At 39.7% G+C, this 123,051-nt stretch overlaps 5 protein-coding genes across 32 annotated transcripts; 1 reads left to right on the top strand and 4 right to left on the bottom strand.

Annotated features, from left to right (window-relative positions):
- Positions 1 to 3,080: 3,080 nt before the first annotated feature.
- On the bottom strand, positions 3,081 to 33,732 carry GKAP1 (G kinase anchoring protein 1). Of its 6 annotated transcripts, XM_054186575.1 has the most exons (13): positions 33,272 to 33,389; positions 31,438 to 31,524; positions 26,149 to 26,412; positions 23,925 to 24,068; positions 16,701 to 16,778; positions 14,957 to 15,080; positions 13,885 to 13,907; positions 13,067 to 13,219; positions 12,567 to 12,668; positions 10,496 to 10,559; positions 8,949 to 9,019; positions 7,948 to 8,025; positions 3,085 to 6,098 (listed from the first exon to the last, which is right to left on the bottom strand). In XM_054186575.1, the coding sequence occupies exons 3-13, from the start codon at positions 26,359 to 26,361 to the stop codon at positions 6,051 to 6,053; spliced, it is 1,098 nt and encodes a 365-aa protein (XP_054042550.1). In that variant the 5' UTR covers positions 26,362 to 26,412; positions 31,438 to 31,524; positions 33,272 to 33,389; the 3' UTR covers positions 3,085 to 6,050. The 6 variants fall into 6 exon arrangements, with proteins under 6 accessions (XP_054042553.1, XP_054042550.1, XP_054042549.1 ...); XM_054186574.1 differs by lacking the exons at positions 31,438 to 31,524; positions 33,272 to 33,389 and adding an exon at positions 33,591 to 33,732; XM_054186573.1 differs by lacking the exon at positions 31,438 to 31,524 and having other exon boundaries at positions 33,272 to 33,405.
- Positions 33,733 to 35,554: 1,822 nt separating this feature from the next.
- On the bottom strand, positions 35,555 to 67,889 carry KIF27 (kinesin family member 27). Of its 8 annotated transcripts, none has more exons than XR_008463770.1 (19): positions 67,561 to 67,804; positions 65,637 to 66,031; positions 63,427 to 63,627; positions 61,142 to 62,100; positions 52,027 to 52,167; positions 49,454 to 49,660; positions 48,734 to 48,909; positions 48,223 to 48,356; positions 47,529 to 47,684; positions 46,266 to 46,471; positions 45,183 to 45,380; positions 44,704 to 44,817; positions 43,471 to 43,647; positions 42,628 to 42,843; positions 41,406 to 41,612; positions 40,416 to 40,614; positions 39,777 to 39,941; positions 37,555 to 38,113; positions 35,555 to 37,069 (listed from the first exon to the last, which is right to left on the bottom strand). XR_008463770.1 is itself a non-coding variant. In XM_054185316.1 (18 exons), exons 2-18 carry the CDS (start codon positions 65,944 to 65,946, stop codon positions 37,650 to 37,652), a joined length of 4,233 nt encoding a protein of 1,410 aa, XP_054041291.1. In that variant the 5' UTR covers positions 65,947 to 66,031; positions 67,561 to 67,804; the 3' UTR covers positions 37,076 to 37,649. The 8 variants fall into 8 exon arrangements, 1 of the variants encoding a protein (XP_054041291.1); XR_008463767.1 differs by having other exon boundaries at positions 35,556 to 37,069; positions 52,027 to 52,170; XR_008463771.1 differs by having other exon boundaries at positions 35,556 to 37,069; positions 52,027 to 52,170; positions 61,142 to 61,845.
- A 25-nt stretch (positions 67,890 to 67,914) lies between these two features.
- On the bottom strand, positions 67,915 to 78,079 carry QNG1 (Q-nucleotide N-glycosylase 1). The gene is made up of 4 exons (XM_054185317.1): positions 77,589 to 78,079; positions 76,272 to 76,531; positions 70,570 to 70,765; positions 67,915 to 68,509 (listed from the first exon to the last, which is right to left on the bottom strand). The coding sequence occupies exons 1-4, from the start codon at positions 77,923 to 77,925 to the stop codon at positions 68,277 to 68,279; spliced, it is 1,026 nt and encodes a 341-aa protein (XP_054041292.1). The 5' UTR covers positions 77,926 to 78,079; the 3' UTR covers positions 67,915 to 68,276.
- Positions 78,080 to 78,985: 906 nt separating this feature from the next.
- Positions 78,986 to 98,664, bottom strand: HNRNPK (heterogeneous nuclear ribonucleoprotein K). Of its 12 annotated transcripts, none has more exons than XM_054185030.1 (16): positions 98,535 to 98,664; positions 95,698 to 95,776; positions 95,517 to 95,595; positions 94,539 to 94,649; positions 93,072 to 93,128; positions 91,535 to 91,578; positions 90,565 to 90,637; positions 89,867 to 89,980; positions 88,713 to 88,841; positions 87,914 to 88,221; positions 87,500 to 87,554; positions 83,863 to 83,922; positions 81,116 to 81,137; positions 80,956 to 81,038; positions 80,326 to 80,495; positions 78,986 to 79,533 (listed from the first exon to the last, which is right to left on the bottom strand). In XM_054185030.1, exons 3-16 carry the CDS (start codon positions 95,562 to 95,564, stop codon positions 79,500 to 79,502), a joined length of 1,308 nt encoding a protein of 435 aa, XP_054041005.1. In that variant the 5' UTR covers positions 95,565 to 95,595; positions 95,698 to 95,776; positions 98,535 to 98,664; the 3' UTR covers positions 78,986 to 79,499. The 12 variants fall into 12 exon arrangements, with proteins under 12 accessions (XP_054041005.1, XP_054041012.1, XP_054041015.1 ...); XM_054185037.1 differs by lacking the exon at positions 98,535 to 98,664 and adding an exon at positions 98,240 to 98,353 and having other exon boundaries at positions 94,539 to 94,636; positions 95,516 to 95,595; XM_054185040.1 differs by lacking the exon at positions 98,535 to 98,664 and adding an exon at positions 98,240 to 98,353 and having other exon boundaries at positions 83,863 to 83,913; positions 94,539 to 94,636; positions 95,516 to 95,595.
- RMI1 (RecQ mediated genome instability 1) lies at positions 98,319 to 103,770 on the top strand. 5 transcript variants are annotated; one of them, XM_054185026.1, is made up of 3 exons: positions 98,682 to 98,889; positions 99,504 to 99,691; positions 100,957 to 103,770. In XM_054185026.1, the coding sequence occupies exon 3, from the start codon at positions 100,985 to 100,987 to the stop codon at positions 102,866 to 102,868; it is 1,884 nt and encodes a 627-aa protein (XP_054041001.1). In that variant the 5' UTR covers positions 98,682 to 98,889; positions 99,504 to 99,691; positions 100,957 to 100,984; the 3' UTR covers positions 102,869 to 103,770. The 5 variants fall into 5 exon arrangements, with proteins under 5 accessions (XP_054041002.1, XP_054041001.1, XP_054041000.1 ...); XM_054185025.1 differs by having other exon boundaries at positions 99,232 to 99,691; XM_054185027.1 differs by lacking the exons at positions 98,682 to 98,889; positions 99,504 to 99,691 and adding an exon at positions 98,319 to 98,377.
- The last annotated feature ends 19,281 nt before the right edge of the window (positions 103,771 to 123,051 follow it).

The following is a 123,051-nucleotide window of genomic DNA, read 5'->3' as shown; positions in this document are numbered from 1 at the left end:
CAATCTAAACCTCCCCTGGTGCAACTTCAGGGTTCCTCTCCTGTTACTCATTACTTAAGAGACCAACCCCCACCTGACTACAGCCTCCTTTCAGGTAGCTGTAGAGAGCAATAAGGTCTCCCCCCAGCCTCCTTGTCTCCAGGATAAACCACCCCAGCTCCCTCAGCAGCTCCTCAACAGGGCTTGTTCTCCAGATCCCTCACCAGCTTCGTTGCCCTTCTCTGGACCTCAATGTCTTTTTTGTAGTGAGGGGCCCAAAACTGGACACAGTACTTGAGATGCAGCCTCACCAGTGCCAAGTACAGGGGGACAGTCACTTCCCTAGTCCTGCTGGCCACACTATTTCTGATCTAAGCCAGGATGCTGTTGGCCTTCTTGGCCACCTGAGCACACTGCTGGCTCATATTCAGCTGGCTGTTGACCAACACCCCTAGGTCCTTTCCCTCCAGGCAGCTCTCCAGCCACACTTCCCCAAGCCTGTGGTGCTGCATGGGGTTGTTGTGACCCAAGTGCAGGACCCGGCACTTGGCCTTGTTGAACCTCATACCGTTGGCCTCAGCCCATCGTTCCAGCCTGTCCAGATCCCTCTGTAGAGCCATCCTACCCTCAAGCAGACCCACACTCCCACCCAACTTGGCATTGCCTGGAAACTTACTGGGGGTGCACTTGATCCCCTTGTCCAGGTCACTGGTGAAGATATTAAATAGAACCGTCCCCAATACTGAGCCCTGGGGAACACCACTTGTGACCAGCAGCCAACTTAATCACTAATTAAACTTAGTATCACCAAATTAGGCATTTTCCCAGAATATGAGTGGTTTTCCTGTCTCTCAGGAAATTCAAGATGCCTACTTCTGCCTTGGTGTAAAATGTACGTGTGGCTTTGAATTCTAGACTCAAATGCTCTTTCTTCATTATCCTAAAGGAAGAATTGACATTTCCCACAAGAACCTTACTCACCTGGTGGTTTGTTGGCCTGGTCTGCTGTCGGGATATTCTCTTGGGAGCTCTATGTAAATAGTTTCAGCTGATACTAAAAACAGTGTAATACAACACAGTAGGCTCCAAGTCTCTAAAATTTTTATTAAAGGAATTCAAGACCTGCTAAGAGGTTTTGAAATAGCAATACCAAAGACTGGCTGAAGGCGATTCCAAGCTTTGCCTGTCCCAGAGCTTTGGTGTGCAGATAAAAATTACTTCAGGCACATTTAACCACTGAGCCTTTCCTTGGTCACGCTTGTTCCCTTTCCACATTAGTTGCGACCCTACAAGGCGTTGAATTGTGCTGCAGCAGAGCGCTTGGCCAGATGCCAGGCCTACATTGTCCTGTCGACTGGCAGAGTGAGGGACATTAGGAAGTAATGTTTTGCACTGCAATCAAGCAGTGATTTGAAGCAGAAATCAATGGGATCAAAGTGCAAGGGGATGTTCCTCATCCCAGGCTCTTCTTAGTTTATAGACGTAGCTCATGCTGACTGTATCATTACTTGAGTAGAGTTTGTACTTGAGTAGCACAACTGCTACCTGGTTATGGTTAGCAGAGATTTACAAGTTCGAGGAATAATCATTAATGTTACTTACTGATGCATACGTGTTACAAGGGACAAGAATACTAAAAATTCACAGAAAATAACTGGGAAGCTATCAAAGTTCTTAATAAGCACAGAACGGTTGTTTCTTCATCTCAATTTTGGTACAGAAAACAGGGATATGGGAGCTCATTTGCCAGTACTGGAAACGTCCAGGTGGAAAATACCCTAAACCAGGACCACATGCATGCATGTTCACAGTCAGATAGTTGAGAACACAGCTTATACACAATGCATGGAAAACAAAAATGATACAGCAAAGAATTTTGAGTTCTTAATCTTTTTTAGGCTGATGGGGGTTTTAACGCTTCTTTCTTTCCTCTTGCTTTTTCTTTTCTTTCCCACTTCCTTACACCTGTGCTTTTATTTCCCCTTTCTATAACCATCTGTGCAATTTTTCTTCATCAGTTTCTGATCTTAAAGAATATAATTCAGAATGTTTTTTATAGAGCAGCTTAATTTTTATGCCATTCCATTTTCCTCGCCCATGGTGATGGTGTTTACTGCAGAAGTTCAGCTTAATTCCCAAACCTGACTAGACATCTTCAATTTGGTATTTTTTCCATAGGTAGTTGATTTAAACCAATGCAAAGTCACCTGAATTGGCTTGAAACAAACAAACAAACTGAAAATGAACTTGCAGTGACTAGCATGTATTTTTTCAAAACGAAAATACTGGCTTAAGTCGAGCTGAACCAAATTAAGAATATTGGTAAAAGGTTTTGAACTAGTTTGGCTAAACTAGGTTTAATGTTTTAGCTGAAGTTAGTGATGCAATTGTGAATTTAGACAAGGTCTCAGGTGGTCTAATGACAGTAAAGTTACATGCAACATCTCCAAAGTTTTGCTATATACTACACATAACGTTCCTCACTTCAGATTTTTTTCCCAAAATTCATTAGTAGGCCTGATGTCAGCATGGGAAACTTCTATCTGTAGTATTGCATTAGTAGCCTACTTTAAAGGTAGTACAGAACCTATGCTGTCTAAACTTGTTCTAACGCTCAGTAAATAGGAGCTTTTTTCTTTTTATTCTGGCTTTCTCACCTCACCTTTGTTTAGGAGATCCTGATGATTTTTTATTTTATTATTTTTATTTTATTTTTATTTTTTTAAATTAAAAAAAAAAGATTTATTGTGTTGCTACCTACACAATTTACAGCTTATTTCAAAGCAACAGATACAGAATACTGTTGAAGATTTGTACAGCAAATCAGAAGAATGATGAAACTGGCTATCACCAAGTTAAATACACTCACAGTCTATAATGACTCCGTGTGGGAAAGTAATAGCAAGACAATTGCTGAACTTCCAGCAGAAAACATACTGGGAGTATTCCTCCTGAAACAGGCTGCAACAGCTATAAAAACAGCTTTGTCTTTGTGGACATTCAGTTATTACAAATGTAAAAGGAACTAGATATAAGAAAATACAACTTATTTATTTTTCCAAGATTCATACAAAAATTTATGAGTAAGAGCAACATAGTAGAAAATAAATCAGCTGACAGAAGAATTTCTGTGTAATTTATACTGGACGGGCTAATACACCAAGTAATGAACAGGGAATGGAGTTTTGAATAATGAGAACTGTATTTGGCATTGCTCAAATTAGCAATGTTTGTCTATTTCTTTGGCACATAAAAACAGAATGAGCTTTTTATAAGGACAGGAACACACATTTAGAATACAACTTCTCATTCATTTTAATAGAATTCCTTCTGTTGTTAATCATCAAGCATTATACAAATTAATTTTCATTTATGTCAAACTCAATAGCACAAGAAACAATACAGGTGAGTTCTACAGTATTTGGGGAAGGGGGGGAGCTTTTACTGACAGTCCTGAAAGAAAAAAAACAAAACAAAACAAAACACCCCTATGTCAAATAAGGACAGATGGGCAAATTAAAACAGAGAGGAAGAAAAATTTATAGGATAGCAGGTAGTCAATGTGGATTTTAGCTTCTAGACAGCTGAAGCAATAGAAGTTTGAATTATTCTCTCTTACTATAATTTTGCAATTTAGTGACACTTTGAAACAGAGTGATTAGATTTTGGGAAAAGGTGCATATTCTGGATTTTCTAATTCAAAATTGCTTACAAATACAAACACATTGAAAAAGAACTCACATCTTAAAGTTATAGGCACCACTGATTTGATTAGAAAAAAGTCTTGGTCTTGTTCTGGTAAATATTTCCTGTGGGGCAGCAGACAATGAAGAAACATACCATCTCCCCAAATAAAGGGGTTTTAGTTTGAATCAGACTAATAACAAGATAGATTACTTTGTTCCACCCAGTAGTGGAATCCTTATCTGTTAGGATAAGATGCTGAAGTTGTGTGGTCACATGGTTCACGGTTCTGAAAAAGTCATATTGGTCCCGTCCTGAGGGTGCGGTATTTGGAAATTATTTTCAAAGAGTTGGCCAGAACAACAGCAGCAACAACAACAACAAAAAAAAAAAAAGAAAAGGTAGAGCAAAAAAATCAGTGAAGTTACAATAAGACTTCCAGTATTATTATGAAATTTGAATAATTACGGACCATTAACTATAATATCTAATTTCTTAGAAGTCTTATTCCACTGCTAGCATCTTCCTGGTATTAGTTTTCAGAAGTCGCTGCTAAATGTAAGAGCTTAACAGATTCATAGTACCTTTATTATAAAGACTTTTGTCCCGCTTTCCTCTCCTGCCTGCCAGTGAAGTGCTGTCTTCACACGTACTTTGCTTTGGAAATTGCTTAGTGCTACAGTTGGGCTTAAAAAAAAGAGTCAGTTAAGAGTCTTCTGTTTTTAGATCTACAGGTATTTTCCTTTGTGTCCTCCTTAGTCTTTTCTCTGGTTCTTTCCCTTCAACTTTTGTGTTCTCTGCCGATTTCCCACATAACTGACAGAAGTTTTCTCGTACTTCTGTAATGTTCCACTCCAACAACTATCCCAAAATAAGTAAGATCCCAGCATTTAGTACTACATTCAGTGCTCCACAGACAGTTCTGCATTTTTATAGCCAAATTGCATTGCACACTTAATATGGGACGAAAAAATGTTTGAGGTTTGTTTTTTAGCATGAGAGGAATTGCTTATTACTAGGCAAGCTCTGAAGAATGACACAGGGCACTTTTCAAAGCTAACAGATGGCTCTTTTTACATGGTAGTTGCACACGTCAGCTTCCATGTTTTGCAGCTGAAACCCACGTAGGTATGAAAAGGATACAGATCACAGAGTCTTAGAATCACAGAATCATTTGGGTCAGAAGGTACTTTTCATCATCTAAGTCCACCCCCTGCCAGTGGCAGGGACACCTTCTGCTACACCAGGCTGCTCAAAGCCCTGTGCAGCTTGACCTTGAACCCTTCCAGGAATCGGATGTCCACAACTTCCTCCAGGCAACCTGTTCTAGTGCCTAACCACCCTCACTGTAAAGAATGTGCAATCTGAATCTTCCCTCTTTCAGGTTTAAAACCGTTGCCGCTTGTCTTGTCACTACAGGCCCAGGTCAAAAGTCTCTTTCTGATAAGCCCCCTTCAGGTACTGGAAGGCCGCTATAAGGTCTCCCTGGAGCCTTCTCCTCTCCAGGCTGAACAACCGCAACTCTCTCAGCCTGTCTTCATAGGAGAGGTGCTCCAGTCCTCTGATCATCTTCGTGGCCCTCCTTTGGGCCTGCTCCAACAGGTCCATGTCTTTCCTGTACTGAGGTCTCCAGAGCTGGACACAGTACTCCAGGTGGGGTCTCACAAGAGCAGAGTAGAGGGGGAGAATCACCTCCCTTGACTTGCTGGCCACGCTTCTTTTGATGCAGCCCAAGATACAGTTGGCTTTCTGGGCTGCAAGTGCACATTGACGCCTCGTGTTTAGCTTCTCATCCACGAACACCCCCCAGTCCTTCTCCTCAGGGCTGCTCTCAATCCCTTCACCCCCCAGCCTGCACTAATAGTGGGGACCCTGCACTTGGCCTTGTTGAGCCTCATGATGTCCTATACAGGGAGAGGAAGTAGTGACTGTTGCCTTTTTTTTTTTTTAAAAACAGATCTGGATTCAGCAACAGCGAGATGCTTTTGCATAAGCTGTCTCATTTACAGTTTTGACTTGGTGAAACTTTGACCATTTGCATACTAGTGCATTTGGATATTGATAGTCATTAAATGAAGTCTTTTTAATTGAAAAAGTCTGTGAAAGTGAGAAATCAAACACAGAAATGGAAGAGTAAATTTTATTGAATGATGAAAAACTAATGGCATTACAGTTAGTTTCATCTCTGCTGAAATACTAGTTTTCTAATTTTTCTTTAAAAGAAAGTGCAACAAATCAATTATTCAGACTGTTAAACAAACTAGAAATTTTTCATTTCTCTTCAAAAACTGCATAGTTGAGCAGTTGTGCAACAAATATATAAATTTCTGCAAAACCCTGAAGAAAGACTTGGTGTTTTTTTGCTTTGAATCTGGTGGCAGAGGAGATCACCTGCACTGGTCAGATTCTAAATGCCTTTTCCCTTTTTTCCCACTCTGTAAGAAAGAATTAAAACAAACATTTAGTTAATATGCTAGATGTGACACTTTGTATCTGCAGTTATTTTGTATATTGAAGTAGTATAAATTAACAAGAAAAAACACTCAGGAGTTAAGTTGTATACTTTTACACTTTTGTTAATTATACAATTATTACGGGAGGCAAACTTGTCTGAACACAAAATACTATTATATAAATTAAAACAGCCAAGGCAGTCATACGATACATAACTGAGATGTTAACAACTATGGATAAAACTACATTGGTTTATTGCTTTTTTTGGTTGTTTGGTTCTTTGTTTTTAATCCACAGATTTTGGTTACTTTTCTTTTAGGAAGGCATCCTTGTGTATCAAAGCACTATTCCATGAAAAAGTGGGCTTCATGTTATCAAAGACAATGCCACAAAAATTAGTAATATAAGAAAGGTTGTCCTGGTCAGCCTGCAAGATTACAGGGGAGAATAACTGAAGCAAAAGCAACGATTCCTGCAAGGCAGATGAGACAGTTTTCCTAAAACAGCAAGACGTGAAAAGTTAAAAGCATATTAGACTGAGGGGGGGAGCAGGGGAAAAAGAGCAACAGAATCGGTGATTTTGCCGTAATTCCAAAGCATATAACAAAGACCATTTTCTGTCAATTTTTTATTGTTATTCTTTTAACCCTGCTTATTGTAATTAACCAGCAGATAAATTTATCTTATTCAAAAATTTCATTTTACAAAGAAAAATACTTAACATTAGCAAAGGCATGGGTGGGAGGGGAAAAGAAACAGAAAGACCAAAGTAAGTCAGAACAGTGACGTTCACAACATGTGAATGACTGAATATGATAAGGTTTACTTTAGTTTCAATGAGTGGTATGAGCACTCAGCTTGTCTGTAAGGGACTGAACAAGCACATCTATTTGTCAACTACTGCAAAATGATTTTAAGAAGGAACTTGCTCACTTGCAATGAAGCGACACGGGGAAAAAAAGACAACAGAAAGAGATGAGATTATGTACAGAACCTCATGTAATACTAGCCAAAGAATTTGATGTAATCAGAAAAGATCTGTTGCTTCAGAAAGAGTAATTATGGCTTAATGAGCCAGTTTTCGCGAAATTATAGTATTCCAACACAAACAATGTGTTGCAACTTGAAATAAGATAGCTTGCCAAAGACTACACAGCTGCTTTAGAAGTTTCCATTATATACTCCTTGTAGCCCATGCAAAAGATCACAGTCAAAACAATCAAAAACCCCACAAAGACAAACAAACAAAAAAAAACCCCAAATCCGTCAAGTCACACACAAGGACAAATCCTTCTTTGCAAACACTGTTACTCCTCAAAAAAAACCAAAACAACAGAATGTTAAGCAGCATAGTATTTATGCAAAAGTTAACTGAAATTCACTAACGTGAGTTGCATTAGCAGCCAAATTGAACAAGACAGCATGTGCACAGTCAGCAAGACACTGATCTTATCACTCATGTTTCGACACAATTTGTTGTGAATCTCCTACAAAGATTTGGCTAGAGACAGAACTAATACACAGAACCAAAGAAAGAACGTGATAAAAAAGCACCATGAAGTGTATAGTTAGTCCAATTATGCAGTTACACTTAGAGAGTGAAACTAACTTGTTGCTTAAAGCATGTTTATTCACTAGCATACTTCAAGAAGTTTTAAAGTACAAAACTGTGCTTTAGTTTTGCTCCTGTTTTTATTTTCTAAAATATGAACTGCTAGGTTTTTTTAACTGGAAAAAGTAGAGCTAATAGGTCAGTGCAGAGCACATTACCTCATGATAGTCTCAGCTACATCAAGAACAGGTAAACTTACAAACACAGGAAATAACTACCTGGTATTTTGTTAATTCTGCCTGCAGTAGTTTCACTTTGGATCTTTCTTGCTCTAATGCAGCATGAAGTATAGTTACCTGAAAACATACAGAATATGAATTTATAAGACATCCTTAATGTCTGTGAGTTTATAAAGTCATTGTTGTTCTCCATTAGTATTGTGTTGGACAAACAGGTAATACATGGTGATTTTAAGAGTGACTACCACTATCACTGTGTCTGAACTGAAAGTAAAAAAGTTCTTTAACGACTTCTGTTTCCCAAGCAAGATTTACTGGTTTACCTGTATAATGATATAGAAAAGCTATAAAGTTAGAAACTCTCCCGACTTTTGGACTCTGCATTAGTTTATTCCATAAAACACTTAACTGATATAGTATTATGCGACACAGATAAGCTTATTACGTCACCCTCAAAAAATAGTACTGTGTTATATGTAAGACATTTGGACAAGTCAAGAGCTTAGAACTGATAGCCACTGTAGAGCAAAAACTAAGCATAAAAGTCTGGCATGCTCTCTACTACCAGTGACTTGCCAACTGACATGTCTTAAGTAGTTTGTAGCTCACTTGTGTTTATAAACTTGAGACTAGAAAGAAATAAATAATTAACACACACACACACCCCAAACACAAAAAAATAAACCCACCCAGGAAAGAAGCATCTTCTGAAACATCTTTCTGAGCTTCCTAGTTTGGTTTACCAGAGAATAATATTCCTAAGGTGCTCTTCAGGGTAAGATCATTTCAGGAATGCTGAGGTCTGCTGCCTTTCCAGAAAGGGTTCTAAGTGACTCATACCGGAGATTTACACAATACACATCCTCTGACACACATAGTGCAGGGCTGAGGATGAAACGTAACTTTTTTTTTTTTTTTTTTTTTTTGCTTCAAACAAGTTTTTGTTTCAGCTTCCTCCCTCCCCTGCCTCTATCACTGCCTTAAATAAATAGCATCTTTGAAATGCCTATGAAATTTTACATTTAGAAATCCTTGCCTACCTGTAAGCTCAATTCATTTTTGATAATTTGGCATTCATCCACCTGTAGGAGTATTTCTGCTTTGTCTTTCACTAGAGAGAGAGAAAGATACAGCATGTGGATCTTTCTAGATTTACAGGTCTTCATCCGCAACAGCACTGTGACATCACTTTATTTCACTATTTTGTTACCTTTAAATAATGCCGTCTTCACTAAAAGAACAGTAGATGTTGTAAATCAAACCCAACCATTACCTACTGGTGTAATTAGCAGCAGCTTGAAAAATTCTGGACATTAAACCCCAACATTGCACTACTTAGCCCACATTTAACCCTGTAAACCGCATGGATTTTAGAGATACCCATTGTGAACAAGTCTGTCAGAAAACTGATTATTGGCAATGGATCAAGATTTTGGGATCATGAGTTTCACATACGAGCTCAGTCATAGTTATGGAAGCTTCTGTTTACTCAAATACAGAGATGTTTAAAATATTTAGCTCATGTTTGTGAGCTATTTGTGGATAACTTAAAGTTCTCAATATGAAGAAATGAAGTATTTTTCAAGGCTCAATTCTGCCATGAACTTTCTTCTTCCCAAAATACAGAATACTCAGTCTGTTCCACACACAAAGAAAAAACCTTCAAAACTTCACCTCTTTCCTCTCAAGATGAAAATACTTCATCTTGGCTCAGACACTGACCTGAAGTAATAAAGTTCCAAGTTAAAATTTGGAATGATCAATCACATTATGAACATTTGAACTAGCTTAGACATAGTTTTTGTTAACATACTTCAAAGAAAAAAATTTAGTGCTTTTTTAGTTGAAAATTTAGCCTGAAGAAGAAACTATATGCAAGAGTTTAATTAAGAAATTGAAAAGCAAAGGCAATTTTGTAACAAATTACTGTTGCTAGCATCATAGCCTCAAACAACTTCATCAAGCAAGATAAGGAATATTAAAGGGTAACTAGGCATAACAAATACAAGGATACTAGGATATTTACATATATATGAGTGTATATATATAATTTTTCCCACAAAACTTTGACAATAAACTGTGAATCATAAAAACTCTGCATAGTAATATAACATAAGAAAATTATCACATATATGGTCCACATATTTATCTATCCTTATTCACCGTGTGGCAAAAGACTTGCTTAAGTGTAGAATGATGTTTCCAACACTTCCAAGTACAGCTTGCAAAGACGCAAGAACTGAACAGTTTCCTCAAGTGTGTCTAAACAGATATTATTAGGAGATCAGTCCAGAACTGATAGCTGTTGCTAACAAAAAAAAGTCTAACTTAAAGAATCAATGTACCTAAATCATAACTGGACAGTTTATATTTCAAAGAATGATCTCAACGTCCAACTCATTATTTCATTATATAATAACAGAAATGCAGTACTGTGTGGTCCACCAAATTCTGTAGATCACTGGAGTCGCTGCAAATTAATACCTTCTTTGTTCTTTATAGTGTCATTCGGTCATTAAAAAGCTGCTTTGAAAATTCCTTCCATGTTTTGAATTGAAGAACATTTAAGTTTCCTAATAAAACTTACTTTCACCTTCATGCATCATCTTCAGAAGCTGTGCATTTCTTGCTTTTACTTCTTTATACTTTGCCTGTATTAAAGAGATTGAATTATTACATGTTATACCCTACTAAGAAAAAAAGTATTCTGTAAGCTAAGCATGACTTAGAGTCAGACTTAGAGTTTTAAATGACGACTTCTGCAGAGAATCTGATCATAAAATCATAAAATCATTTAGGTTGGAAAAGACCTTTAAGATCATCTATGTCTTTCTTAAACCACAGCCAAAGTGAGAAACACACAACAGAAGTGGATTAATAACCAAAAGTCAAGAAAAAAAAAAAAAAAAAAGGCAAGCAGAAGGCTAATAGCAACATAAAATAAGAAAGTTAGGTCAGTGCAGGAACCAGCATTCAGATCTGCCTGAAGTATACAGGCCTGTTGCATCAAGGGCTTCGTGGTTTTTCCCCTGAAAAATTACAATTATAATGCACTTTCTAGATACCGAGATAAAATATATCATTTACCATATTACTTGGCAAGCAGGACAAGACCCCACTGCTCAACAGATTATTTTATTCAGTAGTTATTGCTATTACGTTACAGTTTCTTTTCTTTTCAACTCTTTACAGTTAACTACTCAAGAACCTATTTTTGCTGGGTTTTCCAATCTATCTGGTATCACCACTCTTTCTTCATAGTCTTTTCCCTTAATTGGCCACCAGTGTCAGCTCCAGCCATCTATCTTAGCTGTAAACTTACTTTTTCCTGGCACAAGTCTCTTCATAAACTTTTTTCATGAGTCTGCAAGAGCAAACTGTAATTTCATACACAGTATTTTTGTAACAAAGAAGGTACTGTCTTCCCCCTTGAGTATCACACCAGTCCTTGAGGATAATTAACTTACATTTAAGACAGACCTTTCATGGCCACCCAAAGCTTTAAGGTCTTTGGACAATTTTATAAAGTTAACAGCCGTATCATTGTCCATCACCTCACTAGTCTCCTGATGCATTGTGTTTCTTCTATCAAAGTGCTGATAGTCATAAATATGGATGGTTTTAATATGAATGGTTTTATACTTTAAAATTTCACCTGGGGATTCCAACTTTAGTACACAGTGAAAACAGCTGTTAACAAAGTTCATGTCTTTATATAACTACAAGTAAAAGTACTTCTTTGAAGCATCAGAAAACTTTCAATCTGTCAACCTGCTCAGTCTACCTAAAGCAATGAATGAAAATAGTAACAAAATAATTCTAAAAAATTTGATGCTGCTTTATTGAATTTTGTTACAATGCCAGTTCCTCATGGCAATTTTGCCCTTTTTGCTCTAGATACTATCCAGACAATGCTAACATGGACTGAAACAGGGAGAGAGAGGCATTTTTCCTAGCTACTCCAGTACATAGCAATACCATTTCATTATTAACAAGCAAATCTTTTTTCTCCTGGTGTGTTTTAGCATATGGTGAATCTGAGTTCCAATTTCACTTATACATAAGAGGAAAAGATACAACAAAACACAGTACTCCATTCTTGTTACACTGCAGCTTTAGAGGAACTTCTCTTAAGCCTGACAAAATATTCATTGACTGCTTTAGCCACTTCAAATATTGGACTGAATCTACAAAAAATCCTAATGATATGTAGTTCTTAAATGCAAGAGAAGCTAAGTAGAATTTAAAAAACAAATAGGTTGGAAGAGACGCAAGAACATAATCTGAATTCCTGCTCAAAGCAGATCTAACTTACAAGGCAGGTCAGATTGCTCAAGATCTTGCTTAGTTTTAAGATTACATCTTTATTTTTTTGACCACAAAAATACCAATATTAGAAAACAAGTAGTGACTGATATGCCAGATATGAAGTTTACTTCTGTGTGTTTTGTCTTGATTCTCTTGATTGTTTTTAGATGCTTAACTTACCACGGAATACCACTTCATGTGGTACTGAAGGAATAGTTTGTTCTGGAAATATGTTATCTGTAGCCAGACTAAAGCATCTGTACAGATTGGTGACATTTTAATACATACTTTGTTTCAAATGTATGATAATGTTAAATTTTGTCTATTTGATGGTATTATCAGCTACATACCTCCCATTGAGTTATTATATTTTTCTGTTGCTCAATTTCTGCATCTTTCTTTTCAAGCTCAAGCTTTAATTGTTCTATTTTTCCATCTTTCAAAACAGTCTCCTATAAGCAAGAAAACATCATTTCTTAAAAATTTAGTCATGTGAATTCAATTCTTGGGAAAGGCAACTTATTTGTTTGTTAGAGAAGAGAAATTCTGATAAAAAGTGAAGAGGTATATGTGAATAAATACCAAAAGGATAAAAACTACAGTAATAAATATTGGCATTCTCTGTGAAGCAAAAATTATTTCAGTCACAAGTGTTAAGTGTTAAAAAAACTAAGTCATTTAAATACTTCTTCAGGTAGATAAAAATATTACAGTGTTGTGGGGGCTTTAATTTTTAAGATTATCATGCTTTTGATTTGTGCTTCCTTCTACTCAGGTGCTCCCTTCTGATCATTGAATAAGCTTCATTAGGCAAGCTTCTCCACTTCAGAGTGACTGCTGTTTTACATGCCTGGTTGTGTTCATGAGATGTGCCGTTATCTGTTCCACTGTAATCAGCGAGCTGGACTCTCCTTTTCTCTGTTTCAAGTACTTTGTGAATATCACCTTCCAGCCTGTTGAAAAATCCTCCATCACACAATGAAGACTGGGGAGAATTCAGTTCCTGTTAAAAACAAGTACTATAACATATCTTCCTTTAAACATAAGTTAGTATTGAGCTAGAAACCAACATGTTTAAAAAATAGTTTGTCCTGCAAAAGCATTACATCTAGATACTGTTTTATGTTGTACATCCTGAGAGTACTGTGACTTCCACCTAAAGAGTATGATATCAAGTGAAGAGCATAGAAATTAATTAACCGTTAACATTTAGCTGATGAGATTACACAAAAGCATGGAGTTGGAATGTAATAATTTTGCACTATGACTACACTAATTTATGATTTATTTCACTGTTAACTATTCTTCCCTCTAAGAGTTTTAATATTTGTGGAATGCACCACAACGTAGTGGCATCACAGTATTTTATCTAATTTGCTTCTTTTTTGTACTACAATTTATATTTTTTAATATGCTTTTAAATCCACAAGTTGCATCAAAAACTATCTGAAAACTGAAGAAGCAAGAGGTAGTTCTAAGAAAGCCAATACTAAGTTCTCAAGATACAGGAACTGCAGACAAATATCTCTATTAAATCTGTGAAATATTTGCAAATGGAAATCAGTCAGTTTCAGAATGTATAACTGACTGTCGCTACAGAAAGTGCCTTCTAAACATCAGCATTTTGGTTTGTTTCTTTTTTATTAAACTAGCTTGAATGAGACTTACCTCATGTTTTTTAGGAAGGTTATCTGAAAGGAACAGAAAAAAAAATTACATCAATAAGTTACTCAAATCTTGTACAGCTGGCTATTGAAACATTTTGAGAAGTGAGGGGAAAGCCCTATCTATTGGAGTTCTTCAACATTAACTCTCCTCTCAAAGTCACAACAAAAAAAACCCCATTACTAAAGTATTAGAAACAAAAATTATATACTACGTGTTACATCACTTTCTGTATTTGCATATTCTCCCAGATCTTTCAGACTATTTAATCAAAAGCAGCATCCCATATTCATTTCCTTCATTTAAAGTGGAAGGCAATGCTTTTGGTACAGACATTTAAGGAATTTGTTGGTTTGTTTCTTCTTAAGTCTATTTAGGCTTTTATAGCACGTATACCTCCCTTCCAGATTGCTGTGCTTTCAATCTTTTTTCTCTATTTGGATTATTTCAAACTAATGTGTTTAATAAATATTGCAGATTTAGATAAAAACATGCTTAGAAGAAAAACCTTAAAAAACAAGTTACTTTCTTCCTTTTCTAGCATCTAACTTGATTTCTTCACTAAAATTCAGAATCTCTTCTCTATAGACACAGATTAAGGTATTTTAAACATATAAGAATGCATATAATGAGCATATATAAATTATTTCAATATTTACTCATCTTAATAAAAGCCAGTTATCATGAAGAAAGGCAAACAATGACTTGCTATTACCCAGGAAACAGAGAAACTCAGTTGCCTGGGGAGTGCAAACTTAGTAAAACAAAAAACCACCCACCTAGATTTTAAAGAAATGTCACACTAAGAGTGTTTGAGTCCACCATGCACCCCAGGGACACTACATGAAATTATGTTTTCCTTAACCTCTTCTTTTGTTTTCCTGATAATCTAACTAGACCATTATTATATAATGAACACTTAGCTTTTAGACTCAGTAGGACACACTAACTGCAACTCATTTACTGTTTGTTTAAACACAGTATTGATAAACAGAGACAGAGGGGCATTTTGCTGTTAGCACACACACCATGAAAGTTCCAAGTCGAACAGCTCATATGGTATGATAAGGCATACCTATATTACTGTCTGACTGAAAGTCTTTCAGAGACACAGTGAGAGGCTTGTCTTTTCCTTGCTGGTTCTTTTTCTTATTCACAGACTTTGACCGAGGTGAAGTTTTTTCAACGTTTTCATGTTCCTAGAAGAATAAAGTCCCACTGGTATAATTTTCTTGAATACCCAAATATTTTTCCTGAAGCTTTATAAAGGAAAAAAAAAAAAATAGTGCTCACGTACTAAAAGGGATTTTAGGCTGAACAGTAATCTGCAGGGTTGAGATTGGTTTAAAGAGTGCAAGGCATATCAGCAATTAAACATCAGTTCTGTTCTCTGAAGTAGAGCATTGCTCTTCACTAAGCAGCAAATAAACTATCAGCTTAATACCTCCCCAGTCACCTACATCAAATTTTATCCAGCAACTCGTAAACTGTGAATGTATGGTTGTCAAATGCAGGAGGGCAGAGTGCTACATAATGCTAATAACTAATGTTAGTACTTTCTTCAAAAAACAGAGGTCCACTGTACCTTCTTTTTATTCTGAAAATATGCTTGCTGTTTTGGTAGAAGTCAGAGAGCTATTAGTATGCAGCAATGCTCTACCAACTGACCTTACTCCTATTGAAATCAGACAGCCTGGTACATGATAGCCATTTGAACCAGAGTCCCACCTCCCCACACATCTACATTAATATTCTTAGCAAATTATCAATGTCCCCGTTGTTAAAAATAGCCTTAGATACTAATTAATTAAATATTTTAATTAAGAGTAAAAATAATCTTAGATCTTAAATAATGCTAAGGAAAAAAAATGTTATATAGAAAGCAAAGATGGAAATGGAGTGCTTTTCTTTCCACAGAAACAAGATTTGTTCAGCGTACTCATGTACTGTATATTTTGAATATATAGTATATATTTTAAATTATTCAAAGGTAACTCTCAAAAAGTCTACAAATAATGCTATGCTACTGTGCCTGAAGATTGTCTTCACTTTAAAAAAAGAATTTTTAGTATGCAAGTTAAAAATTTATCTTTGGTTTTCAAGAAATACGGTACTCTCCATCTCAAAAAACTGAAGTATTTGCACAAAAGTGCACATGCCATTTTTATTTGCTTAGGATACATAATTTTATTTAAATTTACATATTTTCATAACATTTAATTGGCTCCTCATTATTGCAAATAAGACGCAGTCTCCCGTTAGAAATAAAAATTTCATCTTTTTCAGAACTATTCTTTAGTGTTCCATAAGAACTACTCACAAAACAGCATCCTGACCAGCTAAGAAAGTGTATACAGCTTATTAGAACTAAAATATTTACACTCAAACCAGAGAAAAGTTGTTAGCAAAAATGCAAGTGATTCAACCATAACTAACACTTTAAGGCTTAAGGAGAAGTCAGTGCTTTAATTCTCTTACTCTTCAAGTGTGCTGAATTTTTTCTGAGGAAGGTCAGGATCTCTTCTTGTACTCTTAAAAAATTCCCATGCATTTATAGGCCAGAAAATTGAAAAAGTAAAAAGTTTTCCACCTTTACAGGCTAATTAAAAAAAAAAAGCAAACCAAAACAAACCACCCAATATTATTATATATGGTTTCTTTCAAATGCAGTATTTCTTTGAACTCGTAAGAATCTGAACAGTGCAAGCAAACAATCTACATGAAGAAAACGGTACTTTTAGGATGATTTTTGCTTTATTTTTTAAAATTCAAGCCTCAAAGTTGTACAGCTTGTACAGTAGAATGAATCCTGCAAATACCTTTTTGTGCTCTTCATATTCCAGTTTGCTTAGCAGCAATGCTTTTTCAAGATCAGCTTCAAACATTTCAGATGTCAGCTGAAGAAATAAAATTAATGTTTCAAGTGACTAGGTTGTTAAAGAAAAAAAAAAAAAGCAGACAAATCCACTAGGACCATGCTAAAATTTCAGTTTCCATACACATATCATTACAATTGCCAAAAAGTGAAATTTCACTGATGTGACATATGGCATTGACAGCTAATTTACCTTTTTGTACTGTAAGTAATAAAATATCTTGCTTCAGGAAACTTTGTGGTGCATGTAAGCATACAATAAGTTGTGCACATCTTTACCATCTTGATTGCTTTTACATGCGATTTCTTTAAAAAAAAAATTTATTTTTAGATTGAAACATGAAAACCAGAGGATACTAAAGGATGAAAATGGTCATTGTAGACCACCAGAAAGTCTAAGCACTCATCCATTGCATAAAAAAAGATTAACTGCACTTTATTATTTTTTTTCCTTAAAAGGAGAGCAGAACTAAGAAAACTTGAATTATTTCAAGATATTTTCTCTTTCATGTCTGAGAAGTATGTAAGTTTTCTTGGGAGATGCAAATAAAATTTGAAGCTTTCTATGTATAAGCTATTAAGAAAAAGAATTAGGAACAGCACAACATGAATGAAGAACGGGATATCTCTTTTTTTCTTGTGTTACAGGAAAATAGGAAAGTACAGGAAAGTCCAGCTGCTGCTGCACAGAAGGTTGAAGGATTGAATTGAGAAGACCAGTACCAGCAACAGTTCAATGGAACCAAAATAAAAGATTTATCTGGAGAATATGGATGCTATAGTTGAGGTAGGTAATGGATAATCTAAATATATAAATAGCTAATAACCTATCTTACTGTTTACAGCAAAGTTATCCAAGATTAAGTTGTTCTGAATTCAAAACTCTGTTCCTTTGAGGTCTACTGTCTTAAGAAATCACTACAACACCCTGTGCGATGCGTTGCCAAATGGAAGCTTTATGCTTCATAACAACTCTCTTTTTCATGCCCTTAAGTGAAATATTAATTAGTAAAAATAATTACTTTAGCCATCATTTTGTTGGCCTTTGAATTTCAAACTGAGGTCCTTTTCATTAATTCCAGAATAAACTACACTAGACGTTAAAGTGAATAAATTACTGGAGTGGTCTTAATACACTTCACTCAAATTGGGCTGCGTGACTCACACTCACTTTTTTGTCTATAGGAACCATGTTCTGAAAAAACACTTGCAAGTTTTGCATATGTTTTGCGTATGCCTACAAGTTATTTGTTATATGGTGTAAAAGCAGCACACACATTCTTCATAATTGTTTCTTCATACTATCAGTCTCGCATAAGAGAAAACCAAACAATGGCTTCTAGTTTTTACCACAGTAAAGCAGCCCATTTCGAGCAATTATTTGAAACACAGCAAAATAGTGCTCTCAACATAAACCGCTACAAGATTTCATGCAAACTTTGGGGTGCTGTCATTCCTAGTTTTGCCTTTGGTTTGTGGTGCAGGCTTAACATCGACTGATTGCAGTGGGGCTCACTGGCAAGGTTTTTGTAGCGGGGGAGGTGGGGAAGAGCCAGGGACCCACTGTGGCAGCCAGGCTGGAGGCACCTCGGAACGCCAAAGGGCTGCAGGCACGGGCGGTGAGCAGGGACCAGCTTCACCAGAGCACTACTGGTGGAGAGGCCCCTGCGAATGGACCCTCATCTCCTGCACCACCTGCAGCGAGGGGACTGTGTAACAAAGAGGGGGAAGGAGGCATTTTGCAGTGACCAGAGAGGTTTTTTTTTTCCTTAAGTGTTTGTTTTCTTTCAGTATCAGAATCAGTGATTAGAGGTTTGATAGCTGACAATAAATTAAATTGACCGAAATTCCCCAAAAATCAATTAACTGTTTTTACCCACAACTGCTGAATCGAATCTGACCATGATAGCTATCTACCAAAAATTAGGCTTTGTAGTCTACTACACTAAAAACTCAACAGTAACATAATGAAAAGGAGAGGTTTTAATTAAAATATTCATTATTCAATATTTGATATTTGATATTGAATATTCATTTTAATAATGAAAAGGGGATTTTAAAAAAACAGTCTACCAAAACGAGAACAGTTAACACACAAAACCAACGTAAATTCACAGGAAAGATGAATTTAGGACTTTTACCTATGTGTGTCTGAAAGTCCTAATTTAGTACACAAGCTCCTAAATAATTATTAAGAATTAGTACTACCACAATGTTGTTATAACTATTAAACAACTGAACAAAAATTGCATTATGTGATCTCTGATACAACAATAACCCTATCATAATTTACTTACCTAGCAGTCACCCAATTCAGTGCAAGACTGAGTGTCTGAAGCTGGCAATACAAAGGTCACTACTTTAGCAGCAAAGTTGAGAGCTTTAGACCAGAATGTTCGCAAAGCCAGTCACCTCCTACCTAGTTTCCCAAGCACATTCAGTCCTGCTTTTATGCATAGCCTGACTGTCTCAGGATACATAACTATAGGCTCACTACCACTCAAACCTGTACAAAAATCTAGAAATCATGGGTTCCTTTGCTTAGGTGCTGGGACTGCACAACCAACAGGCAAGCTCTGGAGTACACCTAATAGTTTTAAGAAATTGAGATCCAGGCACAAAGCTCCACGCACAAAGTTACAGTAAGCTCTCTTAAAAGCTTTGCTGAAGAAAGACCATGCTATTTACATAATAGCTTCATAGTTAAGCCAAATGTTGACAATGCTTTAACAGGAAAAGTGCCAGGCAGTATGGTAGTTTGGAGGGTAAATATGAAAAAGGAACTGCTCATGAACTGGGAGATGTTCTTTGCGGAACTGACCTCTGTGGAAACATGAAGACACTGTTTCTCACACAGTGCTGAGTATCACCATCCCTTGCTGTATACCATTTAAAGTTTACCTCTTAATTATCAGTTAACTGGATAATCAATTGGACAAACTGGCAAGGGAAAGCATGGAACTGAGAGGCTAGGATTTCACACATTCTGCCTCTGAAGAATTCAAACTCATGTCCCTCCTCTCAGGTAAGTATATGCCAGTTGCAGCTTGAACCTTCCTGCCAATCAGTTTCTCCAACTGAGAGAAGAGAGGCTTTTATTAAATCTTACAATACAATTAGCATGACTTTATGAAAAAACACAGGGACAGTAGAATAGTTAAGAGCACTAATCAAGATTTGATGCAACCTTGACTAAACAAGGCATGCTGTCAAACAAACATTTCAAAGAAGTTGTCATAGATGTGGAATAATACCATTTTGTTTGGGAATTCTGCATTCTCAAGTCTGCTGAGCCCACTTTGCAGATGGTCTTTCCCTTGCCCCGTCTTTCCTGTCACAAAAATCACTTTTCATAAGCTTCCAACACTTGTCATCTTCATCTCAAAAGAATACCTTACCTCTTCTTCCTGCTGCAGGGACCTCCTGTAAGTTTTAACTACCATCTTCTGCTAATTTTAAGAGTGGTGCTGTTGCGGACTTCCCGATAATTTAACTGATTCTTCCTTTAACATATACCACATCAACATAAGCATGGCTTCTCTCTCTTTTCCTTTACCTTTTTTCCTCTGTACCTGCCTTTAACGTAACAACTTGTTCTTAAAAAGCTATACATAGACTCTATCAAGTTTATATTCCTAAAGTGGTGGTAGTGATATAATAAGCCAATACCTGAGCAACAGCTGATAAGGACTCTAACACCCTCCACAAGAGGCTTCATTCTGTCAGAATTCAAGATTCAGTGGACTGAGAAGAGCATGACCTTACTGCTGAATGGCTAAGACACTTGACTTAGGTAGGGTAATCCATGCATACACGTATGTACCATGCAACATTCCGCAATAAAAATAGAAAGGGATAGACTGGTGCAGATGTAAATCACTCTGCAGTCGTGCGTTTGACACAGTCAGAGGAAGGGAAAGAGAAGAGCTTGGAGCATGGGAAAGAGAACAGCTTGGAGCATGAACATCCCAAATTTTATTTCAAGTCATTTAAGAATTAAACTACACAGAAGCTAGACAAGTGCCTGCCCCACCTCCCATTGAGTTGTTTAGAGAATGCAACTGTATGGGGCATGTTCTGAACAAGCGTGAGGAAAAACTACCTGCAGCCCTCGGTAACATATCAGTTCTGAGTCCCTGTGCTCAGATCAACTAGACAGACTATTGCTCAGCAGATTTGCCTTTTCAGACCTACTCCGAAGCATATACTTCTGTTCACTTCTTACTATACTCAACGCATCAAGCCTCTAATGCTTGTACCTTGTGTCTGTAATCAAATTTACCTTAAGATCACAATCTTTAAATCAGAGTTATCCATGGATTCTTCAAGTTATAGTCTTACAGAACATAACAAATAGTAATTTAACTGAAGCAATACACAAACACTAACTCATTACTTCAAAAAAGTAACATTGAGTGCATATCCTGAAACAGAACTGTTACAACAATTTGGGCAATGAGATTACAGACAATAGAACAAGTTATTACTGAAACTGTTGGTGATAATATTAAATAAAAATAATAAAGCATAGCTGTGGATATTGAAGGTTCATGGTTCTTTGTGTTACACTGGCTTTTACTTCCTAATTTTTCTTTCAGGGTCACAAGTCCTTTACTGCCTTGCTAGTAGACTACTGCAGAAATCAGTGGGGACTCACAGGCTTTTTGTAGTTCTCCTTAAGAGCATAAAAATGCATACACCATAATTAAACTAAAATCCTCACCATTTTTACTAGTGTCCTTTTTTCCCCTCATGTAAGAAAAACCAAGCTAATTCAATGCCTGCCAGTGCTATAATGCATGGGTAGCACCTACGAAGAGTGAAATAACAGTTTTAGAAGGAATCCTATTGATTATGCATATTTTACTGAGAATATCCTAACGAGACATGACCTCCATGTTATATACTTTGAGTTAGAGCAAAGATTTTGATTGTTGTTCTAAGATAGGAATCACAAGTAGCATTCCACTCATCAGATTCCAATATTCGCATTTTTAAGAGTTTCTGGGTAAAGTTCAAAGTAAGTTTAAAGGAGTTTGGGCAAATTTTTGGCACTCTGAGGTCTAAAATCCAATGCTTTAAACCATTTATGAACCAAAAAACTTCACTACAGCCTCTATGGTTGCCTCAAAACCTATAGTGTCAGTCGTACCAATAACCTGAAACAAAGTTTAATTATTTCATGTTTACAAAACATCAACACTGCAATCTAACAGTGATCATGCCAGTGTTAACCATTACACTAAACGTTCAGTGTAGCAAAAGACAAGTTTACACAGGATTTGTTGGAAAAATATTCACAGTCCACATTGCACCTCCATTCTTTATGCTTAGTCTACTGTGACCACAGAAAGCCCTTCAACATGTCGCTGTGCTGCAAGCCAGTCTATTCTTCAACCTCAAGAACTGTGAGAGCATTTAGCTACTCCTTTTTCTCAAAAAATGGGACAGATATGTCTTTGGAACTATAACTATCGTATGCTATAATTACAGTAATTGCTTAAAAGTTATTTTTAAAATAAAAGGATCCTACAGTAACTTCACAGCCTATATGTCAGAAAGATTTAAATTAATAAGAATTGATCATTTATAACTAAGTTCACTTTGTCTGACCATTTTCCACCAAGTAATTAGACTATAAAGTTAGTTTTTTACCTGAAATAATTGCCTCATACCACATAGAATAAAAAAACCTGCAAGTTCTGAACAAAGCGAATCTGTACCTTAAAAAGCAATTCTGAAGTTAATTAGCTCTGGATATTTTCAAGAGAATTATTAGGTCATTACTCCACTGCTAGGGCAACCATCTAGAAGCTTGCAAAGTTAAGAACTTGGCTATACTCTGTTTAAGGAGACACCCATACCAAAGCAGCACCAACACACACACAAAATCAAGGACAGTATCCAAATGTCAGTCTTTCATCAACATGGCTTTCTATACTGTGTCTTAATTAAAACAAGAAGCAGTTCAATACCATCTTTTTTGGTGGGACATAAGTTAAAAATTTCTCTGTAAGAGAAATTAGCATCCTAGTAGATGCCAGCATAGAAGTCCAACAGCTTCATGAAACACCTTGTAAATCCAGTTGGTGTCACTTATTAGCAATTCGCCTTGAAAAAGTTTGTGCAAAGTTAAATACTCTGAAGGGCATCTTCAAGCATAACAAGACAGCCCTAACTATTATCCACAGTGAATGGATACAGAGCAGGCAATTATTTAAAAGGAATCTAAAAAAAGTATACTAAAACATTTCTTTAAGCACCATCCGAAAAAAGACATAGCTGAAGTACTGCGAACAATTCATAACATTCATATAATTTTAAAACACCATACAAGAAAATCACTATATATTCTTCAGTATCAAAAAGGACAATTTTAAATGCTGAATTCAAGTCAAAACCCCAAAAGGCTAGTTTTAACTATAAGTACTCTTCCTAACTGGCATCACAAGGACAGCAAACTATTGTATTTGTTCAAGGTGGAGATTATTTTACTGTTTTGGATTAAATGCATTTTGCTGTGTAACTTCTCTTTGCGGTAGCTTTGGAAAGAAGAAACACAGTGAAAGCATTATATTGGCCTTCATACAGGCACAGTCAGTCTTTGCTTTATCTCTATTGTATTGTTCAAGCGTTAATGAACACTATTAACGATATTATTACCAAATAGATGTTCTAACATTAAAATACAGAGATTCTTACACTGATAGGACTACCCTAGTGTGCTAAAAAGTTCAAGTACTCTTTGTTACCTAGAAAGGAAGTAGTTATTTCATGCCTAACAGAACTTACGAAGCCCAGTTTACTATGGATCCATACTGAGTATCCATATACTGCTCCACAAAAACATCCCCAGCTTTGCTCCCACCACAACATTTCACCATCCTTCCATGGTAACACAGCTACTTTTTGTCCAAATAATATAAATTCCTCTTACCATACTCCAGTATTCACAGTCCAGCTATGATGTGTGCAAAGAGCGGCATGTGCTGGCTCTAAACTGTCTCTGACAGAAGAAGTGGCCTGAATTTCCACTGAAACCTTTCCTTCTACGTGGCAGTTATTTTCTTGCTTGCTCTCCAGCCATCTCTCTTTATCCATGAAACTTAACTTCATGGAGTAATGTATTTCAGGAAAGCCAAAGACAGCTAAATACTGTAAGCTGTACCTGCTCATCTTTTTGTCTCCACTCCTGCCAGTTTTCTTCCTGAGAGTCCTTCTGCATTGCAGTATGCAGTTTTTGTTCATGCTGAGACAGGCAGCCTCTATACGAGGACTTCTGAGGAATCTTTTTAAAAGCAAGGTTTCTGAGCTGAAAAACAGTTATTTTCAACATTAATCAAAACGTTGACAAGTATACAGAAACAGTCTTAATGGACTAACAAAGACATTCAGGCACATGCAAATAGATATGCATGTTCTTTACCTTACTCCATAGTTTGGGATATATTTTTTGTTTAATCATTTATGGTACACACCATACTGTAAAATTATGGAAAACTGTGGATCAGAAACACCACAGCCACATAACATAAACCACTGAAAAAGTAAACATGTTTTTCTAGATGAAAATACTTTCAATAAATCTGAAGAAATAACTGTGTCCAACAGATTTCATTTTGGATTGGGTATTAATGGTGTGCTCACATCTGACCCAAATTAAATATAACACCAAAGAAAAGGTATTATACACAGATTTGGCACTGGCAAACAGAGGAACTAGAGGTTCAGGTAGAAAAGAACAATGTATACAATCCTTACAGTTTAACAACAATCTAAAGTTAGTCACACTTTAAGAACCTGCAATAAGAATTATTTTTAATCACTGCACCATATGGATACAACAGTGCCATCTTAAATATACCTTACATAATTGTAAAATTAGATAGATAACAAATAACCTGCAAATTTGGCAGCTCAAAGACATTCACTGTCAAGCTTAAAAATGAATTGACACTCTGGTCCTTACTTGGAGTGAAAATAAAGGCACCAATACAATCTACTAACATAAAGGCTCCTGGAAGGGAGAAAGAAGCTATTATCAGATGAAAGAGGAAACAAAGAACAATGGCAGTATTCTCCTTAATGTGTTTATCACATCTCATTGAGTGTTCACCTTAGCTTAACGTTACTTAAACTCAGACAATAATGCAGATACTTCAGAATTGTTTTCCTTCCCCTCCAAACAGTCCCTTGCCATACTGCCTTTTGCTTGGCTACTGTCTCTCTTGCTGCCTGCACCAGCACTACAACCCCTGCTTCCATCTTCAGATTACAGTGCTGGCAAGAACACTGGTGCAGGCCATTCTGATTTATAATTTCAGTGGAGTATAGCCATTGACATAGTACACACTGGGGTGAAGAAAATGAGTCAGCCCTTACTTGCCTGTCTGCAATCACAAGAATAAGTATCATTTCCATGCAAATGAATTTCTGTAGATATATGCAGTGCATATGCATACACACAATTATTTCTGATGGTGTTAAAAGTTTTGATGGTGTTAAGGAAGGCATAAAGAACCATCAAGGTATGCTTATCGAAAACTTAATCTTCAATATAAAAAGAATAGCAACAAAGCTGAAAAAAAACCCCACTTTACTTCGCATTACTGCAAATACCAAAATGTCAAAGATTTTAAGTTTAATAGATACTAAAAGAAAAGAAGATGGGTTTGGGGACTTTGTTTTTTTCACATACTAAATTTGATAGGTTCAGTTCCAGGCAGAAGCTGCCTGAACAGATCCAGAAACTGGAACAATTCTTTCAGTCTCACTTCCTAATTTCCTAACTTTCCAATTAAGAATCATAATGTCAGAAAAATCACCACTGTTCTTCACATCACTCCCTGATTCACAGGAAAAAAAAAAAAATAGGGCTCTGGATTTAATAGATTAAGGGGCTGGAGTGATGGATAGACCTGAATATTACAACTTAGGAAAGCAGATTTTAAAGTTCTTCAAATAGAGTAGGTAGGTCTAACTATCTCCTAAGAAGAAACAGAAACTTTGAAAGCACCTTTGAACATGCCAGCTTCCGAGGAGACAACTAGAACTGACTACCTACAAGCCTCTGAAAACAAGCTGCTTCCTATTAATCACTTTTTAGAAAGGTCATGCCCTTCATCAGAAATTAATTATTCAAGTGGTGCTGTCAAAAAAGTGAAACCTAGCAATTTATTCTCATTTAAAATTTTCAATGTGTCAACTTGTATAGTAGGGAGTATCCTGATTTTATATAAAGAATTCTTAATAAAGCAGATAAAAAAAAGGCAGTCTCTGTGACTAAGTAGCATTTGCTTCATTAAAAAAACAGAACAATGACTTGCCAGAGACAGCAAAAATTATTTATGAGCTAACAACCTTACTCACTACTGAAAATACAATCCCTTTACCTCATTGGCCTCACTCTGCTGCTGTTCTTTCTTTTTTCTCCTTTTCTGTCTCTTTTTCTCATTTGTACATGATCTTCCCCCAGAAGCCTGAGATTTACTGGCACCTCGGCTGTTTCTTCCTTTCCCAGGCTCCAAATCGGAATCGCTTTCGACTTGTAGTAAAGCAAAACGAGATGCAGTGGTAGGAACTGAACTGATTAGAGCAGACGCCATTGCCACATACGATACTCTACTGAGCTGGCTTCTTTTTAGTTATTAGGTTTCCTAGGAAAGTAGCACAGAAATAAGAATGAAAACAGCGTTTATAGAAACAATCATTAATTCATATCTGTTAGCTGCAGGATTACTATTAAAAAGCCTCAAAACTCAGTATTATTTCTTTATATTTTAATAAGTTGTATTATCTTAAGTATTCTAACAAAAACTACAAAAGGAATGAATAATCTATAAAACAGCAGTTATTTTTAGGCATATACATTTGTTCCTGACAGTTTATGTTTGATGGAAAAAACAAGTAGAAGGCTCTAAAAGAAGTCTGCCTTCATGATCTACTGGGCAAAAAAAGAAAAAAACAAAAAGGTATGGAAATAGTGTAGTGCTCCAAAACTGTTTCAGATGCCATCTCTGGAGCCTGACAAACATACGATTTGAGAAAGAATGCAAGTTGATATTAGGCATATGCAGGCTCTAGTTTTGGGTAAGCAGCCTTATTCCTTATCTTACAAGCAGTATCATTTTGTTCCCAAGCCACTGGAGATTCAGTAAGCAGCGTTGTGGCTGGTACTGTTCTCAAACATTAGGCTCGCCTCTTCTTACAGCACAACACAGAGGATGTACTGGGGTGAGGCAGAACTGGGAAAGACACTTATGCCTTCCATTGCTCCCCGATAGCTATAACCAATGTGTATATCCCAATGCCATTCCAAAGTACAAATCATGTACCCAGTGTAAAAGTTAAATTTTTGGTATAAGAATATTTGGCTAATTGCAATTTTTCCATGCAAAGTTTAGTGAAGTGGGAGAAGGTAAAAGTGATGTTATTTCATCAGTGATTATACATTTCATAGAAAACACCTAGCTGTGTTAATGTACTACAATAGACAGGTGCAGTGAAATACTTTTTTAATGCACTGCTTGAAAGGATTCCTTACAGTCTGACAACTGTGAACATAAGTTGAATGTCTGCATAGATGGTCTACAAATGTGTTGCTTGTTAATTACTATTACAGAAGAACATGAGAATCTACAGAAATTTCAAGAGATTGTTTTTTTATCGCTAGATTTCAGACTTTCTCAAGGACAAAATTGTATAGTGCTCTAAAGAGGCTCAGACATATCAACATGAAACAATGCTATGTTACCAATGTTATGGTAAATGGTCACCATTGTGACCATTACCCCAGAATATTATTAAAAAGGAGTATCACATTTTAGTTCTCAGAGGTGAAAGAGAATGAACAAGTAAGTTAATACTGGTCTTATTCAAGTTTGCCAAAGACAAAGGTTACAGTGAATAGCATTCTTCTCATACAAAAGTTACCCTATTCTATTTCTCTCAAAAACAGAAAATGAAGCTTATCATATGAAGCTGGTTGTATCCTAAGAATAAAACAAACTTGACATCAAATCGTGAATCTACCTGATGCTGATGTTCAGACTCTCTGATCAGACCACATCTTAAAAAACCCACATCAATAACATCTAAACCACCATAAGTAATTAGCACTTTTTACTCTCTTAAATGATTAAATAACAGGGTAAGTTAGGATTTTCCTGGGTCTGTGCGTGTGTTGTTAAACGCATTTTAACACTCGATAACTATTGTTACCCTGCTTAGGAGCTTAGTTACAGCACAGAGGTGCTACGCTCTTACTGCTTGAACATGCAGTAAGTTGAAACCTGAAACTCAGAGAGAAGATTAAAGATATATCTTCACAGAAAAACAGCACCAAAGGTAAGTGCTCAGTCACACTATTAACATGAACTTACAATACTGAATGGTGCTCTTGGCACTACTTCAGACCACAACGGTCTTAACACTGGAAGTTTGTAAACTCTCTACTGTATTTGGCTTAAAAAAATATTAGTGCACTCTAGTCAATCAAAACCTTGGCATTTCTAGTCTCTGTCTACTTACTGTGATATATTTGGGTTTTCATATAAATAAAAGAACAGCACAACACAGTATTTATTAAGTTGTCAGTTGCTAATGGTGCCAAATACTTCATTTTGCCTATACAACTTGAAAACTTTTCATATTTTCAAGCTGCAGTGATAGCAGCTAGATCCTTTGAAAATACAACTGAAGAGAAAACATCATCAAGATACAGTTATTAGTCACTCTAGAACAAGAGATAAAGAAAGATGAAAACAGGCTGGAGTCAGTTAGCCATAGTAGCTGAAGCTCTACATCACTATGAAATATGGCTGCAAACTCCCCTCTCCCTTTTCAACAAATGCAACAAAAATACGTGTACTTTTGCTGTTTGACTGTATCTGGCATGCAATGAAGTGCCCTGCTGATAAGCATATTAAGTAAGTACAACCCATGGAAATCTGCTGTTATGACTCACTGAAATACTTCAGTAACAACATTAAATTAATTTATGGAAGTTTATTCCTGAATTGCATTTGTTTCCACAGAATAGAAAAAAGAAAAAAAAAAGGACAGTAATGAGCTTGTAGAGGAAACTGCAAATACATAAGACTATAGATTATTTTTCATGTAATTCTAGCAGAGCTGTTGACATTACTAACTCAGTTAGTAGGACATTTCAATACACCTATTCGTATTACAGCAGGATCTAATCATCCCACTTCTGCAACACTTAAAGATGGATCCAGTGACTCACTGGGGCCTACCACCATGCCATCCCTCACATTTTAATACCACACTTACAATTCTGACAGCCAAATTTTACCAAATAATATTAGGGGTCAGCACTAGGACCAGTGCTGTTTAACATCTTTGTTGGTGACATGGACAGTGGGATTGAGTGCACCCTCAGCAAGTTTGCTGACAACACCAAACTGTGTGGCATGGCAACATGCTGGAGGGAGGGGATGCCATCCAGAGGGACCTGGACGGGCTTGAGAGGTGGGCCCATGTGAACCTCATGAAGTTCAACCAGGCCAAGTACAAGGTCCTGCACCCAGGTCACCGCAATCCTAAGCGCAAATACAGGTTGGGTGGAGAATGGATTGAGAGCAGCCCTGAGAAGGACATGGTGGTGGTGTTGGTTCATGAGAAGCTCAACATGAACTGGCAACATGCACTTGCAGCCCAGAAAGCAAACTGCATCCTGGCCTGCATCAAAAGCAGCTCAAGTGAGGTGATTCTCCCCCTCTACTCTGCTCTGGTGAGATGCCATCTGAGTCCAGCTCTGGAGCCTCCAACATAAGAAGGACATGGACCTGTTGGAGAGAGTCCAGAAGAGGGCCATGAAGATGATCAGGGGGCTGGAGCTTCTCTCCTATGAAGACAGGCTGAGAGAGTTGGGGTTGTTCAGCCTGGAGAAGAGAAGGGTCCAGGGAGACCTTATATTGCAGCCTTCCAGTACTTAAAGGGGGCCTACAGGAAAGATGGGGAGGGACTCTTGATATCAGGAAGGAATTCTTTACTGTGAGGGTGGTGATGCATGGGAACAGGTTGCCCAGAGAAGTTGTGGGTGCCCCATCCCTGGAAGTGTTCAAGGCCAGGCTGGATGGGGCTTTGAGCAGCCTGGTCTAGTGGGAGGTGTCCCTGCCCATGGCAGGGGGGTTGGAACTAGGTGATCTTTAAGGTCCCTTCCAATTCTATCCATTCATTATTCTATTTCAGTCCCACGATTTGACTCCCCTCCCCAGAGGAAACCAATGGGCTGGTCTCAACAGCTTTCAACTAAGCATAGATGTTTGCCATTCCTTTTAAAAGGTATTTTTTTCCCCCTTTAACAGAGAATTATAGTTTGTGTTGTTCTTTATTATTATAGATATGAACAGTCCGATAAAATTAAAGCATGGACATTCTTGAGTTTGAGGCTGTGCCCAAAGAGGCTTTTTGATCACACAAAAAAAGCGTTCAAATACCACATGGCATTTTGTAATTCCTTAGATCAAACTAGGTTCTGAAAAATCATCTCAGCCTTTACAATAGTTTCAAGAGTTTGGCAGCCTGAGAAGTGTTACATATTCCTAACAGTCAGTTGGCCGAAGCCTATCTAAATGCAAGACAATTCCTTTCCTTATAATATGGAGTACAACAATAAATCTTCAAGAGTTGTAAAGAAAACAAAGTGTGCTTGTGGCATCTACATGGCTCATTAATATCTCAAGTGAGACTGCAAGTTAAAAAAAAAAGCCCAACAAACGAACATCAGTACCTGGAGTTGTTTCCATGTGTGTTCTGCATTAGCACTAGTCATATGCTTCTGAGAAGACTTTCTCTAATGTACCAAGAAAGTTATTAATCCGCCATTTTGAAGTTAATGAAAAAAATCACTGGTAATAGATTTCAAAGTAGCAACATCACTATGGCACCAATACACAGGTGGCAGCAGTAAATGACCCAGTTTCAAAACTTTCTGCTCTGCAGATCACTAGCAGACTATTAGTTCAACTGTCTGCAATCTATTTCAAACTATAAAGCTTGTGAGAAGAGTTCCTACAAACAGAATAACCTATTATTCAGATTGACTTATCAACAACATAAGCATGATGCACCATGTAATTTCAAAGCAACACAAAAGCATTTGTTAAGGCTAGCAAGTTGTAATTTTTTAGGTGCTCTACTCATTCCTAGGTCATACTCTTCTATAAATCATGTCATAATAATCATCATATAAACATTGATAGATTATACCAAGTTGTTCCTATTTATGAAACACATAATGTATTACTCATCTGATACAGTGATTAGTACGCACAAAGTGCTTACTCTACCTTAAGTTCTTGGTGAACAAGGAAACATATTTAGAAAGTTAAATTGTGACATGTTTTAAAAGAAAAGGTATCTTCTTAACTTCAGTTCCTTGAAGTGTATTAAGTATATTCAGACACATAAGATCCAACAATGCCCTGAAGAGCCTCAGGCTCGTTTTAGACATGATGTAACAAAGATTGCGGTAAGAAAAAATGCACCCACATGTTGGAGGTGAAATAGCCTTTGAAATATTTGAGTTTCAAAAGCTCTACTATAAACCGTCCAATACATATCCTAAGAAGAGTTTAGCACACATCCACAAACTTATTTTGTTTGAGCATCAGCAGGTTCCTGGCCTGTGTGCAGCTTTGCACATGTGCATGAATTACCATTTAACTGGCAAGCGTTCAAGTACCTCCAAGAAGTGAGCAATTTGGGAACCTCTAGTCTGATGACAGTAGCACACCTTTAAGCATCTGTGAAATAACCACATAGTAAAGCCTCACATTTAAAGCTATATCAAGGAAAACACACTGAAGAACCCAAAAATATAACCAATTTCCTATTTAACCACTTTCACTGTCAAATGATCCGCTAATAAAAATGTGGATTTTAGGAAACTCAAAGTAGGGTATTGTCATGCTAAAGCTTCTTCCCACATGAAATCTACTTGTTTCTACCACTAAAATACATATTTATGATAATCTACAATCAATATATGTTCTTAGCAAACACCTGAAGTATTGACTGATTTCAGTACTTGCATATAAAACTGAAATAACAATAAAATAGACATTTGAAAATGAAGGAACGTGTCCATTCCCTACTGGTACTGATCAACCTTCATACCTTCTGCACATTATATAATGCTTTGCCTGTTTATACATTTAGCAGAGCAAGCTCAATCTACTTTTCCTTGTAGGTGCATTTACAGGAAGTTTTGCAGAGGCGGTCCTCCCAGTTGGACAAGCTCTCTCCATTTAAATTGCTTTTGTTTTATGCCCTCTGATCAAAAGCTATGAAGTTGCACTAAACTGCTCTGAATCCTTAAAATTTAAAGTCATCAGCTTGCCAATGAGTTTCACAAGTAACTCTACAGCCAAACCCAAACCCAAACCAAAAGTTGGTTCAGAAATCTGCTTGAGAATTGCATCACTGGCATACACAGCAGCAATAAACCACGTCAGGTAAAGGGCATTGCACAGTTTTAAAGTCCCCTTTGGGACTTTAAATGGTCAATTTACTGCTGTGCTTTAGATAAATTAATGTTTCTAAGGAAGAACGTTTTTTAAAACATTTTTAAGCTCAGTATAAAAACATAAAAGGCAAGTCTGACTTTAGTTTGAGCATAGGATGCTGAATGACCTCCCTTGTAACCTCCCTTGCTTTTCTTCCCGATTCCCACTCCCATCCCCTCAAAAAAAACAAACAAAAGGAAATTAGTTAAGCTTTAAAGTTAGGAACTTCTATCTAACAAACTTTGATGGTCAGTTTACTGTGTGCATCAAAGCAAATCTCTAGATACCAATACGTATTAAGTAGCCTTAAACAACCAAATAACCAGTGATCAGTAAACACTACGTCCCAATGGCGTTTTGACTTCTAACTACGATCAGCACTTTTGCTGTAGCCAATTTTTTTTTTTTTTTAAATAACCCACCTCTCATCAAAACACACAACCAGACGCAGCGAGCCGCTGAAGACTGCGAAGAGGCAGCGCCGCTTCTGCGGAGAAGCGCCCGTACTCCCGAGCCGGGCAGGCACACACTTCCCCCCACCCCGCCCCACCCCCGGTTTTGGAGGGCAGCCCGAGTTCGCCCGCGTTACGGGCAGGGACGCGCAGCCGGACACGTTCACCGCCTCCAGGAGGCTGGCGAGGGCTGCGGCTCCCTTGCGGACCCGTACGGGCGAAGGCGGCCTCCCTGAAGAGGCGAGGAGGTGACAGCGGGACCGCCCGGCGCTGCCCGCCCGGCGACACCCGCCCCGGCGCTGCGCTCCCGGATAACCGCCCCCCACCCTGGGGCCGGGGGCGCCGCTCCCCCGGCGGGGCCCCGTCAGGCCCCCCCCGCGGAAGGCGCCGCCAGGAGCCGCGGACGCCGGGTGAGAGCCCTCCTCCCCCGCCGCCACAGGCCGGCGGGCGGCGCGGGGCCCCCATCGCCGGCGGAAGGGGCAGCAGGTGGGAGCGGCGGAGAGTGGGGCGGGCGCCCCCCATGGGACACTCACTCCGGTGGCGGCGGGGAGGAGGAAGAAGCGGAGACGAGGAAGGCAGAGCAGCCGCGCCGCGGCCGCGGGCGGTTGTAACAGCGGTTATAACGGCGGGCCGTTGCAACGGCCGCGGGTGCGAGGCCGGCGGCGGCGGGGCGGGGCGCGCGCCGCAGCCCAGCCAGCGCCGGGCGATACGGGCTCCGGCCGGGGTCAAAATAACTGCGGGGCGCGGGGGCAGCGGGCGCCTCCCCTCAGCCCCGTCCGGCTCATCGCCGCGGAGCTGGGGCCCGAGGGAGAAGGCGGGAAGGGGAATGGCAGAAACGGGGTACGCCCTTACCTGCGCCAGCCATGGCGGAACGGACGCCAGGGTTTCCCTCGGTCCGCTCGGAAGTAGCGCCCTTGGCGGGCCCTGGCGGGCGGCGGGCCGCGGGCGGGCAGCGCTGCGGGTTGCGTGCGGGCCGGGGGAACGGCAGCGCGGCGCTTCGCCGCCGTGACATCCCGCATCCGGTCGGTGTGACAGCCCCCGCCTCGCCCTTCGCTGGGTGTCGTGGTGTCTGCCCGGCAGCGCACGGCCCAGGCCTTGCGGGGCTGCAGATGGCGGCGTGAGCGAGCCAAGTGTCCCGGTTTGAAGTGAAACAGCCGATTTTCTTTTCAGTAATTTTACGTTTCAGTTAAGCTCTTCTAACTAACTGCACTCTCTGAAGTTAATGGTACGTTTTTCAGACGGTGTCGGCTGCTAGCGGTGATAAGGCTGGATGTTTGTAATTCATACCAAGGAACAGTACCCAGAGAGGCTCCTGCTTGTATTAATTTCTGGAACACTCAAGGTCAGGTAACTTTGTTGTGTGCCCCATTGGAGGGTTGAAGTGGGAGAGCACAGAGGGGTCCCACCTGCAGGGAGGAGCGGACAGGATGGGAGACCCATAACTGACCCACGGGGTATTCCATCCCATCGGCATCATGCTCGGTATAAAAGCTGAGGGATCAAAGGGTCAGCTCTTTCTGCGATGGCCAGCATCCAAGGAGAACTCCGTTGATTTGTCTGCCTTTGATTCTGAATCCAGATCCTGAGTTCAGTTCCCTGTTGCTGAGTCCAATCTGTGACTTTCCCAGCCTGCTGGTGATGTGATTGTCATGGAGCTGGGAGCTCCATATGGTTTTGTATATATTGCATATATTTCGTTATTTTCTTTTTATTATTTTATTAATATTTTCATTAAAGTAGCCTAGTTTCTTTTTAAACTTATATGTCTCTCTTCTCTCTCATCCTTCTCTCCCTGAAGGGAGATGCTCTCCCTTCTCTGAAGGGGAGAGAAGTAAAAGAGAGCATCCGTCATTCGTTTCCATGACCAGCCCAGCCCAAACCACGACACCAAGTTAATGAGACTACTGTTTGCAGTAGAACAAAATTTGCTGCATTGTGCTTAGTGTTTGCTATTAAGTAAAAATCAGAAATGCATAAAATGTGCATTTGTTGAAGTGATGCCCTGCAAATAGTTTTTCTTACAAAATATTTTCAGATTAATTGGAAGCCCTACATAGAAAAACCTGCATTATCAGAATACTGATCCTGAAAATCAGAACTGACATACTATTTATTGGCCGTGCAATGAAAGTGCATTCAAGCGGGAACCTTCAAATCAGTCAGATTCAAAATTGCTTTCCCAGGATAAAAGGTCCCTCACCACACACACGTAGTTGGAGTTTCAGTACCTGTTAAATCTCACCTTTAAGCTGCTAAGAACAAAGCTTTGTTTTGGTATAGATGGGGTAAATCTTCCACTAACTTGCTAACAGCCAAGGTTTGCTTCTCAAAGGTGCAACTAATATTTACACAAATCTGAAAACTTCTGCAAACTCCTTGCATGGGGTAACAATGTGCAGTCCTAAGCAAAGAGTCAGTAATGGAAAGGGCAAGAGTATATTCTGGAAATGCAGCCATCACAGTGTTCAGATAATTGTAACAGAGAATTCTGATCGTAAGTAAAGTTAGGCAACAGAACAGATGATATGCATGGCTTTTTTTTGTAGTTAGTTTTAGCAGGATGTTGCAGGAGAAACAGCTGTTATTAAGTGAAATAATGGCTTGGTGGATCACTGCAGATTAGCTGCATATTGTTTTTATCCCCATATTGCACATCAGCCAAATGTCAGTGAAGGCCATAAATGCCAGTGAATAACATCAAGGAAGTAAAACAGAGTGATAATAAAAACCTGTCACATAAAGTCTTGGTTTTAATTAGCAGAAATAAGAGGAGCTACATATTGTCTGAAAGAGGTAAAACCATTTTATTTGTTAGCTTTATACATAAATAAGAACATAAATCACTGCTTACTTTTCTCTTCCCTATATGACTGCCTTACTGGCCTCTCTTATGTTTGGTCCCTCTCATGGTCAACAATTCTTCCACTTCTCCGAAGATCACTAGTGTATCTGATGTATTTATCTACCATTAGGTGACACTGTAGTTACCTTGTGTGTTGTAGTCTTGAAATGGGTGTGTGTGGCTTACAGAATCTAATGTTTGAATGACTACTTAATCTGCAGTGTCACAGCTACAGAAACGTGCAGCGCATGAGCTGACATCTACTAGTGATTGAGTTGTACTTTCCTGCATTTTTCCTTGCTTATTTTGCACCCATAAAGAACAGGTTTTTCATTTGTGGAAACTTCAAAAGAAGAGGAATTAATGTTTATTTATAGAGTAATATCAGGCGTGTGATAATGCACAGTATTATCTTGAGAAGAAATGCCTTCAACAATTCCTTCATTTAATACCGAGATGTAGTAAGTAAGTGCACATTTGAAACTATATTTACATATTTCTGTTTATTGTTTTTTTGACTAGAAACATTAAGTGAATGATATATACACTAGTATTAAACTTAAGGCACAGTACTTCCACAACAGTAAAAACAATCAAGCCCAACCAAAAGCCATAAAGAAAGACCCCAATCCTTTTCTCAGAATTCAGCTGAATAATAGGTAGTAATTAGGTATAATTGTGAAAGATACAATCATTTGACATGTTAAGTGGTTTATCTATCTGATTAGAATGAAATATTTTGCAGTCTACACAGCAAATTTTAAAATGTGCCACAAGACAATAGGTCCACTTATCATGCTGTAATATAATAGCATCTTTGTCATGTGGACAGATTTCAACTGTGTTTGCAGCATGGAAAAATGCAGTTCTTTTATACTTATACCCATACATGCTATACATAAGACCTTGCCTAGATAACAGCAGAAAGCAAAATTTCCTAGGTACATTGATAATCTAAGACAACATTTTCAAACACAACTGGCTGATGTCCACCACTAAAAGAAAGCTAACCTTACTTTCCATACTGCGACTTTTCTTGTAGGAGAGAGTTATACTTAGAAATGTTGGTCTCATTTAAATGTGGACATGCTGGTCTCTGCCTTCAGGTTTGTGCAGCTGTTAAGTGTATGCCTTCTCAGTGACCACTGTCCTCTTACAAAAAAGATTTGCTTTTCATCCTGAATGCATTACCAACAACAGTATAACAGTAAACTGAAGGATATGTGTAGTCCTTGGTCTCAAGCAGATATGGAATCCAGAAGAATAAGTTGTCTGTGAAAGGACATGACTAAGTAGTACAAATAAAATAATATATTGGTCCATCTGGCTTACCTAAAGTATGCTGAATTTGGTCCTCTTTTTTTTTTCTTTCCATTTTGGTAGTACAGAAATAAATATCACACTTTGAGTTGCCAAGTGCAATTCTTTAAATCCCCAACAAACAAAAACAGAAAGCAAAATAAGCAATTCTCTTAATTTCATAAACAAGCTGTAAAGAAAAAAAAAGAAAAGTAAGTATTTTATGTTTTCAGGAACAAATTTATCTTTACGTACCAATTTTTATCTCAAACATGGTTCATATAAAATGTTTTTAGATAAAAAAAATCTACAGCAGCCAGTCATTATCAATATTAGGTGACAACTGACAACTAAATTTTCTAGCTGTATATCCAAATAAATTAAATAGTTTGTTATTGTTTCTACCCAAGAAAGCAAAGTACAATATTGTTCAAGGAAACCTAAGTTATGCAAGTGCAGTGCACTTTACAGTACAATTTTTGAAAAACATTTATATTTTTTGAAGTTACTGCAAAAAACCAAACCAATATAAATAATTTCTTCAATGTTCAAAGGCCTTTGAATGACAGTTCTTAGATACTGTGTCAGTTAAAATTCATCTCGGATTCAATGAAACTGTGTGAGCGTAACACCTAACGACTCGATAGTGAGCAGTAAGAACTAAAGAACACTTACTCATTTATCCACGGTTGATACTTAAGACCATGAACAAAGAGATCTAATACAGTTGCTTCAGTAGCAACAGCTAGTAAAAATGCAATGAAGAGTAACTATGTCTTAGTGACACTAGACTTTTTGTCCATTTCAATGGAATCTGGAGCAATAAAACCGACACCACCTCCAAGGCTCGAGCGTCTCAAAGATAATTCAGAGGGAGGAATATGACGTAGCTCTCGGCGTGACAGTTTTACTGGAGTTACTCCTTGAAACTGTGTTACGGTTTCTCTTCTCTGGATGACAGAAGGTAGCTGAGGACGAGATTTTGAAGCCTGAGGTTCATCGGTTCCTGTTTTGTCATCACTAGTGCTTGACAAACACTCTTTGTTGCACCCAAATTCAGAAACATCTTCTCCAAGCTTGTATGAATTCTGCTGTGCTCTTAAGATACTTGTTCTGTCTGTTTCTTTTATTTTCCCTGGTTGACTATTGGTTTCAAGGTTAAGTGTCGACTTGAATTCTTCAGAAGCAACTTCTGCGTCTTCTTGACTGGATGCCTTGTCACCAGTACTGTTACCTAAAATGAAATTTATCAGGACATAAATAGCTAAAAGTTACAACACTTCTGAGTTGTCAACAAATATTAGTTAGTCAATACAGTTTTACAGCATCAGTAACTTGTAGCGTGAACATGGTGAAAAATTATCAGCACCTCACATTTTTTCCTTTCTGTTAAAAAGTTTGTCAGCTACAAAAAAATTAAAGGTATTAGCTATCACTTTCCTGTGATAAGGTGCTTGTAATACAAGCCTCACTGTTCTAACTTGTAATGTATCCTAGTAGGCACTCTTAAAATAACTGAACCGTAACAGTCAAATATGAAACTATTCATATATTCAAAAGCACTCAGCAATTACCCTAGCACAACACACAAAACACATTCTGCAAATTTGATGGCAATGTACACTAAGGGCTTTTATTATTTTTAAAGCTCAACAACAAATTATAAAGTGTTTTTATTACATTGTATTGCAGCATGCCTCAAAGCATATTCAAGAGAAAAATAACTAAATACAGAGTATTTCTTATAAAACTTAAGAACGTATGCATTTGAAAAAGTTGTAAATTCACAGGGACCCTCTCCCTTCTTCTTGCTACAATTTGGCTAGGATTGGGTGTTTCCCCACAACAACACATGCCCTGAAATAGTATGAACTTGGTATACAAGACACAGAGTAGTGTTTCTCACGCTCATTTATAATCCAACTTCTGGAATATTCATGTCCACAGTTGGACAGTGTACATTATAGTAAAGGATGTGTTGGCTCATTATCCTGCCTCGAGGGCAAAAGCTGAGCCTTAATTCACTCTGGGAGCAGCCAGGTACGTGATCAGCATCTATGTGTTAGGAAGGCATGGCACTGCCCGAGTGCAAAGAAACAGAAGCATCTGTTCCGCTGGGAGGAAGAACCAGTCGTGCTGAGCCTTAAGAAGAAACACAGTGCTAAGAAGGCTCTATTGTGCATGTGAGATATTCATGGTGTCATTGAGAGGTGTGAGACCACCAAAATTGAACCTTCTTTTCTCCTACACCTGAATAGCTCTACTGCAGGTTTGGATTCTGGCAAGTAGGACATGCAACAATTGAAAACTTACGGTAGCAGTTGGTTGTTGGTTTTTTTGTTGGAAGTTTTTGGGGTTTTTTTTTGTTTGTTTCTCATGTCCAAGCACAAAATCACATTAGCTCTTTTTTTGCCCCCCTTACAAGTCTATAAATCCTCTCTTTTAGCGTTAGTAAGTATGTAACTAAAGTAAGTTAGTTAGTAACTGAAATTCTTCACTGACAGTCTCCCCATAGGTAACTTCTATGAAATCAAGTACTGGGAGCAACCTATCTAAAACCATGACAGATGACAATGCTGTTAGTTACAACGTCATTCAGACCCTTTCAGATGGTAAAATTCCTTTTTCTTAACCACAACAGTTTGAGGTTGTAGATACTGAAATTATGTTAAAATCCACAGAAAACAGAACAAGAATTTAAACCACTGGTATACCACTGCTACAGCTACAAACCAATGTTGTCTCTCCTTTGAAACTGGAGGAGAGGTGTAATATATTCCTGGAGAATAGTTAGTTCAGTAAAAATATCATTTTTATGTCTATCTGATATACTTCTATGTGTTCATCACCCTTCAAATGGTCTACTGACAACTGCATAAATATTTTAATATACTTACATTTAGGGGATGCCAATAATTGATGGGATGACTCTCCAAAGAGGCCCTTCAATTTTTTCTTCAGCTCTCTGCTGGTTTTCTTATAGAAAAATAAGTCTTTTTCCAGTTGCTGGACTTTTACTTCGTATCCTTTCAAGGTTTCTGCAATACCTTCATTATCTTGTTCTAGGACAAGTAAAACTAGTTTAAGAACCAAATATCTCTTGTGCCAAAAATCAAAATGCCCAGCAGAATATGCCTTGGATCTTGCTGACACTTTGCTTGCAGTGGTGTACATTTTAACTAGTATGACACAGGATCAAAAAGGCCATGTCAACCCTGCCTGTCAATTTTAATAGAAGTATTTAGAAGATCAAGATCAGCAGGACCAGTATCTTTCAAGTTTTCAATATCAGCAAATTCAATACGAAAATACAACAATTCTTACACTGCTTTAAAAAAACACTCACTTTTCAGTTCATTCAGACACCATGTGTCTGTTCCTCAGCATCCTACACAATATCAGAATTAGTGACAGCCAAAATATATCTCTGAACTTTACTCTTTTTTTTTCAGTTGGATTACAGTATTTCTCCATAGTGACAGAAGATAATACTTGATGTACAATCCTCCCTCCCCAACCCCCCCCGAAGCAAATACCTTTGAAATGATGCAGTATTAACTGTAGTTTTTTCTCGTGTTCTTTGTGTTGTATGGTCAGCCGCCTGTCACACTGCAACTTGACGTGTTCAAGTGCAGACTCTAATTCACGTATTATGTTTTCCTGGTCGATGACCTTCATTTCCTGTTCTTCAATCTGCAGTTGTAATTTTCGTTCAGACTCACGTAGACCAACAATCTAAGAAATACATACATTTCTTTTGATTTACCAAACCATTTTAATAAAAGCTTTTACCCTTCTGCTTAATAGTTGAAAGCATGCAAAAGCAATGGTCTCTACAAGCCATAAGCTTATATTGGGAACAGACTTGCTGCTTCTGTAAGCTCACACTTTAGAAATGAGCTCTGTACATTTTGATCACATGGACTAGTGGATTTTTTTAATATCATTTTCCTGATTCTGGAAAACTTCCAACTTGCATCCCACAGACAACTTGTTCACAAAATCACCCAAGGTTCACCCAAGGTCACAAAGACACACCATGTCCTAATGCATTTCATTTTTTTCCCAGATGTCAGTATGATTCTTCAGTATTTCGCTGTACACAGTGCAAGCAGTGGATGCAAAAAGAGTTTATACTGGATTTAGACAAAAATAGGAACACTAGCTTGAGCTTTATGAAGCCTGCAGTTGGGAAGAATTTCAATACAACACCACTAATTAAATATGTTGCTGCTCCAAAATGTAGCAACACAGAGCACTGGAAAGAAGCAAGGAAATTTTCAGATTAGCAGCATGTTTTAAGCTAATGACCCCAAAAAAAGATATACAGAGTTAACACACAAGTATCCTATTTAGGTTAATGTAAAAATTAAAAATATCTGAATTAATACCAGATCTATTTAACCTGAAGAAATTTTCACCAAAAGCTTGTCAAATTTATTTTTATTTCTTGACACCATTTCATTTCATTGTCTAGAATAGTAACAGAAAATAGGATAAAATATTATTCATCAGTCAAAACAAACCTTGTTGAAATATTTGAAAAGGATAGCTCTGAGCTCGGCAGCAGACAGGGAAACTAGTTTTCCTATTACATTATTCTCGCTCTGTGAAAGAATCTGAGAAGATGACCTAAGCAAGTGCTGGCGATTCTGAATACTTTCATTCTTGTAATCAATAGCAGCCTCCAGGGCTTCAATTCCTTCTTCCAGCTGGAAAAGGACATGTTCTTCCTACAGACAAACACATCAGTGAGATCTTTTTTAAAAAAAGTGTAGAATTAATCTTTCTATACGTAAGATATCTTTAACATAATTCTCAAGAGTGAAACTAAACTTAAGGGCAAGACAAACTAGTAGTAGTACAGAGAATGGAATGGGGAAAAATAAGAGGTAAGAATAGAGATCTAGAACACTTGTCTTTTTCTGCCATAGTACCCCTTCCATGATACAGAGGTCGATCAAATAGTTCAATGCAAAAACAGAAGTCATGTTTCCCTTTTTATCCTTCCCTCATCCTCCCCACAGTTTGACTTTGGCTATTATTTTTTTGGTTGTGCTAGTTTTCTGTAGATTAATGAATGAATCAGGTCAGTAATGAATTCGGCAACCATAACTTCTGTAGGGAAGTGACAGAAATGCATGGCCTGAAGCACTGCAGAAGATTTTGAGAAGTGAGGCAAGTAGGGTTCTTTCTGTGAAATTATCACCTCAGCCACATGCCCATACTGCTTCTCAAGACCTAAAAATAACCTGACCATTTTATTTGAATTTATTATATCTTCAATGTAATTATACTGATCAACTCAAGTGTGGACTATCCAGGTAACATGATTTATTTTCTCTCAAAAATATAGAGGTCTTCAGGTGAAGCTTTTTCACAAAATCCTATGAAAAAAATCAAGGGTCATCACTATGCGAGTACATTGCCTTGTTCTATGTCCTGACATGAAAATATCTGCCTATGACAAACTGATGAACTTCTAGTTCTCTTATTTCTGATTACATCATCCTTAGGCCAGTGGCATCTGCCAAGGCACTACCTGAATTAAGCCCCTCTGAAGATTAACTTTGTTCACTGGTAGTGTTATCATAGCCGTATTTTAACATTGCTATTTACAGAAGGACCCAACCTCGGTTCTTTGGTTCTATCTTATCTCCTACTTGGAGACACTTTATGTTCTGATTGGAACACTTTATTATACAACACTACCTAAAACCTGTATTTATCTCAGAGCTGCTTACTTACTTCAGTTGACAACACTTTACCATCTTTCAGTTTCTCATCCACGCTATTTCTTCTTATGAGCAGCTGATCCCTTTCCGTCTGGAGAACCTGAATTTTTTCCAAAATGTCTGTCTTATCTTCAGTGGTGCTGCCCTGAAGCTGCATACCTTTATCACACAGTTCTTGATCCAGCACACTTAGGCGAGTAGACAATTTCATACTATCTTTGTTTAAAGCCTAAAAAGAACCACAGCAACCATAGATACAAAACTGAGATACATCTTCCAGTAAGAAAAATGTAAGTGAGATGGTCACATTCTGCAGTGAAAGACTTGCCTGCTTCTTGCAATGGGACCCCATTTATTTTGAGTAGGCAGCTACCATAAAATTTACTATTTCCTCGAAAGAAAACAAAAATGCTCAACATGCAGTTTTCTACATACTAAAAACTAAAGGGACTAGTCATTATGAGTTACAATGATACTTCAGTTTCTATTCACTTTTGCTACTGAAAAATAAATAACGCAAAATGTTTCCCTGTCATGTTCTCTAGTTTGCAGAAGGACTGAATCACTTTTAGATATCACATTATTTAATGCTCTGCAATAGCAGAACTCTGCAGTTCAGATTTTTTGTTTTATTTTGTTGGTGGCATTTTGGGGTGAACAAGTGAATAAAAATTATTATTCTGTGTTGTTCACATTTTAAATGTTGATTTGCTCAAGTTACACAATAACTTCATGGCAGTGGTAGAGACACAGGTCACATGGCTTGAGCCTCTTCTGCTGTCTATTTGCACCCGCCCCCCCAGTCTTTCAATCAGTACTGTCACTGCAGTAAATTTCATCTTTTCTCTTAAATCACCTGGCTAGATCTCAGTTTCTTGATTTCCAAGTGACTTTTCTCTTGCAGTAATGCTTCTTTTTTGGCTACAATGGCTTCTCTTTTCTTTAAATCTTCTTCTAGTTCTGCTAACTGTTGGTGCTGTTGGAGAATTCTTTCAATTTCTTCATCCAGCCATTTCTTTTGCTCTTCTAATTTCTGAAGTTTAAATAGAGATCCAAAGAGCATTAACCAGAACATTTTGGATCGAAATTTTATAACTATGTTTTTCCTTTTCTAGAATGACTGTTAAAACTGTAGAAGAAATTGACATTTCTGGTGTTAACATTAATTCTGCAACAGAATCTTGAATCAGAATAATACAGAAATTGGACTGTCTTAAAAAGAGGCTCAGCAATATTACATTGCTACTTTTTGTATAAACAAAATTGTATCAGAAGCCTTTAATGAAATGTATTCTTTTTTCTAAGGACAGTTATATAAATAGATGTCTTCTATATAATCACAGCAACTAAGTTTGGAAAGTACCCCAAGAATTCAGCTAGCCTATCCTCATTTCATTATAGTTGCCCAAGACCATCCATTGGTGGAAAAACATTTAAGTGACAAGAAATTACAATGTTGAAAGACAGTCAGTCAGTCAATGAGAGCTCTGATCCTGCTAGCACAGTCCCTTATAAATTTATTCTGAAGCCACAGTTTATCAGTGGATATATTCCTGATAAAGCTAAAAAGTTGCCTTTATTTAATTTTTAAAATTTCTTTTCACCTGTAAAAACTTTGGGTAACTCATGAAACTCTCATGTTCCAATGTCCACATCTGAAATAATGTAGGTGGCACTGCTGCATAGGACACCTACTTTTCTAACCCTGTTAGGAACAACCAAAACCATAGATCTCTGTCCTTTATGTCAGAAGAGAAAAAAAAAAACCCAAACAAACCACGGAACTTTTATAACAGAGCTCATCAGTATTACCCTCAAACCTACCAGGCAACGAAACCTGTTGAATTCTCATGTCTCTGAATCAGCGTCTTTGACAAATCATAGAAAGAAAAGACATTAGAGCCTCTCCTTTGCTTCATTCAAAAATAGTACAAGAGCTGCTAGACTATACTCCCAATTTTTGCTACAGCAAAAAAGAAGACAAAACTATGATGGAATACTCTTCTTCCAAACACTTTACAAAGATGACTAGGGATGAAGAAAGAAAATTTTTTTCAGGGCCCACACAGATTTGGAATAGATTAACTACCTGTAGCTCCTGTGAAGTTCCCACCGAGTTATTTTTCTTCTTTTTAAATGCAGCAATCTCTTTATCCTTAAGTTTAAGGATCTTCTGTTGTTGCTCCATCTTTAGTTGAAGTTCCTGTAAACAAACAAAAAGCCCCATTCTTCTTGTCTCAATCTGTTTTTAAAATGCATTTAATGTCAAGAGTCCACATAAGTATATAATCTGAAATACTGACCCTAAATTTACATGTAAAATTGCAATTCAGAGCTAGACATCACATAACAAAAAAAAACCCCAACAAACAAAACAACAACTGAAGAGAAAGGCAAACTGAAGATTTCTGTGAAAATGTTTATAGACAATTTCTTCGGTGCATTTGTCAAGAAAGTCATTACTTAAAACTATGGAAACCCTGGCAGTATAGTTTATTGTCTTCGGGGAAGCAGAGGCAAAGTTGGCTCATCTCATCGTTTGTCATAAAGAAATAGGAAGAATCCTACTTTAATTTGTTGCTGGTCCCGCTGAATCTCTGCTTCTAGTTGCTTCTTTTTTTCACTCTCCTCACAGAGTCTCTTCTGTAGCTGGATCTGCTGATGCTTCATCTGAGCCACGTTCTGCTCAAGTTCTGTTGCTTGTCTCTCACTTTGGTTAGATAATGAAGCCAGACTCTTAGTGTCTTGCTGCTTCTTCTGTAAGGCCTGAATGTTCATGGCAAATTTCAGCTTAATAGCAGGAAAACTTACATGTAAAATATGACTCAATTCCATGTAAAATATGACTCAATTCCTTAGTTCACTGAATTCTTAGAGACTCATTAACTTCTGCCCAAAAAATCACTCATTATTTCTGTGGTTTCTGACCTATCTGGTGAAGTCAGCACAGGTAGAATTAATCTCAAGCAACAGGAAATAGTAAAGATACAGTTCATGCCTGGCAATACAATAAAAGTACTAAAATCTAACAGAAATCACAGCCTTGGGAAATGTGCAGAGACATAACGGTGCCAGAATGCTGGTCCTGAGATCAAGTCAATAAACCAGCCACCTCTTTCTGTATGGTACTTGTCTGGCCTGCCATTCTAGAACTGAGAGGCCCAGAGCACCTAAGCTGCCCCTACACAGAGTTTCAACTTAGGCATAGCAGAACTTAAAAGCAGAAGGCCAGTGCCAAACAAATATGACCGTATTTGGCCTGGTCTTGCAGACCACCACAGTGATTTGCGTAGAGCTGGAATTTATATAGTATTTCCATAAAACATCAATTTTATTTACGCAGGTAATAAACTTGCAATAGTCTCCTTGTGTAGGTTCTTTTATGGTACTACATACAATAGTGTATGAGCATCTCTTATCACCCACTTCTTCCTTGGTTTCTTATCTACCAAGAAAATACTGTATGTATCTAAACACATACATGTTAAATGGCATTCTGAGTATAATAGTATTAAGCTTCTCATTAGCTACTTCAACACAAACAGCTTCCAATGTGTAAAACTGGTAAGTTTTACAAGCAGAGTGTGATAGGTGTTCAAAGGTGATAGTCAGACAGAGATTAGAAAATCTTAACAGTCAGATCAGCAATACCTGCACTTTCAACTTAGCTGCATCCATCTTCTTCCGGAACTCTTTTTGTAACTTGGCTTTCTCAGGAATGTCTTTCAGCTCCTTACTGTCCAGCTCCTGAAGCCACTTTTGTGTTTCAGCCAGCTCCATTTTGGCCTGCTCAGATTCTTGCTCCAGTTTAGTTATCTTCAAAGAATATTGCCTGCTTACAGACTGAGCATCCTTACCTTAAAGATACCATATCCAAATAGTTTAAGAACACCAGGATAATCAGTTGAAATTTAATACTTAATTCTGTAGTTGAATCATTACTTAATTCACTCTGGCTAACCCAATAATTTCTGAGACATTTTCCAACCCTAAAGGAACACACAGTTCCTTTCTAACTCTGAAACAGATAAGGGAAGGAGTCTTAAATGTGAATTCTTCATGAGTCACCTGATTTTACCAAATAAAGTGCCATCTGAATGCCAAATAAAGTTAAATTATTCTGCCTACTCTAGTTCTTGCTAAAATGGTTCTGTATTTCATAAATTTTTCTTTTTTTCCCAGAAGAATATGCCATTTATTTATTACTTAACTTTCAGCTTAATAATCAGTAAATAACTTTGTATTTTGTTTCTACTCTCTGACTTGCCCCGTTTGGGCATTCTGTCACAAAGTACTATTTTCGGGGACACAGAATTTTTCCATATGCCAAAAGACAACCTCAAGACAAGGGATGCATGTGAAGTGTGACTGAAGGGGTTGAGCATAGAGATCCTTACTGTTATCATAAGGCTAGTTTCTGGCAGGCAATGTATACCAGGACAGATGTGTAAGGGGTGTAGGCTAACAGGGACACTGACCTTTTCCCTCATCCACTTGTGACTCCTGCGTCTCTACTGCTGTGCTGGGAATGCTTACATTCCCAGCACAGTGGTGTATCTTCTCTCCTATCCCAGACACCATGTGACAAACACATGTCCTCGAAGAGATCAGTAGCACTGAGCACACATGAAAAGTTACACTATTGGTGGATAAAAGCAATACTTAGCAAAGCACAAAAAATATTTAACAAATACATCTGCGTATCATAGCAGAGTGGGCTGTAATAAAAATTTACAGCCTTCAGTGCAACCATAGCAAGTAATAAATGAAAGTTATGAATCTTTAAGTTATTAGAAGTATTCTTGCATAAGATAATTACATAAAAACTAAGACATGCGGGAATTCAGAAGATTTGTGCCTTTTCTTTTGTTTCTGAATATATTAATTCTAATTTTCCCCACAGTAGACGGTTACCTGTTCTTACTAATTCCTTAATAAGTTCCTCTTTCATTTTGATATTAAGTGCAAGTTCTCTCATTTTTTGCTCGGCCTCAATGAGTCTCAACTCTGAATTCTTTAGCTTCTGCATGTTAAAAACGTGACTTTTCTGGAGGCTGTTAATCTCTTCACCTTGAAAGAAAACAAAGCAATATGGAGATAAAAAATCTGGAATACACTCTGTATCCAAAAGATAGTGCTCTGGAACATTGTATGTGTGGAGTTCTTCCATATGAAGTAAAAGAATCAAAAGAAGAGAATAGCGTGAAGAGTCTTTTTCCTGCCCTGTGTCTAACAGGAAAAGAAAGGATGGTATGCACTAGCATTTCAAGATCCTAATTGGGAGGACAAATATTCCTGAATCCATTTCAGTGCATCTCTGATAAGATAATAGCATCTATTTTCTTTCATTGAAGCAGTACTAAAGATTTACATGTAAACAGCTTTTCGATGTGTGAAGTGCTTTCCTGCTAATAAGTGTTAGTTAAACATTAAGGTCACCGATATCTGTTTCAGAAAGAGGGAGAAGAAGAGAATCTCGAAAGCCTATGTTGAACTATTAAAAAAAATATTTGTATCAAATACACATATTTTGCTGGAAAGAATAATTCTGTCATTCTTGCATATTCTGATCCTGTAGTAAGACTTCCTCTCATGACTTCCATTTTACCTGTGGTTCTGTCAGTCTGTAGTGCAGATTTGGTGGCTAAACCAGACTTGTCTACTTGATACTTCATGTCACTTAAATCAGGAAGAAAGCACAGAGATGCCTGTTTTCGTGTCCATGTTCGGTTTATCGAATGCCTAAGGAAGAATGAAAAACAGGCTATGTTCCACAGAGGGTATTTTTTTTTCTTTATGCTTGATGCAAAGTACATGATCTTAACAGAGAAGAATCCCAAACTCACATAAGCATTTGTACCTTCTTTCCCATCCACTCCAAACCTCCCTACCCCCCTGATCTTCATGGTAGATTCTGGCCCCAGAACAAGGATGATGCAATCTTTATTAAACCAAAAAACTATGTTTATCAAACTTATTTTGTAATATGCCCAGTTGGTCCCAGAAGTTTACCGTAAGTAACATCACAAATGGTCTCATGTTATGTCAGGATTAGGCAGTAATACTACCTTTGCTATATAGTTGTCTGTATCAAAAATGAAAGATTAACAAAAAATTACTTAAATGAGGTTTTCTTTTTGCTGCCTGTATTTTCTTCCTCTTCATCGCTCTGATCAGAGAGATGGCAGTGAAGGACTTTATCCTGATCTTCTATGTTGCTCAGTATCATCTGGCTGCGAGCACGGAATTCTGCCATTACCCGGGCCAGGGAGAAGGCAGGGGGGCTGGTATAAGCCTGTCAAAAAGCACACAAAAAAGTGATGGGTAAAACCACTTGCAACAGTTCAGCAATTCTTTACTGAAATTTAAAAAATATTTCATTTTAGAACTCTGGCATCACCTGAGCTTGTAAGTAAAATTACAGAGGTTTTCTATAATAACTCTGAATACCTTGTAGCAAAAGGTTTTGCAAGAGCTCAGAGCACTTGTTCCAAATGTGAAAGAAGGCACTGTTAGCAAGTCATTATCCAGCCTATTCAATATATCAGTAAGAATAATCATTCATTGTTTTATAATGCTTCATATTTGAACCCTCAAAACCCCCAGGAAAACCCCAGAAAGACTTAAACTTACAAGTGACAATTTTAAGCCTCAACATTTTGGACAATTGTGGCATAGAATATGTCGCAGGACATTAAAAAGTAACTTTTCAGAGTCTTCAATGGGAAGCTAAACAGCATCTGAGAAAGCTACCATAATTTGTCATGTCAAGTCTAATAATTGAATTATAACCATTACAAAGTAAAAGAAAGAAAATGTAACATTTAAGTAGACCTTACCTTTCGGGTCTCTGTCCCTGAAGGAGGGTGAAGGGAGTGTAGCAGACTCTTTGTGAGTGGGACACTGTATGGCCTCCTTGTAGATGCCACAACAGCTGGCCCATGTCCACAAGCACATGAGAAATCCAAAGTTTTCACATCTGTAAACTTCTCTAATTTTTCTTTTAGCTGATCAATAAGCATTTGCTGTTCCACCATTTTCTCATTCTCATGGGGAAAAAAGAACAAAGCAAAACTTTTGCTGATCATGAGCTCTGTATCACATTCAGCATTCCTAAATTCCTTGCAAAGGTCATGAATCTTCTAAATCACTCACTGATCCTAAATTCTTCTGCACTGCATACGCAAATTCTGCAACAAACTGAAAATTCTATGGCATATCATCAATCTAACACACACACGCCAACTCCAATAAACTGTAGACATATTTTTGTCCAGAAAGACTTATCCCAGGTAAGTTACATTAGCTTATCTAGGCATCTAGTGAGAAGTATATTACACACTTATCAGTCCATGCTTACTTTATGTGTGTGATTATGGAGAAATAAAATGGGAATTCAACAAAAATGTTCAAATGAAACTCATGGTCCGAGTCTAATTAATTAAACACGTACACAGGCTTCCTCTTCCTCTTTGAGCAGTTCCATTTTAAAGATTATTTGTATTAATAAACATAAACTTGTACATGATCCCAGGATCCCTTGTATGGGCTACTTCTTTTTCTTCTACCCAACCTCAACTTTGTTGGTAATACTAGTTTGGAGAATTTACTTGCCTGCTTCTCCTGCAGCAGTCTCTGTACACTGTTTAAAACTACTTATCTTACCTAAACTGACTCATCCATAAGAACAAGATTATATACTTTTTCAACTCCCTCTATTCCTTTCAATTCTTTTCAAAATAAAAAAGTAAAAAGTAAAATCTGGCCTAGTAACAACAGGGAAGTTGAAGAATAGCTAGTGATAGTCAACCAAAAGTATTCAATGAATAATACATTTTTATTAATTCTTTGTATCTTGTTTTCTTAGACTGCAAATTCCTTCCAAACACACATAGACAATGCCTTGCAAATTGACATTTTGTTGGAATACAATACATAATATTCCTGTGTCATAGGAAATAGAATATATATATATATGAATAGCATATTTATTATGACTTTGGAAGAAGTAAAGGCCAACTGATCCACCTTGAAGCTATTATTTAATCCTTTTAAGACTTTTTGTCCCTGATACCTTTGTACATACAACCCCACAGTGCAACACCTGTTACATAAATATGTATGTGTACAAACATTTAATATCTATCTAGTACCTCCTACTTTTAAAGTTCTTATTCTATCATGTATCACTTAATTACATATTCCTGTGAATACAACTTAAAATATTTGACAGAAGTGTTTGCTTTTCATTATTCTACCTATCTGATGTTTTTAAATAAAAGCAGCAGTTTAGTGGATTAAGTACCAAAATGGTGTCTGAGACCTCTCAAGCTTCTCTCCTGTCTCTGATACCGAGACAATCACGATGTTTTACCTACACTGTGACTAAGTGTAGTGTAGTGTCTACATTGCAGTGTGCCTACGTTGCATTCTCCAGAATTTATATAAGCATTATCTCAGTGTAACAAGCTGACACTATGCTGTACAGGTTTTTTAAAAAAAAATCTAGCCAGAGGTGACAGAAAAGAAAGAAAGTGACAGAGGGAAGAAAAAGATGATGACTAGTATACTTACCTTTCATCCATTGACTTTCCCCAAGCCATTAGCAAAGAAGAGGAAAAAGGAGAAAAAGTAGAATAAGGAAAAGAGTACTAGCTAGCCATGCTTATGCTTTTCTCTTTTAAAAAGTCAGATAATAATTTATCTATCATCCACATGACAGGCAACACCAGGAAAATATTAACTATTCTATTTATGGTGTCCTGGATCTTGAAATGTTATGCACTTACGACCCATCGTAATTCCATTAGCAGGCACAAGATCTAGAGAAGGAAGGAGGCAAGCAGTGTTTCCTCAATTTTGTCTAATAGTAAATGCTTAGAAAATTAGGAAGAAATTCTGTCTTACAAAGTAAAAAGGGAAAAATACAAATATATAAAAAATATAAAATATAAAGCTATAACAAAATACGTTTCTATACAACCTTTCAATTAAAGCATTGTATAGGATCCTTATAGTCCTTTTTAGATTCTAAAGAATCTTTAAACGCCTTTCAAATCCTAATTCATTAATGGTCCTGAAACTACTTGGCAATAACACACTTCTGGGGAGAGGGGTGTGTGTTATGCTTTAGGAAGCGTGGAGAGGATGAATGATTGACCTCATGTTATACAGGAAGGCTGTGGCACAGACAAGGTGATATACAAACTTCTTGAATCACATTATTGTATTTCATCCACTAGATGAACTCATTAAGTGATACAGTTCTTATTCAGACAAAATGTCCATAAGATTGACAAGTAATTATGTCCAAAAAAGTCCTGAGGGACCTGTCTTGAAATAATGAATGCATTAATACAGTGGAAGGATGGATCAATACAGATATAAGTAACATGTACCAGCGGAAAAATACCTGTAATCTATGTGTTTCTTGAGCCTCCTTTAAAGATTCCAGGTGTTCTTCATTTTCCTGTAGTAATGTTTTTATCTGATTCTGCAGTATCTGCAGTTCATGATCCTTCTGGCTAAATACTTCTTCATCCATAACTAGAGCCTGCTAGATAATAAAAGAAAAGTTCAGCTGGGGAAAAGGAAGAGCTGGAAATTTACAGCTGGAAATAATTTACAGTTGGAAAATGAAAAAAAAAAACCCACAAAAACTCATTTGTTGTTAAAAGATGTGATCAGAACTGTAAAGTTTTGAGGTATGTGTGGCAAATTGTCTAAGTGGTTATCTGTGGTTTCTACCAGTTATTTCTTCACTTCTGTTTCATCTATTGATTTTCTTCAGACAAGTTTCTTTCTTTCAAAAGGAATAATGTACCCATAACCAAAGCTACTTTATTGAAGTAGATATCTAAGTCCAATTATCCTCTTTAGGGTGCTGTAAGATGCGGCCACAAGATCCCAGCATCAACCACAGGATTAATACACTTCCCAAATGAAAAAATAAGGACAGCTGTCCTCACTCTGCAACTCGGATAACAGACTAAAGATTAAAGAAATCATAAGAATCCTTTCTCAGATGTTCTAGATAAATAATCCAATGCCGATTGAAGGAGACTTCCAAATGTTTCTCTTCTAGAAAGCCTGCAGAAGCCAAATACATGGAATACAAAGCATGGAAACATCGTGTCTTAGTGTTCTAAAATTGGATACTTCTGTACAACTAGCTTACCTCCATCTTACAAGAAAAGACAACCCTTAATAGCTTTTAAGAATCCAATCAAGAACCTGATGTCTCTTTAGAAAATAGACCATTTTCCAAAGTCTGTGTACTAAATGTAGTTGACAAGCGTATTCTGAACCCAACTGGTGCTGTACCAATATGCAGAGTTGAGCCAACTACAGAAAAAAAGAAGTGTGCACAGATGTTATCATGGTGACAGACTGGGGCAAGGTGAAGTGATAGGAACCAAAGTGTCGTATTGTCCATATTGTATTAAACATACATAACTAAAATTAGAATATATTTTCTCAGTTATATTGGGTGTAAGTGTCAAGGGTTTGGTGGGGGTGACTGCATGGGTGGTGTCTGTGAGAAGAGACCAAGGTCCAAGACCCCATGCTGGACACAGTTGGTTCCAGACGACTTCAGGGGACCTACTGCAGGGAACAGCTGAGTCCCTCAGCCAAGATGGTAGTGCTTTTGTGATAATATATTTAAGAAAGGGCACAAACTGCCAGACAGATAGAAGAGGAAGGAACCAAAAGAGTGAGAAAGAGCAGAATGAACACCAGGAGGAGAAGGAGGAGGTGCTTCATGGTGGAGCAGCAGATACCCACACTGCAGCCTAGGTAGGACCTGCACTGGAGCAGATGGATATTCCTGAAAGAACTGCTGCCCATGCAGAGCCCATGCCAAATCAGAGGAAAGGTGCAAGAAGGAAAGAGCAGCAGATAGAAACCGCTATATACTGACCATAAACCATCCCCTGATGTCCCTGCACCACTTGGCAGTGAGGGAGCATATGGAATGAAGGACTGAAGATAAGCCTGGAAAATGGGGGGAGGAAAGGTAGTGTTTTACCCTTTGTCTTTTTGTTGCCCACTACCCAAATAAGTAATATTTTTTAATTGGCAATACATTAAATCATTTTTCCTCAATTTGAAACTGTTTTTTAATTGGTAGCAATCTCCCTGTCTTCATCTCAACTCCCATTGCTGTTCTTCCTATTTTTTCTCCCCAAGTCCTGCTGATGGAGGGGTGAATGAGTGGCTGGGTGGGAGTTTGGCTGTTAGCTATGGCTAACCCACTACACCAGTATTTTTATTTTGTGTAAGATAGCATTATCCAGGCAAACATAGCCGTTAGCAAAGAAATATGTATGTACAGACAAGAATAGGCCCACTATTAGCTATTAAATCTGTCCATATGCAAGCTCTGTTCTTGAGTCTGCACTGTCTCATTTATTTTAGCCTCTCCCTAACCATCTCCTCCTGGCTGTAGATGGTGTACTCACCTGGGGAAATTTAAGTTTAAACTCAGCTCTTATACTGTTTTGAACCTGGGAAACAGAGGTTTAAAACAAGCTACAGAAGAAAATCAAGTAAGAAAGACACTGTGATTTAGACTGACTGAGAACAAAGAAAATAAAGACTTTGTTGTATATGCAATTGCCTGGTAACGACCTACACACTTATCACAGTATGGTGTGCAAACTGAAAATGGGCTGATGTTATAAAATTCTAGCTTGTTGGAATACTGTCTCCTACTACAAGACAGACTTGGATCAGTTTTTCTAAGCTGTTCCTCTTATGTCAGAACTTCACTCAGTTTCAAACTAGTGTACAGGTATTTTAAGTTACAAAATTAATTTTTATTTGAGGCTCTGTTTATTGTACACTAATCTGCATTATTCCTAGTCAACATTTTAACTCAGTACATCCAAAATACACACTTCCTAAATGCATATGGGGATGTTCCCCAAAAGAATTATTTATTTGATCATGTGTCAGTTGTGTGAGCTTACATTATCATGCTTGAGAAGGCTGAGAGCTCTTCTCCCCATAGGTCACTGTCTAGCACTATTATCTGCTGTCTGAGAAAGAGCTAATCAGAGCCACTGGCATGACAGGATCCTCATGGGATATCTGCATGCCAAGAATCCCACATCTTGTTTCGAAATTCTCACCTCAGCTAGAAAACTATGGAAGTGTGAAGCCACCAAAAAGCAGAAAGTTGATATGTAACACAGAAGCAAGTGTTAGAAAGGCAATGAGACAGAGAAATCTGTAAATAATTCAGAAACTCAGTTAGCTAAGGGCATGATAATGAAAAGGAAATGCAGGAGTTCTTGGTGACAATATTGCTGAAGGTTAGGAAATTACTTAATGATAATAGATGAAATACTTGCAACTTCATGGTATTAGACAGACTAGTATACTACATACCTAGTACTAGATAATATTAGATATATGTTGCAAAACTTAGTCCACGTGTTATCTGTAAGTACACTGATATCTGTGAAAATATCTGCATTGCAGTTGTATCTGTAATGCTTCTGACAGATGAATTTATTTGCAGGTTTCAAAACAATTTCTGAGTTTACAGGACAACTGAAAGTAGTTGTGGATTAACCCCAGTAGGCAGCTAGGCACACATAGCTGCTCGCTCACTTTCCCTTGTTCCAACCCCAGTAGGACAGGGGAAGAGCCAATGAAGAGTAAAAGCAATAAAACTTGTGGGTTGAGAGGAAAATCATGCCATAAGTGAAGGTAAAGTGGAAGAAGAGAGAAAGAAAACAAGACAAGTAATGCAAAGGCAATTGATGCAAAAACCACTCACTCACCACCTTCTACAGGTAGACTGATGCCCAGCCAGCTCCCGAGCAAAAGACAGCTAACATACCTGAGCTCTCCTCCTCTCCCTGTTTATTGCTGAGCATGTCACATGGTGTGAAATATCTCTTTGGTTGGTTTGGGTCATCTGCCTGGTTGTGCCCCCCCCTCCTCCGAGTGCACCCCCCAATCTATTCACTGGGGTGGCAGAGGGAGAAACAGAGACAGCTTTAACACTGGGTGGACACTGTTTAGCAAGACCTAAAACATTGGTGTGTTATCAGCATTTTACTGGTGACAAACCTAAAAAACAGCACCTTATGAGCTGCTATGAAGAAAATTAATTCCATCCCAGCCAGACCCAGTACAATCTCCACTCCATATTCCATACCATTTATGTCATGCTCAAGTCCCACACTTTCCAATACAACCTCATTTATCATGCCTCCCTTCTCGTCCTTTGATTTTACACAGATATCATCCCTTAGTATAGTGCCATTCCTATAAAATATCCAGAAAATGTTCCTAAAATGTCCACTGTGTTAATTTAGTTGATGTCTTGGATTCTGTCTGTTACAGCCGTCACTCAGGTCAGGAGAAATATGTTGTGTTGAGTTACTGGACATCAAAACTAGCTCAGGCCGGGTCACTGCTGCACTTGCCTGGCTTTTTGTGAGGCTTGTTCTCTGTTGGTTTAGGTGATTTCTGCTGTAGTACTTCCTAAAACATACAATTCGAATAATGGGTTATTTTCCCACAAGGTTAAATCTCTTGAGGTACACATCAGCCTTCACCATCCTCTCGCATTACCCACCAAGTGTACCTGGGTCCTTGAGCAAAAGTAGCCCCACAAATAGGTTTGCCTTTTCCCAAAGGAGGAACAACCCATACTGTCTTTCCCAGACAGTTCTCTACATGCACTATGAGGGAAGTTTTCTCCTTCTACAATACATAAGGTTTTCATTTGGGCAGGTCCAGGTCAGTTAGCTAATCCTCTGGTATTAATTAGCCAAGTGGCTTCTGCTAAATTTGCATCCCACTGCTGACATGTCCCAGTGCCCGTTACTTTCAGTATAGTCTCTAATAGTCCATTGTATTGTTCAGTCTTTCCGGAAGCTAGTGTGTGATAGGGAATGTGATACAGCCGATCAATGCCATATTTCTAGGTCAGGTACTTATGAGATTGTTTCAGAAATGGGTCCCACTGTCTGACTCAATGATTCCTTGGCTGCCATGTCACCACAGAACTTGCTTTAAAGGCCCAGTACAGTGTTTTAGGTGGTGGTACGTGTACCATATAGTGTTTCAGGTGGTGGTACGGGTACTGTACTGTCCATTTATCCTGTTCCACAATATCTAGGGTAAGCTGGATGGCTTTCACTTCTGCACACTGACTTAATTCACCTTGCCCTTCATCAGTTTCTGTAACTTGTCACGTGGGATTCCACAGAACAGTTTTCTACCTCCAATGGTTTCCCACAATATATAGGACCCATCGGTAATAATAAACAGAGTATATTGTTTCTCATCTTCTGGTAATACATTATACAGTGGGGCCTCTTCGGCATGAGTCACTTCGTCAGGCAATTCTCCAAAGTCTTTGCTTTCTGTCCAGTCCATGGTCTTTTCCAGCATTCCAAGGTAGCTGGGGCTCCCCATTCAGGCCCATGTTGCCCCACACAGCGATGTCATCAATGCACTGCAAGCTTTCTGGGGCTTTGCCCTGTTGCAGTGCAGTCTGGATCAGTCCATGGTCAATGGTAGGGCTGTGCTTCCACCCCTCCACGGCAGCTGATTCCAGATTGGACACCATTCCAGATTGGACATCCTTCCACATCAAAGCTAACTGTGGCCTGCACTGCTGAAAAAGGGATTGAGAAAAATGCACTGGCAATATCAGTTATGGTGTATTACTTGGCTGCCTTTGACTCCAGTTCTAGCATGTCCGGTACAGCAACACCTAATGGTGGCGTGACTTCATTCAGGCCATGATAGTCCACTGTAAACCTCCATGCTCTATCAGACTTTTGCACTGGCCATATGGGATTATTAAAGGACAAGCGAGTCTTGCTAATCACACGCTGGCTCTGAAGTCGACAAATCAGCTTCTGGATGGAAATGAGGGAGTTTCAGTCAGGACAATATTGATGCCATTGCACCATCACGGTAGCAGTTGGCACTTGCTGTTCTTCAACACACAGCAGCCCCACAACAGAAGGATCACTCAAGAGGCCAGACAAGGCAGACAGCTATTTAAGCTTCTCTGAACCTGCAGGGGCTACATCAAAGGCCCAATGATCCTCCTTGGATCCCTGAAGTACCATCTTTTGAGAGAGCCAATGGCAAGGATATATGGGGCTTCTGGACTGGTGACAATAGGATCCTTTTGCCACTTATTTCCTGTTAGGCTCACCTCGGCTTCTAACACAGACAACAATTGGGATCCCCCTGTCACTCTGGAAATTCTGATGTATTCTGCTGTCTTGTATCCTGATGGCATTAGAGTACACTGTGCACTGGTGTCCACCAAAACCAAAGTAAATCCAATCGTCCTTTTCCTCTGCTCAACCTGAGGCAGGGTCCCCTGTTCCCAATCAGAAGATTCATTACCTGACTTTTGTAATTGCAAACCAGAAGTCTTTACACTATGAAAGGAGCCCATGTCCATCTCTGTAACTCAGGCTATGCTACAAGGACTATTCACAGGTGTGATCCTACTACAGACCAGCATGGTCCATGGCAGAAGGCGTGGTGTTCAAACCCACATGGACATAAGTCCATTGCATCAGTACCAGAAAGAGGAGAGGGGTCCTCAGCCCATCTAGTGTGTCTTGTGAATCGCTCAGCAGCAACCAGAGCAGTAATCTTCCTGAAAGGACCCTTTATAACCACTGCCTTCCCCTGCAATTCACATACACAGACTTAGATTCCAGAGGTATCAGAAGGTAAGTGCACCGTCCCACTTCCTCATATCCTCCCCATAGTCACACAGATAGAACCACAGGGTGGCATGTTGCATGTGCTCATGGTTCCCTCTCGTTTGAGCAGAGAAAGGCCAACTTGTGGTAGCTCAGATGCTGGGTTGCAGAGACAAGGAGGGAGAGAGATTATCCACATTGTCTTCAAGTTGTCAAACCTTGTGGAACAGTCTTTCCACAGCTGACATGCAGGTCCATAGCAGGGAGGGGGAATAGAGATTCTCTTCAAATTTCTGGAGCTGGCAGACCAGTCTATACAAAGTTGGTGCCTCGATGTGAGCCCAGTCCATCATTGCTAGGTTGCCGCCCCATGATGTGGGTATGCTTTGTACAGACTTCTGCCACACAGACTGTGTGTACTGTACAAGACTCAGATCTTTAGGGGCCTGATTATTGTCCATGTCACTGTATATCACCTCCGCCACCACTAATTCCCTCAGACACTGGACACCTTCCTCTGTGGTAGTCCACTTGCCTCACTGGGTTACAATATCTTACTTAAGAGGGTACCTTGGCTTCATGCTCAATAAGAGCCACCTCCGGATGCTCCAGATGGCTGCCCCTCTTCTGATCTCTCTGTCAATCCCACAGACCTAGCAACAGTTCCCAGCTGCTGTGCTTCCCTACCTTCTGGTTCCAGACTGTTAGGCCCACTACCCCAGCACTGGACCAATCAGGTGGCAATTCACTCATCTTGCTGATGGACAACACCTTTCCGCCTGTCTTGCAGTTTGGTCATGGAGAGAGACCAGGCAGTTTCCACCTCTTATGATTTCTACCTCCTTCCTCTGCTGTCCTGCTGAAGAATAGGATGCCTCTTCTGATTCTTCCTCTCTCCCCCTCTCAGGAGGAGCTGCTTCCTCTCTTACTAACTGAGTTGACCTCTGCTTCCACTGTTTCTTCTTGACTACAGGAGCAACTATTATAGGTGAGGGTTTGGTCTCTGGTTTAGTGTCCGTTTATGTGGCCTCAGAGCAAGAGATCTTCTCAGTGCCCATTTATGGCCTCTTAGATCAGCAGACCCTCTTCTATCTCTGAGAGGACCAGGCAGTGGCTTGATAGGTGTGAGCCAGGTCCCAACATGGCTTTCAAAGTCACTGTGTTTCACCTCCCCTTCTTCAAATGGTGTACTAGTTTGATAGGTTTACATGCCTGTTCAGGCATGAAATCCCAAGCTATAGGAGACAACCCTATGTACCTGCCCAACTCCTCCCACGCACCCTGCCACCCCAGAGATCAATTGCCTTAGAGCATGTTCCTGTGTAGCACCCCCAATTAGTTGTTTAACCTTGTGAACAACACTCAAAATCAGGTTCACAACACACACCAGTATGAACAGTCTGATCATACAAGGATATTGAAGCAACTGAGAAGCCATTGCATCAAGGCTATAAAAGCCTACCCTGGAGGAGAGGAAGGGATAGGTGCTATTCTTTCCTCTCTCCATGAAATGTTTCTCAGAGGACAAAAGGGGAAAGGTATCGTTGCTGGTTTTGTCCATGAGACGATTCTTGGGGTACTGGGACACCAGTGATGTAAGACCCAAACACCAAATTAGGCTGAAGGCCAGTAGATTCATCATAGCTCTCCCAAGCAAAGGAAAACAAAGTGTTAAACAACACACTAAAGAGAAAAAACTGGAAACAGTCATTAACAATTCTTGGAGTCTGTGGTACAGCTAGAAAGGAATCAAGCATCAGAATACTCAAGGAAACACATAAGTCAGCAACCAAAGTAAATATTCCAGCACCATGATCCGCAGCAGCCACTCAAATAACTAAACAGGTATAAGAGCTAGAAGTTTTAATCTAGCACACTCAAATCAAATCTGATATTATCTCAAAGGCCTTGAACCCCATGTTGGGCACCAAAAAGGACTGTTGCAGGTTAACCCCAGTAGGCAGTTAAGCACACACAGCCCCTCGCTCACATTACCCCCTGCAGCCCCAGTGGGACAGGGGAAAATCAAAGGAAGAGTAAAAGCAAGAAAACTTGTGAGTCGAGATAGAAATTGTTCAGTAAATAAAGGTGAAGTGGAAAAAGAGAGAAAGAAAGCTAAACTAAACAAATGATGCAAAGGCAACTCACCACCTCCCAAGGCTGACTGATGCCCAGCCAGTTCTCAGGAAAAATATGGCTAAGCTCCCTAAACCTCCTCATCTCCCTTTTAATTGCTGAGCATGTTATATAGCATGAAAAAACTCTTTGGTTAGTTCAGATCATCTGCTTGGTTGTGTGTGTGTGCGTCCAACTTCTTGTTGGACACACAATCTATTCACTGTGGGGCAGAGGCAGAAACAGAGAAAGCCTGACGCTGTGTAAACATTCTTCAGCAAGACCTAAAATGTTAGTGTGTTATCAGCATTGTACTGGTCACAAATCTAAAACGCAGCACCCTACGAGCTGCTGTAAAGAAAATTAACTCCATCCCAGCCAGACCTAGCACACTAGCATAGCTAAAACCAAAAATGTCACAGATAAAACATCTCAGCCTCATAGAATCATCTCAAAACTGACTAGCAAAAATATAACATTACTTTACCTATCCCTATCATGATTAAAATGATTGTCTATTCAAACATCCATTAAAATAAAGCTATGTCCCAGGGATTAGTCAAACAAAATTATACAAGAACTGTGAATTAAATTTAAATTGTCAACTTAAGTACAGGTAAGTGTAACAGTCTTACATCTTTCAAAATTGAATTCAAGTTTTAGCAGACTGCTCTTTTACATAGTTATTTAAATAATCAACTGATAATTAAATACCTGGCATTTCTTTAATTCCCTCTTTAGCTGAAGAATTGTGATGTGATGTGTCTCTTGGCTAGTTCCAGTCCCCATCTCAGTTTCCTGCATGGTGAGAGCTTCCTTCCTTACTTCCTGTACCATAGCGATCCAGCTCTGCAACCTCTCCCGTTGACTTCTTTTTAAGCTAACATCATCATTCAGATCAACCAGAAATGGGAAGGCTTCATCTACACAATTTCTATAACTAAAACATTGAACCTGAAGCCGGGTGAGCTGCTCCTCAAGTGAACTGATACGAGTCCTTTCTTGATTTAAGTCGTGTGTACACTGATTACCGACTTGCTGGTTCTGCAAAGCTTCTCGAAGCAATCTGATTTCAAGTTCCATTTCATCAATCCGGTCTTGATCGGGATTGTAATTTACAACTGGTTTATTTCTAATGTTTTTGGCTCTGTTGGCATATTTGAGGGAATTTAAAGATTCATCGAAGTCTGATGAGGAGGGACTTATACATGTTATCATGACAGTCTTGGCATTTCCTCCAAGGGAGTCTTTCAGAATACGAGTGATTTTAGCATCCCTGTATGGAATATGTACACTTTTTCTTTTGGGGTCTCCAAGGGCACTGATGACATTTCCCAAGGCCAGCAGACCACTGTTGATCTGAATTGACTCTTTGAAGCGTTCACCAGTATTTCCAGTCTTTGTCACCCTCTCTGATCCTGCCAAATCCACAAAATGAAACTTTGAAGCAATCACCTGGACTGATTTCCAAGATGAATCCTGTGCGGTATCAGTATTTTTTTGAGACTCTGTGGACTGTTTCTGACAAATACTGATGGTAAAAATGGCGTGAGATCGACTAGAGTGTTCATTCATTTGTGTTGTGCCTGTGTGACGAGCTGCATTGCCACTTTCCAATAGGCTTAGCACTTCATCTGCACATTCTACTTGGAATTCCTTAGCACCGACAATCACTTCAAACACCAAACCAAAGAAAGTAAGAATACTTCGATTAATTCTAAACTCTTCAGCAAAAGTTTACAGCAATTAGGAATAGTCAAACTATAAACACAAACTAGAGAAATACACAAGCCTGCATTATTATGTCATAGCATGTAGCTATAGAAAAAGAAGACATTGAAATATGAAAAGCGTGAGGTACAGCACATCTGAAACCTGCAGATATTTAATATAGGGGTGTATTGTGTCATAGCATTTGAAACAATATTTTAAGCGTAATACAGAGCTTTAGTCATTTACACATTGCCATATGCAATTTGCAATCTAGTGATATCTAGAAAAAGTATGAGCAAAGTCAGCTCAAAGGATATTTTGCCAGTTTAAAAAGAAAAAAAAAGGCTAAAAAAAAAAAGTTTGTAGAAATGATTCTTACCTTTCGGCAAGAACAGAATTTCTATTCTATATAGCTAAGGCAGTCACGCCTTTAGGACAGGTATCTATTAGTAACATAATAATGTGGAGGCGTACTTCTACCAAGTACTCCTACCAAGCATATTTTTTGTCCTGTTTTAATGAAGGATGGAAAATGTCCTAGAATATTCAACTGAAGGTGACTCCAACTGTACTGAAGAAGATACACAGCTTAATATAGAATGCGAGGTCCTTATGAAGCAATGATATTATCTGCAAGATTTGTGCTAAATTAGTGCCTTCTTCCAGCTACAGACAAGAAAACCATGCTAGCTCAATGCAACAGTATATTAATATTAGAGCAATTAGACACAACAATTATACTATAAAGAATAAAGAAAAAAAACCCAAACCCAAAACAGATTATACAGTTTCAGAATAAAATATCTCTACAGTGGATTCTTCCAGCATTTTCATGTAGTAGACAGGAGAACTATAGCATAAGTGTTAATTTCAAAGCCTCCAAAAAATATCAGACACTATTAATAAAATTTTTTCTTCCAGCCATTTCATAGTTGAAAGGGAACAGACATTTGCAGTATAAGTGGCTTAACAAATATAATTTTGAAAGGAGAAGCAAAGGTTTAAACTTGAAATACTTATTCAAGTGAATAATCACACGCTACTGTGTTTCTAGACAGAATTTGAAGAAGCAATAACTGTACTTCTACTTTACAATTTTTTGCCATTTCTGATGGAGCATCTATATCTTTCACAGGACTCTAAACCCAAAACTGCTTCAAATCAGCTAAACTGAAAACGTAGATTTTCTAGTATTAATAATGAATAAACTCTCTCAAGAGAAGGCAAGAATAACCTGGGCACACAACTGAAACCAAACACACCAAATTTTAGAGGTGAAATTCTACCTGTATTTCCCTTTTCATCTTCTCGGATATGTAATTCTTTCACAGAGGTCTCCAACTCCAACAAATCTCGAAGTTCTTCCTTGTAAACCTCTATATAAGATACTTTCACATGGAAGTCAATGTTACGGTTTTCAGAAATATGCTGAAATAATTCCTGAATCGCTCGTGGGATTATGCCCTTTTCATCCTCTGCAACTGATGCTAAAACATAAGCAAAGATGTCACAGAAGCTGTAGTCATTCTGATGCATAAATTACAAAGACTGAAGACTGAGAGAAGTCTGTGAGATTTGCTATTCAATATACTAAGGAATCTGAAGAGCTCAGTGTTCCCAAGGCTTTTTGGAAATATTTGTTTTTCTGGAGTTCAGAATACTTGTTTGCGTCCATTAATAGGATACAAAGTTAAGTTCTAAATTATGTCATGTTATAGTCATGAAAGTTATGAAAAATAGGAGTCTACTTTAAATCTATACTACTCATTATGGTTGGCAATGACACTGCAAGCGTTTGAGAAACTATAAATTCCATTTAAATACAGGAAAGACCATTAGTAACTTGGTGAGACAAGATTTACGACCAACATTTACAGTAATTAAGTTCCTATTTTTTCAAAGTAGATATGGCACACTAATGCCAAACTCTGGTTTTATTTTCTTTAATATTCAGCATAGGACAATGCTTCCATAAATAGTGTTCTTTATTCAAGAGTATGGAAACTCTTTGTTTATCTGTGAGAGGATACCAAGAATCTTTTTTACCAAAAAAATAAAGGGTTACTCGCATCTAACTATGAATTTAGTAAATATAAAACTAAAATTGCTGAGCTATGAACACCCTCAGATTGTGACATCCACTACCTGAAGAATTTGCATACCAATGACACTTACAAGAACATTAAAAAACTACTAGTAGAGGAAAGACAAGTGAAGTAAGCAGAATTAAGAGGCCAACTGTATGAGGTTCAACAAGGCCAAGTGCCGGGTCCTGCACTTGGGTCACAACAACCCCATGCAGCGCTACAGCCTTGGGGAAGAGCGTCTGGAGAGCTGCCTGGAGGAAAAAGACCTGGAGGTGTTGGTCAACAGCCAGCTGAATATGAGCCAGCAGTGTGTTCAGGTGGCCAAGAAGGCCAACAGCATCCTGGCCTGGATTAGGGATAGTGTGGCCAGCAGGACCAGGGAAGTGATCGTCCCCCTGTACTGGGCACTGGTGAGGCCCCACCTTGAGTACTGTGTTCAGTTTTGGGCCCCTCACTACAAGAAAGACACTGAGGTGCTGGAGCATGTCCAGAGAAGGGCAGCAAAACTTGTGAACAGTCTAGAGCACAAGTCTTATGAGGAGCAGCTGAGGGAAATCGGGTCGTTTAGCCTGGAGAAAAGGAGGCTGGGGGGAGACCTTATTGCTCTCTACAACTACCAGAAAGGAGGTTGTAGTGAGGTGGGGGTCGGTCTCCCCTCCCAGGTAACAGGACGAAAGCAAACAGCCTCAAGTTGTGTCAGGGGAGGTTTAGACTGCATATCAGGAAATATTTCTTCCCTGAAAGTGTTATCAAGCATTGGAACAGGCTGCCCAGGGAAGTGGTGGAGTCAATATCCCTGGAGGTATTTTAAAGACATGAAGACGTGGTGCTTAGGGACATGGTTTAATGGTGGACTTGGTAGTGTTAGGTTAATGGTCGGACTTGATGGCCTTAAGGGTCTTTTCCAACCTAAATGATTCTATGATTCTAAATAACAGGAAGATTTTAATACCTAATGAGAGATGTAGAATAATCTATTTATATGCATTTGTAAGACTTAAATCATAAATTTCTATGATGTCATAGAAATGTCTCTCAAAAAAAAAAAAAGGCAAAGAGCAAGCAAGCAAACTATTAATTGCCTAAAGCAGACATTTTCAAGGCAAGATAAATGTAGCAAGATTCGCCAAAACACCGCATTTCAGGAAGAAATTCTAGTTTAAGTTGTATATTAAAATGGGGAATGGGAAAAAGCACTTTATAAATTGTTTTTCTCTTAGATACTTTTGGATAATTTTTTTTAGAACAGTTTAATTATCATATAAACTCTGGAAGCATTTATTTTTACTATACTTTTTTTCATTAGCACTTACAAATTCTGCAGCATCATCTGCTACATATTAAATATTTAACTTGCATAAATACACTGTTCACTAATTCAAAAAAACCCCAAACTTTCTACAACCTACCAATGTGGCCACCTCCAATGGTGTAAGTCTTCCCAGAACCTGTCTGTCCATATGCAAACACTGTAGCATTGTATCCCTCAGCCAAAGATACTAGAAGAGGCTTAATGCAAACAGTAAAAACTTCTTCTTGGGTTGAGTTTTTGCCAAATACAAAATCAAAAGTGAAGACACGGTCTTTCCCAATGATAATTTGTTGTGTATTTGGGACTAATCTCACACACACTTGGTGGTTATGAAGTACTTCTTTGGAAAGCAGAGGTCTGATTCGAACTGCAACTTTAACTGGGATCTCCTCCATGCCAGACTCCATCCCTGTGCTCCCCACTCAGTATTCACGTAGTCAACAAGAAATCTGTTACCACTCCTGTGTTCGCCTTATTCACAGTTGTCTGCAACTAAGAAAAAAAGTTTTCCATGTTATATAATAAATACTAACTTCCTGCTGAAGTAGAAAGTTGACATTTCCTAAAGAATACATAAGCACCATCAAGCTCTTGAAAACTACCCGATATGAAAGCAGCTATATTAATAGCTGTTACATCAATTAATAAATTAATTTTGCCTCTATTAATTTCCAAGCTAGTAGACTTAACCTTGAGTCTGAAAGTTGCCTGATTTTCTATTTGAACATAACACAGCCATATGAAGCAATAACGTCCTAAGAGCTTGTTAATAAACACTTGTTGATAAAGCACATGCTTACAATGAATCCTCTCATTTTCCTATCCCTGCATTCATGCAACATAAATCAGCCAAACAAATCCTTTTTTTTCAAAAAGTTATATGTATATGCAAACATGTGTTTTAAAACCCTCTTCCATGTAAGAAGTGCCAAGCATTTGTAACTTGCCAAGCACACAGAATGCAGTTGTACTGCTTACAAAGGACGTGTGGTTTTAAGTCTATCTAATTACATACATACAGAATTCCTCTGATTTTAGTCTGCATCTTTAAGCACATATGTAATTTTTTTGTTAATTGCACATTTTAGCAACCTTGTTTCCTTACACTGCTCCCTGCATATTCATTCTTATGATATAAGCACTGTACAGTAGCACAACTGTAAATATCAAGGAATGGCCTTTCTTTACAGCTGTCTTTCATCAGCATTCAAAAATCTTCACAGGTACCGCTGGATCCCAAACACAACTTTTTCTTTTTTTTTTTCTTTTTTTATCCCTAATTCTAAGAGTTTTCGCAGTGCAAGGGAAAGTTTGCTGAACTTTCTGCTTGCTAACTCCTACACATTGCCTTTAAGAAAGCTGTATTGCCATACTGGCAAAACTCGTCAGCCAAGCCCCCAGAATTCAAGTTTGTTGAAAACAAACAGGCTTGAACAGTTGCTGTCTTGCAGTTGCAAAGAGAACAGGTTTTGCACATCATTTTATTCCATTTAGTTTGATAACTTGGACATGCAGAGTGGAGAAACTATCTGAAGTTGAAAAAAGAAAAGCCCCTTTTATTAACTAAGCGGAATGAAAATACGCAAAGCATGAGACTGAAATCAGACTCATATCATAAAGGACATGGCAATCAGAAACAGCTACATAAACTTATTAACTACAGATTCAAAAAACATTTTGATGGATCTCTGGTTTTATTTATCTAGGCCCGTTATTTTTATCCCTTTGCAAGCACTACTTTAAAGTGCTGACATCCCCCCTTCTCTTTTAAAGTTCTATTAAAAAAATATAATTAAACCAAGCCGCTGGGGGGGGGGGGGGAAGAAAGTGGGAAATCCTATTTACTATTTCATAAAAGCATGTGGGAATATGAAATAGGCGCGTGCCCAGGCCACAGACATACTCTGGCGTCGACACACGGTGTGCTCTTGGCTGCCAGAAAGCGGGAGCAAATATACTGTCAGGGGTATCTGGGGAGCGGGACAGCCCATTTCCCACGTTCGCCGTGTCCCGCCGTGCACCTTTTACTCCAAACCTGAGAGGAGCCGGGAGCGGGGTCACGTCTGGGTCTCGGGAGCCGCCCGGGGCCGCGGAATCCAGGGGGCCGGACTGAGGGGGGGTGCCGCCGAGCTCCGCCGCGGCTCCCGGTGTGAGGGATGCGGCCGGGAAGCGGGCAGGCCGCGGCGGAGCCGGCCGGGGCGGCGGCGGCCGGTCCCTGCCCGTTGTTTGCGGCCCCTCGCTAGGCAACGGCGCCAACGGCGGCCACGGCGGCAGAGCGGCGCCGCCTCGCGCCCCGCCGCACGCAGCGCCCCCCGGCGGCGGGGAGGGCTCTTTCCCCCACCCCCAACCCCCGGCGCGTCCTGACGGCGGCGCTGGGTCAGGCCGCGCAGGCCAATGAAGAGGCAGACGCGCCGCCTACGTCACTGCGCCGTTTATTCGACGTAGGCGATGGTCGGGGGATGCCACGGAGAAGCGGCAGCGAGAAAGCCCGGGTTAGCGGAGTGCGGCCGGCAGAGCTCACACCGGTCATCCCTGGCGCGGCGAGGGGCAGACGCGGAGGGCAAAACCCAGAAATAATAATAATAATACTAATAATATTTTTAAAAGACAAGCTGTTAATACATCAGAGCATTTGGTTCAGCCAGTTCCAATTTAAGAGTATGACAAAGCACCGTTATGAAGAGAGTAATCGCAATTAAAAAGAAAAAGCATCAGCGCAACGGCGGTGGGACGGGGGTTAGTAATATATACATCGCACTCGGTGAAATGGGACGTCCTTCATCTCCTCCCTGTGGTCCCGGGCATAGTCCCAAAGGTAGTAGTCGAGTAAAACCGCGTTGATCTTCTCACGCATGTCCTGACCCTTCTTCTGGTAGAGCTCCAGCAGGTCCTTACAAATCAGTGCGCAGCACCAAATGGAACAGCCACGGATCTCCACCTCCTCCCGATCCCCAGACTGGAAAATCCTTCCTGCGGGACACCAGAGACAGCAATCCAATTATGCTCAGCAGACACAGCCGCCAGGATGGCCTGCATTTGCGCTTTGTTTTTCTTCCCCCTCCACATTTATTGTATTCAAGGACTGCAGTTCTCATGACTTGCACTACAACTGCTAACGATGTTGCTATGCTTTTACAAATTTACCTCCCATTCAATTAAAACAACATCCCCTATTCTAAGGGAGCAGTTTAAGAACAGGACAGGTGTTTGGGTTATACTGCACATTGGATGACTATTTCTTTGCTTGTGGAGACAGAAAGGATAGTGGAATGCAATTCTGAGATGGGGTATTTTCTGCCAGTAAAACCCTACTCTAAGATTTAAAACAACAACAACAAACAAACCCAAACTAACAGCAACCAAACCCCATGTATATAAAAATATAAAGGGACCCATTTGTTTGAATGACTTGGATGGGAATGTCCTTATTGGGACTTTTGGAAAATATAAGTTGTTTACATGATCTGTTTAATACATAGCGATATATACATATGGCCATTCCATTAAGATCCACAGACAACTGAGTTTATCTGTTTATCTTGCTGTATAATTTTAAAATTGCATAAAAGCAGTCCTAGCTCTAAATACAGTCCATTTTACAGTGGAAAAGGGATTAGTTTATGTATTTATTCACTAAAGTTCATAGTTGGCAGGTCCTGGAAACTGGAACCACACTTAAAAATGAGAGTCTAATCTTATGCAATTAACTTCATTTAAATAATTTTTTTTTTTAATCAGATGTTTATAATATTACCTTGCTTGTCACTAGCAAGGGACCTGGACAAGCTAGAGAGGTGGGCTCGAGCAAACCTTATGAAGTTCAACAAGGCCAAGTGCAAGATCCTACACTTGGGTCAGGACAATCCTCATTATCAGTACAGGCTGGGGGATGATGTGATAGAGCAGCCCTGCGTAAAAGGACCTGGGGGTACTGGCGGATGAAAAGCTGGACATGAGCCAACAATGTGTGCTTGCAGCCCAGAAAGCCAATCACATCCTGGGCTGCATCAAAAGAACTGTGGCCAGCAGATCCAGAGAGGTGATTCTCCCCCTCTACTCTGCTCTTGTGAGACCCCACCTGGAGTACTGCGTCCAGCTCTGGAGCCCTCAGCACAAGAAGGACATGGACCTGTTGGAGCGGTCCAGAGGAGGGCCATGAAGACAATCAAAGGGCTGGAGCACCTCTCCTGCGAAGACAGGCTGAGAGAGCTGGGGTTGTTCAGCTTGGAGAAGAGAAGGCTCCAGGGAGACATTATAGCGTCTTTCCTGTACCTGAAGGGGGCCTACAGGAAAGCTGGGGAGGGGCTGTTTGCAAGGGCCTGTAGTGATAGGACGAGGGGCAATGGTTTTAAACTAGAGCAGGGCAGGTTTAGATTAGACATTAGGAAGAAGTTCTTTGCAATGAGGGTGGTGAGGCACTGGAACAGGTTGCCCAGAGAGGTGGTGGAGGCCCCATCCCTGGAGACATTCAAGGCCAGGCTTGATGAGGCTCTGAGCAACCTGATCTAGTTGAAGATGTCCCTGCTTACTGCAGGGGGGTTGGACTAGATGACCTTTAAAGGTCCCTTCCAACCCAACACATTCTGATTCTATGAATTATGTGCAGATAGAGAGGAATCCCCATACTTCTACATCATCTTTGAACTAATGAAGAAATCATTGCTTCTTTTATCTAAACCTCAAAAATCACAACCATACTCATGCTGAAAAGTGGTTTTGGCAACAGCAGACCTTCAGAAAAATCAGAGATTAACTGGTTTAGAGTCTCTTTAATCCTTCCCTTATCAATATTTAATCCAAGGAACAGTTAGATCTTTATAAAAACGTAACCTTAAGATCTCATTCAAGATCATTGTTAGAGAATAAGTTCCTTCCTGTCACCTCATCACCACATAAGAAGCCCTTATTCCTTGGAAGAAAAAAAAAATATGCATAACCCTTACATGGACAAAACACTACATTTTAAAAGTAGCTTTAGTCTTCAGTGTCAAGAGATAAGATTACTTGATATCAGTAAGGGACGAACAAACCTTCACGTAGCTTCTTCATCAGTTCTTCAGAATACTTCATTGCTTTTAAGTGAACAAGAACTTGAGGAATTCTGTAGTCAGCAAATATAGTCAGACTAGAAATGTCATCAAAAAAGCCGTCTCCTTTGCCTTCTAACACACTCCATGTATCAGCCACAAGAATTTGTGCCCGTTTGTAGAAAGACACCTTTTTTTTCTGATGAAAGAAATTTACAAATTATTTAAGTGCCTGAAACATCAAGAAATACAGCAATACAGAGATAGACTGGTAAGAGTTACATTAAACTATAAGTTGGTTAAGCTAATATATTAGTTAACCAAAACAGAATAGAGGGGCAACACTCTTAAACACCTTAAAATCTAAACAATATTGAACCACAAACAAGTATCATGTGGAATGCTCATAAATAAATTGAAATAAAAGAAAAAACATAGTAGAAGTCACTCTGGTGGAATAAAAATTGTTTAGGTTCTGCTTGGATCTCAGAACACAATAATGTTAGTTTGCTTGCACTTAGCAAACATTGTAGTTGGAGTGCACGAAACATTAATTCTTTCAGAAACCCTAGAGTTCAGCAAAGCTTTTATTTCAAGGAGAAAAACGTAAAAGGCATGTATCGGATTAGACAATTAAAACATTAAGTTAATCAATTTATCCGTAACATTAAGGAAATAAAATTCTAGTGAAAACTTTAATGAACGCTCCTGTGTTGTGTCGTGTGAACTACTAGTTAAAGAGGATAGAGGAAAAAGAAATCCAGAAGAAGGTGTTTTCACAAATATGAGATCTTAGATACATGGTTCTATGCATGGTTCTATTTTTGTCATTAACTTTTTTGCTGGTGCTAATCCTGCTTTTGTGACCGCTGACAAGACGGAAAACTGGTGATATGCTACAATGTGTATGTTGTTGAGGTTTTCGCTCTATGATGAACACAATGTGTGAACGTAAATCAGGCCTGACAAATTTGGTGGCCTTCTATGATGTTGCCACAGCATTGGTAGATAAGGGGAAAGCAACCAACCTCATCGACCTGGACTTATGCAAAGCGTTTGACACTGTCCCGCACAACATCTTGGTCTCTAAATTGGAAAAGCATGGATTTGATGGGTGGACCACTCGGTGGATAAGGAACTGGCTACATGGCCACACTCAAAGAGTTGCAGTCAGTGGCTCAGTGTCCACATGGAAACCAGTGACGAATGGCATTCCTCATGGGTCAGTACTGGGACAAGTCCTGTTCAGCATCTTTGTCAGTGACATGGACAGCAGGATTGAGTGCACCCTCGGCAAGTTCGCCAACGACACCAAGCTGTGTGGCATGGTTGACACACTGGAGGGAAAGGATGCCATCCAGGCTTGAGAGGTGGGCCTGTGTGAACCTCATGAAGTTCAACCAGGCCAAGTGCAAGGTCCTGTACACGGGTCATGGCAATCCCAGGCACAAATACAGGCTGGGTGGAGAATGGATTGAGAGTAGCCCTGAGAAGGACTTGGGCGTGCTGGTGGACAAGAAGCTCAACATGAGCAGGCAATGCGCACTTGCAGCCCAGAAAGCCAACCATATCCTGGGCTGCATCAAAAGAAGCGTGGCCAGCAGGTTGACAGAGGTGATTCTCCCCTCTTGGCTCTGCTCTCGTGAGACTCCACCTGGAGTACTGCATCCAGCTCTGGAGCCTCACCACAAGAAAGACATGGACCTGTTGGAACGGATCCAGCAGAGGGCCACAAAGATGATCAAAGGGCTGGAGCACCCCTCCTATGAGGACAGGCTGAGAGAGTTGGGGTTGTTCAGCTTGGAGAAGAGGAGGCTCCAGGGAGACATTATAGCGGCCTTCCAGTACCTAAAGGGGGCCTACAGGAGAGATGGGGAGGGACTCTTTTATCAGGGAGTGTAATGACAGGACATGGAGTAACGGCTTCAAACTGAAAGAGGGCAGATATTGGATATCAGGAAATAATTCTTTACTGTGAGGGTGGTGCGGCATGGGAACAGGTTGCCCAGAGAAGTTGTGGATGCCCCATCCCTGGAAGTGTTCCAGGCCAGGCTGGATGGGGCTTTGAGCAGCCTGGTCTAGTGGGAGGTGTCCCTGCCCACAGCAGGGGGGTTGGAACTAGGTGATCTTTAAGGTCCCTTCCAACCCGAACCATTCTGTGATTCTGTGTAAATCCACATCTTTAAAACAAAAGGTGGTAGTGTGTTACGTTTTTTTCCTCCCTTTATAGCTAGAAGAGCTTTTTGACTTTTGACAATGTGTGCTAAACAACAATATCTAACTGGAATGGCTAATCTGAAATACAAGTAGGTGGCGATTCAATTTATTTCCAGTTTTATTCTGCCACCCTTCATATCACTACAACTTACAAATGGCATTTTTTAAGCTAATTTAATTTTACTTTATTGCTAAGATGCTACAACTATTCCTGAGAGCAAAGCATATTTTTTGTCACTAAACACTATTCTCCAAAAAATACTGAGAACAAGATGTCCAACTGCATTTCACAGAACAACTTCTGTAAACATCCTGTGCTTCATTCTATACTTGACATAAACGCACAAACTTACTTCTAGAGAATATACACAATTTTGTATGTTAAACACCACTTGAAACATCACAACAGGAAGTAAACAATTAATAGACCAAATTCCATCATAGCTCCTACTGCCCCAAAGCTAATGGAAACCAAGGACGTTGCTCTTTTATAACATTAAGATTATTCCAAGACAGTAAAGAACTGATGGTCTCCAGCACCATACCATTTTGCAAGAGCAGAAGAAGGGAGAATTCCACTGGAACTTTTAATCTCATGCTGCAATTTAATTTGGAAAACAAATACTGTCTGGGACTTGTGATTGAGCAGATGAATTTATAATTTCATTGTTTCAATTATTGTTAATTTTATGCTTTACAGAGTTTCTGAAGTTTATGTAAAATTCTCAAAATTAAAAAGACTATTAAGCATTTCTAGTTAAGTTTTCTCGCCATTCTTTTCAACAGAAAGCAAGGGAAGTGTTAGGTGGGTGATACTATATCTCAAAAATAGTATCATTTGCCCCAAAATGGAACACCTTACCAGATGGCAATATATTTACACTTTTTTTTTTTCCTGCAACACCCTCACTTTCCAGGAAAAGCTACCACATACAAGGACAATTGTTTCTTCTCTCCACTACAATGCAACAGTATCAAGAGAAGTAACTATGACGTACTGATATTAAAAGAAAGATGGAGTATTGTGTTGGCAAAGAGCAAAATGTGATAGCACAGCTAGTAAAAAAAGGCAAATAGGAAGATCATGAGAATTTCACAACCTCAGTCCCAAGCGACAGGAAATAGGAGATAAATACACACAACGCCAATGACTGGAAGCTCAGAAAGGACTCCACCGTGTCTATGTCAGAACATGAAAACCCCAATATGCAAGTACAATACAATCTAATATTTGAACTTCTGTCAGGATCCAAATTCAGGATAGCATCTGAACGTGAACTATCCACCCAAGGACAAAAAGATTTCGGGGATTTTGGGTATGGTTTGCAGTTCACTTTTCAGAAGGAAAAGGACATTAGCAATTCTATAATTACACTCAGTTAGGTGCAATTATGGAAAGTATTTTGTGTATGTCTTTGCAAAAACATATAGACAAAAAATTGTGTTGATTTTATAAGTTCCCTTAGAACGTTAGAATGCGGGAGAGCTGTAGTGGTCTGTGACAGTATGATTCTACTGTAGAATATATTGTATAATCATACATATTTCTAGTATGGAGTGTTACTGAAAAACACTGGTTTGCTATTGGCCGTCTCACCATCTTTAGAGTTCCCTCCGAACCCTTTATTGAAGGCAAAGTCTTACTTGTGAGCGCTCAACCTGCTGCCATAGAAATGATGTTGATAATGTGACCCATGTCACCTTGCATTAGGTGTTAACACTGATTTTTTTAATATTTTTTTTTCTAAACAAGTAGGGTGTAAAATTGGTCTACATTATTTCACCCACCTTCAAAATACACATCTTGCTTAGTGAAAGCAGAAAAACAGCTTCCATATTCATGCAACAGGCTTTACTACTATGTCAGTGCTTACGGTCTGTCTGGGATCATTTTTGGAACATCTTTTCATTCTGTAGTCTGCTGCTGCTTTTAGGGAGGCTTGCTTTATAAAGCACTGAGCATCATCTCATGAAAGACATTACGTCAATGAATACAGTCACTATAAAGATAAGAAAATACTCTATTTATCACTTTACTTGGAAAATATTTCCTTTTTGATCATCATAATCGTCAAAAAATTACTTGACATGTAAAAAATCCCAATAAATTAAACCAGTAGCTTCAAAGATTAGTTAGAAAGAACCTGATTTTTCACGTAAACATATATTACTTCATAGCAGGAGACAGAAAAATAAAACCATGCTGCATACTGAAGGTCAGATTTAAATGATAAATGCAGTAGTTTCACAGTTCCAGTGACAGGTGTTCTAGGGAGTTACCCTGAAAAGACTGCACAGACTATCTGTACAGGCTGCACTGTCACTGGAGTAAATTCTTTTTGGACATAATGATGTAACAGCTGAATACTACTGCAGATGGAACCGAGCACAGAAGCAGCTACATATGTCACTGATGCTAAATAAAGATCATGCCTGTATAGGCAAAAGCAGAGATACATAAAACAGCCTCTGTTTACTTTCCATCAGTGTCTTTCAGGAAAATGGCTTCAAAAATCTTCAGTATACTGTCAATCTGTCAGAAGTATGGGTTACTTTTGGCCTGTAGTCATTTGTGCAACGCCTGTTGAATCAACAACAATCTATAGTGTGGATTCCCAGTAGTTGTACATTTTCACAATTCTACTGGAGTTTTGTTTCCTTCATTAGCTGCAGAGATCCTCAAGGTAAAAGAAGAAAGAGATGGGGGGAGGGTGGTTGGTAGCAACTCATGAAAAAAAAAGAAAAAAAGGAAAAAAGATTCTGATTTTTTTCAGGCAGAAATTATCTCAAACATTATGCATTTGTATGGAGTACAAAGGAGTCGTGATCTAATTGGGAGCCTGGAGTACATCAAAATAAATTACAACAAAGTCATAAAGACAGGGACAGAATAAGAAAAAAAATATCTCTCCTCTGGGGGAAAAAAAGTGACTCTTGTAATTAGAAATACGTTCCTGATTAGTTAAGGACTTAAGAAAATCAAGATTCTTTTACTGTTAATAAATTGCGTGATTCTATTTTCAGAGGTTTAGACTGATAGATAAATGAAATCTGAACAATTTTACCCCAGCTTAACAAAGCAATATACTGTGGTCCAAGAGAATTATTTAAAGAAACCTTCTTCCCTATCTGTATGACTCATAGCAATTTACATAATTAAGATGAACTGCTTCAAAGTCTGATTTTCCCTTCACTATACAGACCAATATCTTAACTGATTTGAGGCAAAAATACTAAAATGATGGTAATTTTCCTTCTTATCTTCCTCTAATTTTACTTTTGAAGACACTGAGTTCCACAGAAACGTTTCTGTTCACCTTCCATTTCCTGGAGTAGAAACCCCAACAATTCACTAACATTAGATCAATTCTGAACTGACTACCCTCTCAGAAAAATTTACGTAGACAACCTAAGCGCTATCTTTTAAAGTCACAATCAGTAAGGAGTAAATTCTTACCACAAGAAATTCAACGTTAGAACTAGCTTACCTCAAACACCGCCTCGTCTCTGTAAGAAGGAAAGTTTTCCAGTACTAGGCGCAGCAGTTTCTGAGCACTTTTCTCACTCATTTTAACACAGCTGAGGAAAGAGCCTCCAAACTTCTCTAACAGAACTGTTCCACTTTCATTCAGCACCCGATGTCTTTCTTCAATCAAAGGTATGGGCACTTCGGTGTCAGAGCGAAATACGTGCTTAACTTGGTCAAGTGTCATGGTGGCAAAATACGATGCACTGGTAATGGGTATTCCTTCAGAGAAGTAAAAATAAGAAGTTGTCATAGCGTATCCGAAGACCTATTGCAGTGGTCTGCTGCAGATGAGAGCATTTATATGGTAAAACTTAAAGGGTCTATTAATCCTTAAAATCAACTGAGTGTTCAGTGATAACATGCACCCACACAGCTGCTGAAAACTGAATTGGTGTTTGCACACAGGGCTTCCTTCTACAGGTAAGCATTTCCAACATGAAACCGTGCAACCTATCTTACTTTTTATACCTAATTTTTCCCAACTGCTTAGTTTTCATCTTTGAGTGTGGTCTTTACACAGCACACTGGCAAATATAGTTATTATCTATTTAGTACAGTCAGCACGGGCCTGTTTTCCCTTAGCTCCTGATCAAGCTGCGCATTTAGGAAAAGTATCTTAAGCCTTCCCTTCATGTACAAACAAACAGGTACGAAATTAATTAAAACTTCCATCTATACCTACAAATACCTCCTTCCCTGACGACAGCAACAAGAGCCAGTGCTAAAATACTGGCGTTGGGGGCGTGCGGTTTCCAGATTTACGCTTTGGTACTAGATTAGTCCGGAGGATTCTCAGTTTAAGCCTCATTTCCCCATTTGTCACGGGAATACGTGGTTTCTCTTAAGAACACACGTGAAACAACAGAAGTGGCGAACGGCAGACTACAGACCAGACCTTAACAGCCTTTGTACGGGAAAAGACGCAGCCCAATTCAGAGCAGAAGTTACGCCGTTTCATCGCGAAGCATTTCGTTCGCGCGCTGCCGGCTCCACGGGACGGCCCGCAGCACACGGACTCACCAACACCCCCCCCTCCCCGCCCCAGCAACAGCCTGCACCAGCGGGGCCCGCTTCTGAGGTAGCGCCTCCATTTTGCGCTCACCGCTCAGTTCCCACCCGGCTCCCGGCTCCCTCACATCGCCCCTCAGCCCCTCACAATCCAGTCCCCACCTCCCCACAACGCCCCGTCCCCCCACAGCCCCCTTCCGCCTTCCCTCCCAACGCCCCTCGGCGGGGCCTGGCCAGGCCCGGCCCGGCTCCCCCGGCGCTCACTAACCGTCGTCGAGGGCCCTGTTGACAGCGGCGCAGAGGGACCAGTAGCCGCTGTAGGTTTTACCCTTGTACTTCACCAGGTACTTCTCCTCCTCCCGCTGGGACCAGAAGGAGAAGTTGAGGGTGTCCACCAGGAACACCCAGCCCACCGCCTCCTCGCCGGCGGCCCGCGGGTTCAGCTCGTGGAAGCTCTTCCAGCCGGCCAGCCCGAACTCATCCGACGAGGCTTTGTCGAACAAGCTCTCCGCCACCCGCCGCGCCCCCTCCTCGTCCACGGACACATCTTTGCTGTTGGCGGCGATAAACTTAGCGGACTCCAGCGGGGACGGGAACACCTCCATGCTCGGCCGCCTCTCTGGGAGGGCAGGAAGCACGCCTTCAGCGACAGCCGCGCCGGCCAGCCCCGGCCAGCCCACGCAGCACGGACGGGCAAGCGCCCCGGCAGCACGGCTCAAGCCCTCCGGCTGCGGCACAACCCCCGCCCGCAGCCCTGCCTCTTACCGCCGCCGCGGGGCGGGGCCTAGACCGTGCGGCGGGGCTGGGCCGACGGCGGAGCGCAGCCCCACCTCCATTAAAAAAAGCCAAATGAAATTTGCACACTCCCCTACCCCCAAAAAAGGGAGAAGAGCCAAAGCAAACCAAGTCAGGACCCACCGCACCCATGCGTACCCCACGCTTGTGCCTTTTTAAAGCTGTTTTTATTCAGGAAGTGAAATTAAAATTTGTAAACTATAAATACAAATGCCAACATATTACATGAGATATCCAGAGGCTTTATATTTTTTTAATTTCTCACAAATAATTCCTAGGGAATTCAACATACAACAAGGAAACCAAACAAGTTTAAGTTTTGCATACCATGAAAAACAAGTTACAGAGTTAGATACCATCAATTTGCCAATTTATAAGAATTCCTATCTCATACAAATGAAAGCTCAGAAAACAACTATATTTAATTCGTTAATGGTACAGCAACTGTCATGTCTAACAGTGTTATCTGCATTAAGCAAGCTGTCTATAACCAGGTGTACTTTACCACTGTTTACTCAGTGACATCACAAAGTTTTTAAATATTTTATTTATATACTGTCACCAATATATATAAGTACTGCAAAGAGGGCCAAACACTTGCAAAAAAGTCAAGTTTTACACAGCATTTGCATTAATATTTTTGCAGTTTTTCCCAAACAGCAAAGCAGAGTCCTTGTTTTCACACGGTTTCTTTAGTTCATCAAAAACCCCCACATAACTCCATCTATATCAAAGAAGCAGAAGAGCAAGCTCAACAGCAACTTTAATTTATGTGTGTGTGTGTGTGTGTGGGAAAAATAAAAAAAAGAAAATGTATCCATTTTAAATACTACCACCTTATGTATACCTGAAGAAAAATGACCACCAAGAACAGGTTCACTAGATTTATTTAAAAATCGTAAACTGTTTCTTACAAAAGAGCATTACATTCTGCTCACTGCTCTCAAAGGATGCCAGGGACATGTGGACTACCAGTATTCTCTCCCCTTTGAACAAACAAAAAAAATAATACAGTGTACATGAAAGCAGGGTGTTCACAACAATTACAGAAAAACATTACAATTTACCACCAACAATGAACAAAAATAGATTTCACTCTCTCTGCTGCTGCTTCAAAACCTCAATGTTAGTCTCGTGCGCCCTTTCCCTCCCCCCGTGTATTTGTAAGGAACTAAAAACATTACATCTGGTGGACAGCAAAGATTCCACTACACCTCAAATGCAGAACACCTATGAAGCAGAGGAATGTTGGCTTTTTAAACAGAAGCAGATTAAAAAAAAAAAAAAAAAAAAAGGGTGCAGGACTCCTTCAGTTCTTCACTAGTCTTAGAAAAACTTTCCAGAATACTGCTTCACACTATAAAAAAGAAAAAATAATCTTGCATTAGAATCCTTCAACATCTGCATACTGCTTCACACTATAAAAGAAAAAGAAAAAAGCATGTATTAGAATGATGGACCATACAACTTGCATCAACATTCACAATGACATTCTTAGAGCAGATTAAATTACAAATTCCTAATACATGTAAAGTAAATAATTTGAAAAGATTATGGCTAATGACTATAGGTATATTAATATATTTTAGGCGTATTTTAATATTAGTAATCTGAAGCCAACCATTCAAGTTAAAGCATTAAAATCTGCTATGACAGCCAAGACATTAATAAAGCAAAACTAAGCAAATTAAATCTGAAGCTTTTAATATTTGGCAGAAAAGACAAAGTAGTGCTAGCAAGGTGTGAGATGCTGCATAATAGCACCAAATCGATTTCAACTTGTCCTGTAGAGGCATGGTCTGTGCCATATGGCAGACTGTGATTTGTTGTCAATTTAGTTATCTAAAAACAACAAAATCACTAGTCTTCCACACAGAACTAGACCAACATCCACTGAAATCTTCTATATTTTCTACAGGCTCTATGTAATTTATTACAAGTAGTTTTTTTGCAGCAGTCTTCAACAGAGAAATGAGAGGACTGCTTGGTTAAGGCGTCTTCCAGCAAGATTAGTTTTGAGGGTGTCTTCATTTTAATTAGAATAGAGAACAGAAGAGAATCAAGGCAGAACTACCACTGGAGAAGTTAGGTTCAAATAATTACTTAAAGCCTGCCTTCTAAAAACTGTATCACAGAGAAGAGCAGCTTTACAACATACATGTCAGTGGGTTTAAAACTGACAGTAAGGACAACATTAAACTTCAACTTGCCTGTTCTGCAGTAAATACTGTGCATTTTGTATCTGGTCCTGTGTTCCCGTAATAGTTATTATCCGATCTTCTGAGCCTTCTAATGGTTCATCAATTTTGATCGAAGCTCCTGACTCATGACGTATTTGTTTGATTCTCTGGCCTCCCTTTCCAATAATAGATCCTGCCAACTAGGGGAAAAAGCAAAGCATTTATTTCCTGATACAACTTTCCTTCTAAAAACAGTTATGAAAATCACAGCAGTGTTTGAGTAGCTTCTGTAAATTTAGTTTTAAGAGTTGCAATGGAAGCTTACTTTGCAGCGTCAAAACATTCCCTGCAATATTAATTGTATAAACACAGGTGGGATAAAACTAGGAGAACTGGTTGCTCATTTGCAAAAAACAAGTTAACAGACCATCTCTATTACTGAATATTAAAAATTAATAAAACTGTTTAGTGTGTCTCCACATTAAAGACACAAAATAAACACTCCAATAATAGACTTTTGGTCATTTAGAAACACTTGTTTTATATTAGAAGTACTTATCAAGCACCTTGAATACTTCTGATATATGGTCTGAGAAAAGGCTGTGACTTTATTTTTTATTAAGAGAAAACAAAAGTTGAAAGCAAGTCAACTTCACTTACATCTTTAGGAATCGTTACTTGCGTTGTGATGATGGGTCCACCAAGATCTCCGTATGAACCACGCCCCCCTGCGTAAGAATAGTCTGATTTAAACGTATGCATCAAGCCCTTTAATAAGTACATAATGAAGTATATGTAAAGATTCTACATAAACACTTACCATATCCGGAGCCACCCTCAAACTGTAAGAAAAAGAGAAAAACATCTTAAATAGTGAATAGTCATGCTTCATTAACACATCTTCTTCTTAAGTATCACACTGTTAACTTTCAGCCTATTTTATGCTAAAGTCTCAGCCCTCAACCTCAAACACAATATAAGTGTTTTGCCACCAAAGGCATACTGAGACAAAAAGGGCAGACCAGAAACAAAAGGGGTGGGTGGGGGAAATCCTACTAACCTCTTATCCTGCCCTGTCAAAACCTCTACGAATAAGGTACAAAATGACATAAAGGATCCAGCGATACCAGTTTATCAATCAGTCTCACTAACTCAGCTGCTGGTAGACACCTCCTGATGATGACCTACTCCTGACCCTTGAACTAAACTAATATTCAAATACAAAGATCAGAGTACAGCCTTATTAATACTACCAATACAGCTTAGGAGAGACTCAAGTCTCCAGTTTTGGGACAAAATGTTTATCCAGTGACTGTCAATCCTCCTACTTCATCTATGTCTTCAGGACGAAAAACAAAGCTCTTAAGAATAGCTCTATAACTTGTCTCTTGATTCAGACTATGTTTGTATCTTAGAATATATGATGATGACATGCGTTACTTCTATTTTGCTAAAACCACCAAAATCCAAGTATCTCCAACGAACACTCCTGGCCTTTTTTTATTTTTACCATTTGTAGACCAGTATTTGACATCAAATGCTTCACTTCATCTAATGCCTTCTAGGTGCACAAGACATGATTTTTATACTTTCCTACAGAAGCAGAAAATAAATACGTACAGTTCTCCAGAATTCAACTTCTGGGAGACTGCTGGGGTGGCCTCTGAGAAGAGGCCAGGGGCCACAAAATGGACCCACTGCTGCCTAAAGCTGAAGCCATTGGCAAAGCTGTTGGCACCTCTGTAATAACATTTAAGAAAAGGTTAAAAAACCCGAGTGTGCACCAGTTGTGAGAGACGAGCAAGGGGAAAAAAAAAAGTGAGAGAAATAACCCTGCAGATACCACAGTGAAGGAGGGGGAAGAGGTGCTCCAAGCACTGGAAGAGAGATTCTTCTGCAGCCCATGGAGAGAACCCACACTGGAGCAGACAACCACACTGCAGCCCATGGAGGATTCTAAGCTGAGAGCAGGCAGACATGCCCTGAGGGAAGCTGCAGCCTGTGGAGAGCCCATGCAGGTGTGCCTGGCAGGACCTGTGGCGGACCCACACTGGAGCACTTTGCTCCTGAAGGACTGCACCCCAGGAAGAGGACCCAGGCTGCAGGAGTTCTTGAAGAACTGCAGTCTATTGGAAACACCCAGTGAACGACTGTATCCCACAGGAGGGATCCCACACTGGAGCACAGGAATAGTGTGAGGAGGAAGGAACAGAGACACAAGTTCGATGAACTGACTGCAACCTGCCACTCCCCATCCACCCTGCACCACTCATGGCAGAGGACAGTGAAAAGGACAGCATGAAGGAGTGAAGCTGAGCCTGGGAAAAAGTGAAGGGGCAAGGAAAAGTGGTTTTAGTTTTCCTCTTTGTTTTTCACCATGCTACTCCATTTCTAGATGCCAATAAATTAATCTTCCCCAAGTCAACTCAGTTTTGTCCATGATGGTAATTATTAAGTGATCTCGCTCTCTTTATCCTGAGACATAAGTTTTTCCATCTTACTTTCTCCTCTCATCCTGCAGAGGAGGGGGAGTGAGAGACTGGCTGTGTGGGCACCTGACAGCCAGCAAAGTTCAACCAACCACAACTACTTGTTTGCAGAAGTTGTAATGCAACAGCTTTTCCCAAAATACTATTTACCTGCTACCTTTTTAGAAGATCAAAATGGAAGCTGCTCAGACAAGAGTTGAGCTTATCCTCTGTCTCTAAGCAACCTATATTGTGCAGTCGCATTACTCAGCAATACAGATTGTAACACAACATAACAGAGCTTATGGCAGAGTCCAAAATACAAAAGAATGAAGGACTCTGCCTAAGACTTAATTCAGAGGCTGATCAGAGCAGCACACTGCATACACACAGACATATTCTTGTTGGTATTTGCTACAGGATCCCTTTTTGGGCTAATGTTTTAAAGTACAAACAATTCTTTCCTTGACCATTTCTGCCTCCCAAGAGTACAGAACAGCAAATGAACTTGGCAGAAGATGAATTAAGCCATTACATTTGCTGTGTTTAGGTAAGCTAAGAACTGATGTTTAATATTTGGCAGCACTTTGCCATCTTCTAGAGACCATGAACACCTGATGAACCCCGTAATTTCCCTTCACAAAACCTATCTGATCAAATGATATATTTTCAAATACACTGATAAGTAAAGCATAATAGTTTGTCCACAAATTTAAGAAGCTACTTTCAATATTTGCTGTTTGAAATATGAGAAAACACATCATTATGAAGTTAATACAGAATATATATCCTAAATGTATGCATATATATCCTCCATGTATGCATGGAGAAAGTTACTATTTATAGCATGAAAATGGGGTGTAAAAGAGCTCCTCTCTTTTGGGTGCACTGCTGCATACTTCCACATTTCTATTAACATTACCTGTCTGCACAGACACACTGTTAAGCTAAACTGCTAATAAATTCTGAGTCAGAAGGACAGATTTATGATTTTCAAGCAAGTGCAAGTTGACACTGACTGAACTGAAATCAAGAAATTCCCATTATTACTTAACCTGTTCAATAAAGCAGTTTTCAAAAGAAGGCTGAGCACACTCACCAGCTCTGGTGGCTGCATGTCATCACAGGCATCCACGTGACACTGCATCATCTCCCACACATAACGTAATAGGAGGAAAAGAGGAGAAATTTAAATTAGGTCCATATCACGCAGACTTATAAGTAACTTGTCAAGCAAATACAACAGATACTAGTATAGAGAAACACTTACACTACAACAAACACTTAAAAATGTGGTTTAGACCACTTTCAGGACTCATTCCCTTTTAATTTCACTTTGAGGGAACTGTAAGTGCTCACACTCACTTTTTCCCCCCCTCTTTCTGCTGTATAAACAGATTTTTCCTCTAACAAAGGTTAGAGAACTAATAGTAGATCAAATCCTGAGCAAGCTTTTCTTATTCTTCTATAACACCCTCCTCAAGTGCGTTTATATATCAAAATCTTTTATTTCTGCCATGCTTTAGAAAATGAAGATTCAGTAAGATTGAAACAACTAACTGGCAGTGATTATCTCTGCGCCAACAGTAGGTCAAGCAGGAAGGACACTGCTTCTGGTGTTCGTTCATTTCCATATACCTCATATAGTCAATAAGTAGACTAACAATCTACTGCTGCCCAATTTTAAGACAAATTTAATTATGTTTTAAGAATTTGATATATAGCATTTCTTTCTTTCAGAATTCTACAATTTCAGCAATTGATATTCCCTTGTGTACTCTAAAACCAGCTTCTCAAACAGGGTATCTTAACATACGTAACAGAATTTTCTACTCTACAGACTAATTTGTGCCAGTGACCACTGGTGCTAGAACAGAAACCAAATGACACACTGGCTGGATAAGGCAAAGAGCTTAACTTTTAGATCTAATGAAAGAAAATGCATGCAGTCCTAACTGATGTCAAATTCTTTTTTTAACAGAGTTAAATTTTGTTACTTTCTTCCAGAATCTGCATGGATAAATATAAGAGCTGTCATACATTCTCCCTTTCCTGATTTTTTACATGCTTGTTAATGTCACATCTGTTAAACATGAGGAACATTTTGTATTTTTTTGAAGTGTATGTGCCTTTATTCAAGTGTTTATACGTCAAGACAGTAAGTTAAAAAAGAGATCAAGAATTACGAAGCATTTGAAGGAGCTAAAGTACATTAAAGTCTGAAGACACAGAAATCTGTGGACACAGTCTGCTTAAAAGGAGACATTCTGATTTAAGTCTCTATTAACTCACATTTAAAAATTTTCCAGTACTTGGAAATTTTAGTATATGATCAGTTTATCAGAAGAGAGGTGAGGGCATAAAATTACTTTATATGTTTATCCACTTTATTTTCCTCCCCTCCCACTGGTATCTTTCTGCATGTATGCATCTGAAAGACCCCTGTGGGTGAAGGTGTTAAAAAAGAAATACTGGAGATATATTCAGGTTTTTTCAACTGCCAGAATAGCCCATACGGTCCACAGGCTTTTGATGTGGAGTAGTTACACGCTAAAATATATAGCTCTGTTAACAGAATAGAAGTCAGTCCTTCAGCATAAAGCTTCAGAAAAGAGATTACAAACCAAATTAACTCTTTCAACAGCAGTGCATAATTAAACTACAACTATAAGCCAGGCTAACAGACAAGAATTTTCTTAAGCAGGTCACTCTGTGTGGGCAAAGGAAATTAACCTATCTTTTAAAATCAAAGCAGGTTTTTCTCATGTCAGCATTTACAAGGCTGTCAATACCGTCATGTCTCTGGAATTCTAGAAAATTCAGTTTTAAAGGTCTTGACCTACTCAGTCTTTCTGCCTTTAGTGGAAAAGAGAACTCAAAAAAAAAAAAAAAGAAAATTCCTGTACATTCAACATTTCCATGATTTTTGAGATATTCATCTGAGAAAAGCATCTGTTCTTGCCTTTTATTACACCTATGTAAAATAGAGTCTATGTGATACAGCACTTCTGCTTTTCCCATGCATTACTTAGTTAACAAACCACTCTAGTTTAAGTGCTTTGATAGAGAATGGTTTCTATATTAAACAAAGGGCAGCACAGGAAGACTTTACATTTCTGGCATGACATTTCTAGCTCCAGCCTCACAATCCACACGAAAACTTCCTATCCACTTATGCAATTTAAGACACTAGGATCATGGTTAAACTAGAAATTAAGTACAGTCTTTGTTGGGAAGCAGTCCTCACTTTAAGCAGGCTATGATACTTGGTCATAAAGGAGACAAAGTCATGAGCAGCTTCAGTGTGAAGAGGAAATAAAATTGCTTTTTGTGGGGGAAGAAAAAAAAAAAATGAACAGTGATGACTTCACTTGTAGAAACTCATGTCAAGAAAGCAAAGGTCAACCTGAAAAAAGTCAGGCTAAACAGAAGTCAAAATGGATTTTCTATTCTTGCTGGAATGTAATAAAAATAGAACACACTACTGCCCAAGAGTCAAGCTAAGTAAGACTGTGCTCAACCAGATACCCAAAGAAGGGCAGGCTGCTCAGTTTATATGCTCTAGCGCTGGCTTTATTAGCTGCAAATTTAAGAACACAAAATCTGGGCTTTCAAAACATGTAAAGCTGTATGAAGGAGGTGTACTTCTCAATTCTTCTAGTTTCTTAACATGTAGAGTAACATGGGTAACAATTTTTTTTGTAACTGTGTGCAATTTTTTCCTTTTAATATTTCTAGTAAGCATGTATCATTCTTGCAATACGTACTTCCAGTAACTCTTACCCCCAAGAAGGAGGAAGTGTGTAAAACTCATTTAGGTAGACCATTTAATAGCTTTCCTCTACTCCTTTAATTCATTTAAAAGAAAAAAAAAATTCTTTAAAATGGCAGGTGAGACAGAAGATGCCAACCAAAGCCAGAGGAGAAAAGAAGATTGTTACTATAAAGATTTACCTCCTAGACATATATGATTTCTCCTCCCAGGAAAGAGGAATCTAATGCAACAGCAGATGACTGCTGGGAAGCTGCATTTCAGAATACAACATGGAAGACTATCTTTAAGCCTTTTTTTGATACGATGAGAGACTTTTTTCCTCAGCATTAGTATTAAGTATTAGCACTAATATGGTTGATTGTACCTAATTTATTTAGGATTCAACTTAGCAGTGGCTCTAGCTCCAGAACATCTGGAACTACAGTGGATTTTCTGCACACAGAGAAACTAGCAAATAGACAAGAATTTATTCAAAAGAGCAATCACTTTCCAGATCAACTAGAGCTCTTCATAGATACTATTCTATATTCTATCTATACTTTTGTTTTCCAAAATTAGTGTTAAGAATGCTTATACGGATCAAAGAATTTCAGACAATGTTGTTCTGATGTATCTTTGTCTCAAAAGCCTACCAATTCCTATTTCTGTCATCCTGATTTGAAAAAATCTAAAAGACAGTCAGGGCAAGAAAACCTGCAGGGTAGAGCACTGTCAAACTTTCTATATCATTTTTGATGACACGGAAGAAAGAAAAAAAAAAGAGATCATGTCTCAGACACCACTTACACCCCAAACATCCCTCCACCAGACGGACCGTTTGTATGGACAAAACATTTTGGTTGCATCATCAGAACCATGCATGTCCCAAACTTAAGTGCATGTGTTCAGCAACAGTATCTTCAGACAGTCAGCATGTTAACTGTGCTTACGGAACAGAACAAGGCAAATTTTAAATTCATACCATGCCATCATAACGGTCTCCCGGTCTGCCCCTTCGGTCATAGGACATAAGATCTCTAAAATAAAAAAAAGCAGCAGCATGTGAATTGTGTTATAAACTTTGTACTATAAAATAGTTCATCCAGTCTAATTTAAATATTCACTCATGGTTCACACACAACTTAATTCCAAACTACTCTAGCTAAGTACTGAATAACACAGAAGTTTCAAAACTACTGACTGTAGTTCTGGTAGAGTAGTACAGTGCAGCAAATAATTAAATTCCAGTACTTTTCAAAATACTCTGGTCTAATACACACTCACTAATACACCACTACCAACATGGAAGTGTGGAAAAGACACCGAGAAAATGAACATGATTCACGAGAGTGTACACAACTTGAGTTTTGTAGAATGCATTTATGCCACAACTCACCCGCCACGAGGAGGTGGTGGAGGAGGAAGAGGAAGATTACGAGCTCTGCTGCCACCTCTACCACCACGACCTGGTGGAGGCGGTGGAGGTCCTCTGCGAGGACTCATATCATCATAATCTCTTCTTGACGGAGGCATAGGTCGTCCACCACGACCAGGGGGCATTCGATCAAAACCTCCTCTTCCACGCATCGGAAAGCCTACCGGACGTCCCCTTCTATCATCAAACATCATTGTGAAGCCACCATAGTCATATGTTTCATCGTAGAAATTGGGATCATAAGGCTGGGCCCGTCCTTTAATTGGAGACTACAAGACACAAACAAAAAAACAATCCCCCCAACCCAATCAGAACTATGACAATTTCATATTTAATTAAATTAATATACTAAATGTATAAATATGAATTTATGCATTTGGAATATGTTCTTGATTTCACAATGCTGGTAAGAAAGGAGGAGATGGTATGTGTTTCCTGTGACCTTAACTACGACAGAGAAACTGCTGTTATTTATCAGCAGCAAATAAATTTTGTCTCCCTTCCTCTTCAATTTTTGCATCTAGTGATATGCAAAGCATGAATAATGGCCCAGTAGTACCAAAAATTGCTTCCCTCCCCCATAATGTGCATCCCAATTCTAAAAAATGGAAACAGTTTCAAATGGTGGTAACGATCACTTTGGTACCGGGAAAGTAGGAGGTCCTGAATTCAGAACAGAAACTGAAAGAGATCATTTTTAAATGGTCCCTAACACTAATGAATGGCAATGAAGGAATAAAATAAATTTAATAAACGTTACCTCAGAGATAAGATCCAAGATAATCTTGATACATTCAACAACTCTATCAGGTTTTCCGCCAATAAGGACCACTCTGTCCGTAGAATGAGGACAACACTCTTGGAAGAGCTTAATGGTGGTCTGAGTGTTCTGTTTAAGAAAAAAAAAAAATCCAAGATTGTTTAATACAAGGATTGTGAACAACTTTATAAACCCATTAAAATGTTTTTGAAGAAACAATCCAAAAGACAATTAAATTCCCAGCCATTTTAAGTGCATGAGTGCTTCTGAGTTCTCACAACAAATTTAATTTTAGGGTTACTTCCACCCCCAACTCCTTTTTTAAAGACCTGTCCTGACATCGTTTTGTGTGAAGAGGAAAAAAGTTCAATTTTCTCCACTTTCAATTATGGCCCACCTACACACCATCATTTAATTAAATAGTAGCAAAAGGACCACATATACACTGTGAACTTAGAAGTTCTATTAACCTTCACGTCAAGAAAACACGCTTTGGATGCAAGACAGCAATGTTGCTAGGATTATGTCTAGTTATCTTGACTTTCTCAATCCATGCGAACAGGTACTAGCTTATACCTGAACTGATCTGAAATTGCCTCTGATACAATGCCAAGAAAGGACAGAAAACAGAGGTGTTTTCAGTTCATAGAAACCATTAACTTTTTAAAATCTCATTCCTTCACTGAAAGAAAACAATGGTCTTCTAGGAGGTAAAACTAAAAAAATATATGTAAAGCCCCTTTACTGTGTAAGTCAGACATCTATTGAATTATCACCACAAGAATTTCTGAACATGCGTTCACCCTTAACTATTTTGCATGTCCAGCCACATGAATAAATCTTGACTATGCAGCAGTTCATTCTCGAAGGAGTGAGGAACGCCAATTTAAAAAAAACAAAAAAAAATTCCTTTCCTACTCTCCCATAAATATGCCTTAGAAGCTTGACAAGAAGCCCTAGGCTCTATCACCAGCAACTTTACTTCTGATGGCTTGCAAGGAAGTTGCAACTTCAAGATCTAACTCAGAACATCAAAATCATGTATGCAGTATGTTCTGGAGGAATTACTGCACAGAAGATACATTTGCCCCTTATGAACACAAAACACTTAAGTTCTTTATTGAACAGAAAACAAATCTCAGAAGAACAAGTACCTCTCTGAGTTCTTTAATTTTAGCACCCTTGACACCAATAATTCCTCCTGCCAAACTTTGGTGAATGAGAAGTCTTAATTCGCAGTCAAAGTCGCTGCCTTTGTAGTGTTGATACTGTAAGAAGGATGCGTACAAGGAAAAGAATAAAATATTAGTCACATAAAAATGTAAAAATATTTGTGGTTTTGTTAAGTTTTTTCTCCAAACACAATGGTATGACCTGATTCATCGCTGAATTGTAATCCTGTATTTCCTTTGATAGGATAAGAACTATTTAAGCACCTCACCCTCAACATAAACTGATATCACATCAGTATTCTTTATTTATTACATTACATTGCACAACTTTCTACAAAGATGTAAGAACATACCAAAGAATGCAATATTCTTACTGACAAAGCCAATACAGGATACAAGTTACAATGCAACTACTTAAAAACAACGATGGAACAAATCAGGAGGCAAGTATTTTGAAAGTGGGAAGGCTGTTTGAAAGGTTCATTTAATAAACTGTGACTGACTCTGTCCTCTACCAAAAAAAAGCAAACGTAGTTTGACAGCCATAACCCTTCTTAAAAAGGCTTTTGGGGTTTTTTTTCTAATTTACTGTATTTAGAGAGCAGCAACTCATGTAGAATCATCTCGTTTCAAAAGTTAATCTTTTACCTCTGAAAAGAAACAAACATTAAGAAACATACCTCTTCTAAAGTAGGGATAATCTTCTTCAAGATTTCTCCAATTGTCTCTATATCTGCACTTATACTCAAGATGCTGTTGGAGGCCGTAATGCCAGACAATATGGAGAAGGTGGAAAAGAAGAAGTAAATTTTTTTCATCATCATACACTAAATTCCAGCAATATTTACTACACAGAAGAGCTTATAATTAATATTCCCCATTTAAAGTAAACCTGTTTGCTCAATTTACAACACATGCATCTTTGTTTATGCCCAATACATATGCATGATAAATTTAAGATTAGGTAGGTCTTGCAGAGAGAGAGAAAGAAAGACAGAATGGACTTTTGGAAGGGCTCAGATTAAGTGGGCAAGAAACTGACGCAGAACTGAAAGTAGAAGTGAATATTCATGTTCCCCGCCACCACTAATTTAGGAAACCCTCGCTATTACATTGGTAAAACCGGCACACCTTCTCATAGAAAAATTGGGGATATGCAAGTGGTGAACATTGTATCTGGAGCAAGGTTATGAGACCAGTTAGAAATCAGATTACTAATGGGCTCTCCAAGAAAACAAATACAAATGCAAGACAAAAAAAAGACAAAACAAATGAGAAGTGAAGGAAAGTGAACCAGAGTTAGCATTTCATCAGAAATAATTATGAACAGGCAATGTTGAGGGGAGCAAGGTGGGCCACAAAGACAGAGCGAGAGACTATTTTGAAACAATTTGATTTACAATGCAGCAAATATGCAACACTTGAAGCTGTGCTCCTTCCATTGAAATAAAATTAGTGGATTGTTTGGGTGGGCAACTCACGTAAAAGTTCAGTGACAAAAAGACTTAATGGGGAAAATAAGACAGAAAACTTGAAAAAAAACAATACACCGTCTATAAGGGGATACTATTTAATCATATCAAAGGCAGGTAATAAAATACATTTCTCTCTTTCTAATCAGGCAGTGAGGCATAAACTGTTGGGACATACCGCTCGGGGCCACTGCTGTCTGGGACTGAAACACTGGCATTGTACTGCATTGGTCATTGGCGTTCGTGGATGTTGGCATTGGGCATGGGTATTCAATCGGAAGTTGTCAAGTATGGTACCCGTTTGGCAACGAGCACATTTTTGGGCATAGCCAACCAGGGTTTTCACATGGGCGTTCAGGGGCGGATGGGCCAACGTCATGGTGGGCAACGCAGGGGCAAGTCGATCCAGTACATGGGCAACGGAGATATATGGCCAAAAAAACAAGGAGAGGGAAAAGGGGGAAAAGCAATAAATTTTAATTTAATACAAACTATACTCATCACTCTCAATTAATGAAACAAGCTTAAGTTGTTCTGAAGACTAATACAATAACGGATTGCTACACCGACTGTGGCTTAACAGTATGGACCTTAAAAATGAGTCACTTGATCTGACTAAACTACTTTTTACTTTTAACATATGATGTTTCAGTAGCAGGCTGGCTCATGAGGGTAGACACAAAAACCTGTTGAGATTGGTATTGCTAGAACCTTGGGCAAATCGGGAAAGTTGGTTTTCCAGACCAATGTACGTTATCTGGACTTAGGTGACGTATTGATTTACTTAAAAAAATAAAACAAAAAAAAAATCCACAAAAAAAAACCTAAAAGAAAAAATACAGCTAGCTGCCAAAGTTAGTGAGCATATGTATGATTCCTGACCATTTCAACTTAAACCTCAATTCTAGTTGCGGTAGTTTATGAACTTAGTTGGAACTGATTTGTAGTGATATATTGCCAAATCTTGTGTTGAACAGAGTCTTGATCGGAAAAAACTGCTGAAATCGTAGCTGATGTTAAGTACAGGAGTGTAAACAAATGGAATTTAAGAAGCGTTGCCAAGTTTTATAAATACACAACATTAACGCTGAGCATGTGTCTAATCACAAGAGTCAACCCACTGTAAAATGTGAATGCGTGAGTAAGTCATGACCATTTAAAAATGCTTCCAAGTAACAGAATAGAATGTTCCTTTACTGTTCTATACCTATATTTAAATCGAGCAATCTTAACATTAATGATTTCGTGCTCCATGTGCAAGCTGTTAAAGAACAGATGGACCATTTTGTTTGTTTGCTTTTTTAGAGGAAGTTAAAGAATTCCTCTATCACTGGGTTAAGCCAGCCACCTGCAATGGTTTCAGTACTACTATAATTGATTCACATGTATGGGAAATGGTACAATTAAGGGTTTTAAGTTTTGTCAATATTTCTAATTAGGATGGTAACTCAATTGAAGTGTGTAATTTAGTGGAATCCTATTCAAAAGCGAAGAGATTTAATATAAACCTCTCCTCCTACGAGTTGAGCTGGGTTTTAATTACAAAAGAAATTGAAGGACTAAGTTATCTACTCCAACAATCACTACAAATGGCTTGTAACTAGACTATTGATGTCCAGAGTTGCTCCCATTTCTAGAAATGCAGGTAAACAAGCTTTTGAGGTAGTGCTCTGAAAGAATAGGTGTTAAATTAGTTCAAACTCATATATACTCACGTCTGTACGAAGTGCTTTAATATTTTTGCCACCTTTTCCAATCACTGCTCCAGCATTCTGGAAAATAGTTTTCAGAAGTTACGTTATGCCAACACAGCAGAGACTATTTTTTTGAACTCAAGACTAAACACAGTATATTTATTTTCGCATTACCCTGTTGGCCTGGGGGGTGGGGGCAGGCAGGTACTGTTTTTGAAAGGTTCCAGTCAAATTGAAATAAACTGAAATAGTTTGTCCATGGAAAAAATTACCAACAGCTCTTACCACTGAACTTAGGAAAGGGAAGGATATTCAATTTTACCGCTAATATTTCCATTCCAAATGGAAGTCTCAAGGCAATTCTGCCTGTGTTAAAGCAATCTCATGGACTATAGCACTCAAAAAAATATACTGCATGAATGTAATGTAGGTCAATGATTTCCCTAATTTATTTGATTCTTTTTTTGGGAAAAAAAATTTTTTTTAAGAGATTACGTTTGCAAATTCTACTTTTGCACACGCAACATTTCTTGATAACTTTAAGTGCTAATTTTGGTTTATACCTCTGTAACTTAAGTGACTTCTGAGAGCAATATATTCTGAAAAAGGTTAAAGCCAAGGTTAACAGCCAGTAACTTCAAGTTTCTAACATCAACTGGAATAAACCGGCAGATAGTCAAGAAGAGTAACTCTAGAATTGTATTTTTACCAGGTTATTTCAAGGATTACATGCGAAAGTATTGCTTTTGTTATACAGATCATACATTATGCTAACAGCACGCTACACATTTCATGGTAGGTACCCCATGTAACTTGACTGTTGGTCAGAAATGCCATGCAGAGTTAATGTAACATTCTCCCATACCACCACCAAAGACCAAGATACTTCAAAAAGTACAAACCACCTGTAACAACTGGAAACAACAGAGAAAGTTCATACATCACAACTTTACTGTAACTATTTACGCTTTTTAACAAAACCACTGTCGTCCCTGAAGCATTACTCCCACATTTCTTCCCGTTGTTATATTTGAACAAGTTTAGTAGATTTGTTTGGGAAAGTTACTAGAAGCCTAAGGAAGTTCTCGTCTTACCTCTCACATTTAATTTACAATCACTAGCTGATCATTCTCTGAAGTGCTTCCTTTCCAAAGACTAATACACAGTCAATCCCCTCAAAATAACAACCTTCCACTCAAATATAAAAACACCCTATAATTCCTACTGCTCTATTTTTTCAGCAAGTGCATCTTTTAAAGGTAACTGAATTGATCCTTAGAGACTTACCCTTTAAAAGAATCACTGAAGATAATTCCATCGCAATACACTTCTACTACCATTCACACACACTTAAAATTATTCCTAATGAGTTATCTTGTATTTAAATAAAGTACATACTCTTTCTAAATGCATATCCCAACATACACTTTGTCATCACTGCTTTGAGCAATGCTATTAAGCAAAACCAGTAGAAACGAAAAAGCATACTTTGCTCTGAAGCAGGATGCGCAATTCAACCATCTCATCAGTGTTCCGAGATCTTTTGAAGGCCTGCTCTTCCTCCATATCTTCTGCAGGACGTTTGCCTGTAGAAAGGTCCATAGGGGGGAAACACAAATATTTATTTAACTTTCTAAGTCATAGTGAAACAGAACACATGCCAATTTATGCTCTGTATTATTAACACTTTGTTTCCTATTAGCCTGACACTAATTACTGATGCCTACTCTGAGCATCCATAGCTCAGAAATAGGTCTTTACTTCATCAGCTCACATATTGATTAACTACTGAAAATCCATTTAAAAATCTATGAACTATGATTTAAGTGAAAATGTTGCACACAGTGAGAAATTCATGACACACTGTTTAAAGCAGTGCAGCATCACCAACTTTGTATTTATTTATAATTTACAATTGGGAAAAATCTTTCAGGCAAAAAGCTCAAATGTAGTTTGTCCAACACCAAAATACTAGTGGAATAATAGTAAAGTAGCACTTCAAATACCGTTTGCAAAAAAACTGGCATGAATCTAATGCCCTAACTTCCTCACCAATTATGCCAAAGAAGTTTTTAATGAAGCTCTTTAGAGATATTTCACATACTTATACTCCTGCATGTAAGAACTGCAATAAACAAAACGCAATCAATGGATACGCCTGACAGTATTCTTACACATTCACACTCTCCACACAAACACCGAATATTTAACTATGAAATATTTTCAAATCCTTAGTCATAACTTTCAGCTACTTATCCCATGTCTAAAACCTGTCAACAGAAAGATTATACATTTGTGTTTCAAAAGCATAATACGGTCTAATTAAAAATGAAAAGATTTAATGCAGAATGCAAAATGACTGCTGACACAAACACCTGATACAGTTAAAGCACTTCAAAATACTTAAAAACATTGAAATTTCAAGAGGTTCTTTATAAAAAGAAATAGTCCTTTAAAAAATTTACCATTTGTCTCTGTGTTGGTAAAGGTCTCTTCCTGTTGTTCAGTCTCCATTGCCTTTGTTTCTCAGGTGGGCAGGAAAAACCTGTTGAAGAATAAAAAAGCTGGTACATATTTTGCGAAAAGGCAAACTGTACATCATGCTAAAGGGAAAAAGCAAAAAGAAATGCCTGCTTCTAGAACTTACCGCTATTATATATCCTTGCAGAGAAAAACTCAAGTATTCTGGGCGGGATCAAAATCCAACAGCCTATTGCTTCAAGAGCCTATGAAAACAGCATATATCAGTTGCGACTCTGCTCACTTACAACTCAGATTCTCACTATAGACAAAAACCAGAGGTTTGACATGAGTTTTGCTGCCAAGTTTTTCTTTATAAAAGAAAGCATACCCAGGCCAAACACACCGCTAAGAGGAGATAACAGACAAGTCTGTAAACTTATGGATAAACAATTATTGTCTGCATTTAGTTTGGGGGCACATATTAATCTTTAAGTAACCACATTTACTAAAAATTATTTGCAGATATTTCAAGAGAACATGCACCCAGTTCCAATTTTCAACATGTTATATGATACATGCCTTCGATTTACTTTTTAAAGGACGCTACATAACAATATGCTCCAGATTAGTTATAAACAATTAAAACTAAAAAAAGTCCCGTTATTGTAATTGTCAGAACTAGTTTTATGAATTCTCTACCAACATACTAATTAATAGGCATTTTAGGATGCCTTCCACTGAAGTATAACAGATGAACAAAAAACAAATTACAACTTCTAGCCACACGAGCAAAAAATATCTTTTAAAAATACCACCCTCTGTAGTCATATATAATCCTACACACACACAAAACCAAAAACCTCAAGAGCAGCCAAACTTCACCATGATTTTATAAAATAGGTATCTTATTTATGACCTGCTTTTGTTAAGTTGATCTTGGAATACTAGCAAGTATTCACATTAGACAGAATTCTAGACAAAAGAAATAATTTTGCGACTTTTTCTCTTAAAAAATGTGTTTCTACAGGTAACAGCCAAACAACCATATATTCCCTCTTGCATTTGATTGACTTTTCACTGCCTCAACAAATGGTAGCCACTCATTCTGGTATCCACAGAGGAAAACAAAAAAAAAAAAAGGTGCATCTAACTTTTTAAACATACTTTCAGCCAGCTGTTAATTTGTAATTGTTGCCCTGCTTGTACAGGCTAACAACACAGACTGCCTTTCCAGCACACGCTGGTCTTTCCAGGCACTTGAAAGTGAGCTAACAGACACACACAGATTTAATGTCAGCGAAATCTCAGCCAGACGTTGCCAAAATACTGTTATGCGGGGGAGAGTAGGGAGGGCCGGGCAGATTTTTTCACAGGTTAAATAGACCTTTCGGACCCCGGTTATTCTATTCCCAACCACCCCAAGAATTTTAGGGGTGCGGGGAGCGAACTGTAACATACTGTTCAGGGCTTGGTCTCCCCTAGTCCCTCCCCTACCCGCCTGCACGTAAGGCGCTCTTAGTTACCGTGCTCTTCTGGGTAAACCGAATTCGCGGGATTAAATCGACTAATGCCGTGTTTTCATAAAGACCGACAGGATAAAGCGGCCACGAAAGCCGGGAGGCGGCACCAGCTACCACAGACTTACGAGCCGGCGAATACCGGTGCGCCTCAGCCCCGCTCCCCCCGGGGCGCAGCGGCTCTTTCCGCCCATCTCTCTCCCTCTTTCCCCCCCGCTCCCTGCCTCGCCTCCGGCACAGCCTTCACCCGCTGCCCGGCTGGCTCCGCGACGGAAAAGCGGCGGCGCCGCATAAGCCTCGCCGTCCCAGCCTCACCTCCCCGGCGGCGGAGGGGACCAGCAGAAATGGCGGCCGCTGTAATGGCGCCTGCCCGCTGCTAGGCGGAGCCGGGAGCGGAAAAGCCGCCACCACCACGCGGTCGCTGGGAGATTTAACCCCCTCTGCCCGGGGAAGACACAAAGGAAGAGCCCGGCGGCCCGAGACCCGGCGGAGCGGGACAGCCTCGCCACCAAGGGGGCTCCGCCGCCGCGACCGCCCCCGAAATCGGCGGGTGGCAACGCAGGGCACTCCCCCCAGTCGGGCCTCCCGCGGGCGCCTCCGCTCAGGCCGCGGCCGAGAGCGCCCTCCCCTCCGCCCGCCATAATTCCGGACAACTCGCCCCGGGCACAGAGTTACCAAGGGCGGGCGCAGGAAGGCGGCGGCGGACGCTCCCCCGCCCTTAGAAAGCACCCGCTAGCGCTGCCGGCCTCCACCGGCAGCCAAGCTGACTCGGCCACAGGGCCCAGGGCCGCCCGTAACGGCAGCAGCCACCCTTCTCGCCTTCCCCTCGGGCCAGGCCGGGCCGGGCCGGGCCGGGCCGCTGGGGCCCGCGGACTGCCCCCCGCTGCCTGAAGGGCTACCCCCGGTATCAGCCGGAGGGGCTACACCCCGCTCTCCTCCTCACCCCATCCCACCGCCGTCCCTGCGGAATCCCACGGGGGTCCCGGAGCGCGACGGCGGCGGCTCCCGGTAGTTGAGGCCCGGCGGCAGGGTAAACGCGGGCCTCCCCCATGGCTGTGTCACGCAACGGCGCCGAGAGGGGCGCGACGGCAGCTCCGCCGGCCCCAAGAAGGCCCAGCCCGGCCTGTGTTGTCGTGTCCCCCCTCTAAGGCGCGGGCAGCGCCCCCTCCTCGCCGACCCCGGGTACACCCCGCCGCAGGCTGCGCGTACCTGCGCCGGCCGCCGGCCCCGCCGCGTACGGGAAAGAAAGGGGAGCAGCCCCCACCGCCAACGCGCACAGCCACCAGCGCCACACGCCGATTGGCCCCGCCGCCTCCCCCCGCCACGGGCCTACCGCCGCCCTATTGGGTAAGGCCGCTGCCCGTCAGGGCGGCAGGATGGCACGGACGCCCTCCCCCTTCCCCGCTCCGCCCCGCCCTCCGTGAGGGCCAGGGCCATACGGGCCCGGCCGCCGGCAGGAGGGCAGCGCCGCCCGCTCCGCGCTGCCGCCGGTTGGTGTGTTTACCTGCCCTGCGGGAGCCGCGGTGAGAGCGGCGCAGGCAGCGCGGGGCGGGGGTGGGGGGTCGGCAAAGGAGAGCGGGAGCGACCTCGGTCGTGAGACGAGAAAATGGCGTCGGCAAAAACCCCGCCTTGTGCGCGCTGCCCGGGGGCGAGGGGGGTGGGAGGGCGGGGCTCTCGCGATGCCTAAACGCGCGCGCGACGCGCACCGCCTATTGGCTGCTGGGGCGCGCGGGGTTTTTGGGGGGCTGCGCCCCGAGAGCGGCCGCGCCCTTCCTCCCCGCCCGTCCCCCCCATCCCTGCCCCCTCCCCGGCAGCCGTGGGAGCCGGGGCCGCCCCGCCGGTACAGCCCTCTCGTCCCGGTAAGTGCGGGTGTCTCGGGGCGGGGGCGGGCCGGGGGAAGGGGCTCGGCCACCGAGGGGCCGCGGCGTGCGATGACCACCCCACCTCAGCCCCCTCGCCTCCCCCTCAGGGCCTCGGCCCGCCGAGGCAGCGCCGCTCGTGTCAGGCGGGCGCTGTACTGCCGAAGCACCTGCACGGTGCCTTCCGAGTGGTGGAGCTTTCGGTGGAGCTTGGAGGCAGGGTGGTTTTTCTTCGCTGCAGGTTGTAGCAGGGAAAAAAAAAACAAAAACAAAAACCAACAACCCAAGCTGGGGCTCCTTAACTATTCTTATGGTAATTTTTGTTTTCTTTTCGCTCTGTAGGGAGGTTTAGCACCTTGGTCATCCTTTCTAAGGGGTTAAACACGATCCAGACAGTTAGGCAGCCTAATATCTCTTCAATATTTGTATCAATGATCTGGATGCAGGAGTTGAATGCACCATTAACAAGTTTGCTGATGATAGCAAACTGGGAGGTGCTGCTCACTCTTTTGAGGGACAAGAGGCCTTGCAGAGGGATCTAGGTAGATTGGAGCATTGGAGAAACAGCAATAGCATGATGTCTAACCAGTCCAATTGCCGGATTCTGCACTGAGGATGGGGTAATGCGACGTGCGAGTACAAAATGGAAGACAAATGGCTGGAGAGCAGCCCTGCAGAAAGGGATCTGGGGACGCTGGTGGACATCAGGCTCAATGTGAGTCAGCAGGGTGCCCTGGCAGCCAAGAGGGGCAACTGCATCCTGGGGAGCATCAAACACAGTATAACCAGCCGGTCAAATGAGGTGATTATCCTGCTGTATTTAGCCTTGGTGTGGCCTCACCTTGAGTACTGTGGGCAGCTCTGAGTCCTATAATTTAAGGATGTTAAGGTACAGGAATGCGTCCAGCAAAACTGGTGAAAAGTCTGGAAGGCATGTCCTATGAGGAACGGCTAAGGACTTCGGGCTTAGAGAAGCTTCCTGAGGAGGGGAGGTGGAGGTGCTGGTCTCTTCTCCCTGGAATCCAGTGATAGGACACAAGGGAATGGTTCAAAGCTGTGCCAGGGGAGGTTTAGACTGGAATAATTTCTTTATCTAGAGGGTGGTCAAACACTGGAACAGGCTCCTTAGAGAGGTGGTCGATGCACCAAGCCTGTCAGTGTTTAAGAGGCATTTGGACAATGGCCTTAATAACATGCTTTATCTTGGTCAGCCTGAATTGGTCAGGCAGTTGGACTAGATAATCATTGTAGGTCACTTCCAACTGAAATATTCTATTCTATTCCTATTCTTTTCTTATTCTATTCCTATTGGATAGCTACTTCCTAAACTAACAAGAAGCTAGAGCTTATCAGCCACTGGTGTTCCTGAGGTGATGTCTGCAAAGAGTTGGTGCTATTGCCCCCAAACCCTGGACTGGGTCTCTAGATAACAATGATGTTTCAGACTAGCTTTCTGTTGTCGGGTACAAAGCTTTCATCCAGTTACAGTGTAAAAGTCATCCTTGCGATACAATTGCTGACAGATCCCGGCTTGGTTCTGTTGTGGATTGGGTCTCTTACTTCTGTTTCATAACAGTGCTGATGAAATGGGAGAATAACTTCTCGGGCCAATTTCTAAAGTAAACTGGGTGTTAACAGCAGTACCCACAGAAATAAAATCAAAAAAAGAGAAGGCATGTATATAAGAACCTACTTCTGAGGGTTTTTTTGTCCATTTGCTTTCCATCCATAACAAAAGGATTTCAGTTATATGTTTCTAATTAAATCAACAGAAAAGGAGAAGTCACCAAGAACGTTGCTTGTATAAGTCTCCATACTTTCCTGATACTCCATGACGCATAAACTGCACACACTTTTTATGCTGATTGAAACTTCAAATATTGGAAATGCATGCTTATTTTTGGTATCTGTACAGGTGTTTTTCATTTAAACTGACTCTATGTTGTCACACTTAGAATAGCAGAACTTTGAAGTGAGAGGAAATTTCTATATAATATGAGTGAGAGATTTGTTGTAACTTTAGCTGTTGTCAGAAGAGTAAATATGTCTTTTTGGGTTTTGTTCTAGGGAGTTCACTCTCTTAACTTAAAAAAAAATGTCTACATCTAATGTTGCAGCAAGAGTGGAAACTTGGCTTTCATCGACATGGCATGTTAAAGTTCCTTTGACATGGCTGGAAGCATGTATTAGTTGGATCCAGGAAGAAAATGGTGGTAATAACTTAAGTCAAGCTCAGATTAACAGACAGGTATTTGAGCAATGGCTTCTTACTGATCTAAGAGATTTGGAATATCCCATTTTGCCTGACTGCATCTTAGATGCTCCCAAAGGAGAGTTATCAGGCTTCTACTCTATACAGATTGATTCACTGCTTGATGTTAGCCAGCCAGCATATTCCCAGTTGCAGAAGCTAAGAGGGAAAAATACTGTAAATGAAGAAGTAACAGCCAGCACACAGGCTTTCCCGAAGCCCTGGGAAGCAAAGCCTACTCGAATGCTGATGCTGCAACTAACTGATGGGATACACCAAATTCAGGGCATGGAGTATCAACCAGTGCCTGTCCTTCACAGTAATCTTCCTCCTGGAACAAAAATCACTGTACAGGGTAATATTGCATATCGTCTTGGAGTCCTTCTGCTTAAACCAGAAAATGTGAAACTGTTGGGGGGTGAAGTGGATGCTCTTCTGGAGGAGTATTCTCAGGAAAGAGTCCTTGCTAGATTAATTGGAGAAACTGAAAACCCTAGTTCTGTTGGACAAGCTGGTCACAACCAAACTGTTTCAAGGCCTGTGGATGAATTAGAACAAACTCCAGGCCCTTCGGATGAAGAGCTTTTAGCCAGTCTTGATGAAAATAATGAATTTAGTTTAAACAACGGAACATCTTTAGAAAGTGGATACTGCAGTAGAAGCAACAATTTTAGTACAGCCTCAGGTTCACTAACCGCGCACAATGGAAATATTTTGCTATGGGAGTCTGGAGGTCCTTTGCCTCATTCAGATGAACGAGTTTCACCTCCCATAGAATATGTCGATGGCTTTTTAAGTGACTTTCCTTTAGAAGATGACTTTCTTTTGGAAGAAGAGATGCAAAGAGAGCTGGAGGAAGTGCCACCAGTAGTCATGAACAGAAACATAGGTTTAATTACTGAGAGAATTCCACACACATCTAGGAGCTCCTGCAATTCATCTTTAAATGGCATTTGTGAAAAAGGCGATATGAATGAAAGAGACAAGCCTGTAGAAGCTACCAGCAAGCAAAAGACTTTTGGAAGAACAGTATCTGATGGAGATGGAAATAGTATGAGTAACTTTTCACGGCACAAGAGTGTACATCAGACCTGCAGTTCTGCAGATTTTTCTTTGGAAAATCCTCTCGAAGAAAGGCAGAATGACACAGACCTAGAGGACAGCAGATATAAATCCCAGCACACTTCTGACAGCAGGCTGTTAAATGATGATCCTGTATTTTTCTCAAAAACAGATCCAGAAGCAGATCAGCAGAAGCATGATTCACTGACCTTTCCTTGCAGATCAGTAGAGGCACATCTAGATTTAGATTCTCCACCTTTCACATATATTTCCCTTCTCCTTGCAAAAAAACCAGAAACTGTTACAATTCTGAAAGTTAAATGTTTTATTGTTACTCTCACTGGAAACCTCACAAGCAGCAATGGGTCCTGGGGTATAAAGGCAAAAATTTCTGATGGTTCAGCCTATCTTGAAGTAGATTTTGCTGATGATATTCTAACAAGTTTGATTGGCTTTTCAGTGCCTGAAATGAATAGGCTGAAAAAGGATCCAGCTTTACATCTGAAGCTTAAGGATGGTTTAGAGAAATGTCAAAAACAACTGATAGATCTCTGTTGTTTGATGACTATAGAGTTTAATCCACTTCAGTCAAAAGCCACTGTGTTACTTCTCCAGGATGCTGATGCAAGGCATCTAGAACAATTGAAGAAACGTTTGAATAAATAAGGTGTGCAAACTTGCAGACTGTATATTGAGGAGCATTTAAGTCAGATTTCCCCTGAAGGACTGTTGAAAGTTAAATGGTATGTCTTTTATCAGAAAAAATAATGGAAAAATGAGATGAGGAGATGACTTGTTGTAGCAAAACTTAGCAGTTTGGTTTTTATGGTGATAGTATTGAAATAAGCTTTCAAATATTTCTGTTTTGATTTCAAATACTCTTGTATTGTTTTCATTCTGCAAAATCCTCAGTGTCCTTGACTGGTGATCTGGAGTAGCAGAATTTGTCAGGAAATGGGTAACAACAAAAAATTATCTTGTTATTATACTTTTTCAAGGATGATTACTTATCTGATTTTTAAAAGGTAGCTACAGGAGACTGTTAGTCTTTTCTTGGAGGAAAGCAGTTGAATAAATTTAAACAAAAAATTATTGTTTAAATGCAGTCATTTCTGACTATTCCAACCTGAAAATTCGAATACATATTCAGTGTGCAAGAACCTGAAGTGTAGAGAAATGAAAGATTTTCTTCTAAATGTTCAAGGGGAGGGGGGAATACCACCCTATACATAAATGAGATTAAAAGCTGTATATCTTTTTAAACAATTTTTTAAAGTGCCAAATATTTTAAAATCTTTTATTAACAGAATAGAATGATTGTAACATGGGGAATCTATTTTTTGTCATGTTAATGTTAATCATTACTAATAGTTTTGAACCCACAGGCAAGGCCACCTTGTTTATTCTTATGATTACTTGTCTAACCTTTTCATAGCGTAGTCAAAACTTTTGCTACAAACCTGTTGTATATGGATATTTAATGTTGGTCTTAATTTTGATTGATTTTTTTTTTTTAATTTCTGCCTTTAGAACGTATAAAAATAAATGTATTAAAACTTTAATTTAAACTTTGGTGGAAACTGTTTAGTCACTTTAAAAGAAAAATATACACCTTGTTGAGTGTATAGAGTATCAGAATTGGATTAATTGGGTTTTTTGTTCTTCCTTTTCCTTCTTCCCATCTTTTTCCCTTCTCTTGTGTTGTTTTTTTTTTTTTTTCTTTGAAATTAGAAGAATTAAAATTCTAGTAGGAGTAGAGGACGAATGACAGGAGATGTCTGCGCAGTGTTGATAGTGTTTCCAAAGAATGTAAAATTGGTAGCCAGGAGAGGGCTTTTTCAATTGGACTGTCAGCATCTTTTCCCAAAGCCTTTCTTTTCCTGAACAATGTCTATTAGACTGTTGGGAATTGCTGTGAGAGACTGTCAGCGTTGTCCTACTGCCCCGTCCCCAACTGAGAAGCATCCTTTGAGACTCCAAATGGCCTAAGGAAAACTAGCGCTAATTTGCTAAGTAAGGTAAAAATGGAGGAAGGTGGAGGAGGGAGAATCATGAGCTTTTCCAGGCTCAAGGCATGAGCTTTTTTTAGGCTTTATTTTATACAGTTTAGAAATGCATAAATTCCTGTGTCCCTGTCCTTGCTCTCCTCCCCTTTCCCTCCCGGCTGTGAAGAGAACCTGAGCAAACCATAACTCTCTGAGTCGTCTTTGGGTTTATTTTCTGAGGCTGTTGGGAATTGCACATTGTTTATAACTGCAGCAGCTAAAGCTTTTGCTTGTGTGGAATCTATATTGCTGGATCTTCAGTTACAGTAAAAATTGCTTGTTTGTAGGAAACTGTCCAAGCTTCATCTCATATAATCCTTGTAAAAGGTAGTACAGCTGACTGTAAACCTGTAGTGCAGTTTTCTGGAAACACTTCTTTTATGGTGAGTTATGGAAACTTCCTTTGAAGTTTTAGCCTTACCATACAAACGCATAGGAAAGTTTAAAGTTCAAGCTAAATGAATAATCCACAGATTTTATTCTGCTTGTAAAAAGCAAGAGGAATGTCACTCAAAGGAAGCAATCAAATTAAGTGTTGTTTTTGTTTCAGCTGATGCAGTCACAGGGGCCCTTCTTTTTCTGCATTTGTATTAAGGTTTGGTCATCACCTAAAAAGTTCATGCATCTTCCGTCCTCTTCCCTTCCCCACCCCCCCCCCCCACCCCCGCCCCAGCCACCCCCCCCCCTCCCCCCCCCCCCCCCCCCCCCCCCCCCCGGCTACTGCCTTAAAGGCACTGTTAATTGTCTGACTTTTCCTTCTCCCCTTCCCCCCATTGTGTCGTCATTTTCAGGATGTTCTTCGTGAAGGGATACTCCTGTGCCTCTTCTCCATGGCAAGCAAGAAGGTAAATCTCAGTACGGCTAGCTGTTTAGAGCTTGACTGCTCTGTAGATATTTCAGTGCAATTTTCTAGCATATATTGATTTCAGAACTATGTTTAAGCTTTCAGAATCAATGAAAAGTATTGCATAGTTTTTCAGACAAGAACAGGAATGAAATAAAAATTATTTTGAGAAAACACGCTTAGTTAAGAGCAGTGTGTCAAACAGAAAATGGCATATGTGGCCGTGTGTTGCCATCATTGGTTCATGCCTGTTCACTTTATTGCCTCTCAGAACCAACTTCTCTATTACTAGTCTTAATGCTTTTGTGCTGCGCGTGGGTAATTTGTGTGTGTGTGTTGCCTCAGCGTGGCAAGCAGTGGTGTGTGTCGCAGTCCTTCAGGTGACCGGACTTCTTGCAGGCTGAATTCGGAGAACAGTCTGCAACCCCAGCTGACGGCGGTAGTGCCGGGGAGCAGAGGTATGGCCACACTGCTGCTGGGGCGTGCAGCGGAATTCCTGTGCGAGCTGCAGTAGGCAATTGTCGTGGCAGCTGCTCTCATGAGTTTCACGTAGCCTTCTAGCAGAAAGCAGTTCCTGCTCTTTCTGTCCTCTCTTCTCCGTGTTGTTTTACAAACTCACTTCTTGCTAACATTCTTTCAGCTGCTAAGTAGGCTTCCGCGGCTGCAGCGTATCTGACTGTGTGCACTTTTGAAAGCTGTATTGTTCAGGAATGTTTTCATATTAATGGGAAAAATAAACCGTATTTTTTCATTGCTAATCACAATGGAAACTTCCGACTAATTAAGTTGAAAAGTATGAAACCTACAATGTTTTGGATGTTGTTATATTAATGATGAAAGTTTGCTCTTCCTGCCTTTCTTACAGTTATTAAAGAAAATGAAAACAATAAATTGATTATGGTGGTACCGGGTGCCAGAATATCCCATTTAAAAGCTTTGTTACTAAGGCAAGGCAGTAGAAAGAAGAAAGTTCTCAGAAATTTTGTTGCGCCCTGCTTCCTTTAAAGGTATTCACTCTCAAACTGTAGAACAAGACAGTGGTTGCACTGAAGAACGTGGCAGGTTTCCAAATGACCTAGGCTGTCAAGAACAGTTTGAGGACTAGCCTAATCCTACCGATACCAGTTTTGCCACAAGGATGCGTGTCATTATAACCCAGCAACTTCCTTCTTGTTGAATGCAAGCAGTGTCCTAAGGAAGTAACAGCTCGTTGAGAAAATGTCATTTTAACGTATCAGTTAGGAATATTAAGGGATTTCTTAAAGAGTGTGTTGTACTGATCCAGTACTGTGACTTCACACTAAAATAATAATGTATTTCAGGTCATATCAGTAGGAAAAATTTTCACAATAGCTGAGTATGGAACAAGATTAGATAGAACAGTAAACATAACATTTCGTTTTAAATATAAAGCCCTATTTCTTAATGTCTTGCTGTAATGCCATGCATTTCTGTTTAGAACAAAACGGAAATAACTTTTAAGCTTTTTGTTATAGGGATGGAAGAGTGATTTCTAGTACAGGACTTCCGAGTTGTCTGGTGGCAAGCAAACTTAAATGTATTTACCTGGGAGGAAAGGGCAAAATGGACTTTAAGATGTAAATAGTACTGCATTTCTGATCCATTTGTCTGTATTATGGTCCTAGAAGGAACAGAATGCCAACAGTAATGACAGCAAATGAGATGTTAAGGGCAGCCTGACATTGCAACTCTCTTTAATTCACCAGGAGGTAGAAGTTTCCAACAAATCAGCTTCTCATCTACATGTATGTGTGGCATACTCTTGCATCAGTGTGTCACTTTTTAATCTTTTCTTTCCTTAATGTCCTGGTTTGAGGTAAAACAAACCCAATTTTCTTTTCAGTAATTTTACGTTTCAGTTAAGCTCTTCTAACTAACTGCACTCTCTGAAGTTAATGGTACATTTTTCAGACGGTGTCGGCTGCTAGCGGTGATAAGGCTGGATGTTTGTAATTCATACCAAGGAACAGTACCCAGAGAGGCTCCTGCTTGTATTAATTTCTGGAACACTCAAGGTCAGGTAACTTTGTTGTGTGCCCCATTGGAGGGTTGAAGTGGGAGAGCACAGAGGGGTCCCACCTGCAGGGAGGAGCGGACAGGATGGGAGACCCATAACTGACCCACGGGGTATTCCATCCCATCGGCATCATGCTCGGTATAAAAGCTGAGGGATCAAAGGGTCAGCTCTTTCTGCGATGGCCAGCATCCAAGGAAGACTCTGTTCATCTGCTTTCGATCCCGATCCCTGCATTCCTGAATCCATATCCAAAATCCAGTTCCCTTCCATCGCCGAGTCCAGTCTGGGACTTTACCGGTGTCGTGATCGTCATCCTGGGAGCTTGATATGTTTTTGTTCATTCGGTGGCCAGTCCAGCCCAAACCACGACAATATTGTATATATTTCATTATTTTCTCATTAATATTACAGTATTTTCTTTTTATTATTAATATTTCATTAAAGTAGTGTAGTCTCTTTTCAACCCATAAGTCTCTCTCCCTTATTTTCTCTCTCTGCATTCGTTTAGTGGCCAGCCCAACCTAAACCACAACACTTAGGGATTTTTTTCTCTATTTACACAGAGTTTTCTAATGGCAAAATTGCAGTGTGTTGCTGTCAGAATTTGTCCTGCTTCTGATTCTCAGCCTTCTGTCAAGGTTGAACAAACCTGGTTCTTTCATCCTCTCCAGGGAGTGGCATGTGCTCCAGCTCCCTGACCACCTTGGCAGCCATCTGCTGGTCACCTGTTTCACTATGTCAGTGGCTTTCTTGTGCTAGGGAACTCTTAAGTAGGACACAGTACTCCACAGGCAGTCTCATGAGTGCTGAAGGCAGAAGGTGGCTTGCTTTCTTGGACCTGCTTCCCGCTTTAATACAGCCTGGTGTGTGGCTTGTTGTTTCCACTGCAAGGTCACACTGCTGCCTTAGGTTCAACTTGACCACCGGGGCACACAGGTCTTACTCTGTAAAGCCTTCTAACTAGTTGGCTCCCAACCCATACTCACGCATGGGGATATTTCTGCTAAGATGAAGGACTTTGCATTGGCCTTTGTTGAACTTAAGGAGGTTTCTAACAGTCCATGTGTCCAGTCCATACAGTACTGGTTCTCTGGCACTGACTGCATTCTTTCCTTTTCTTCCCCCTGCCCCTTTCTGCTGCCATGTCTGGTAGCTTCTTCCCCACCCCCCTTCACTCCCCCCCTTGCCTCTTATCTATGCAATCAGAAACCTCTTCCTAGAGGGAATCAGGTTGGGTAGACGTGACTTGCCATCGGTAGACCCGTGCTGGCAGTTCCCAATCACCTGCTTAGTTAGGTGGATTCAGGGAGGACTTGCCCTAACCTCTGGGACTTGAGGTCAGGCTGCCCAGTTGGTAGTTTCCTGGATCCTCCTCCCTGAAAATGGGTGTGACACTTGCCTTTTTCCAGTCATCAGGAACCTCCTGACTTGCAGTATCATAGAGAGTGGCCTTGTGGTGACATGAGCCAGTGCCCTCAGCAGCACCCTGTCTGGTGCCACAGAGAGTTGTATGCGTCTGCAGGGTGAAGTACTCCATTTTCACCAGGAGGCACTGGTACATATGAGCTCGGAAAGATGCTCGGACTCTGCAAAGTACCGTTTAAAATGCTAGTTATTGGAGCTAACTAACACTTTTAGATAAAGGCAAGGCCACCCAGGTGCAATAATCTCTGGTACCAAGCGGGACCTGCCCACTGGCTGTCCTGCCACATGCGCTGCCTGAGGTCCTGGGGCCCAGGGCGTTGTGCAGCCCAACGCAGCCTGAAGGCCATGCTGCACCTGCTCAGGTTAACTGTGGCGTGAGTCACTGACCCCTTGGTGTGTCATGGTCTTCTGGTCAGGATCACTGCGCTTCCAGTCCCGTCCCCTGACAGGGGTTGTACTACCTTTCTGCAGGTCCTGTTAGGAGGCTCGGGGAAACGGGAGGCCAGAAAGCAGACCTTTACCACTGAAAGCCAAGGGGAAAAAAAGCATTGAGTCTCACATGTCCTTTGGCAGTAGGTCCTCCCTCTCACTGGACAGTGAGCCCCATTTTCCTCAGCCTTCCTTCTGCTCCTGATGTACTTACTGAACACTGTTGTCCTTCTCATCCCTGCATGCTTGACCTGTGTTCCTGTATTCTTCCTGAAATTCCCCCCGTGTACTTGCTTTTTCATATCTCAACTCAATCAGGGGTTGCTTGTCCATCCACGCTGGCGTACTGCTGCACCAGCTTGGTTTTCTGTACTGTCCAGTGTTGGTGTGCTTCAAAGATGTTATCCTGAAAAGCAACCCACTGCCCTGGGCCTTTCTGCCTGCCTGAGCAGTCTCCCGTTGGATCCAAGTAGATCCTTAAATAAGCTGCAGTCAGATCTCCTGAAGCTCAGAGATGTGTTATTTAACTTGCACACTTCTCTGAGCATTTAAAACAACAAAATATCAAGACGACTGCAGCCAGGAATGCCCTCAACCTTTGCAGCTTTAGTTGGTTCTGGTTTGCGAGTGGCTGGTCCCACAGAGCTTTTCCTGGCCTATTGTTTTGTGGCAGATGAATACCAAAAAGAAATATCTAACTTTTACATTGTTTTCAAGGATAAAACTGTCATTGATTTCAACAAAATTCCGTTAATATGAAAAAGGGCAAAATGCCGGCTTCCCAAATACCACCTGTATCGGTACGACAGCCTGGCAATACAGCATGAACCAGAGGTGAACTGGGTTGGATGAACTGAGACATTCACAGAAGGTCTTACAGACAGAGGCTTTTCAGGACAAGGGTATTTCCCTGTTTCCTGAGGGAGCTCTCACAAGATCATTGCGGCAAAGAAAAAGAAATCTGCCTCAATTCTGTGGCTACTCAAAGAGCAGTAGGAATTTCAATCTACATGGCTGAAAGCATCTGATTTTCAGCTCTGTTAAGCACGTTATCTGTAGGTGGGAGCTGGGAGACATTCAGTACCAACTGCTTTTTACTAGCTAAATGAGCATCTTCCTGCCCATCAATTTAGCTTTTTTAGACACACTTAACTCCTTGCACAGACTGCACAGTGAGCCTGCACAATTGACTTGGCTGGTATAGACCACCCTGACATGTTAAGCGACTTCTTTGTGTTTGCATCTTTGGTAATTTTGAATTTTGTCCTTGGATGAGAACAGCCTTTGCTATAGAGGGGAAAAAGAAAGGGGACTATTATTTCTGCATAAAGGGTCAAGGGCTTTCTCTAATGATGTTGACAATTACAGGATAAGTATGAGGCAATGGTAGCATCAACTGCAGCATGTGATCTCACTTTTAAAGTACTGGCAGAATCACAACCTTCACAAAGTGTTCCTTTGGTTTAAAAAAAATCTTAAAATTCTAAGGTGAAAACATGCATGTGTTTAAAGAATCTGTGATGGAAAAGAGTGTGATTTACAATAATTAAGAGGAAATGTTCTATTCCACTAACAGCATTTAGGAAATAAATGTAATTGCAAGCTAAATATTCACAACTGACTTTTCTGCATTTAGGACAATTTCTTTTAATATTTACAATTACAGTACAATCATCATTTAACAGATGTGTACTATATATAAAATATCGTCAAGCATTATTGCTATTAAACCACAAGTCTGGCATTTATTGTAAAGAAAAACAGACTTAGCAGCCCCAGCGCTGCTGGCTACCTAAGCACATGCTTAGTTAATTTACCCCCTGGTACCAGCTATTAGTGTAATTGCCCTCATACAGTTTCTCCAAACTAGAAAATGCCACAAAATAGAAAGTGTAAATAAGGATCTACTTGTAATTTAAAACATTCAAATAATCACTTAATAGGTACATTTTTGTGAAAACACATGTGTATTGCCTGGAACTTTTTACTTACAGATTCGTTACTCGAATGCAAATTTTAATGAAAAATACCCCTGAGCTGCCAAGACTATGCGGCCAAGCATATGTGCAGCAAGGGCCTGTATGAAATAAACGTTATACCATGTTAAAGTATGCAAGAACACTGAAATAAGTTTTACTTTTTGTTTCACAAGTGGTCAAATACAAAGCTGACAGGCATCAGCTGTCAAATACTATAAGTGATGACATTTGATAGTGCAGGCAAAGCCAAAATAGCAGAAAAGCAGATGTCTTACCTATAGGGTCTCATACTATTCATAACAGGACATGAAGTTGATGCCACACGATGTTTTTAACAACTACATTAGCTTTTATTTATGACCTCCTTATTTTTTTAAAACTAGCGCTGTAGAACCCAGGTTTTAATCTTATTTAATATAAAATAAGAGAGCACAGTGTGAAATAATCCTCTGTCTCCAGCAAAATACTGTATTTATGGTCTCTAGTATTGGTGGTGGTAGGTGACTAACCATGAGACCCGGAAAAGAAAAAAGTCCGGTTTTCTTCTGTCAGGTAATACCGGTTAGGTGACTATTCTTCTCCCAATTTAAAACTCTTGATTCAGTGCTGATTCTCCCATTTCTGGAATTTGAAAAACAGAACTGAGAATTAGTTTGGTCTAATGTTACCTTTGTAGTGGCCAATATATATATTTTTAATATATCCAAATATGTATATATATATAGTAACCAGTTATAATAACTAGTAAATTAGGTCCTGTGTACATTCTCAAAAATTTATAAGTTAAATAATTGTGAATACTCACAGCTAGGTATTGTTTATCCATATGTCAGTAGAGTTAATCAGTCTGCCTGATTAACTCTGCAGAAGCAAATGTACAAAATGCAGAATGGCTGTATGTTTATCCATTTTTAATATATTTTTCTAATGGTAATTTATTCTTGAGACACAGACTGTGGTATTCTTCAAGAGTATACTATGTATTGATGGAGCACTTACAAAACTGCTGTCTTGTAGATAGGAATTAAGTATTATTACAGCCTCTGTTGCTGCTTCTTTGTAGAGGGAAGCTTTCTGTAAAAAAGGTTTTTTTCGGCTGCAGATACATGAAAATGTGTGATAAGAAAAAAAATTAATGTTTTGATAATCTTAAGAAACTCATTTAAATGCACAATTCAACGTTATTTATGAAGACTCGTTATTTTGTGAAATCAATAAATCAGTAGTTTTGAATCTAAAAACCCAGTATTATGCCTTCAGTGTAATTTACCACTTTAGATCTTCCTGAGAAATACAATTAGTTTGTTCTTATTGTGTTCTACCAAGGATTTAAAAAGTTTAAGGAAGATGTTCTGTGGTGGTAGTAAGCAAACCAAATTTTTATCATGATGGAGGACAATTCTAATATTTTGTCAGGTAAGATTTTGTGTTGGTCTGATATTGGGAAACTGTATATCTGCATTTCTGACTTCATTTCAAAGTGTATGAGACTGTTAGAGGAGGAGAATTTTTAAGTGGAAAAGGAAGAGGTAGTTGGTGAGAGTCAGGTATCTTAAAGGAAGTGTATTTTAGCAAGATAAGTAGAGAAGTAGAGAAAAAACCCAAAAGATTAAATAAAACAACATTTAAAAACAAGCATAATTTTCTGGTTTTAATTTAATTTGGTTTCTGTAGAAAAATAGACTAAGTTTGCTCGTCTAGGCAAGGAAGCAATGTTCTTTACCCAGATGTGTATTTGATGCTGTGTTAGCGGTGGGCACAGAGCAATCAGCAGCAAAATTTCTCCTGGACCCTCTCATCGCAGAACTCGTCCACAAGGATTACTCCTTAATATTTCCCACAGTATGTACAAACTGTGTGTGTCAAAACTTAAGTCTGCTGTGGGGCTTTTAAACTATCAAAAACCTATCAATCAAAACCATCACCATAACGCTGCTGGGTTAACAGCTGTCTTTAGTTGCTGGGTTGGATTTTAGCCTGAATCAGTTCTCTGAGGTTCAAAGGAGGAAATGGTGCAGGGGTGGAAAGAGGCAGGGGGGGTCATGGAGAGCTGCCTGTGCTGGTTTGCTGCGTGTGAAACCCCAGCCACAGCCGCAATTCTGCTGATGGATAGCAACAGGCATCCTTCAGAAGCAGCAGGAGGAAAAGAGGATGAAAATATAGGAAGAGGCCAAATAAAGAATAAAAGGGAAGGAAGCTAAGAAGTTGAACTCTGAATACCACAATGAGAAAAGTCTTTCTGTGTCCTCTGTTTTCTTCCATGAATCAAACAATGGCTTTATCAGGAGCAGAAAAGAATAATAAACAAACGAGGAGGGAAAAAAGGAAACTCAAAGCTGTCCAGGACATTGAAAAAGAGTAAGTGATTGCAGAAAGCCCAATTCAACTGCAGCAGAAGACAAAATGAAAACCATACATATTTATACTGATTAAACATACCATTGAAGATACACAAAAGAATCTGGAGAAATTGCTCAATTTGAGGGACTTTAGTATCTACACTGTGTTTCCTGTTGGAATTTTTCTAGCCAAAAAAGAGAGGAAGGCACAGCAAATCATTATTTTCTCAAAAGTATTCCACTGAACTTTAATTCCTTCTGTCTGCAAGTGTTAAAATATAAACTGAACTCCTGTGACTGAGTGCACAAATAATGTCTGCATAATAATGTATTTATCTCTCTCAGAGGTAGTAAGATATTACCATATCCTTTAAACAGTCTTGAATGATGATGATAACTTTATTTTTGACAGCAGAATTTGGGAGGGTGTGCAATGCAGGTATTACTCAAGCAAAGGGAATTGTAGGTTTGGGGATTTTTCCCCAAGAAAAAAAAAATAGTGGTGTGTCTCAGCGTATTTTGAACCCATTTCTACCCCATCCTGTTGACTCACTGCACTAAATCGAACACAGTGAGTACAGGGCCGATTGTAGCACTTTGCCCATCTCTCCATTGGTTAGGAGAGAGCTTTCTTTGAGGTACCAATATCGCAATTCTTGTAAGTTTCATACGTAAAGAGCCAACTGGTTCTGTTTGGTCAGCTCCTTAAGTCATTAGAAGACAGACAACTGTGCTGAATTTTGTAGCATTATTTACAGCTGCGAAGGGTGGGGGGAAGGATGCTCAATGCTGAGTTTTCCGCTGAGGCTTTTTAAATGATGCGGTTATCTGTTCTTTATTTTTCTAAGTATCTTCTCCAGCTGTGCAGTTATAATTCAACAGTATCATGTACTGTCACTTCTGCATTAGTAAATACCTAGGACCTGCTGAGTAATTATAAAATAACCTCATAATGAAATGCAGCAAAGGGTTCTAATTAAATTTTAAAGTCGCTTAACAACTATTCCACTTTAAATGAGAATTTTCCACCCTTGTGTCCTAATGAGTTTTCAGAATACATTACTAAAAATATATAAGTGATATGGTAAACACAAAATGTGATCTTTCCACACCTCCAGTGCATAGAAAACCGTTTGTAAACAAAACAATACTCATAAACAATAATTCAAATATTAACTTTTGTTGTAATACTAGAACAACCACATGAATTTTTTAATAAATCTTTTTTGTGTAAGCAAAAATACAGGAAGTCTGTAAGGGTTGACATTAACAACTCGTGTAATTCAGTATTTTGTCCCTGAAAATGTCTAGTACTGGGTGCCAAGGGTAGCATGGCAAGCCTACAGTGCTACCTCTTTGATTCTTTCAGTGGTCTCAGAATTGTGGATCCCCTCACCAGAGGTTGTACCTTAGCACTTAATAGTCCCTGGTGGAAATGAAGAAAATGCAATAATTGGACTACACCTACACCAGAAGGTTTGGTAAATATAAAAGGTTGGCTTAAAGTAGGATTCTTGTACACTATCTCTGATTCAGGGATCACAAAACTTACATTCAAAGAGCAAGTAGTTTGTCAATATGAGATGTATTCCTAGTTTGCTGGCATTGCTATCCCCTTCTGTTACAACACAGGCCTTATCCAGGATAATCTGTTTTAAAAAATCTGGTGTGCTCACAGTCACTAATAGAAGTACAGTTAATGCCATAATCCCCATATCAGTAGTATTTCTTAAACCTTAAAAACAACGTCCCAAAAAACCAACTACAGCCAAAAACCTCCACACAAGTTAATCTGTCTAAGCATGAAAACCAACTAATTTAAAATGCTAACTGAACATTTATAAGTAATATTAGATTAATCATCATAATATGAATTAATAATAGTTTGGAATTTATAGCAATGCTTCATGAAATGGTAATAACAGCATTAATTTGGAAGATCTTTTTGACAACTGTTAGCTTCGGTGAGGGCAGATAGGGTCATTCTAAGGAAAAACTTCATTAGGTTAGAGAAATAAATACACAGAAATAGTTACATTGCTAAGAACAAGTATCGCGATCACAGAGAAGCCTTACCAATAATTTAATCCTGTCTTCCATTTTCTTACTTTTCTGTTGTGTATACTGCTTATACTTTTTTTTTTTCTCCTATTCTTTACATTTTCTTAACTTGACCTATAAGTTCATTAGGATTTGAACTATTTTTTTAATCATGTGTTTATTAACTACCGTGTCTAATATTGCTGTTCTTGCTCTCATTTGAACCTTCTAAGTATATCATGGTACGAAACATAAAACAATGTTTTACTTAGAATAATGGAATCACTTGGGTTGGAACAGACCATCAAGATCATGGAGTCCAGCTGTTAACCTAACGTCTGCACATCTTTTAAATACCGTCGGGGATGCAGACTCAACCACTTCCCTGGGCAGCCTGTTCCAATGCTTGACAACCCTTTCATGGAAGAAATTTCTTAATATCCAATCTAAACCTCCCCGTGCAACATGAGTCCATTTCCTCTTGTCCTATTGCTTGTTACTTGGGAGAAGAGACCAATCCCCACCTCGCTACAACCTCCTTTCAGGTAGCTATAGAGAGCGATAAGGTCTCCCCTCAGCCTCCTTTTCTCCAGGCTGAACAACCCCAGTTCCCTCAGCTGCTGGTCCTCACAGGACTTGTTCTCTAGACCCTTCACCAGCTTCATTGCTCTTCTTTGGATGCACTCCAGCACCTCAGTGTCTCTTGTAGTGAGGGGCCCAAAACTGAACACAGTATTTGAGGTACACCCTCACCAGTGGTGAGTACAGGGGGACAATCGCTTCCCTAGGCCTGCTGGCCACATTATTTCTTATACAAGCCAGGATGCTGTTGCCTTCTTGGCCACCTGGGCACACTGCTGGCTCATATTCAACCGGCTGTCGACTAACACCCCCAGGTCCCCAGCGCTGCATGGGGTTGTGGCTTGTTGTGACCCAAGTGCAGGACCCGGCACTTGGCCTTGTTGAACCTCATACCGTTGGCCTCAGCCCATCGATCCAGCCTGTCCAGATCCCTCTGTAGAGCCATCCTACCCTCAAGCAGATCCACACTCCCACCCAACTTGGTGTTGTCTGCAGACTTACTGAGGGTACAGACAATCACCTCGTTCAGATCATTGATAAAGACATGCACCCTGTCACAGAGGGGATCATGTTAGTCAAGCAGGACCTGCCTTTCATAAAGCCATGCTGACTGGGCGTGATCACCTGATTGTCCTGTATGTTCCACATGATGGCATTCAACATAATCTGCTCCAGGACCTTCCCCAGCACTGAGGTCTGACTGACGGGCCTATAATTTCCCAGATCCTCCTTCCCACCTTTCTTGTAGATGGGGGTCACATTTGCTAACCTTCAGTCAACTGGGACCTCTCCGGTTAGCCAGGACTGCTGATAAATGATTGAAAGTGGCTAGGTGAGCACTTCCGCCAGCTCCCTCAGCACCTTGGCTGGATCCCATCCGGCCCCATAGTCTTGTGTGTGTGTAAGGGGTGTAGCAGGTCACTAACCATTTCCTCTTGGATTATGTGGGCTTCCTTCTGCTCCCCATCTCTTCTTCCAGCTCAGCAGACTGGGTGCCACAGGCAACCTGTTGCCTCCAAATTCTGCTCTTTCAGATACAGGAAATCAAGTAGAATAAATTCTTTCGTTGGAAAAATCAGGTTTTCTGTCCTTTGGTTTACAATACTGAAGACAAATTAAGGCTGCTCATTTCACAGGATATAGATTATCAGAATGCAGCACTTTTCCATCACGTTCCCTCCTTGTTCCAGGTTTTTGAATGATGAATAAGAAGGCAATGGGAAGACAATAGTGGGAGTGGAGTAGGGATTTCTGCTCCAAGAAGCATGAGACTGGCATAACTATTTTTTTATTTTACAACTCAAACATATTGAGACTTTTGTTTACTTCCTGATATTCAAGCCTGAGGATGCATATTCAAGCTTTCCTCCACACTCACTTTCCTCCAAAACCAATGGTTCTGGTTTCTATATGATTTCAGGTAACCTCATAAGAGCTGGAATGGAGGTGGAGCCCTTGTCTTACTCTAGTATACTCCCTATATTTGTAGATACTCTATTGAAAGTAGGGTCTCTGATGGTAACCACTTTACATACACAACCCCTCCCTTTCGAGGATTTCTATTTTAACTGTACTGCACGTTGTGTGCTGCCTCTCAAAAGTAAAATGACTGACAAGGACTTTCCCTATAATTGCAGTCACTGGCTGCCAGTGGCACTCTGGCACTTAGCACACTGGCTAAGAGGAGATGAATTTTTCCTGCTCTGCAGACCACAACATCTGTGAGAGGGAAAGGGCCAAATGCAGAAGACAGGACTGAGTTTCCAGAAGACAGAAAGTAAGGAAAAGGCAGAGACTAGAGGAAGCGAAAGCATGAAAGATGCAGTAAATTGTATTTTGTAAAGGGTTGCCCAAGGGCAGAGGACAATCCTGAATTTCTGGGTAGAAGAACAGGAAGCAAAACCTGGAGATACATGTAAGATGGAGGCAAGGGTCAGATAGATAGAGAAAAAGGAACTTTGGGTATGTGGATGTGTGCAGAGGCAAAAGGGCAGGACAGCTAAAGTGAGAAACTTGAATAGGTGTGGGAAAGGGTCTGAGCATGGACTGTAAGATGATGGTAGAGGGGCAGAAGCTGAAAGTTAAGACACTGGAAACTTGCAGAGCTGGAAAAATAGGAGCTTGATTGTGTGGCAGAAAGGGACAGGCAGCCAGTTGGGGATATAATGCCTATAAGCATAGAGATAACAGAGGTGGGATCATAGGCACTAGTATTTCTAAAACGTCCTTCAACTCACTGCCAAAATAGTGTGTTTTTTCTGTCATCCTCTTCTCAAAAATTACTTAACCATTTTCACTAAAACTTCTCTGATTTTAGCCTGGGGCAGGAATATAGGATGATGGTAGAATGTTGTTAGTATGATTCAAAACGACCTTGGCAAATTGGTTATATAGTTTAAAAACAACCAACAATGAAATTCAGTCAGAACAAGTACAAGGTATTCCACTTGAGGAGGAGCAACAATCTGCCCAAATTAAGTATGGACAGTAACTGGTAGGCAGCAGTTCTTCAGGAAGGGAGTTACGGGGTGTAGTGGGCTACGGAGTGCGGGAGCCTCAGCCTCTTGTGACTGTAAAAGCAAAAGACGTTGTTGACAGGGAAATACGAAAAGGGTTAAAACCTGAAAGATGCATGGGGTGGTTTAACCCAGGGAGGCAGCTGAGTCCCATACAGCAGCTCGCTCCCTCCCCACCAGTGGGATAGGGGAGAGAACTGAAGGGTAAAGGAGAAAACCTGCAGTTGAAATAACAGCGTAGTAGGTAAAGCAAAAGCCATGCATGTAAGCAAAGCAGAACAAAGAATTCATTCACTGCTTCCCATGGGCAGGCAGGTGTTCAGCCGCCCCCAGGACAGCAGGGCTCCATCATGTGTAACGGTTACTTGGTAAGATGGATGTCGCAATGCCAAAAGTCCCCCTTTCCTCCCTCTTTCTCCCAACTGTTATTGCTGAGCACTATGCCCTGTGGCATGGGATATCCCCCTGGTCAGCTTGGGTCAGCTGTCCTGACTGTATCCCCTCCCAGCCCCTTGTGTTGGTGCGGCGGTGTGAGAAACAGAGAAGTCCCTGACACAGCTCAGCAGCTGCTCAGCAATAACTAAAACATCCCTGTGTTATGTGCACTGGTTTGTTCACAAATCCAAAACACAGGACCATATAAGCGGCTATGAAGAAAATGAATTGCATCCCAGCCAAAACCAGTACAACACGTGAAGTAATTCTCCGGTCAGCACTGCTAAGTCTGTGCAGGTTTACCCAGTGCAGATTGAGGAACTATGCTTCAGAGAAGATGTAAACCAAACAGGAAAAATCCAGAGGAACAGCAAGAATGATCATGGTAGAGAAAACATGTGTGGTGAGGATGGGTTGAAAGAAATTAGGTTGTTTACCTGAAATAAGATTGGGGGGAGGAATGGGGAAACATGACAGTCTTCAAATACACGTAAGATTTTTACAGAAGATTATTACACACCGAAATAAATTAATCTCTTCTCTGTGTCTGCAGTAGAACAAGAAGTAACAGGCTTAAATTACTGCAGAAGAGATTCAGATTAGACAGGAGGAAAATATTCTTAAGCGTAGTATCTGCAGAGACCTCCAATAAATCTATTATGAACCTGGGGAGGTGGTGGGCTCCATGACCAGGAGGCCTTTAGGAACAGGTTAGACCAGATCAGCTGGGAAAGCCGTGAACGTGGCTGTGCAGTTTGGAGCTACGGAATAGCGGTCGATCCATTCAATTGTATTTTCCTATGACAGTAAAATTATATGCATCAGTAAAGTTTTTTTAAGATTAAAATACAGAGTGGTTTTCTGTTGAAGAGTACCAACGCTTGAGACCACGTCCTAAAGATGTCCCAGGGGTGGATGCAGTTATACCTAGAAAAAGTGGGCTTACCTAAAAGGCTTGCTTTTATCCTGACAAAAGTGGACAGTGATCTACAAATCTTTGCTGTATACTGCTTTCTGCATCTACCACTTACAATTGCCAATGCAGTTTTGCCAGAGGAGTCCTATTTATGCTGGGGACTTCTGCTGGCACAAGTCCTGTCACTCAGCAATCATACCACTTCGCACATAGCAGGCATCTCTGACATAAACCGAGCTTATTTGGGTAGTTTTAACTTTAGGATTGGAACCTGTGCAATACGTTAGCAAGAAATGGTAAAGTACATATAGTCACTGTAGCAGAAAGCGAAACTTCTGTGATATACAGAACTGAATCCACAAAGAAGCAAACCGCTGATGACTACCTCCAGTACTAGAAAACTGGAGGTTTTGCAGGTTTTGGAATCACAATCTGATTTTAAAACACTACATATCTTATTTTGCAGAAGTTACTTATTTAGTAATTTGTTTTAAAAAATCAGTAGGCAAAATGCTTTTACTATCCATGCTGTACAGTTCTGAAACCTTGCTTGTCAGAATTCCTTTCTCACCTTAAAAGCGAAGTTTGCTCTTGCTTAAGATTTTTAGACTAACGGTAAGTAAATATGCTTGCCTGCTTCCCTTCCCAGTTTTACTGACATATATCAGTTTTAAATCTAACAAAGACAGTGAAATTTTGCTGCTACAAAGAATTTGAAAAAAAAAAAATCAGCAAATATTTTAGGACACAACTTTCCAGACTCAATATCAAATATTTGGTAGGAAAGGTCTCAGAAAAGAGCAAAAGAGAAAAGCATTTAGAAGGAATTCACTGGCAGAAAACTATAGCTGTGCTGTCCAGATCCCACTTTACTATTAGACGGTCGAGCTGAACCTGCGCCTGTGCTTCCAGGTAGCTTGTAGATGTTGGCTGTAACAGCCTGCGCTAATTCAGTTCCTGCTGCTCACATAGGACGTCATAGCCCATTTTTCACTTGTTCTTTGGTTTCCCTGGAATAGGTCATGAACTGTGTGCGGTTTGGAGAAGTCATATTCTTTTGAAGATTGAGTTACTTAGCTCATTTTATCTAAATCTTCAGTATCTGTAGTGGGATTACCGGTGCATGCAGCAGGCGGACCGTGACTACTGACCCTTTCTCAAGATGCTAATTATTTTAAAAGCATTATGCCCTGTCTTTGTCAGTATGTGCAATACGTTCATTAAAATGTGCCTTTGTAAAAAATATATTTATGAACTCCTTTCTTTTTCCCAAACATCCCAACCAGGCCATTGTGAGGCCTGTTTTAAAACCCCAGTTACTGCTGAAAAACAGTAAATACTACAACATGAATGTATCCATGCTAGCCTTGCTGTTATGGTATCTAAATTGTACATTCAAATCAGTATTTAGACAAGTAGAGATATTTAACATTTGTTTTGAATTACTGCAGTTAATGTTAATACAGATTTCAGGAAGTGGCAGGTTTCTCCATTTCTGTTTTAAAGCGGGGCATTAAGCAATGAGAATGTTATTAGCTGCATTAACCTGTTACAAGTAGTTCTGCTGTCATTAAAAAAAAAAAATCTGGCATTTCCAGTTCTTCCATTTTCTCTGTACAGATCTTTTGTATTCTGCAGCAAAAGCTGTAGAGAGTTTTTCAGATTTTGGGAGCCTCTGAATGGTAATGCAGAATTGGGGCAGTTATTCCTGAATCATTCCTTTAATTTAGTCTTGCTATAACATGGAAAATATTTCGCAGTAACAGTGTCACAACGCCTCGCACTAATTTAATACATTTCATCTGAAGATCAGAACACACCGTATTTCAGTCTATTAGGAAACTCACTATAACCTGACACTGCCAATGATGGTATTTGCTTTTATTCTGAAATAATGAAGAATACTTTCCTCAAACATATTTGCATTTTCTTTTTAGGTATTTATGAAAATAACTTTCAAAACATATTCTTATTTCAACAAAGAAAATTAGAAGCATTGCACAGAATTAACTTCTGCTCCCAGCAGAAGTTGTTTTTACTTACAACTCCAGGGTTGTTTTTACTTACATTATTCTTTTTAATGCAGTTCCATCAATTGATAGAAATGGTCCTTGGAGGACGCCCCTAGAACATAAAGTAATTCTTCTGTGTACTCTGACTTGCTATAATGGGCGGAGCCTAGGATGTGCCTTTTTTCTTTCCAACAACAGTATATTACCTCTTTTCATGTGAAAAGTACTACAAAATCCCCTACCTTTATTTAAACAGGAGCCTGTCCATTTCCTGTTAAAAAAACCCCAAACAATTCTTAAAATAAATTTTGCAGTAGCTGGGACAACCGCAGAGTAAATAGTCAGAAGAAAATAGTTACTAGATTCTTGTGCCGGAGGAAATAGAGGAAATGTTCTTTTCTACTCCTGAAGATGGGAATTTATTAGACCTTTTAGCAAATAATTTGGTTTTACAATACATTACCAGGAATTAGTGAGATTGGTTATGTCTCTAATTATGTTTTTTTTTTAAATGTCCTTGGTCTACTTTGAAAAATTTTGAAGTGGACCTTTATTATGGTTACAAAATTATATAAAAGAGCATTGCACTCTTAAAATGAGGGTCACAGGTGGAATGTAGCGAGGCTAATATGAAAGGTAATGGAAAAATCCACTACTTGTGTTCGCTACTTAAATGGCATGATTGGGTAAATGGATTTCTCTACTTCCTAGGAGTGTGCTTCTACATTAGTCTAGCAGCAATTAGAGAGAAGAGGTTGCTCTGCAAATTGGCTCTATGAACCATGTAGTTCATCTTTTTATTGTGTAAAACATAAAAAATTGCTCCTAATCAATCCACTTCAACTTTTAGTCTAAAAATTATTTATCATCCCTGTCAGCCTAGAGCACTTCTAAAATGTTTTCCTGAAATTAACTAAAAGGAGGTGGTATTTGTATCAGTAAGCAGATTATGGTTATGTGAGGTAAATTTTACCATGGTAGCAACAAAGAGACTACATTATTACCAAAGAGTTCTTAACAAATTCATTAATGCTTTTAGAATAATTAGTCCACATTTCAGATGTAATAGTGGTATCTTATTTAATAAATAAATGATGCATCGCTTGATGACAATAATACTGAAATAGCTCATTTTTTGAAAAAGAAAATAAATTATTTTGAACTTTCCTTGTTGACAGATAGCAAGTCACTTACTAAATACAGGTTCTTTTTATCTTCTGTTTCCCCTGAGACCTGCAGTGTGCCTTCT

This window comes from Rissa tridactyla, chromosome Z (genome assembly GCF_028500815.1).
Source record: "Rissa tridactyla isolate bRisTri1 chromosome Z, bRisTri1.patW.cur.20221130, whole genome shotgun sequence".
NCBI lineage: Eukaryota > Metazoa > Chordata > Aves > Charadriiformes > Laridae > Rissa > Rissa tridactyla.
The sequence above is the reverse complement of the archived record's forward strand: the minus strand, read 5'-3'. Positions and strand labels throughout refer to the sequence as shown.

What these genes read in the sequence shown, in the direction of transcription:
- GKAP1 (XM_054186574.1), bottom strand. Translation starts at nt 26,361, where the DNA reads ATGGCGTCTGCTCTAATCAGTTCAGTTCCTACCACTGCATCTCGTTTT. An exon ending in AATATGAAGAGCACAAAAAG is followed by an intron (nt 15,081 to 16,700) that starts GTATTTGCAGGA and finishes TTATTCTTCTAG; the next exon opens with GAACATGAAAACGTTGAAAA. An exon ending in ACCTTCCTAAAAAACATGAG is followed by an intron (nt 13,220 to 13,884) that starts GTAAGTCTCATT and finishes TGTTTTTAACAG; the next exon opens with GAACTGAATTCTCCCCAGTC.
- KIF27 (XM_054185316.1), bottom strand. Translation starts at nt 65,946, where the DNA reads ATGGAGTCTGGCATGGAGGAGATCCCAGTTAAAGTTGCAGTTCGAATC. An exon ending in TTTTCAAATATTTCAACAAG is followed by an intron (nt 40,615 to 41,405) that starts GTTTGTTTTGAC and finishes TGTATTTCTTAG; the next exon opens with ATTGTTGGTCTACGTGAGTC. An exon ending in AATACTGCATCATTTCAAAG is followed by an intron (nt 39,942 to 40,415) that starts GTATTTGCTTCG and finishes TACTTGTCCTAG; the next exon opens with AACAAGATAATGAAGGTATT.
- RMI1 (XM_054185027.1), top strand. Translation starts at nt 100,985, where the DNA reads ATGTCTACATCTAATGTTGCAGCAAGAGTGGAAACTTGGCTTTCATCG.
- QNG1 (XM_054185317.1), bottom strand. Translation starts at nt 77,925, where the DNA reads ATGGAGGTGTTCCCGTCCCCGCTGGAGTCCGCTAAGTTTATCGCCGCC. An exon ending in CAACAGGGCCCTCGACGACG is followed by an intron (nt 76,532 to 77,588) that starts GTTAGTGAGCGC and finishes ACTTCTCTGAAG; the next exon opens with GAATACCCATTACCAGTGCA. An exon ending in GATGAAGAAGCTACGTGAAG is followed by an intron (nt 68,510 to 70,569) that starts GTTTGTTCGTCC and finishes GGTGTCCCGCAG; the next exon opens with GAAGGATTTTCCAGTCTGGG.
- HNRNPK (XM_054185030.1), bottom strand. Translation starts at nt 95,564, where the DNA reads ATGGAGACTGAACAACAGGAAGAGACCTTTACCAACACAGAGACAAAT. An exon ending in TTACCAACACAGAGACAAAT is followed by an intron (nt 94,650 to 95,516) that starts GGTAAATTTTTT and finishes TTCCCCCCTATG; the next exon opens with GACCTTTCTACAGGCAAACG. An exon ending in TCTTGGATCTTATCTCTGAG is followed by an intron (nt 88,222 to 88,712) that starts GTAACGTTTATT and finishes TGTGTCTTGTAG; the next exon opens with TCTCCAATTAAAGGACGGGC.